The sequence below is a fragment of the Phalacrocorax aristotelis genome, chromosome 3 (assembly GCF_949628215.1).
Source record: "Phalacrocorax aristotelis chromosome 3, bGulAri2.1, whole genome shotgun sequence".
Classification (NCBI taxonomy): Eukaryota; Metazoa; Chordata; class Aves; order Suliformes; family Phalacrocoracidae; genus Phalacrocorax; species Phalacrocorax aristotelis.
The window spans coordinates 130,006,466-130,144,993 of NC_134278.1; the positions used below are offsets into that span (position 1 = coordinate 130,006,466).

Sequence of the window (138,528 nt, forward strand, 5' to 3'; positions counted from 1 at the left end):
CGACTGAGGAAGGGGTGCCGGGCTGGGGAAGGGTGTACAGGGGCTGGAGAGGGGCTGCAAGTGCTGGGAAGGGGTGCAGGGGCTAAAAAGGGCTGCTGAACTGGGGAAGGGGATACAGGGCTGTAGAGGGGGTATCGGGCTGGGGAAGGGGATACAGGGCTGTAGAGGGGGTGTCGGGCTGGGGAAGGGGATAGAGGGCTGTAGAGGGGGTGCCGGGCTGCGGAAGGGGATACAGGGCTGTGGAGGGGATGCAGGGGCTAGGGAAGGGGATGCAGGGCTGTAGAGGGGATGCAGGGGCTGGGGAAGGGGATGCAGGGCTGTAGAGGGGATGCAGGGGCTGGGGAAGGGGATGCAGGGCTGTAGAGGGGATGCCGAGCTGCGGAAGGGGATAGAGGGCTGTTGAGGGGGTGTCGGGCTGCGGAAGGGGGTCCCGGCCCAGCCGGAGCGGGGGGCAGGCGGGGGGCTCCTGCACACTCATCCCGTCAGCGGCAGAAACAGCTTTTCTGCACCCCACCCCCCCGCAGAACGCGGCAGGAGAGCGCCGTGCGGGGGTGCTGAGGGCTCGCTCTGCCGGCGGGGTGCGGGGCGGCACCCCGGGGGTGCTGGGAGCGGGACGGAGCGCTGCGGGGTGCCCCGAGGGGATGGGGCGGCCGGGGTGCCCGCAGCATCCCCCCTGGAAAAGCCCGACGCCGAGGCGGGGGGACCCGGCTCCCCGGGGCGGGGAAGCGCCGTCCTCCCCGTCGAGGAGGGGACGGACGGACGGACGTGGGGAAGCGCCGTGTCCCGCTCCACGGGGGAGCGTGGCCACGCGTGGGGCGGGGGCGGCGTGGGAGGGCGAGCTCGCCCGTAGCCGGGGCGGGGAGAGGCGGCTGCCGGCGCCCGGGAGAGCCCTTGCTCGGCGGACGAGAGCCGCGGCGGCCGCCGGACCATGCCGGGGGTGCGGGGCCGCCTCCCGCTCCTGCTCCCGCTCCTGCTGCTGCTGCTGCTCCCGGCAGCGCCGGCGCCCCAGGTGAGCGGGGGGGGCCCGGGGAGGGGCCGGGGCGCGGCGGGGCCCCCCTCCGAAAGGCTTTCCCGGGGTGTGTTTTGGGGGGAAAAGTCTCTTCGCCTCATCCCCCCCAGTGCCGGTTTGTCTGTCCCCTCCTACAGCCTGCTCCTGCCCTGGCCTCTGCAAACAGGTGGGCCAAGCCCGGGTGGGGGAGCTTAAACGGGGCTTAAACTCGGGAGGTTAAACTCGGCCCGGTTTCTCTTAGGCCCCTTTTTCTCCTTCTTACCCCGCACCTGCAGGCATCACCGCGTACACCGGGGGCGAAGAATCCCTCCGGTTTTACGGGAGAGCGGGGTTCGCTGCAGTTCAGCATCCCGCGGGGAGCTCATGGAAGAGCTGGAGCTCTTGAAGTTAAAACCAGCCCTAACAAAGAGCTGTTTATTAAAGCGAGCTACATGCCAGGCATCTATTTGCTTTTGCCTCCCTCCCCATCGGTGCGGGACACCCCAGGGCTGCAGGCACAGACCGGCTCATCCCCACTGGCAGCCCATGGCCCCCCGAAACTGCACCAAGGGAAGCAGAGGACAGCACGCCCCTTGGGCTGGCTTGTATATCTTCTTTGTAAACCCCCAGTAGCTATTGGAAAAGGAGGATAACTTCACCCTGGCGCAGTGTGGTTCTGGGGGAAGAAATCCCTTGTGCCTGGCAGGCCTGTGCCCAGCAGCTCTGCTCACCTCCCCGGGGCCCGTTTGCCCCCAGCCTCAGGCCGCCCAGACCAGACCCCGTGCGCTCTCTCCCCCACACGCTCCGCGAACCTCTGAGCTCTAAAACCGGCTTGGCTTTGCTCAGCCTTTGCTCTTTTTCTTCGGTTTTAAGTCAATTCCGCAGGAAACCTATAATAACCATGCCCGTCTCCTGCATGAGTCAGTCCCGTGGTAGCGATCGGTTTGCAGGCAGGAGTCCCACCAGTGTTCCTGGCCCCAGCAGAACTCACAAGACAGCTGTTTTCCTCTTATTTTGTAATGTGGAAGTGGGACAGGGCTCTAACTCCAGCAGGATGAAACATGAGTTATGGCATCCCTCCCAGGGCTAACAAAGTGATTACAGCCCTGCTTTGTAGCGCTGCGTTACCCATTTAGATGTAGGAGAGCATGCCTGAGCGAAGGACTTCTTGCACAGGCTGCAAAAACCTCCTGCACCTGGGTAAATGGGGGGAAAAAATATAAAATCAGGTATCTCAGAGGACCTTTGGTGCTGCAGAGCTCCTGCACGAGCATCCCCCCGCAGCTGGGACAGGCTGCCTGCAGCAGGTTGGGTCCCGGGTGGCGCGGCAGCACGGGGACCGGAGCGATGTCCCCCCCGGCTGAGCGGCTGCCCCGTCCCCACAGAGCTGCCTCAGCAGGCAGCAGCTCCTGGCCGTCATCCGGCAGATGCAGCAGCTGCTGAAGGGGCAGGAGACGCACTTTGCTGAGGGCGTCCGTGTGATGAAGAGCCGGCTGAGCACCCTGCACGCCTCCCTGGCCAAAGCCGCCCCCGAGCCACCAGCCGGTGAGTCCTCCCTGGGTCCCACCGGTTGCTTTTATGGCCTCAGAGGATGCTGGGGTGGGCAGGTCAGGGTGCTCAGGGCTGTGACGGGTGGAGGTTTGGGCATCTCCCCAGATGGAGATACCTGCTCCCATGTCAGCAATTTGTGACTGTGAATTTGAGCACTTCTCCAGCCTGGTAAGATGTGGGGAGGCTCAAAAGCCTTTAGCTGCAAAGCAGAGAGCTCCTGGCAAAGCACTGAAGGTGAGCGGGCTGGAAAACTGTGTTTCCAGCAAAAAAGCCACAGTCCTGTGCTGGGAGCATGAGGTGGGTGGCAAAAATGCCACCAAACCCCTTGCCAGCGATGCTCGGCCCCAGTGTGGGGCTGAATGTTACTGGTGAACCTCAGCAAGCCAATATTCGAGGAAAATAACGGTTAAAGAGGGGGTCTTGGTGGAACTGGGTGCACCGTGGTAGAGTTGGGGACAGCAAAGATACATCAGTGCATCCCCCAAAGCACGCGCCCGAGACTGACCCCCTCCCCGCGGTGCTCTTGCAGCCTCCTGCCCTGCCCTGCAAGCCCCCGCGGACGGGAGGAAGTTTGGCACCAAGTATTTGGTGGAGCACGAGGTTCACTTCACCTGCGACCCGGGCTTCCAGCTCCTGGGCTCCAGCACGCGGACGTGCCAGGCCAACGGCAGCTGGACCGGGCAGGAGCCGCGCTGCGCAGGTACTGCTCCGGGACGCCTACGCAGGGCTGCCGGGCCACGCTCATAGGGCTGCTTCATGCCCTTCATTTTGCCAGAGTGAGATGCAATCTGGGTTTATTTAAACGTGAGGGATTATTGGGGTTCAACAAACAGGGAGGTATTGCAGCTGTCCCTGAGTCCCAGTTAGCCAACATCCCTTGGATGCTGCAGCTCCCGTGGCCGGTGATTTTGGGGGTTCTCATCCTCAAGGAAAGCTGGAAATCACAGCTGGAGCCTCACCTGCAGCTCGGCAGCAGAGATGAGGGGAAAAGGCATCAGTGCTACAACGGCTCCCTGCGTCGTAGCAAACCTTTGCACCAGGGCAGCGCCGCAGCATCGGAAACAACCCGTGTCTGAGTTCAGCAAAATAAACGGTTATGCCGTGCCGTGGGGTACCAAAGCGGCCCGGTGCGTGCGGCGTTCCTGTGGCTTGCTTCCGAAAATAAAATAAAATGAAACGGGGCTGCTTTTTTTGGTTTTGTTTTTTTTTTTCTTCCAGAGATCAGCGAGTGCTCGAGCAGCCCCTGCCAGAACGGCGGGACGTGCCTGGAGGGGCTGAACCAGTACAAGTGCCTCTGCCCCCAGCAATGGACTGGGGCCGCCTGCCAGTACCAGGCGCAGACGGGTGGGTGACCCCCGGCCGGGGCGGGTGACCCACCACCCTCCAGGCGTATTTCGGCACCCCGCCTCATTTCAAACCCCATCCCGCGGTGTTCCCCCAGCTCCTCCCGCCTGGAGCGTCACGGATGACCCGGCGTTCAGCCGCCAGCCCCGCTGCGCCCAGATCGACCGGACCCAGCACTGCAGCTGCGAGCCCGGCTTCCACATGAGCGGCACGGCCGCCAACGGCCTCTGCCAGGGTGAGCCGCGGCCGGGGGGGCGCGGTGCGGGGGGCGGCGGGGTCTCGGCCCTGCACCCGCTCCCCTCGTCTCTCCGCAGACCTCAACGAGTGCGAGGTGTACAAGCGGGAGGGGGGTCCCCGGCTCTGCGCCCATGCCTGCATCAACCTCCCCGGCTCCTACCGCTGCGCCTGCCCTGCCGGGTACGTCCTCCTGGGCGATGGCAAGAGCTGCGAAGGTGAGGGGGAGCTGGAAACCCACGGGTTTACTGCTTTTCCCAACTTGCATGACTGCTTTTTAAATTTTTTCCCTTTTTTCCTCCTTGTTTGCAAGCATCTCCACGTGCAAAAGTCTCGGTGGGTTTGAGCAGAGACATGGTCCCCAGGCCGGGTGGGGAAGGGAGGAGAATGGTGGAGGTTCAGGCACTGGCAAACACGTGCGAGGCTTTGGGGTTACGGGAGCCCCGCTGTGGTGGTGGAGCTGTCCCTTGTGAACGGGATGTCCCCAGAAGAAGCACAAATAGCGTTAAAAAGCAAGAATTAGACGATGAGGGTTCAGCTCGGAGGCCAGCAGCTTCTCCTAAAACAGGGGAGCTGGGGAGGGGGTTGAGAGCAAAGCGGCAGCAGGTAGGGGTGGTGCGTGCCAGAACTGCTCATATGAAAGTCTCCTCCTGAAAAACAGGGATTTTTTTTGTGTTATAAAGTGTCGATTAATGTAGCTGGTGGTGAAAAAGCTCACGCTTTCTCCTTTTCTCCCCTCCTGTTTCAACACCATCTCGCTAATGCTCCCAGCAAACATCCGCATTCAAAGCTCCTGATTTTATTGCCAAGTATCTTAGTGGGTACATAGGTGTTTAATAAATAGAAAGAGATGGTGTTTTCAAACAACTTATCAGAAAGTTAGGAAAATAAGTTGCCTTCCTGCTGTGAGAGTGCTGCCATTAACACTTGCTGGCCCAGGGAGAGGAGAGCAGGCGCAGAATGGGATTTTAGGTGACGTAGGTGTTTTCAGCCATACTCTCATACTTTTTTGATCACCATTTCAGGGTGCTTTTGCCTATTTTCCACCAAAAGGAACCCCTCAATGGGGTCAGTTTGAGGTCTCTGGTAAGCTTGACCCGCTGTTTTGCAGACATCGACGAGTGCGCCCTGTCCCAGGATAACTGCACGAGGGGGACCACCTGCATCAACACGGGGGGGGGCTTCCAGTGCGTCAGCCCCCGGTGCCCCCAGCCCGCCGGCAACGTCACCTACGTCAAAACATCACCCTTGTAAGTGTGACGGGGTGCAAAACCTGTCCCTGCTTTGGTTTTTGTGGGTGCTGGGTGCCAAAACCACAGGCATAGCATCCACGTGGATCCGGTGCCACTGAGGTGGGGGAGACAGACCCTGGGGTTCCCTGAAAACCTCCCCCCCTCTTTTGCCTTTGCAGCCAGTGCGAGCGCAACCCCTGCCCGATGGAGAGCCGGTCGTGCCACCAAGCACCCAAAACCATCTCCTTCCACTACCTTCCCCTGCCGTCCAACCTGCTGACTCCCACCCCGCTCTTCCGCATGGCCACGGCAGCGGCGCCCGGCCGGCCGGGACCCGACAGCCTGCGCTTCGGCATCGTGGGCGGCAACAACCGCGGTTACTTCGTGATGCAGCGCTCCGACCGGCAGACCGGGGAGCTCATCCTGGTGCAGAGCCTCAAGGGGCCCCAGACCATCCAGGTGGACGTGGACATGTCCGAGTACCTCGACCGTGTCTTCCAAGCCAAGCACGTGTCCAAAATCACCGTCTTCGTCTCTGCCTACGAGTTTTAGGGGCGGCGGCGGCAACCGGGGCGGCTTCCCTGACAGCGACGGTCCCTGCTCAGCATCCGCCACCCAAAAGCACTAGCCCTGGAGGCAGGCGTGTAACGGGAGCTCCAGGTGACATCCCACACCGCAGCCCCTCTGCAGCCAACTGTCCTCCCCTCTGCGCTAAGGTTATTCTGCCCAGGCGGCTTTTGCACCCACCTACGTCGGGAATAGAAACAGCAAATGCGGTGCAAAAGAAACCAGGTGCAGGGGTTACCTGCTCACCGGGGCACGGGAGCAGAGCATCGCCCTCACCCGAGACTCCGGAAGGACGATGCCCCGCATCGGCACCCCCACAGCACAGAAAACAGTGGATAGAAGCCACAGCTCTTATTTCCTTTTTAATTCTTTTTTTTTTTACTTAGGAAAGAAGTTAAGCTGGTGCATGCAGGAGGAGGGAGGCTCAGAGCAGCCACTGCTCTCCTCCCAGTGGCCCAGGCTTGCTTGTGCTGACCCCAGCCCTGTAAAAATATGCCTCTGCTCCCCTTGGGGTGCCACAAAAACCCACAGTAGCCTGTGGGGAAGGGGCTGGTTTGGCATCTTAATCCCCTGGGATTGACTGGGCTCGGAAAAATCCCTGAATATCCATCCCTATGAGCCCTGGCTGGCTCTCAGCGCCCTCCTTGGCAAGAGCGACGGTGCTGCTGGGCGAAGGAGTCGTCCCAGGGCTCTGCAGATGAGCGCTGGCGATGGGCTGGGGCCGTGCCGTGCTTCAGCCCATGGACAGCAGCTCCTTACACCTCCCGAACTGGGTTGCGCACGTGCATCCCCCCCCAGAGCCACGCCGTGACCTCGGGGAGGGCTTCGGCTGCGCTTGGTGCTCGTGTCGAGGGAGCTCGAGGTGTGAATATTTCCATTTTCAATCAGCGGCAGCCCCCGCCCCACTGCGCGTAAGCAGTGCCAGGAATAGCTGGGGTTCGGCTGTAACGCGTGCCCGAGGGGGGGGACACCTCCCCGGCCTTCCCTTCCCCCTCGGTACCTGTTCCTCAGTGCAGTGCTTGTGCATGTTAACCACAAAACCTCGACGTTATGCATGTTTCTTCATTATGCTGGTTTTAGTACCATTAAACGATGATATAGCCTCTGAGCAGGTGCTGAGCGGAGTACCCGATGCGTGTGCGGCTGGGGGGGCGATGCTCACCCGGAGCTGGCTGGGGTGGGGGGCTCGGGGTCTGTGGGGCAAGAACCTGCCTCCCTTTTTTTTATTTTTCTGCCTTATGTTGCTTGGAAGGTTGGTGGCAGGATGGCTTATCCCTGAGCATCCTTCCCCTGAGCATCCTCCGGAGGCCTCAAGGAAGAGGAGCCTCCTGCTGCCCCCCCAAAAAAGGCAGCAGGGCAGAGTCCCCTCAGGGGCCATGGTGCGTGCGCTGAGCTGCACCCACTAAAATCCTTCCCACTCCTTGCCCTAGGGGAAGAGGCTTCCCAACAAGACTGATCAGCACTGCAGCCTTTGGGGAACTGAGCTCCCGGATTTTTTGGGGGGGGATACGGCTTTTCCGTGGGAGCTCGGAAGGGGGGCAGGAGCTCTCCCTGCAGAACAAGGAGGGATATTCAGTGCCTGCTCCTCGCTGCTGTCGGCACGGGGCTGCCAGCGCCTGGGCACGGCGGATGGAGGATGTTTGGGTTGGCGGGCGCTCCGGGAAACGCATCCCAGGGTTGTGCTGGGGGAGGGAAATTAAAACCGAACAGGCTCGCTCCTCCATCCGAGTGCTTAAAAACAACAACAACAAAAAATTAAAAGAAAATGCTTTTCTGAAAAGCATAGCTGCTTTCAGAAGCGGGTGGTGGTGGAGAGGGGTGGCCTGGCTCCAGCGGGAGCGCAGGTGCCTGCAGAGCAGCAGACCCGGGGGTTCCCACCTTTAGATGGGGGTGCTGGTGATCTGCAGGGAATCACCCCCGGGAGGACCCCCAGGAGAGGAGAAAGGAGCGGCTGGTGGGGTGGCTCAGTGCTGCCTCCCTCAAAGGGGGCTGAGGTGTCCTCTCCCGAGGCAGGAGGACCTCCCTGCCCTGCTGAGGACACCCCGTTAATCCTGGGGTGGCGAGGGAGGCTGTCACCACGCAACTGGCCTCAGCACAGCGAGGGAGAAGACTTTTTGGACCCGGCAGTGGAAGGCCCCGCGGGAGGTTGTGCTGCAAGAGAAATTGGGTTGCAACATGGACGGCAGGCAATGTGCTCAGTTTTATCTCCTCAGCGTGAACCGGGGCAGATGAAGCCTGCCAGGAGAAGGAGAAGATGTCCTTTAAAGCTCCGTGGCGTAAGAGCAGAGGTAGAGGCAGGCGCACCTACAGACGTACGGGACTCGGCCAAAGGCGACTCAAAGGGTCCCAGGATATGGGGCGAAGAAAAAACACATGGAGAAAATTTGGTCGGTGGGGGTACGCCTGGGGAAACCCACCCTCACCTTCCCCCGTGGGGATGCCGGGGTGAAATCCTGCATGTGCCAGCTCAGTGCGCAGCGAGCGGAGGACGATGCCGGGCATTGTCAGAGGAGGGACAGGGAACGGGCAGGACGCGCCGCTGGACCTCTCCGCTGTGCGCCTGCATCCCGGGATGCCCCTGAGCAGCAGGCAATGAGGTTTTCCGCGGAGCTACCCGGAGCCCAGCCAAGTCGCCTTTCGTCCAGGAAAGGGAGCAGTTATCCCCGTGAACGCAGCCCGGCGTGTGTTTTAAATTATCGCCTTAGATAAGAGAGCAGCTCTGTGGAGGCAGCTGGCTGTGTCCTCGTACGCCACCGAAAACCGCTGCTGGAAGGCAAAAGCCATAACAGGAAAAGAGCTGAGCTGAAATGAGAGGGATGGATGGACAGCTTTGGGGAAAGAAAACACAATTATGAGAAAGAAGGCTACAGAGCAGGCAGCCCAGAACCCGTGGTTTGCTGGCTCAGGGTCTGCCCAGCCACAACTGCCCAGCGTGGCTGGACATGGTTCTGCAACACGCTGCTACAGCATTTTAGGGATGGTAAAGAAATCCCTGCGTGTGGGGATGTGCTCCTCCACGAGATGCAGAAGAGGAGGCCAGGGACGTGCCAGGAGCAGCTCCAGCTGTCTCCATCACCCAATCCTAGATGCGGTACCTCTGATGGGGTGAATGATGTGTTTCATCATCCCTGCGCTGATGGCACTTTCCCCCCTGACCCTGACTTGCCGGGCTCTGGGGGCCAAAAAGCAGGAGCCTGTAAGAGGACAAGTTCTTGATGGGGCAGAATAGTTTCCGTCTGATGCTTTAACCGGCTAACAAGGCTGGAGACTGGCGTTTGGAGCTTTGCACTGGAGGCTTTTCCTCAGAGCAAAACCCTGCACTGACAACATTTTCCTAATTCCCGAAGCCAGGGTGAACTGGTTTCCCCTCTCCGGGTCGGGCTGGCACGCTGCCGGGGCTTGGAAGCCATGCCTGTCCTCCCAGCCGCTTCTCGCCCGCCTCGAGGGCCAGGACTGGAGCTGGGAAGCTCAGCCGTCTCTCCCAGCATTAGCTGGCTGCAGATCTGCCTTTCAGCCTTAGAAATGTTTAAGGTCGGCTCTCCAGTGTCTGGACTGGGTTGCAAACTTCTGGCCAGCATTTGAGCTGACTAAAGGATATTTTATTTTTCCCCTCCCAGAGCGGCCGCTCCGGCATCTCACAAACTTCCTAAGGCTGGAATGTGCAATAGAGGCTCTTCTGGCCCTGGTAAATACAACTTCTCTTTGGGATAATAATATTTTGGAGCTCAAAAAATAGCCAGTTTGCGTCTGCTCCTCTTCCAGGGCCTGAAGGCAGGCAGTCCCCGGCACAGCTGACCCCAGACATGCTCTCTGCACCCCAGGAGGGCTTGGCCACCATGCCCGAGCCCCAGAGCCACAGTCTCTCACCCCAAAATGGCTGGGAATTGAGGATGCAAACGCTGGAGACCTCACGTGGAGGTGGCCTTGGAGGAAGGCTACGCAGCCAAGGTGCCAGGAGATAAATACAGTGCCTTTGGACTTCCGAGGTGGGAAAGCGCTCCCCCTCCTCTTCACCCTGCGCGGGGAGGCGAGCTCCAGCCTCAGGGCAGGGGCAAGAGGAGGCCACCATGGCTTCATGCCCCGTTTCCTCCTACTACTCATCATCCTCCTTCCAGAATGCATTCCTGATGGGCCTTGCCATGCTGAGCATCTGAAATCCTGAGCGCCCCTGTGCGTCTCCATCCCTGCACTCAAAAGAATGATCATTAACTCTTTAATACACAAGAGAACGTCATGTTATTTTCAGCTGCAGGTTAAAAAAATCTGAATTTTATTACCTAGCTAGCATCCCTGAGAAGTCCATGCCTGGTACGCGTCCATCAGCGCTGCCACGTCTCCTCCCACCCCACGGATTCATCGCACGGTTCGAATCCTTGCCGAAGTGAAAGCACGAGCACACATGCCAAAATGCTTATTAATCCTGTTACGGGCTTTAATGAAGAGCTGAACCACGGCATTTTTATTTGTTATGGTTGCTAGGTACGTTGCTACGCTCCCCACACCATACCCCAGATCCCAGTATATTTGTGATATCCGACAGCGCATACTGGGGATTTTGTTTAGCTGCTATTGCCAAATTTAGTTATACTTTGAAAAGAGGAAAAAAAAAAAAAAAGAGCCATTCAGGAGCTTCTCACAAGCCTACCTTTTTGCCTGGCAACGCAAACACACACGGGGGGGGGGGATATTTAAACAAACAGCCGCACACTACTCTTGGTGACACATTTTCATTTGTTTAAAAGGGATTTTTGCACCTGCACATGCTGTGGGAAGAAGAACCAGGCTTTTATTCTGAATTTGAAATCCCTTTTCCTTTTTTTGTTTTTGGTCTTTGCCTGGGGACATGGTGCGGAGCCCTATAGGCACCCCAGGCTGCGCACCACACTGAGCTATGCACATGCTGATGGCACTAATTAGCCTTAATGAGCTCTAATGGCCCTCACCAGCCCCCCCTGAGGCCACCACCCACACCCCTCCCATGCTCCCTGCAGCCCTATTTCAGTCCCTATGCTGCAGGAGAGCTGCTTTCCAGTTCAGGTTAGTTGCCTGCCTTGATTTTGGGAGTGTGAGATGTTCTAGACCCTTGGCTGTGATCTCCTGTCCTGTTCATCTTGCTCAGGTATGAGCCTGGTGTGTGACATCGTGGGGAGATGGCTGTTTCCTTGTGGATGCAAGGCTGTGCTTTGCCTCTGTGTAAGGGGAAAAATGTCCCTCCCAAATGGGATCTGATGTGGGTGTTCTCTCTTTTTTCTTTATTTTTTTTTTTGCTAGGATTGCTGGCACTGGAAAAAGAGAGTCATATGTCCCGAAAAGCCCTTCAAGCCAGGGAGACTAGCCTGTAAAGGAAAATAAGTTGATGTAACTTACTTGGGATTCTTCCAGAAAGTTTTGACAAAGTCCCTGACAAGACAATGTTAAAAGAAATATCATTAAAATGGTTAGAGAACAACAAACAAGCTTCTCCTGGGGACTATGAACTGCTGAGAGTCAGCAGAACCGGGGGAGGAATAAACAGCCAGCTCTCAGCATGGGGAGGTCTAGCAGGTGGGTTATCTCTGCCTTGGTGCCGGTGTTGTTGTAAATAGACACATAAAGTTTATGGAAGGAATGATGAGCAATGAGGTGACACCATTTGCAGCTGATGCTATTTATTTGAGTTGGACGAGACTGTCCTGTGGTGAAGGTACGGAGTTTGGAGAGGCAGTGCTGTTCTCCCAAAGGCGGGTTCGTTCACCTGGTGTGCTATACGGCAAAATGCACACGGAGCGGAGGCATCTCGTTTCGTATTTGCACAAAGACGGGTGCTGGGTGGTAACTCCACAAAGCTAGCACGCCGCACCAAGAAACTGCAAGGTATTTACCTTGTTACATGATTAGTAAAAACCTGCCTAAAATAATATTCATTGGTTAGTAATTATCATTCTATCTGCTATTGGTTCCCTATATTTTAATTAGCCTTGTCGGCTATGCAAATAGGCAGGCACGCCCCTTACAGGAGTGGAGGGGCAAGTCTTCTCAGTCCTGAATTGAGTTGGTGGTCGTAATCTCCCCCTGCAGCCTTTACCTTTCCCCCAGTTACCGCAGTTTTGACTGACTTTGCGCTTTATCACCCAGCTTTCGCTGTCTTCTGAGGTGGGATGCTCCCTTTTATCAGACTTTTAGTCCTTCTTCAAGGATACCATCGTAAAACAAATGCTTCCTTATCTCTCTGTCCCCTCCTTTGACTGCAGGATTCTGTTTCGCAAAGCTTATGCGGTCCACCATTATTTAGTGGAAATTTTCATTTTCTGCAGGATATCGGTACTGCAGAAGAGGATGAAATTAACTGAAAACACAAAACAACATGCACAGCAAGGGATGGCGGGAGCTGCCACCTGCACCACCGGCTGATGGAGCAGAGAACATGGAAAATGTCAGCCTGTGGCGGGCTGTGATCCAGTGAGGGCTGCTGATGGCGTGGGTCCAGCCTGCCCCAGCTGCTGCATCAACCTGAACTCCTTACAATAGAGTTACCAACACAAATGTGATGAATTTGGGGTGGTTTTCATTGCCGGCTTCAATAATGCCCTGCCCCCTGCTCTGGGGTGCCTGCTCAAGCAGGGGCGGTGGAGGAGATGATCTCCAGAGGGCCCTTCCAACCCATATTGCTCTGTGATGCCCTTCGGTGTTTTGTTAAGGCTTTCTTAATGAGTTTTTAATTCCCCGTTTTTAATAACAGTGACTGAAGTGATGCTCACAAAAGTGTATCTTCCTTTAACCTCCTTTCACCTACACAAAGGCCTATCTTCTCTTAACATCCTTAATGCTGGTTTTTATCACACTGTGGGCAACGACCCCTTCTCTAAATAACACTTTTCATTACTGATTTTGGCTCATGTGCAGTTTTTTTTCTAATGCCTTGGTTTCAGGCACTTCCTGGCGTGAGGAAGCACACTGTGATGGCCTCAACTGTGGGAGGGCAACGGGTCTTAGAGCCAGCCTGGGGGCAGTGTGCTTGTTTTAACGGGAAACGTTAGTCTCGGGACTAAGAGTCTGGCGAGGGGCTCGCAGGCTTGGGGCTGTGGGGGGTGCCGAGGGAAGAGGATGGGGGAGGGGGGCGGAAGCCGCCCCCCGGAAGCGCCATAACGGGCGGTGTCCGCCATTACCGGCCGGCCGGGCGCGCACGTGACGCCAGCCCGCACGCGGCGAGGCGGGGCCCCGCCCCGCTGGGGGGCGCGCGCGCACACGCGGCCCGCGCGGGTCGGACGGAGTCGGGTGGGGGTTGGGGGCTGGTGTTGGGGGAAGGCGTGGCCCTCCGCGCTCGCGCGACGTCACGGCGGCGTGACGGGCGGCGCGCCGCCGCCAATGGGCGGCCCGGGCGGTGCGGTGACGCGAGGAGCAGGTAGCCAACGGCGGCGGTGGTGGGGCGGGGCGGGGCGGTGGCGGCGGAGGAGGAGGAGGAGCGTGTCCGCGGGCGGCGGCGGCGGCGGAGGCCAGCGCGAGGCGACGCCATCGCGGCCCCGACGGTCGCGGAAGACGCAGCGGTGGCGGCGGCGCGGTGCGGTGCGGGCCCGCGGCCGCTGAGCGAGCTGGGGGCAAGCGCCGGGGGGTCGCTGCCTGCCGCCGCTGCCGCCGTTCTCCTTCCGCCGCTGCTGCCGCCGCGCCGCCGCCGCTGCCGCCATTTTGTGAGAGTGCCTCGAGCGGGCGCCATGTTTGTAAGGAAGAATTAGGGCAGCCATCTCCGGCCACCAGCACCTCCCTTCCCCCGTGTGTGTGTCCTCTCGTTCTCCTGTGCCCCGGGCCTGCTCCTCCGAGCCGCCGCCGCTGCTGCCTCCTCCTCCTCCTGCCCGCGCGGGGCGGCCGGGCTCAGCCTGTGCAGCCTCGCCCTGCACTGAGTGCCCGTTAGTGTCTCACTAAGTAACCGTGAGTGAAACCTTCATCATCTCTCCTCACTGAGGGACCCGACCCTCCTCCTCACCGAGCCGCCCCCAGAGCGGCTGTGCGCGCCGCCGCCACCTCCTCCTCCTCCCTCCGCACCACGGGCAGCGGCAGTGTCCTGCCTTCCTCCACCTCCCTCCTCCTCCTCACCACACCACAGCCAGCACAATGGCCTTTGAAAGCCTGTTCTCCAAACCCCCAAACCCAGTTCTTGACCCAAACATGCCCGACTCTGACAGGCAACATGCAGGGGACGAAAGGTCGAGTAACATTCTTCTCTCTCTCCGCTTCTCATAATGGTGATACTAGTGGGGTGATGATGATGCTGATAATGATGATGATGATGATGCTGTGTGTTAATGTGCCTAGGGGGTTAACGATGTTTTTGTGGGGGCAGGTCACCTTCAGGCTGGAAGACCGGGGTGAGGACTGGGGTGGTGGTGGTGGAAATGCAAGGAGGGGAGGGGGGGGTGTCACTGAATTAGAAGTGCATTATGAGCAGGGTTTTATTTTTTGGAATGCATGCATTTTACATCTTCATTTATTTATTCTGGCTGGGAAGGGGGACTGTTTTCCATTTCTTTCCATAAATTGCACTTTCCAGCGGGTGTCTGTTGAATGTCACCATTGTTCTTTTTCTCCCTTGCCCTGGCGCTGCTAGTCAGGTAGGAAAGGGTGCTTTGAGTTGTTCTTTTTTTTTTTTTTGGTTGTTGTTGTTTTTGTTCATACATGAATCTCTCACAAGATCCATATTTAACGTCATTTTCTGGCCAGATTACACCTTACACATTTAACTGGATCTTTTTTTATGCAGATTAAGGTCTGGCTGACGTTATCTTTGCCACCTCTCAATCCCCATGCGCAGAAAACCAGAGTCCTGTTCCTGGTGAAAGGACCTCTGTTCCTCCCTCCCTTTCTCTCCTGCAGCTGCTGGAAATTCAACTCCTTTCTCCAGGCAGCCCTGGCCTTCCTAACTAGTTCCAAAAATACTATGCCAGGGTGACAGCTACCAGTCCTTCAATCTGCATCTACTAAGAGCATTTGTAACACAACTGCAAGAGTTAAAAATGCTGGTTTTCGACAGCTGAGCTTCAGTCTGTCCTCCCCACACAGCTCCACAACTGTGCTTGGTACTTGCTTCAGAGGGCTGAAAAACAGAGAAGGAAAAGAAAAAAAAAGGGCTTGTGAGCAAATGTAACTGTTCCGTGACTGGAGAAAGAGTCACTAATTCTGTGTTACGAATTGTGGAGGGCCGCACCAGCTGGCTGCATGGTCCAAAAATGGCACCATGATTTAGTAACAGGTTCAGGGCAGACCCCAGAGCTGCTGATACTTGTTTTCACCTTCCTGCTTTTAATTGTGAAATAGCATAAGTTGTGTCATGCTGTATGTTCCAAAACCAGTGCTGTGTAGAAAGCAAACTAGTAATCCACTGGGACTGCTGAAGATAGGGCAGAACTATTTACTAAAACTGTGCAGCAGGAGCAGGCAAAGTGTTCCAGAGTTCCTGGAGTTAGTAAGTCTGTGACTTTTTACTGTTTCAGGGATTGAAAATACTTCATGTTTTAAAGTCCTCCTTGAGGACAAGCCCAAGTTACCCACTCTTCTGCTGGAAGCATAGTTTTTCTAACGTGGAGTTACTCATGCGGTGCTGACAAGTAGAGTTCCTTAACGAGCTGTTCTCACCAGTACGCCTGTTGTTACACTGGTAAATTACAAAATAGAATAAATAAGTACTACCTAATAGTCTATGTACTTTTAATACAGGTTAATTTATAAACACTGCTTTATAACGCTTTAATTTCAGAAGAGCAGAAGGCTCTAACAATAAACACATTTACCTGTTAAATAATGCTTTTTGTAAACAAGACTTTAGAAAACTCCTGCTCCCCTCTGACCTGAGATGTGTGTAGTGAAGTGTAGTCTTAATACACCTACAGTGTTGTTAAAAGGAAAAAAAAAAGCCCCAAATACCAATCTTTGTATTGTATTAGGTGTGCGAATATAATCCTGTCAAAACATAATAGTTGAACTTTCTGAAGCTTACAAAGATTTCCCTACCAGCTGGTGACTGGGAAGGCCGGAAGAGAAACAGGGTCTTTCCTGTCCGCAGGAAACATGGTTGGCTCGCCAAGGGGAGGGGCAGCTCAGCTTTATGAACGATTTTTAGTACTGAGTTGGTTTTGTCCAGTCTCCGTTGTAGTCAGCTGAAAAGCCGGTTGTAAATTCTATAGGAAAGTTGCAAGTACCTGATAACGCTCGTATGCCGAGTTACCTTGAATTGGAGCCTCACCCTAATATTAGTTTGGTATTTTAAAATGAACATGTCTAGTTTCAATATGTGTTTTCTTGCAACCAGTTTTTTTACTGTGTTGGTAGCTCAGTAGGACTAGCTACTGTAGGTACAGCCCATAATAGGAAGCTGCTGAAATCATTTAACAGATCAATTTGTGCAGCATAAATTACTAGCATTTCAGTTAACATTTAGTTTGGTTTTGGACTGGTCTGTAGGATTATAAAGAAATTCATTAGCGTTTTTGAGCAGTAGAAAATAGTAAAAAACGATTGCCTGTCTGCACTTTGAATATTACAAGTTGGAAAATTGTTTTAATCCAAAGCCTTTGTTTTCTAGGCTTATAGATGGGTCACCTGATTAAGTGAGGAAGGTTTCTCATTCTTTAAATATTTTTAGTTAACTCATTGTGGAGACATTCTCTTTGATGAAGTATTTGAGACTTTCTATATACACGGATAACAGGTGTCTTTTTAAAGTTTTTCCTGTAAGGTTAGGTTTTATTAAGGATTGCTTGTAAAGTTGGTACTCTCTGATAGGGTAAGAGGGAAGTCCAAGGCAGGGTGCAGGCAGACTCAGTTATGGCAAATAAATATGCAAATGCGTGTAAATATGCAAATTATCACTCCGTTCCAGAGGTCAGCAAGGCCTGATAATTTGCGATAGCCTGTGGTTGCTGCTACTGTCGTCTGCAGGACTGGGTGCTTCACGTTTCTCTTAAACTCATATTTTGTAGGCATTGGTTCACCTATACATCACGCTGTAGGCCAATATACGTGCCTAAGAGAAGAACTAAAGACCTGTCACAAATATAAAAGAGTTCAGTCCTCGTGCAGACTTCTGTAGACTTTGCTTTTCTGACTAATAGTGAGCTGTTACAGGCTTGAGAAGGACTTGTTTGCCCCAGTTGGTTCTGCATTTGAAATTGGTGCCAGATTTACAATTGCCAGGAACTTTAGGAAATAGCTCAGAGTTCATGTATTTTTAAAATCTAAAACGTTAGGTTGGTACTGATGCTTTGTGTTGGCCATCTCTGCTTTACTGTCATTTAATCTCCAGACTTGGAGATTTCTTATACCATTATCTGCTGTAAAAATAGCAGTGACCTAATGATAGGTCTGGGCATTGAGATGCTAACTCACAGATCACAGAGATGCAAGTAATGCTTCTGTAGCCAGTGTGGCCTTACAAGTTGCATTGCAAGTGTAAGTATCAGGCCCCTTTTTACACCAAAGCGTTTGATTATGCGAGTCTGCCCGTTTCTAGCCACAGTGATGTTCTTCCAAAGCCCCTCCTTCACCAGCTATGTGCGCCTGGTCTAAGTCCAGATTAGCCAGGTGAACGGAGGCTCCACCCAGCCACCCCTTTGTTTTTTATTTTCCCAGTTCCCTCTTCCAGCCGCCTTAAGAATTGCCTGCTCCCTTTCAGTGTACCAGTTTTGCGCTCCTGTCCTTGGCAAGCATGATTTACACTCTGCTGCTCTAACAGGTCTGTCTGGTTCGCCGTAATGGAGACCTGCCCTGCTAAATTACAGCCGGTGGCAAGCAAAGGGGAAAACGCAAGTGGCAGGTTGTAACCAAGACGAGTAACAGCACATTGAAATTTGTATTATATACCTCAGCTGTACATTTTCTCCGTTACTGCTTAGTCAACGTCATACTGCAGGTGGCTTTGCCCCTGTCTTGCCTTGATCTGCGTGGCTCCTCAGCTCCGTGAAGCACCACAGCGTTACAGATCCGGGAAGCATTTGTGGAGCAGAAGGGCTAAAGATCTTGTCTAATCTGCAGCTGCTATTGTCCAGCCTGACTGCTTCCCCAGCCTCCCTTGCCATAAGGCTTCTCTCCATCTTTAGTTAAACTTGACAACTCAGATGCGTCTCTTTTATTCTACCTGGTGCTTTAATGCCCTCTGTCCACATGTGCATAATGTGGTTTGAAGATGTTTACTTGTAGCTGGCTTTAGACGTTTTTTTTCCCCAATAATAGTTAATCACCAAAGAATGTGTTCGTGTTAAATTGAAGTTGTTTGTGGTCACTGAATGCAGCCTTGCAGTGATTTATTGTTTTCGAGCATGATTTCAAAACTTGCTTTGACGTTAGGAAACTAGGAAGTGAAGATACAATCACTGTCAAATACACCCTGTGGGCAAGCAAGGCTTGCTTGCCATCCAGCAAACATTGCAGGAGTGGCAAAAACGCAGCTGGCTGACATAGCTGTTACTCCTCATCCTCCTGGGGAGGAGGAGGTGGCCCCTGTGAATTTCTGTAATTTCTTCTACAGTAATAACCCCCAGAGACTGGAGATGCTGAGGCGGCAGGGTAAGAAGGTAGGCTATCCAAAGGTTGCCCGTTAGCCTCCAGAACCATCACAGGAAGCTATTTTTTGGCATGCCTCGCTGCCGGCTTTCTCACTTCTTTCCCCCATTTTATGGGAACACACTATCTGTTAAAGCCAGCCCTGGGGATGAAAGCAAAACAGGGGTTAAGAAAACCCAAACAATCAGGTCCGTAACTTTTCATGATGCAGTTTCACTGCCTGGCTGTAGATTAAAATAACTTCATATCTGCAGTGTGGTCAAAACTACCTGGCAGCTGAAGAGTGCCGTTAAGTGACCTGTGTTACATTGTCAAAGAAGCCAGTGCCGGTTCTAGTTAGACACTGCCTTGTTGCGGCAACTGCAACAACGCCGTCTAGTTTTGTACTTCCTTTCCTTATTCGTTAATAAATTCTGCAGTGTAGCAGCATGCTAGGACAAATTCATTTAATGAATTTCAGCCCTCTAAGATCTTGTTTTAGACATGTAATTTTCATGTCATCGAATTGCATCTGTGTAATTGTGCTCTTCATGATGTTATACAAACTCTTACCTGTGAGGGTATTGCAGGTTCGTGGCATGGTAGTGAGCAGGATAGAAGTAAGCAGGTAAAGGTGAGCAGCGATAGTTGTGCCTGCTCAAGCAGGCGGTTGGACGAGATGATCTCCAGAGGTCCCTTCCAACCCCCACCGTTCTGGCATTCTGGGATTCTGATTCCGTGATAGCCATGTTCGTCTGCGCGGTCACAAGTGCTGCATAGCACCATGTTCTATATGTACTGGGTGTGGAAAATATGTGCAGGAGGGTTCTTTGAAGCAGCAGGAGTGTATAAGGAGCTAGAATAGAGGGATTGAGGGAGAAATCTAGTTTGGGATGCTAAGGAAGCCATGCCCAAAGAAAATTAAGGCGAAGAAATATCCGGGAGGGGTGTAAGGCTTTTTCAACTAAATGAGGCTTGACTGGTGTCAAAAACACTCAGGTAGTTTCCCATCAGTCTAAGCTCTCTCCCCTGCATTATATGTCCTCATCACAGATACTCAGAGGTCGGCAGAACAGGTGTATCATGCCATTATCAGCCCCTGTAAATTAAGGGCTGTTAATGTACTGCTTCTATAGGAAAATATGAGTTTTTGGACATTCTGGATGTTTTCTGATAACTTTTCTATAACTAATTGCAGAACAAAGAAGTTAAGGTTTAACCATGCACTCACTTTAGGAAGAAACAGATTTTATTTTGGTTTTGAACAGTAATATTCAGTTCTCACCAGAAATTAATAGCTTCTTAAAAATAATTACTTAATGTGTTTGAGTTCTGCCCATGTGTGAAGTTTGCATTCTTGTTACTGTGTCCTTTCTCTAGAGCAAATATTTGTGTACAAGAGGCAAAAGGGAGATGTTTGCAGCTTTACTTTTTAGCTACTATGTACTTTTTCTACTCTTGGTAATGCTTTCAGAAACTCTTGGCTATTTATATTCTCCTTAAGGCTTATGTTAATAAATAAAGTCAAAAGCATCATATTGTAAAACAAAATGTAATTATTTTTAAATGAGACCTTTCCTCACCTGTGAAACAAACCTACCAAAAGTGGACTTAACAGAAAATAATGTTTGGTGATAGAGATTCACATGTTGATTGTATGATTTCATTCATGTAAGTTCTTAAAACTTACAGAAGTATGATTCTCCTGTAGCACCTGTGGTATCTGCAGGTGGGCTAAGTACTTCTGTTAGGAAGATTGGAAAAAGTGTCCCATAGAGAAAACCCTTTTGGTTTTCTTAAAATATTTCAGAGCTACAATCTCCAGCGTACTGAGAGAAATGCATCTCAGTTTGTATCTTGGACTTAAGGAGCTTGAGTTGTAGAGCTTCTTTGAACATAAAGAATGCTTTTGTTTTTAAAAATGACTTGGTCTAAGGGCAAGAAAGGTAAGTTAAAGTGGAGTTTGAATGTTAGAAATCAAACTGTACACGCAAGAGTAACGGTGAGTTACTTTATGTATGAATTTCTGTTTTCCCTAACCAACTATTTGCATAACTGCTCTTTCAGTGATTTCACCAGACTAATCCTCCTTGAAAAATAATTTGGCTGTTGTGCCTTTCTAATCCATTTTAGAGATGCTCTAGGAATACACTTGGGACAGTGGGAAGGCTTTATGGTATTGTTTTCACATATCCACCAAGCTCCAAGTATCTGGAGATTGTGGAAGAGGGAGTGATCCATCAGCGACTTTAGTTCTTTCTCTCAGATTTGGAGATGAAGCACATTTTTTTTGTGTACACCTAGTCCTTGTGCAGGGGCTGATAGGAAAGATCACAGTCAGCGTGCTGCCCTTTGGTTAGCTCGTGGAATCTAGGTGATGTTACTGCATTTTGCATCTCCTGTGTTTTAGGTTGCATTTGCTGTCCCATGCGTTACAAGGAAATAGTAGTACCGTATGGCAACTTATTTTGATCATTCAAGTCATCCAGGGCTCTTTATGAAGGAGTTTCAGTAGGTTGGCCAGTGGTAGCCAAACACCTCTAAGCAATTTAAACTGGGTATTTAATGAAGATGCTTTTGTTTCTCTTCCAAAAGGACTTTAAATGGGAAGGGCTTGGTAATGCTAGCTGAGATCTCTGGGTAGAGGTGAGGAACCTTTTGCTGTTTTCTGTGATGCAGAAATTTACGGTGCAGGTCTGCGCTGTGGTAAGTCAGGCATTAACCTCTATTAATTCTGTTAATCCAAAGACACATCAGATTTAGTTCAGCCTTTGCAAATACAAATGAAGACTCCAACAAAATAACACATGGCAGAAGTTAAAAATTGCCAGTGTTTGTTCCTTCAGCACAGAGGCTGTGTCTTTGACTCCCGAGGTATGTGTTGTGTAGGCATCGTAAACTGTTCCCCCAACAGCTTGTTGGCATTATTTCAGTGAAGGTTGTTTTTGCAGTGTATTGTTTTGTGGGGTAGGGTAGTTGAAAGAGAAGTGAATCTTGAAAAAGACAACAAAATTATACTTCCTTGCGTTTCCATATCAGAAAGTTTTGGGGTTTGTGTGTCAGGCATTTCCAGCAATCACAGAAACATATTAAGATATTCTGTAAGCAAGAAGCTGTGCTTTGCAAAATAGAAGTTCATATTATCTCTTGTTAGATCGTTGTTGTGATCTGTTTGCTGTAAATATCTGCCAAAGGGAAAGCAACCTACGACTCGGACCCATTTCCTAGAAAATCATCTGCTAGCTGTGTTTTTTCCAGACCACATCTGTTTGTTGACTTTTATTACTCATAGTGGAAAAGGAGGTAGTCTTGGTTCACTTCACCGAAAGCCTTTCCCAAAGCTGCTTGCGATAGCCAAGTCCGTGGAATAAATTTAGGAAGTGAACGTCTAAAAGGGGTGGGTTCTGCACTCACTTGCTAATGTAGAGCTCCAGTGTGGATTTTAAATGGGAAAAGAAATGCCTATAGAACAGAAGGTAGTTTCTCCCCTGTTACTTCCTTTAAACTTTCTTTGAAGAGTAATGAAATTATTTCCCAGAAATTATACGTTTTCAACCATTATCTTTACAAATCGTATTTATCTGGTTTGTTTTTTTTTTTTTACATTCTTGAAGGTCAGTTCTTGGAAAATCTAGGATGTTGTGGAAAGGATTTAGGCACTTGGGGATTAGAGGACTTCTCTAATCTCACTTTTGAAACGCAATCCAGAGGATAGTATTACTGAGATTCTGCCCAATTGTTTTACCTAGAAAGTTATTTGAGTCCTGGATGCATCCCAGGAGTGTAAATGTCTGGCAGCAGTTCCCAAAGGAACAGGTAACTGGTAAATACCTTATTTCCCAAAGAGCATTTTCAGTAGGCATTTTACTTAAGAGGATATTTTAATTGAGTAGACATCCTTGAGAGAGTGAGTTTAGCACACGTTGTCAAAATATGAAATATTGTTTTTTCTAATAGCTGCAGGTGTTTCATAAATATTTGTGTTTCGGTTTCATTAGGCACACTTCATTAATCAAGTATCTCCTGAAAAGAGGTGACAAATGCTTTCTTGGGATATTATATGAGGTACTTCAGAATTTGTCAGGGAATGCTGGAGGTAATGGACGCTGGTGTTTGAAGACAGGATTTATTTTATGCTTGGGATACATATTCTGAAGATCCTTTATCTGTCCTTAAGTATGGGAGTAGCTTGGTGTTACGTTGTCCTTCACGAGGCAGTGTGAGGGTTGCGTATGAGCAGATCTCTGTGAGCACCTTGTAAAAATCAAGTAAAAATGGGTTCTGAAGCTGCCTTTCTACTTCACATTTGGTGCCCACTTGGTAGTGGGCATACCTTCGTTATTATTAATTTCCATTACTTGTTCAAAAGCTAACTTTGCCTTAATTAGCTTCCTATTGTTTTATATTTGCACTAAAATGGCCTTTTCAAAATGTGTCCAAGTAAATGTTGAAGGCCATAAGCAAAACCAGTGATGACTGCATTTGCAGTATAGCTAAACTTAAGACATAGCAGGTGAGCAGTTTTCCTTACTATCTAAGTTCCCTTTTGTTTTCCTAGCATCCACGGTTGCATTCAGTGTGTCAGAGGGAACAGCCATGCCTTTAATGGGCTTGTTTTCTGTGAGTTTGTCCTGGCCCTTTCTGTGGCTGCTGCTTTCTGCGTCAACAGCTGTCTGTGGCAGTAGGTCCTAAAAGCTCGCTTGCTACCTGCCGTGAACTTTCTTTTACTGCCTGTCAGTGTGAATGATGGTTGTTCCATGATGCCTTCCACAGCAGAATCTTCTAATCAGATGGAATCTTTTTATGCCCACTTTTTAACATTTTGAAATTTGAAAGCTTCTTATGAACTTTCTTTCCAGTCCTGCTACGTCATGCTACTTAGTGAAACAAACCTCTCTTCAGTACTTGTCTGGAAGATTATTTTCTCCCATACTCCAGAGTACTTTTCTCAATCGCTAGATAGGCTAGCTGCTCCTATGCATTGCTTAGAAATGTTCTTTGAGTCCCCTTCTTGATCATGCAAGACAGCAAAGCATCTTCGTGACCTGGGATGTATATAGCTTGTCTTTACATGGTTGCAGTGGGCTGCCACGAGGTGATGGGAAAATGCTGCAGTTGCTGTAGATACGCTGTTGGATCCCACCAGTAGTTGAGAATTACAGGTGAAACGGTGGTACCTTGAAATTGATGGATTCCCTTAGTTTTTCTCCAGAGCCTTTATGCGAGTCAATAACCTGAATGTGTTTTCTTCCATTTTTTTGGCTGGTTAGTGACCTATAATCATACCTTGATGTTTTTTTGTTTGGTTTATTGTTTCCCATGGCATGATGGTTTCTAAGAGCATTTAGTTCTAAGAAGTTGAAGGACATAAGAGGTGACAATACAGCAGTCATGTCTTCTCCTGGGCATATCCCTTTACGCTCTTACAAAAAGTCACAACTTCGGGTTGCTTCTAACTTCCTAACCACCATTTTTTTTACTGTGAACACTCGGGTCCTTCACTTCCTGGGGAATTCTTCCCCTTCTGACTATCCGCAGTCCCTTGGAGTAGGCAGAGTTGATGATCATCAGGTTAGCTGATACCTTGTGAATACAGGATTGAGGTGGGCAAAGGGTGACGGTTCCCCCCGTGCTGCGCCGCCATGTGCTGAGTCTGGTACATTCATAGAGCAAGGGTTTCAGACACTGTAGGACTGGTGGCATTTTCAAGTAATCTCTTTGCAAAAATTCAGGACTGAGTTTCTGTAAGGTTCTACAATGCCTGCAAAGGCTGAATGTAGAAATAATTAAATGTAATGTAGAAATAATTAAATAGAGCTAATTATAAATGTTTAAAAGCAGTAAATTCTTCCACAACCAAAACCCAGCAAATACCAAATAGTAGAAGGGTAGTCGAGATTGCTTCAGCAGTGTGTCTGAAATACGGATAACAAATAGATTAGCTGGTGTTTTGTCAAAATGTTCCCTTCATTGCAAAATATTTTCAGGGCTGTTATTTGGGTCAGTAGACAAAAGTTTAAATAAAGTCTTATGTACTCACAGAAACTTCCCCCCCCCTCCCCCCCCCGACTGATGGAGATAAGCAGAAGCCTTTCTGTTATTTAGTCTACAAGCACTGTGTTACATTTTGTGGTGGGTTTTTTTTTTTTACTCCAATCTGAAGTTTTTTGAGATAGTCACATTCATATGCAGAAGTTACGTTCACGTGCATATTGTTCCATTTACAGTATTTATTGATGTATGAAACAACCCCCTACGAATGTCAGTTACAAATTTTAAGAAGAGAAACCCCACCCTGGGTAGCTTACAAGAAGTAGCATCATAAGATTTCTGTTTTCTGTCAGGTGTTAGATCCTAGCAAATGAAATTCAAATGTTAACTACTCCTTGTCAGCTGCTACTACTAATTTCTTCTGAAGAATCCACTTAACCGCTAAATTAATTCTCCTTTTCAAATTGCTCTTGATTTTGGCCATTACACCCTAGATACTACAGACCCACCTTTAGTTGCAGGAGCTGGCATGCTGAAGGAAATGTGGTTGTATTACTCTGCATTGTTTTTCCGGCAGCGCCCTACTACTGCTCTTCATTATTGCTACTCTTTAACTACATGGTTTTCAGAGAGTTTTAATTGCTTTTAATTTTGATCGTATCTGTTCGGCAAAGACAGCACCATAAAGGCACGTAATAGCATTGTAGTAGAAGTGGTTAAACTAGTGGTTAACTAGAAATGGTTAAAGTACCTCTTCAGTTTGAAATGTGTCTAAAGGCAGCAGTGCTCTGTATTGAGGCAGGTTTTTGTATCTAGGTTGGAGAAACTTATTTAAGAAGAGAAGACCTTTGGTCCAAGAAGCTAAAAAAAAAAAGTTTTAAAACTTTTTACTTTCGCAAGACAATTCAAAGCCATTTAATGGTTTGCATTCCATTTTTCTTTAACTATAAAAGCAAATTCTAAAATCCTAGTAGTTAGTTCTTGGAGTGTAACATGTATTAAAAAGTATATCCACATGTGAAAAAATATAACTGGTGGAAAGAAATACTGGGCGTGTTTGTTTTTACAGTGCTGTTGGACAGATGAGATGGATAATAACATGTAATTTTATTGTATCAATATTTTTCCTCCTACAGAGAAGATGGAGAGTTGGAAGATGGTGAGATAGATGATGCAGCATATGAAGATGTGAAAGAATATGGTACAAAAAGCGATGATAAACAGAAAAATGAAAAAGGACATAGAAAATCACGGAAGAAACGCAAAAAAGAGAAAGAAAAGAAAAAATCAAAAAGGAGAAGGCGGGATAAGCATAAGGTTAGGAAATGCAAAGCAAAATATTGGAGGTGCTTACTTTAATTCCAGGTTTAGACAAGAATCCAGGGAATTAGAGAAGAAAACTCTTTTGGTTTTATTACTGTCTAGGCAGTCTTTGGTCTCTGACGGAAGATTTGAGATTCCTGTCTTATCAATGCACTTCAGTATTAAAGAATTTGTTTAGATCAACTTTCGACACATGGAAGTGCATATTCATACATTTCAGTGCCAGTTTATGTAGGGTAAGAGACAATAAATCATTAAATAATCCAGCCATAGCGCATTTCAAATGATAGTTTGGAAGCTTGCTTGTTAGCCTTGCCTAAACGCATTTTCATAAACTTGGTTTTCATCTGTTTGTGTTTAAAAGAAGTACAAAATCAGATTGCGGGTGTAATGTGTTATTGGTGATATACATCTTCATCAGATCCTTATTTATTTCAGTATTTCTTTTCATAGCAGTTTCCAAAATACTGTCATTTCTGAGTGTTTTACTCCCTGACGCTGTCTGTGGTTGTGGTAGTTCTGACACGAAAGGCCAGAGTCTTAAACCACTTCTTAAATCGTTTAAACCTTAAGCAGCGGCATAAGTTAAGCACTGGCCACTGACAGTGGTGATGGTAGCTGAACCATAGCGAGTGAGAGTTTTTTAGGATAAGAGGCAAAATGTAAATGTATCAGTTTCGCTTTTTGTGCTAATTACCATATTTATGAAAAGAAAAGATTTCAGGCTTGGTAAGTGAATTCTTCAGTAAAGTTCATTACGGTGTTTCTAATATATATTTTAGTCAACTTAAAAAAATGCAAGAGATTCACAAGATTTTAACCTAGAAAATTAGACCTGATGGTCCGTTTCTAAAAATCACAAGAATATAGTATTCTTGTATGGTTTCCCCTCTAAATTTTCTGCGAAACAATACATCTAAATAAAACATTCATAATGAAGTAACACTGAGTTTTCTCCCCGCAGAAGATGACAGGATGCTAATCATTTCTATGGTCATATGCAAGTTACTAGCCCTCTCCCAGATTCGTTAGCCTTCCAGCAGCATCCCTGCTCTGTTGCAAAGAAGCAGGGCTGAGAGCCCGGTAGGAAGCTGATCTAACCCAGAGAAACCACATAGCCCTCAGTGTTTACATTCGGAAGCCTCATTGGATCAGATCTCTTTCTCTGATAAAAGGAGTGGGTCATCAAAGAGTTTGCTTTCTTTAGCTTCCCCCTGAAGCAGAGGTTTGTGAGAGTTAAGAAAACACTTCCATTTATTTATTGGGCTAATGCTTCCTCTCAGTTCATATAGAGCAGACCAGTTAGATAAGGGATTACCTAACAACGTTTGAGAGCACCATTTTCTTCTTTTTTTTCAGCATAACTCCCCTTCCAGTGATGACAGTTCAGACTACAGCCATGACTCTGATATTGAGCGTACAGAAAGACCACATAAAAAGAGTAGCAGCTCTTCATACAGAGATTACGATTCTTCGTTCAGTCAGGTAGTATTTTTTTAAACTGATTTCTCATGTGTTTATTTAGGTGTGATTTAAAAAATGCAAATGTAAATGATGCAGTTTTTGAAGGCTGACTTGGTCACAGTGCCCGTTCTCACAGATTTCAGGAAATACATCTAGTTCTCATCTCCTTGGGTAGATTTCCAAATGTAAAGCATAATCTGTGGCATGAATGTAGGTGGTATAAACAAGCCTGATGCTATTTCTTTCCTCCATCAGGCAACAATTAAGATATCTTTATTACTGCCTACATTGGATTTAGATGGTATTAAGAGGAAACAGCTCTTGAAAAGCCACCTTTAAACATCTAGAGTTGATTCTGGTTTCTGATAGTTCAATTTGTCTTGGCTTTTCTCAGTCTGCAGCTCCATAGCCCTGCTGAGACCACTGGGTGAAATAGAATGCTGTTCTCTAAAGCTGCCATAGAGCAGCTGGAGGCTTGGTGAAACTCAGGTACTTCAGAGGAGAGGAGACTTTCCTTTTAGCCTGAAAGCATTCCAGCAACCTCTAAGCCAGCTGAATTTATTAACTGAAGATCCTGTCTGCAGAAACAGGAGAAGGGACAGTGCTGGCTTAGGAGTGGCGATAAGCAATATTTCACCCTGACTGACAGAGACAGGACGGGTTGTTTCATCTGTGTCCAAGATCGTCAGGATCATGAATGGAAAAAATTAATCATAGTTTGTCTAAGTAGTGCTTAGAACCCTTAGAACGGCATACGTTAAAATGCTTTGTCAACCCCACTGAAAAGTCTTCTGGAGTATGGGTGCTGATGCTGTTCTTTTGTCCTCTTTCCTATTCTGACGCATTAAGAATCAAAAGTACTGATTTTTACTAAATAACTGATTGTCACTGTTTGTTATTAACACTTGTTTGTGCAAATCTGGTAGACAGCATGACAATAAAGCGGTGAAAACACTTTTGTAGAGCAGTTTGGAGGGGTGTTTTTTGCAATATTGAGTTGCTTCTGAACAATGCAATCCCTTTCATACAGCATGGACACGTATCAGGAAATTACATGAGTTCACAGAAAATGCAACATAAAAAAAATGTAAAAAGTAAGGACTATGACGACTATAGTCATTACAGTGATGAAAACTTTGGTAATTATAACGAGGAAGAAAAGGATGAAGATTTTGCTGATCAGCTTAAACAATACAGGCAAGCTAAAGAGACCTCCAGTACTGATTTAGGACCTCCGTTCCCAAAAGAACCAGTGAAAAAACAGGGGATGAAAGGGATCCAGAAAGGTAAGATAATTTGAATCGTTAACTATAGTAACGGGTGGTGGCAGCAGTTGTATCGTGCATCATTTTAGGATGTTTGTCCTGAGAGCTGAAGGAAGAAAGCTGCCAGTGGTGGCTTTGCTATGAGCCTGCAGTCTCCCATCAGTAAGTGATCACGCTGTTCGTCGAGAAGGAATAACGTCACATGGTCCCACCAATGCATATATTGAAGAAAAAAATAAAGTGTTGGGTAATGTGTACGTAGTAAATAAAGAAATAAAACCCTATTAAAAAGCCAAGATCTTTGTTGTGTAACTGCTTGAGTAAGAAATCACAGGGCTGTAAAGTGACTTTCTGGTGGTAGTTTATGAAAATCTGAAATGGGACTTGATTGGGGGGAGGAATGTAAATATGTCAATTCCAAAATCTAATTTAGGGCCCTGCCCCTCCTCCCAAAAATTTAGGTACCTAGAAATTTTGATAGGTGCCTGAATACTGTTATTACTCTGCCCCACAAGTATGCTAGTATCCTTTCATTTTTGTTTTCACAACTTCTCTTGCATTCAAAGCTAGGCCGATACAAATGCTGGTGAAGAAGTATTCCTGTTAAGCGACGTATTCCTGAGAGAGTCCTGCTGCCCTTATTTCATGCCTTACTTATATAAGCCTAGTTATGCAAGCCTTCTTGCTTGCACCTTTCATTTGGTGTCTCACCATTTCCTTGCCAGTGTGATGCAGTTCAGGAGCCAGCTTGCATCTCTGGCCTCCGTGTTATGAAGGGACTTCTGACTCCCCAGTTGTCTTGCAGTACTGCATATTCTACCACTGTGGGTGTGGAAGGTTAGGCGGTGGAGGCGGTGCGTACCATTGACAGAGATAGCCTGATCTGCAGTCTCAAAATGCTTAACTTGTTCTCATCCCTTTTTCTGTGAGATAAAGTTCTCATTTCAGAAACTGTCGATTCGGTTTGCAAGATTTTCTCCCTTTAATCGTGGCTGGCTTAAAGCTTGTCTCTCAGGCAAAATAGGAGCAGGTTTTTGTATGACAGTATGAATACCTGACTAGTTCTTGGGAAGATACTGTGTGTTACAAAAAGGTAGCAAGCTGTCTTTCATTTACTACAGTGAAAATTTATTGTATTCTGTTTTGGTTCACAATAAAATAAATTGGCAGAAGATTGGCAGAATCTTTTTAGCTGAGACAAAAATGGCTTTTCATGTGCTGCTTGGCAATACTGCTTCAAAATCTCTGTCGGCAAGTCACCTGAGATGAAGTCAAGGTGTTTTCGCTGGAATGAGCCTTGGTGGCATGGGTGGCTGCCACCTGAAGCGGGCATGGACTTTCCAACTGGTTTTCCTTGGTTTTAAATTGGTGAGAAAGCAGATACTTTGTCTCGGTTTTAGTTGAGATCATGACTCCTGGCATGCTGCTGCTGGATAATTAAACATTCTTATATTCAAAGGTGTTCTGTCATATTTCTTAGGTTGTGATCTCAGGTTTCTCGCATGTTGTGACAATGAAACGTAGACGCACGCGTGGGTGCCTGTTGTACTCGTCAGTTCTCTGTTCAGAAAGCGACCAAAACGCACAGAATATTTCAAGTATTTGGGCTGGTCGGAAATAACATGCCTGCACTTCTAATTGTGAGACGCCGCTTTGAACAAGATTAATTTTATATTCAGTTTGTCAGTCTGCTATTGATTTGAAGAGCTTTTCGAAGAGCAGGCAGTTGCACAGAATTACAATTGGCTGGTGTAGTTGTACTTGCCAACTTGTGATTCGAGATAGTATTTAGGAATTCAGGCTGCAAAAAGGTAGGTATTTAGTTTGTTAGATTTGCCTGTATTCGATGTCACTAGATAACCATTTTTCTTTACTTTCTGAGGTCGTTTAAAGAGGTCATTGCTGTTTTTCAGGTATTTCTCCGAGAGGTAATAATTATAATGTTGGTCGGGGACGTGGAATGCAAAAGAAATTGAAGCGTAAAGACCGTGGAAGGGGAAGAGGGGGCAATAAAGGATCTGATGGCTTTCATGAGGTACGTGGAATTAAAACTAAACTCCTAATGTAGTTGTTTCAAATGACTGGATGCTTTGCTTTAACAGAAGAGTATTAAAAAATATATATCTTTAAGCTTTGTTCTCTTATCTAGAAAATTACTAGAATTTTCCAACACTTGATGTACGAAGTATAATTAATAACTTAAGCTAATACGTAATTTTCTTGTTTTTCTTGGAAATATGAAAAACTAGTAGAAAGTGGTTTATGAGCTTTGGAGTTTGCAGGAATTTCAGTGTTAACTGTATCTGAAATAAGATGTTTTGCTACTACCAACCAGTTCACGTCAGATTTTTCAGCAAAGCAAAGGGACGGCTTCTTCCAGTTTCTGAATCGTGAAGAATTCTCCTCCTCTTTCCATAGCTGTGACTGTGGAAATGGAAATACACGTGACCTTGGTTTTCATTTAGTAATTCTTTGCACAGGCATTAGAGGAAATGGAGTGTTCAGTATTTGCACAATTTTTGTCAGTTTCTCACTCCGATCTTCATTTAAATGAAAAACAATACAAAATGGATGATTAATGGATCAAATGCATCCATGGCTGAAAAACATTATTTAAGCCAAATCATATTTAAGTCTGTATACTGCAACTAAAATGTCTGTGGTTCTCCTCCCTCCTGCACTCAAGAATGTGCGCGGCTGGCTTCTCACGAACGTGGCAATGTGTAATTCAGCCATGTTAATTTTTCCCTGTGTTCTCCAGCTGGCCTAACTCTCTGGGGCTCCTGGGTGGTCCTGATCAGATTTTCCTTTCCCTGCCCTGCATGTGGTAGGGAAAAGGGCCGCCGTTTGATCTCTTAGGGTGATGCCTCATTTATAGGACTCCTCCTTCCTGTTGCTGTAGAGAGTGCCCTGTCCAGCGCCGTCTCCCCAGCCGTGGGGAAGGGTGGAGGCGAGGAGGCAGCTGCGGGCAGGCCCCAGCAGGGCCGGGAGGCGGAAAACAAAAAGCTGGGCTCCTGGCTACAGCAAAATAATGAATTCTGCGACGCAGCTGCTGAGCTGGGCCGTGTGGTGGGGTAATCGCCAAGGCTTCCGAGCCGCATGGCGACGTCCCTGGGATTCTCGGGGACATGGTGGGGGCGTCTGAACCTTCCCCGGGCCGTTGTTTCAAGTGCTTTGCGGTGTGGGACGGTTGCTGGTTTGCAATGCTCCCGGAGAGACTTGGAGCATCTTGTGTACGTGATATTTGTGTTAACCTTGAAGAGGATCAGGTATTTGATTCAGAGCTGCTTTGTCTGGAGCAGCTGAGATTTCTTTGGATTTAATGTGTTCAGAGTAGAAAACGGGTCTTGACTGATCCAGCAGTGGCATTCCTAGCTCGAAGATTTCTGCTTCTCAGCATCAACAAAATCCGCAAATCATTGTTAGTGTTAATGTTTTGTGACATTGCTCAATCTGCCAAGCAAAATGAGACCGGACGCTTGATGTGCTGATGCTCGTGTGTGCTCATGATGCGGTGTGATGACTGTGGAGAACCACATCCATTCTGTTTCAGAAGTTCCCACTCAGCAGTCAGATCCCTGCTCATTTTTGTGAACACTGGAAGCGTCTGTTCCCCTCTGTTGTCAGATCAGTAGGCAACCACCTAGCACTGTGAAGATGATGTTTGTTTCTACCCTCTGTTGCAGCATCATGGACAGCAGCTCAATAAAGGCTGTCTACGTCCGTGACTTCACTGCCAGGCCCCCTCAACACCTCTCCCAGACTCTCTAGTCAGATCGGAGTTTACTGCGCTTTCTTTAGTTTCTCTCAAGTGCAGATGGCACGTGGGAATCAAATCATAAGAGGGAGCAATTATTTGCCTCACCAGACACATAATAATTCTTCTGTGTTAGGTCATAATTGAATTCTGCTTCCTCTCTGCTTTGCGTCATGGTATAAGCGAACAGGTTGTTTTCTTCTAGCAGGAGAAAAAAGGGAGAAAAAAGAAGATAGAGAATCTGGAGAGACCAATCGCATGAGAAGCACGTAGAGGGGAAGGATTGGCAAAGCGCAGCCTTGTGGCTATGATTGTGGTCTGGAAGCCTGGGTGATTACTCAGCTCCTGGCCATCTGCAGAGGTGCCCTTAATCAGGGGGCGGTTGGCACTGGCTTAGTGGGTGCCCAGGAGTCAGCCCCGCTTTCCAGCATCGTCAGATGAAGCATGAGATACCTGTCTGTTCCCTAAAGTTCTTTGTGTCTGTTACATGGTTTATAAAAGACTCTGTATTAAAGCAGCTAAGAAAAAGTGTGTGTATTTACCTTTGAGCTGTGAGTATAATAATTTTAAGAACTTAAATCATGATGTAGTTGATCACATTTTGGGGTAACAAGGGCACCAGGTATGCTCAAACAGTTTTGCAACTGCGCTTAGTAAGTAAGCCTCAGTAGGATTTTCATTTTTCTTACAGGATGGCAAACCAGTGAAGAAATGGGTTAATATGAGTCAGGAGTTCATAAATCAGCATACAGTGGAACACAAAGGCAAACAGATTTGTAAATATTTCCTTGAAGGAAGATGCATTAAGGTAATTATGCACTGTGTCTGTCGGTTGTCGTCTTGGTGTGAGGAAGGGGAGAAGGTGCTCTGTTCTTTTGTGCTTCAGCTGATGCAAAGGAGACTTGTATGTTGAAACTCTGGTTTGATTTCTGCTGTTCTGTGTGTTTATAGATAAATGCCAACAGAAGTGCTTGTGGAGATATATCCTCTTCTGTTACACATTTTGAATTACAACAAATTCTATTAAAAAAAAAGATTGTGTTTGCTTATTAGTATATACAGGAAAAATATCTGTGATAGTATCATAATCTTACACCGACAGTGTATCGTATGGAAATATACAAATCTTACGAGTATGGAATCTGTAAATGGGCAATGATTTCTGAATGTATTAGATTTTCTCTATTATGTGCTACAGCTTATTTCAAAACATTGAAGGAATTGCTTAATTATGCTAAATTATTTCTCTCTCTAAAGTAAAAAGCGGGGTTGTAGTAATAGTTCCCCTTCCAAAGAATCATCTTCCTTCAGCCAGCAAGTGGAAGGCAGCAGAAAGAAGAGAATGCTATTCAGAGCAGTCAGCTGTCAAGCAAAAGCCCTAGCAAGACAGTCTCTTATTACATTAAAAAAATTGTTATTGCTTCATTTTGAAGCTTATGCTGCTGTGGAGTTGAATCCTCTGATGTGAGACTAGTTCAGTCAGTTATAAACACACTTAAGAGAAACTGCATGCTTCTCCAATAAGTGAGTGCGCCATTTATATTTGGTTCTTCTGTGTATTTAGACATAGAATATTTTCTGTTTCTTTTTCAAATGGTTAAAGTAAAGTTGAAAATTAGTATGCTTTTTTCCCAAACGGGGGGATTGAAAACAATGCATTTGCTGCTGCCTTTACGTATTTTCATATGCCGTGCTCAGTAAGATGAGTATTTGCTGCCACCTTCAGGTTTAAAACAAGTGGCTGAAAGAGCACGTAGTGTATTTTTCATGAAAATAAACACAAAAAATATGCAAAAAACCCCTCTCCCACCAGGTAATCCTAATGTGTAACATGGTGTAGTTGATACAAACTTGGTATTTCCTACATGGAAGAGTCTTAATACTTTGTTTCTTGGACTACTTTAAGTTCTCCCATGCACCCTTAAAACAGAATCAGGTTTCCTGATCAAGTGCATAATTGTTTATATGGAAAAGAATTTCAGTAAAGGAGTTGTTTAAATGCCTTTTCAGTGGAAATTGCTAGGTGGAGGCAGAGAAGCGAACTGGTACTGTAAGGCCAGCTTGTTTTCTCTGACCACTGCATATATTCCTGACTGAATCCCAATTCAGGAATTGTTTCTCTATGTCCAGCCCCCCCACCCCCCTTCAAGTTTTTAGGGACATGCTTATAATGCAATTCTGTGTTAGCAGAGATAAAAAAGTTTAAATTCAGCTAAAGAGGATGTTTTTCTTTAAATATGAAATGGAATTTCTCAGCATTTTAGATTGATAATGGTTTTTCTTTGTTTGTTTGTTTGTTTCCAGGGAGAGCAGTGTAAATTTGATCATGATGCAGAGATTGAAAAGAAGAAGGAAATCTGCAAATTTTACATACAGGGTTACTGCACCAAAGGAGAAAACTGCATTTATTTGCACAATATCCTTTAAGAAAAAATACTTGAATTAAACTGAAATTTTATATTTACTCTTAATCGTTGTCAGTGATTTTTAAGGGTAGCTGTTTCTTTTCTTAAAAGACTATACTAAAGACTATGGAGATTTACTACAAGGAGATTATTTTTCTGCTCAGATAATTAGGAGGAAAAAATATGTATACAATTACTGATTTTTTTGGTTTTAAGGATTTTTAATGTTTTAAAAGATAAAACCCCTTGAAGTTAGGTGCACTTGTCCACATACTTTTAAAAACCTGACCTGTTTTCGTTTGTTGTAAAGGACTTGTATTTTATTCTGGAATTGAGACCTTCATCTTTTTAATCGCGATTTTAGAATTAAGTCAAAAATAATGTTAAGGCCACAGCAATGTAATTATTAGTAGAATGTTAAATGGAGCTAGGAAGTAAGTTTGTTATTAGCTTTCAAAATTCTTAACATATTGCTTTGGAAAGATTTAAGTACTGGTGAACGATAGTTGACAGCTGAATTTCATGAACTTGCCAAAAAGTGCAAACTAGAAATCAGCCTTTGTTAGGAAACCTTAATACATTGATTACATGAATTCCCTTGCAAGTTCTACCATACAGGAGCAAAATGCTATCAAGGAGATAAGTGCAAATTTTCTCATGCTCCCCTGACTGCAGAAACAAAAGAGCTGTTGGATAAGGTGAGCAATACTTAGTCGGTAAACACAACGTTCGTCGCTCGAAAGAATGGGGGGTGTTGCTTGGACTTTTCTGTGGGATTCTCGTGGAGTGTGATGCTAAACAGTAATGATGTTGAGCTTCCCTGGTGCTCTTCAGCACAGTAAGTCTGTGACCAGGTTCAATACTAGGGATTCCCTTTGCTATCAGTTACTTAGTTATGTTTTTAGCCATATCAAACTTGTTTATTTTCATAACTCAAGTTTCTGCCCATGAACTTTCTTTTTTGTACCTTTGTATGGAAATCTTCATGTACTCTGTAACAAGGAGCGTGACTTTTATGTTGTCTACCTTGAGTGGCCCAGAGGTTAGATGTCGTCTGACTTCTTTCTGCACTCAGGGTGGAGAAAGGAATGAGGTGCCTCCTCAGAATGATTCATGCAGTCTTGACCTTTGTGTTAAGTAGGTTATTCGTGTCTCTCTCCAGTTACTATATAACAGGCCTTAAAAGAAAGCCGGCCTGAATTTAACACAAGAAACATTGAGTCCTAGAATATTCAGTTTCTGCCACTCAAAATTATTGTTTGAAGGAAATGGACTCCTGAAATTGTCCTTTCCTGACTACAGAAATAGTCTTCTTCCTGGCTGTGAGTCGGTGTCCTGTGGAACAAGTAATAATAGATTTACAATTCCTCTGAGTTCGATGTCAATACGTAGTAGTGTTGTAGCAGGTAATTATATGTAGATGGAAAGTGCAAGACTAAACTGGGTTGCATGTGTTGCACAATTAAGGAAGCGTTTGCAAATTGCTTTGTTTCTAGGTTTTGAATACTGAGGAGGAACCACAAAACGAAGATGAGAAGGAACTGGAGGAGCTCAGAAAGCGTGGCATAGTTCCCCTACCTAAGCCACCACCAGGTGTTGGACTCCTGCCAACCCCACCAGAGCAATACCCGTTTTCTGAGTCTGATATAGAAAATTATCAAGATCCTTCAGGAGAATATAAGAAAATCCCATCTCTCTTTGAAATAGTTGTGAAGCCCACTGTGGATTTAGCACACAAAATTGGAAAAAAGTAGGTTTCAGAATTTTGTGTAGAGCTCTCCTTAAAACATGGCTGCATGAATATTTAGACAGTTCTTTTCATTTCTGGCAGAAGTACATACTTCTGAGTACATGGCTAAGGCAATGATCTGTCAAATATTGGCTATCATAATTATTTACTTACTTAATCCTTCCCATAGAAGAGAACTTACTGAGCCTTGACCTTCCAGAAAGTTGCTCCGTTGGCTCTTGTTTTTGGCTCTGTGCCTGCCTTGCCTGTCTCCATTTACAGGTTCAGCAAAGTTTATTCTCTTCTGAACTCTTCTTATAGTTAGTTTTTTCTTGACCGAAGCCAATCGACACTCCTGCTGGCGACTGTTGGCCTCGGGATGTTTAAAACTCTCAGTTGCAGCAGATGTCCAGTTCTGCATGTGCTAATGCAGAAAAAATGTTATACTTCCAGACAAGCTCTGCCACGTGTAACGTGTATAGATACTCTCTTTGAACATTATTTTGCTTCTTTCAGATTTTTATCCAACTTACGATCAAACAAGTATGAACGGACATCTGTAAGAGTGAGGAGGGGGAGGAGATAGCCCATAGGCTGTTGATCTTCATAGGTGCAAAATTTGATTCACTAATTTTCTCTTGCCTGCAGGCCACCAACCTTCTATAACAGTGCATCACCGCCAAGACCGCCGTTTCAGGGAAATGACCCACATTCTCAGCATATGTATAATCCAGGTTCAAGTCCAGGGCCGGGACCCGGCATGTCACAAGGACATAACGGGCCGCCGATGCACCCAGGTTCTCCTGGACATCATCCATGCGCAGGGCCTCAAGGCCCAGGGATGCCACAAAGTCCTCCTATGCAGGGTGTTCCGCCAGGCTTTCTCGGACCACAGAACCAGACTGGTATGCCTATGCAAGGACAGCAAGGTGGTCCACCTCTCACGCCACCAGGTCTCGGTGGATCTTACAATGCCCCAGGAGTTCAAGGACATATGGTGAATATGCCGAGAGAGAATCATTGTCCTCCGGGGCCACAATACCAGCAGATTCCTGGTGAACGGCAGCAGAATATGAATTACGAGCCTATTCAGAACCCAGCTGATTTCTATGACAATTACTATTCTCATCAAGCCGTACATAACTTCCAGCCAGCTAATAACTCTGGTGGTAAGGACATTTAAAAATTGTTCCTTGGTATGGTGCTTTGCAGTTGTGCGGTATTAAAACATTCACGGCTCCAAAGCTGAGCAGCTGAAAGAATCTTGGCTAGAAAGCCAAACCTCCTGGGTTGTCTTCAGTGTATACGCTTTTCCAGTCGTGTAATATAAGTCACGCTAGTTTTGCTTGATTGTGTTTTATGTTTTATCTCCTCTGCTGTAAAAGCTTCTGTAGGTTAGCTGCTAACTGGTTTTTTTTGTACGGCAGATGGAACGTGGCACGGAGAATTTACAGATCACCAGGCTCACCTCATGGCTCAAGAGTCACATCAAGGTGGAGGCGAGTCAGACTGCATGAGTAGCCATATGGGCCATAAACCAGCCATTAATGTGCCGGATTTTCTTCCAGCAATGCAGAAGGCCCTTTATGTAAGACTTAGTCAAAAGCATCAAAGAGATGGAGACTCTGTCAGCAGCCAGGGTCAGAGGGCAATGAGCAAAGACGAAGGTAAGGATAATTTTCGTAGAGTTCTAAACGTAATTATTGACCATGTATTAGCCTGGAACAAACCTGTTGACTTGGATTTTCATCGCGTTACCATTCACAATTATTGTTAATGTGCAAGACCAACACAATATTTTCAGCTGAATATACTTGCTTTCCTTCCCAGCTTGTTCCAGGATTTTAGTATGCACTTAGTTGCTGCATCCCAATTCCAAGTGGAAAGATCTGTGGATAATTTTTGGATATAGTTTGTGCTTTTAAGAGGTTCTGTTGTTGATAACTTCTTAAAATCCCTGATTGAAAGAGGAGGGTTGTTATTTCCATCTGCCAGTACTGCGAGTGCAACTTAGATTCTGTTTATTCAGTTGCGCCTCTTGATCTTTTCTGCATATTCTGTTTCTCTAGAGGAGTATTTTTTCCTCTGTGATATCTGAATTTTTCAGTGTTTAATATGAGTGTCTCTTCTGTAACCTGGACAACAGAGCACAGTGAGCCTGCAGATCCGATATGACCACACAGAGTACGTTTGTCCCTTGGCCCGCTCCCTGCTGCACCCTTTTCTGAGGCTGCTAGGTTATGTGACCAGAAATGCGCCTTCTGTCTGACCCAAAGGCAGTTGCTGTATCAAATGATTTCAAGGATATTGCCAATGAGAGAGATCTGGAAGTGCAGCCCTTCAGGCTACCTACAAAACCAGAGCGACCTAGAGGAATCTACTCCGAACTGGAGACTCCTCACCGGTGCTTTAGGGCGACTGGCCCTTCTGTATAGAGAGCTTTTGCAAAGCAGTATAACGGAAATATGTTCCTATCAGCTGCCTCCAGCGACACGTCGCTCCCTGTTGTTGATACAAGAAGCGTTGAGGAAACGTGTGTTATTGTGTGTTAGATCATGGTCATGGTGGTGGGTTTTGCCTTCGTTTCTCATTTTATTGAGCCAGAATAGACCAGTAGTCTTCAGTGAGTAGGCAAGTTTAGGATGTGGACCTGAGCGCACAGCTGTGTTGATAAGGCTTTCCAGGAAATTGCAGAAGGTAGTTGAGAATTTATCCTTTAAAATGAAATATTCTTATTTCTTCCCTTCCTGAATCTCAACCTCTCCCCAAAACCTTGAGATCTGGATTGTAATAAGGCAGCACATTCCCCATTTGTAATTTACCTCTTTTTAAGACTACTGTAAGGTGCCATTTTACTTTTCTGCCACCCACAACGAAGGTCCTTTTCATCAAGATTCAGATTTTAAATGTTTTTTTTTTTTTTACTAGTACTCATAGAAATAATTGTTTGAAAGCAGGTTATTTTCCCAGATTAATATTGACAGAGAGAGATGTAGACAGAATGCAGCAGACTTTGGGATTATCTCAAGCACCTACAGTTTTTCTGTTGTATCAGTTCTTCATTGAAATTAATTTTTGCAATTTTAGATTAAGGTGGTTGTAACACAGGGAGGGATGATTTAATATCGGGTCTTTTCAGTTTGCTTTTACTGAGAAGCTACCCTTTATATGAGTAAATGTGTTGTATTCCCTGGTGATCATTTGCTTGAATAATCTTTTCTTTCTTTCTTTTTTTTTTTTTTAAGATGACAATGTTAACTGGTATTCCAGTAGTGAAGAAGAAGAGGGGAGCAGTGTTAAATCAATACTAAAAACCTTGAAGAAACAAAGTGAAAATTTTAGGAATAGGCAGCAACATTCCACAGAGCAGCACATGCTTGGTATTCCTACTGATCCAAGGCTGGCAAAAGAAAAAGGCACAGGGCCTCAGGCTGCTGACCCAAGACTTCGGGCCTCTCCAAGGTCCAACCCCAGAAAGCCTGCAGACTCCGCGTCCTTGGACCCGCGGCTTGTGCGAGATCCCAGGATGCACAAGGTCAGCGAGGGTGGCCATGCCAGCTCGTCCCTTGGGGGAGCAAAGCTAGATTTACACCATGCGCACGCTGGGATTAAGGTCAAGCAAAAAGGGATGGATGATGATGAAGAGGACTCAGAAAGAGAACTGAGAGAACGAGCTTTTCTGATACCGTTGGAACCTTTGCCCGGTGTAACACTAAGGGATCCCCGATCTCAGCTCAGGCAGTTCAGCCACATTAAAATGGATGTTACCCTCATGAAACCAAACTTTGCGAAGCATATTGTATGGGCACCCGAAGACTTGCTCCCGATACCTTTGCCTAAGCCTGACCCTGTCTCTTCAATCAATTTACCTCTTCCTCCACTCATTGCTGACCAGAGACTTAATAAACTGCGGAATTTGAAAAACGATCCCCATCCAAATGCCATGCCAGCTGACCCGCGACTAGCGGCAAAGGCAAAAAACAACCTCACGGGCAGGAGTGGCTATTTGGATCCGTCTGCAGATTCGCATGCCAGTAGCTCAAGCAAATTAGGAGATCCTCGCTTACAAAAAAATGTCGATCCCAGACTCCACAGACTGTCGAGTGCAGATACGCATCATGGAGTCGCAAAGGATTCACACCCTCCAAAGTTTGATCCCCGCCTCGCCAGATCTGCTGCCAGCTCATCACAGCCCTCGGAAGCTGTGACTGCTAAACCTGACCCAGATGCTCTGCCTCCGTACGCGCCCAAATTATCATCGAGCGGCGTTAGGCTGGGAACTCCGGGCTCGATACTGAGCGGTATTAGTTTGTATGATCCAAGGGATCACAGCTCATCATTGGACACGGCTCCGGCTAGTTCAGGAGAGAACGGAGAAAACCAGAAAAAAAGTATTTTGAAAAATTCTGGTAAAAATGACCCCGGTCTCTCAGAAGATACGTCGCTGCAGAAGGCTGCCTCGAACGTGGAAAAAAACACAGAAGGATCAGCGGAAGCTACTTCAGATAAAGCAAACAGCACCAGTAAATCTCAGGCTAAACACTCCAGCGCTGCACCAGCGGTGCACAATCTTCCTATCCAAGCGTTATCAGGATTAATCAGACCGCAGTACAGCGACCCGAGGCAGGTTAGACAGCCCGGACAGGTAACTCAAACGCAGGATAGCGACCCGAATGGGGAATCGGATGATAAGTCGTTAAAAGATGTTTTCAAGACTTTCGATCCAACCGCTTCACCGTTTTGTTAGCAATTGATTTTAAGTCTTTTTACTGTTGTGAATATTGCAATTTTCTGCTGTTTTGTAACTGGTTTACCTCTTTGCTTTATTTATTTTTAAATTATGATTATCAACACTTTTCAGCTGCTAATCTCAGAACCACATGCAGTTATACAGTATGCTCTAGTGTTTGCAAAGCTGTGGTATTTTCTATATAATACTTTTCCAATTTCAGGGAGACTAATAATTGACGTGTAGAAAAAACCCCATGTATCGTGTTAGAGCTGATAAAAGCACTTTCATTGTAAATAAGTCATTAAGGAAGTCCGAAGACCTGTATATGTGTGAGCTGTCTCTTTCATAAACGACATTTAGATATGATTGCCACATTTGTATGATTGTATAGATACAAGCAATATTATGTACATTACTGTGAGAGACGCTGTTTGACAAGGATTGTCCGACGCATCAAGCCAAACCTACTAACTGATTTAAAAACCTACGTAAATGATTTAAAAGGAAAACGTCGATCCTCCTTTTCAGATCGGTTGATGTAAGACATTGACAGTTTTTATTCATGCAGTCAATATTCTTAGTGTAAAAGAGACCTATATCGCATATTGAGGATTAAAAATGTCATATCTTTTAAAAGTATTTTATTCTATGCTGTATATAGAAGAAATTGTGAAGTACATAACTAGAAGAAAGTTACTGTTAAAAGTGGAGAATACCTAAGTTGTCTAATACAGAAAAGGTTTTTATTTAATTTTTTCACGCATACACAATTCTGATTAGTGCTATAAGTTACATTGTGGTGTTCATGTATTTCAATGTATTTTTGTATTCAGCTGCTTAATTTGTATTGCTTTTTTTGTATTGATGTAACTGCAGTACTTGTATTCATGGTGTCTTTATGACATTTTTAACAAAAAAATTAAAAAGGGTACAGTTAAAGTCTGGTAATGACTGTGATGTTGACACGTTGGCAGCTATCTCAGCGCTGGGGAAGGAGCAGTGGGGGTGGCCGCAGGATGAAGGTGACTAGAACTGGTTTTAGTACAGTCGCTACACCGCTTTGCAGTCAGATGGTAGTGGGGTTTTAAACTAACCTTGTACTGAGTCCAGACGGAGTTAGCTTGCTGCGTGGTTCCAGCATCAGACCGCCGACTTGGAGAGAGTCGTCGATGTTCTCTTACTACAGTTACCAGCATTGCTATGAGAAATGTCGTGCATGTTGTTTAATTTCTGAAGATGTTGCATGCCGAGAGCACAACTGTCCTCAAAACCTCTCTTGTTTTGCCTTTTGGGTTGCTTTTTATATACAGGAAATGTAGTCATACCTAGCTAGCTGCATTTACAATAAAAATTTGCCGTCTGCTCAATTGCCATCTGGTTCCCGCCCACTTGGAATGTTTCTTTGCATTAAGTCTCTTCCTCGGTGGGCCGTTTCCTCTTGGTTTTTGTAAGTTGGCCCAAGTAACGCCTGCGACTGGGACAGCGCAGCGTTTATCACAAATCCCTTGGGTTTGGTTTCTTCCACCTGGGAGACAAACAGGCAAGAATACAAGTGTCTCGTGTGGATGAGCAGAGCTTGGATAACAGAGGGAAGCCGCTGATTTCTACGTGTGCAAAGCATGGCAGAGGAGGCATCGCTGGAGGCAACAGTGGTTTCAGTTTGCCTTCCTAACTTCCCGGAGTGTTAATTGTATTCATGTTATGATATTTTGAATCGCGCTCACTCAAAATAATTGAAAACTAGGTAACAGACCTGAAACTTTTGGTGTTATTTTGGCATAATCTATTAGTCCTACATAATTACTTCTTATCACTTCTTCATCTGGTGACAAGTGAGGCTGTTCAAGAATTGCATCAAAAAAACCAAGCCAGCAGAACTGGCCAGCAGGGAAAAATAGAAATAGTTTGGAAATAGCACGTGGGTTGTTAGGGGAACAATGGGGAAAAGTTGCAGTGTTGAAGCCAAAGGTGTGGTTCACATTTAGACGTGGAGAGTACGTGCAGGATGCGCGGCTCTGACCTGAAGTTGCAACTTCTTGTAAGGTGGTGATGACGACATCATCACTGGATTGGATTCTCTGTGGTTGGTTTTTTTTTTTTTGAAAGCACTGGAAAAGTAAGTGTCAGAGGAGAAGCTTTGCTACCAAGAGCAAAATGTCGTGCCTTAGAGTTGAGGTAGCCAAAGAATCTCGGGTGGTTTGCCATCGGTCCGGTTATGGACCCGTTTTGGAGCTGCAGGGTGTGTTCTGGAGGGAGAACCCAGAGTGCTGGCATCTAACCTCGGAGGTCTGCTGCCGTCTCGGTATCTTTAATACAGTTCTTTATTTTGGAAAAGAAGGGGTACAAAGGAAGGAGGAAACAATTTGAAAGGGGCCAGCTAGGCATTGCAGCTTATTGTCTCCAAGTATAACCATCTCCCTCCTTCTTCCCAGATCCAGCCGTGCCCAGCCGGCAGGGCCCTGAGAGCCTCCCCAGGCATGGCACGAGGGTCTGCAGGCTGCCGCTCGCTCCTCCGTCTGCCTGGGCTCGCTGGTTTATTCGTTGCAGATTTCTTCCCCGAGCCTACGCTTGCTCTGGTGTGTCCTTTGCTACTGCGCTGTCTCGGAACGTGGAGGAGATGCATTGCTACGGCGCAAGTACTAAACCGCCCGATACGGGGAAGGTCAGAGGGGGCAGGTGGGGACAGCCCTGGCACACCGAGGTGGGCTGGAATGGGCTGCAGGCAAGTCAAGTCCCACGTGCTATGCGGATTCATTGTGTCTTTTGCAGGGAGGGCCCGTTTCCGTCTCTTCCCCACGTGCAGCATGCTGGTGCGGAGCCGTGTTTCCCTCAGACGCTTGCAACACGTGCCCCCGAGGCTGTGAAGCACGGGTGTAACGGGAGCAGCCAGTATCGTCGGTCCTGAGTGCTCTGTGAGCCTGTCGCTATGAGGTGGGTGATCATCAGCACTGAATGTTTTACTCTGGGTAAAAGAGAGTCCTGGGGCTGAGAGGGATTTGGGGAGAAAAGTCTCATTTCTCCACATTGCAGGATCTGCCTAGTCAGGGGCAGCAGGTGAGACAAAACGCTCCCAGCGCCTGCTAGCCCTGGAGACGTGAAAGGGTAAAATGTTTGATCTTGTCTGCACTTCAGAAAGACTGAGCATTGCTAGAGCACCGCCGGGTGTTTGCTGCCCCATGATAAAAATACTCGAGGGAGATTTGTAGTCTCCCTGGGTAGCCTGTTTTAATATTTTCCTACTGTGACTAAAAGACTCTTAACGTGAATCCTTCATATTGCAAAGTAAATAAATTTATTCTTGCAAAGTAGAGAATGCTTAATTACACTCCTGTTTGCATTTCAAAAGTCAGTGATCCTATCCTGTGGTCTTCCTTCTCATTCAGTTGTTCTTTCCTCCAGCTTTTGTAGTGCACGTTACCCTCTGCATTTGTATTTTGTGTATGAGCTCCACCCAGCGTGCTGGCTCTTCTGCAGGTTTATATATGTCTGGCCTCTCGTCCTGCAGAATATTTAGGATTGCTACCCCTAGAAAAAAGGGCGATGGTTGCTAAAAAGGTGATGGTTGCAAAAAAGTTTGATAGTGTGCAAAAGATCAGGGCCTGAGAAAGACCTCCCAGCTCTGAGGCTTTCTTGTGCAGCAGATGAGCAATGCAGTCATTTACAGAACCCCCTGATCCTTCCTTCCAGCCAGATCTGCTGCTACAAGTGTGTTCCCACATCCTTCTGATCACATCTTGGGCACTGACGAACACAGGAGGACTGGCAGTTATTGAAAGTAATATAATGAAGGTACCTCATCAAATGCTGTCTTCCCTATAGCCATGTTTGCCCAAGGGGAAAGACAACAGCCTGACCGGCTACGTAAGAGCCAGAGCTGGCTCACAGCTAGTCAGAGGCGTGCAGTATATGAATACGAAATATTTCATTCCCCTCTGGCCCGGCTTGGTGGCCATTGATTAAGGAGAAATGGCTTCAGAGCGACTCCCATGCCAAGTAACAAAGATCAGTGAATGATATTTTACTGAACAGGAAACCTCTTTCCCTTTGACTGGGTCTTAAAGCTCTTCCCCAACATCAGCGTCCTCTGTGGCTCGGTATCGCATCTTATTACTCAACTTCAGACGCCGTCTGGACGAGAGGCCCCTTCGGAAGTGCACTAGCATGTGGCATCATTCTATTCTTCTCTTTGTTCAGTCGCCAAAAGGAAGCAGTGTCTCTGCAGGGTGGAATTTGCCGCAGGAGGAGCGGCCAGCACACAAAAGCCTTTCCAGGCCTTGCACTCTCAGTCCTGCAAGAGCAGCTTGGAGAGCAGCAGAGATGTGAGCCAGGAGCAGCCCCGTTGCAGAAAGGTTGTGCTCTTTCTGCTGAGGCCAGTTAGCAATGCAGTACCCCTCCAGCAGAAGTCCCTTCCCGTTTTTACAGATGGCTGTCCATAATTGTGTGTCCCTCAATAGGTTTTGGATGCTCGGGGGTGTTCTTGGTCAGAGGTGATAGTTCTTGCACCATAGCCGTCAGGGTGGGTTCAGCCCTTGCCTGAGTCTTGCGGAGCCCTAATTCATCCCTGTCTGTGTTTAAAGACTCCTTGGCTCTATGCCACAGCAGGTTTTTTCTCCACTGCAGGCAAAAAGCAGCTACTTCTTCTTCTTCAGAGTCAGGTGGGGGCTGTTGCAAACCCTATTAGACAAAATATTCGCATGCTTTAATGTATTGTACATGAACTTGTTTAAAATATCTTAAATGATATAAAAGTGTGAATGTATCAATGTGTGTGTGACCAATGTGGCTTCTCTAACTGCTAATGCTTAAAAAAAAAAAATCCTTAAAGTGCTTAAAAACCTGCCTACAGAGAGACAAAAGGAATACAATATAGTTTATTGATAAGCGGGGAAATTTCCAAAGGGAAAAAGCCAGGTCCTAAAGGACTTTGTAGTCTAGACAACCAAGATAAAAGAACGGCTAGTTACTTCAGCTGAGATCAGCAAAGTAAAAAAAGGACGTATATAGTATATTTTTAACAGTATGGGCAATTAACCACAGGATGAGCTTTTCCACTCTTGTGGCTGATTCTCCATTAAATAGGATTCTAATCAAAACTGCCTCTTTCACAAAGATGGGCTCAGCAGAAGTTGTAGGATTATGTAGGAGGCTATGGCACATGAACAACTGCATCAGCGGAGAGTCTGGTTGTGTTTGTGCTCGTTTTCCGAGTGCCTTCAGATAAAATCCGCTCTCACAATCTATTTACAGTTGGATCAGTCAGCCATCGCTGGCAGCTGCGAGGGGAGCTCTTGGGAGTTTTGATCCGAGCTCGTCTTGAGACAACATTAAAGGCTAAGACTGACATGGACTGTTTCCAAAGAAAGGCCTCCAGCGAGATGCTGCTGTGCTCCTATCCAAAAATGAAATGGGAAACTGACCAGCTGACTTCAGAGTTGGTAGCAGTGACCGAGCAGATTCAATGCCTGGAAGGAGGCTTTGGAAACAAGACAGAAAGGCATAAAATAAAAACATCACAGTAAGAATGTTTACCCCCAGCTGGAGTTGACGGAGGTCCCACGGCAGCCGGGTCCTACCTCCCGTAACCGGACTGGGCTGTAGGAGCTCCCCACAGCGTGGACTCCACCTTGCAAAACCTCTTTGATGCCATCAGGGTTAACTTACTTTGATACATGCTGCCTCGGCTGCTTTCAGAATGTGCGAAATGGCTTGAATTAGGTTCTGCGCGTTGCTCACAAGCAGCTCAGAAGAGGACTTGCTCTCTGCAGTGACTGCTTTTACCCTGAAAAGACATTTTAAGGGATTTTACTGGAAGAGCATCAGACAGCGTGCCTCCCCTGTGTGGCCAGAATTCTCAATTACTCTAAAACCAGAAGGCTGTCGCCTCCACTGTCAGAGCAGGTTTCCACAGAGGCAGGCAAAGCAGGGGAGGAAAGGGCTGTCGTCTGCAGCCACAGGAAGAGACGAGGGAGCCCACTGAATTGTAACTGGACTGTAAGGGCTACGCCCAGATCCAAGAAGGACCTCTGGAGACCACCACGCGCACCCCTTTGAGAAGTGGGCCACCAGCCCTGGGAGAGATTGCCCTTGACCTCAGTGACTCACCTGGCCACGATGCCGAGCTGGCTGCTGATGGTGTGGGTCCGCTCTGCGGCGCACAGCAGCTCTGCGGAGCACCTCCTGTCGAGGCAGTGCCTTGCAATGATCTGGCCAAACCTAACGAACACCTGCCCATCGGAAGCAATTTGCCTCGCGTAGGCGACAAGCTGGTCCTTGCTCTAAAAGAGAATAGAAATAAATGTCTTTGGGGAGAGAAGGAGAAAAAAGATCACTTTTCCTGCAAGACAGGGGGCGCCGAGGAAGCCCATATATATCCTGAAAAAAGGAAGGGACTGGTTGCCAGGTTCATATCTAATCAGGAGGAAGTAATTTCTATCGCTTTCGACAAATGCAGCCGGAGCCGCTCTTACAAGAGCAGGGTAATTCAGGGGTTTCAGTGGGCGCTGGGCAGCCCTGTCACTGGCTTTGACCACGCTCTTGAGGGAAAAAACGTTTTCTTTATGCCTTTTAAAGTGCTGGGGTGGAGGGGGTGAAACACTCCATACCATGATGGGGCCCTTCTTCCTCAGGAACTGAGTCATGTGAAGCATCCTTGTTGCCATGCCCTTGGTGACCTGGGACATCTTGCTGGGGCCACCCTGCCACATGTCACTGGCTTCTCCCTCACACTTTGCAGGGCTGCTGGCAGGGGAGATGCTGGGAGGACCGTTCCAGTGCTGTCGAGACAATAACTGAAGAGGTTTGATGTCTGGAGTGTGCAGACGCACCGATGCTGATACTGAGAAGTCTCCACCTGTGTGTTTCTGAAGCAGTTTTTGGTGAGTAGACAGGAGAGCTGCCCGCCACCTCAGTGGGCCTGCTTTGCCTTCCCAACCAGCCCTTCTCTCCCCTGCCTTCACCCAAAATCCAAATGCCCTGTGCTGTTGTCTCCTGGAGCTATCTCCAGATGGGCGGTAGCTGCCACGTGAGCTGACAGCGCCCGCAGTTGAGAAGAACGATTGAGTGCTGTAAACCACTTTGCTGAGTGATCTGCATCGTGTTGCTGAAGCCTTTGCCAGCTCCTGACAACTGACAGCAGTTGTTGTGGTACTCTCAAAGGGTGATTATGGGGAGGTGAGGAGCTGAGCAGACAGGTGGTGTTTCAGGGGAGGGAGAGGAGTACAGCCCTCTGCTCCTCAGAAACAGTGTTTTGGAGATGGGTTTATTTATGCAAGAGCCTACGTCAGGTCAGATATCCAGAACTCAGCTGAGTAGGGCAGCCAGCAACCTGATCTAACTTCGAAGGTGGCCAGGGCGTTGGACTATTGACCTCCAGAGGTCCCCGCCACTGTCATTTATCTTAATGCTCCATGGTGTGGGTAACAGGCCTGACTGACAGCCCGGGCCGGTGTGGGTAACAGGCCTGACTGACAGCCCGGGCCGGTGTGGGTAACAGGCCTGACTGACAGCCCGGGCCGGTGTGGGTAACAGGCCTGACTGACAGCCCGGGCCGGTGTGGGTAACAGGCCTTACTGACAGCCCGGGCCAGTGTGGGTAACAGGCCTCACTGACAGCCCGGGCCGGTGTGGGTAACAGGCCTGACTGACAGCCCGGGCCGGTGTGGGTAACAGGCCTGACTGACAGCCCGGGCCGGTGTGGGTAACAGGCCTGACTGACAGCCCGGGCCGGTGTGGGTAACAGGCCTGACTGACAGCCCGGGCCGGTGTAGGTAACAGGCCTGACTGACAGCCCGGGCCGGTGTGGGTAACAGGCCTGACTGATAGCCCGGGCCGGTATGGGTAACAGGCCTCACTGACAGCCCAGGCCGGTGTGAGTAACAGGCCTCACTGACAGCCCGGGCCGGTGTGGGTAACAGGCCTGACTGACAGCCCGGGCCAGTGTGGGTAACAGGCCTGACTGACAGCCCGGGCCGGTGTGGGTAACAGGCCTGACTGACAGCCCGGGCCGGTGTGGGTAACAGGCCTGACTGACAGCCCGGGCCAGTGTGGGTAACAGGCCTGACTGACAGCCCGGGCCAGTGTGGGTAACAGGCCTGACTGACAGCCCGGGCCAGTGTGGGTAACAGGCCTGACTGACAGCCCGGGCCAGTGTGGGTAACAGGCCTGACTGACAGCCCGGGCCAGTGTGGGTAACAGGCCTGACTGACAGCCCGGGCCGGTGTGGGTAACAGGCCTGACTGACAGCCCGGGCCGGTGTGGGTAACAGGCCTGACTTGACAGCCCGGGCCGGTGTGGGTAACAGGCCTCACTGACAGCCCGGGCCGGTGTGGGTAACAGGCCTCACTGACAGCCCGGACTGTCACCCTGCAGTAAGGGTTGATGGGGGGAAAACCGCTACTGTACCGTTTCACATGCCTCCCTGGAGGCTCCACTTGCTCGTCCGCTCCTGCTTGGGCAAGTTTCTGCTGACTTGGTGAGGCTCAGAGCATCAAGCTCTCGGGCTGGGAAGAGCTTGGCTGCGCTGTTGCGTTGTCTCGGAGAGCGCTGGTCGCCTGCGTTCTGCAAGCGTTGTCTGATGAGCCGCAGGACGTGTCCGCTGATGCCCTGAGCAGCCTGAAGCTGCGTGACGAGGTAGCGGGCGTTTGCTGACCAGTACCAGACGATACTGTCCAGGCAGAGATGCCCTTTGTCCTGGCAGCTCTGGAAGAGCTGCCTGGTGCTGCCCACTGCATCAGACGTGAGGACCAGGAGGTGGTCTGCCACCGAGAGCAGGTTCGCCTGTGACTGCAGTTGACCGCTGGCCTCCAGAGCATCTTGGAGGGTGGTTTTGACCCACTGAACATTAGCCATTAGCCGACTTGCCTTCTCCTCAAAGGCCTGTTTGCTCCTCTCCCTCTCCTCTTGAGAGAGGGGGGACAGGGCTGGTCCGACGACATCTCGGATGACCTGCAGGTGTTTGGTATTGACCTTCTCCAGGTGGAGCAATAACGCCTTGGTCCTGAGGGCCAAGTCTGTCTGCAGGAGCTCAAAGCGAATGTACAAGCTGGCAGTAGACAGTGGGGAGACCAAGAGGGTATTGGAGGCATCCAGCAGTGCTTCCATGAGCACCTTTATCTCCTCCCTGAGCACTAGGATTTCACTGCCATCGCTGTCTTCAGGGCAGGACAAGTAAGAGAGCCGGGCGGCCTCCTGCAGCCTCAGGGAGTTCTCAGACACAGCAGCCAAGAGGCTCTGTGAGCAAAGCTTGTTCTTCATGGCGCTCCTCAGCTCCCTCAGGAACAGGACATCCCTGCCTACGAACTGATCGACGGCACCCAGCAGGACGTGCATGCTGACGGCCCACCGGACACAGTGCAGCTCCAGGCTGGCCTTTCCCACCCTGCAGGAGCCCTTGAAGGACGCCGCTTTCTCAAGTAACACTTTGGTGCTCATCTGAGCGCGTGAAAACTTGGCTTGGACCTGTAGAAGGCTCTCCCAGACATCGGGGGAAATGGGATTTCCCTTACTACAGGCTAGGCTTGCAATGTCTCCTGCTAACTGAACTGCTCCTGCTAAACTCATCATGGTCTCGTCCAAAGCCTGTTTGCCTCTCAAAAAGTCAGCAGACAAGATAAAGCCGAATACTTGCTGAGACAGACTATACCAAGAGCCTGCCACGGCTGCCAGGGACTCTTTGGTCTCACAGATCCTCTCTGAGAGAGCGAGTGCCATTTGGAGAAGTCTGCTTGGATGATGAAGCTGCCCTGGGGCTGTTTCCCTGGTCAGGCTAATAACACATGGTGTCAGTAATACAATCTTCTGGTACTGCCCCAGTGTCTCCATCTGGGGAGACTCAGCAACGGGCAGCGCTTCCTTCGCCGCATCGACGCAGCCATTGGAGAGTTCGAGCAAGGCGGAGCAAGCAGCGTTGACAGCTGCCGTATCACGGGCTCTGGTTGCTGCTAGGAGAGCCGTAATGACAGGGTGCGTATCTCCTTTCCTTGGAACAGCACCCGGGTGTAAGTTACCTGCTCGTGGAGACTGATGATTTAAGGTGTCTTCTTGCAACGCAGCCTCGTCAGTAACGGATTTTAGCCCGGTGTGCGACAGGCTGAGTTCAAGCGCCTTTGCAACATCAGTGCTTCGCACCTGTGCCCGGAGAGGGCTGAGGATGTCTGGGTGGTTGGAGCCATCCAGCCCGTCTCGGACATGGTGAGCAGCACCCATCAGGCAGCTTGCTGCCTTTGAAAAGACATCCCTAGCTTGGAGGCAGGAGAGTCTCTCTGGGCAAAGGGCTGTGGCCGCTTTCAGCTCAAGGATGGAGTTGGCCAGTTGCTCAACCCAAACCAGCAATCCGTTCCTGAAAATGGGGTCTGTGGCTCTGTCCACGTACCTGGTGGTAGCTTCCACCACCCACTGAGCCCAGCTGGAGAGGCGAGCTGCGTGCCAAGAGAGCCTCTCGGGGTCCTGACTTCCCAGGGCCTTTTCACACCATTCCCTGTGCTTGGCCATTTCCTGGATGGACAGCTTCAGGAATTCAGCTGTGCTGACCGTCTCCTCAAAACACTGCAAGAGGCTTTCTGTTGCTCGAGCCCAGGCGTGGTACAAGGACTGCAGTTGCTTGGCAGCGCTCCTCTGGGCTATAGTTCTGCTCATGTCCGTCAGCAGTGGAGGGAGACGGGCAAGGAGCCTCTTCAGATACTCCACCCACTCTCCGATTTCTCTAGCGGTATCAGTTTCGGCACACCTGGCCAGAACAAAGTCTGCCGCTCTGAGCATCTGCTGGGCGTGTGTGAAGAAGGTGGCAGTGAGGGGCTGAAGCTTCTTTAAAAATCCTCCTTGTCCTGCTGGAAAACACCCTGTACCAGCAAGGCTAACAGCATCTTCAACTAAGGGCCTCAGGGGCTCCTTACCCTCAAAGAAGGTGTCGAGGATTTGGCACAGAGTTGCTGTGAGCGCTGCCTGGTCAAGAGTCTCTACCTCCTCTCTCATGGCGCGACATTCCTTCTCCAGGCTGCTGTGCCCTGGCCATCCCTCCTGCTGGCTTACGCGGCTGCAGATGCTCTTCCTCAGCTGTAGCAGAACCCAGCAATGTTTTACCAGATCCAGCTTCAGATCTGGCCTGGCCGAGTCTGCTAGAAACATGCAGTAGAAAATGACCGCTTCCACGTGAGCACTGAACTCGCTGTCAGAGAGTTGCACCGGGTCTGGGCGTGAGAGCAGCGCCAGCAGCCTGCTCATGTGCTGGGAGAAGGTCCCGTGTCTGTCCCGTGGCTCCTTGCTGCCCATATTACCGATGAGCAGGGACGTGAGCTCTTTGATGGTCCTCTCTGTCAGCTGGAAAGCATCGTCTGTGGAGACTCTGACTTGCCAATCCCCGGAGAGTTTAAGATCGCTGTGCTTTGCGGCGTGGAGCAAAGGAATGCACTTCTGAAGGAGCTGCAAAGTTTGGGCCAAGCTCTTCTGTCGAGGACCATCTCCGAGTTCCTCGAGGCGCTTTGCTGACAGATTGCTCAGCAGAAGCAAGGCCTCGGCAAAGGCCCGGAAAGCAGCCAGCATTCCTGGCATGTCCGCTGCATCCCGCAGCACGCTCAGGCACTCCAAAAGCCAGCTGGCAGCCTGAATTACCCTCCTCGCCCCAGCAGCATCTTCAATCTGAAGAATCTAACCGGAAGAAAACGGCAGAACAAATGGTCAGAGCGGCTGAGGCTCAAGAATCCCTGTTCACTCTTTGATCCCTTGTGCAGCCAAGATGACACCCCAGCCCTTGCAGGAAGAGCAGAGGTGCGTTTTGCTCTGCAGAGCTGCCCTAGTGAGCACACGGTGAGGAAACAGCCATTGCTCTGGCGTCCCCCAAGCCCCAGCCCCTGTCCTGGTGGAGGACAGCTCTTACCCCTCCTACAGCTGCACCCTTACCCACCGCGGCATCCCAGCCCGACCTCCCCTGCTCACCCTGGCACTGTCCCCCTCCGCCGTTACCTTCGCTGTCTCTGTTAAGACCCTCTTTGCCGACGCAGCCAGCTGCTCCCTGCGGCCAGCGCTCTCCGGCTGTACCTGGAGCTCACGGGCTGCCAGCAGCACACTCCTCCCTGCCAGGACGAGGGACTCGGCCGCAGGACGCGTCTCCTCCTTGAGCACCTCGTCACTGCACTCCTCAGCCAACCTGGAACAGAAGCTGCTGGGCTCAGCTCTTGGCCATCCCATGAGTACCAGCCGCGCCAGACATTTCCTGGGCTTGAACTGATTTTAGCTGTATTTGCAAACTCTTTCAGACCCTTTTGCAGTGGCTGCAGTTCGCTTTAAGGTGGGGTGCCTGCCCTCTACCAGGCCCTAGCTGGAGCAGCAAAACAGCCCAGTGGCCGGTGCCTAATCCGTGGGTTTGGGCTGCAGTTTACTGAAGCATTCAGTAAATTGAAGCATTTGGTCAGTTGTCTGACCGCTATTTTAAGATATGTTTAGCTTAAACGTTGCTTGTTGAGGTTTTGCTTACTTTGCCACATCCCTTCCAAGCACGTGCCCCTGCTTTGTCCCATTTCTCTTTTTCCCTTCCTAATGCTATCCCCCCCCTCCTGTTCCCACCTCTAGCAGGGTGCAGGCAGGCTCCCCCCCCCGCCAGTTTCTTTGCCATCCCTTCCTCTTCCGTCCCAGCCCCCAAACCTCCGCAGGAGACACCCACCAAGCTTACCTTCTTGCAACAGAAGCAAGTTCTTCTGTGGCTTTGGCTAATTTTTCTGCATGCTCCCCCAAATTGGGAAAAGCCTGAGAAACCCCATCTTCCCACTCGAGGGCGAGGATTAGATGGCAGAGCTGTGCAGCCATGGGGCAGAGGATCCTCTGAATAGCTTTGTTTTCTGTTAGGAGCCCGAGGTCATAGAGGTAAAAAGGCTCCATCACGTCCTGCCTGGAAAAGGGAAACAAAACCTGGGATGATTACGGATCCTTCGCAGTCTGCAAGCGTTACCATTTTTACTAGCGACCTTGGATTTGGATGGCAGCTTCTGGCTTTGAAAATGCTGTTGGCTTTAGTGTCTCACAGCCCTGCAACAAGGTCAGCAACCTGCATTTCCCCCGGCAGCGGGCTTTTGCCCCAGCTCTCCCGGTGCGGACCCCCAGCTCTGCAGCCTGGCGTTGCTCAGTGCCGAGGCGCGGCCGTGTCTCTGGGATCCCGCAGCCCCAAGTTTCCATCCGCGCGGCTCCCATCCTTCTGTGAGCCTGGGTGTTTCCTTACCGGGCCGTGGACGGTCCTGTGGACGAGTGCTGGGGACGGGGTTGCGGGCTGTTCCTGGCACCGTGACGGTGACACGGGGGTGCCCACGCCACCGCGGGGCCTGTGCACGCGCAGACAGCTCCTGGGCAGCGATACGAACCCGCGGCGGGGTTTAATTACACCTTAATTACCATAACTCGGCTCCTGTTGCAGACCGGGTGGAAGGCAAGCGCCTGCTGCTGGTGTGCATGGGGCAGCGGGGCTCGGGGGGACGTGGGGGGGTGCTGGCACCCCCCTAGGTGTCCCCCCTGCTCTTTTGAGGCCAGGGATGCTTCCAGGGCGCCTGGATGTGGGGCACGCCGGGAGCTGTAGTCCAGCCCTGAGCGGCAGCCTCAGGCTTGACCGCCCCGCCGCTAATCTGCCTAATCCAGGGCCCAGCTGTGTCTGTGCATCTTAGTCCTGGCCCTTCCAGCCCCTTAATCCTCACGCTGTGCAGGCGGCTGTGCGGCCTGGGTTGTCTCTGTGGGGGCACGTGTGCTATCGCCTTAAAAACCTGAGGGAACGAGCGGCTGGGGGGGGAGGACACCCAGAGGGGTCCCTCCTCACCCCCCGCCTGCCTTTGCTAATACACGTCCCTCGCAGGGCCTCGGCGCTTGGCCGCTAGTTCAGAAGTGAGGTCGGTGCGGATTTACAGGATAAAACAAACAAAAAAAAGAGTGATTTCTACCTTCTCCCTTTCTCCTGCGCATTCGGTCTGCATGAAGTTTGTAAGCCCTGTGCTGAGCTGCTCAGGGGAGGGACCCACCCGTGGGCTCACATAACTGGGGGGGTGGGCAGGACACGCATGCATCGGGAGGGAAACCAGGCGTGTTTTCACCCTCTTCTCCTGACTTTTTCTGTATTTTTTCCACTCGATGCAGAATATCCACCGGCAACAAGCGCCCTTCTCCGGGGAGCTTCAGCTCTACCTGCTGTGTTGAAGTAATTCCGTGGAAACTCAGATAGTAACGTAAATGATGAATTCACTTTTTCTTCCTCCTGGCCTACTCTGTGCGTGCAGCGAGTGCGAGGGCGGGTGAGTGCCTTGGCCGGGGAGGGATAAGGGTCAATCCTGACTGAGCTGGCAGCGTGCGCTGCCCGTGGGTGTCTAACCAAGGGCTGCAGCTGGACCCTGCTCCGCTTTCTCCCTATTTTAAGCGCTCCCATCCCAGCGACGGCTGATTTCTTAACCGGGATGTACACTTTCAGTTAGGTCACGAATGAATCTCCCTTTCCGAATGACTTTTGTAATTCTGAGGGCGCCGGGCGCCGCTGGGGTGACCCAGGTGCACAAGCTTCACCGTTTTGCACACACCCCACCCCCTTGTTGTGAAGGTGCAAAAGCCGATCGACTCCACCCGTGGCTGCAAGAGGGCCCCGAGAGTTTCCGGGCCTTGGCGCCGCCTTGCTGCAGGGTGCGGATCGCCCCAGAAGGGTGGAGGGAAAACCCTCGCCGGGTGCTCCTGCCTTCCCCCCCTCTGGGGCGGGCGCCGCGCGCGCAATGCGCGCAGCGTGAGCGGTGCGAGGGGGCAAACGTGAGCCCCCCGCCGCGCGCCTCGCAGCACGCGCCTTGCCTCCTGCGCCGTGCGGCGTGCGTGATGCACGCGCCCCGCCCCCTCCCCGGCACGCGCCCGCCCGCCGCCGCCCTCCCCGTGCACGCGCCCGCCGGTGCAGGAGGAGGAGGAGGAGGAGGAGGAGGAGGCGGCCCGCCGCGATGGACAGCACGGGCAAGGAGCGGGAGGCCGTGCAGCTGATGGCGGAGGCCGAGAAGCGGGTGAAGGGCTCCCACTCCTTCCTGCGGGGGCTCTTCGGGTGAGCGGGGCTGCGGGGGGCGGCGAGCGGGGGGGGGGTGGTGTGTGCAAGGGGAGGAGGGGTGCGCGAAGGGAGGGGTTGCAAAACGGGGGGGCAGGGTGTGCAAAATGGGGGACTTGCAGGGGGTGCGAAGGAGGGGTTGCAAAAAGGGGGGGGGGCTGGCAAGGTGTGTGAAGAGAGGGGTTGCAAAAAAAGGGGGTGCAGGTGTGCGAAGGGAGCCGGGGCCTGTGTGTGGGTGCCTGCGGGGGGGCATCCCCAGCTCCTGCCCCTCTGCCTGGGTGCTGTGTGTGTCGCCCCCCCCCCCCCGTGTGGGTGAGGGTCTCCCTTAGCCTCTGCAGCGGGTGGGCTCTGTTAGAGCATGGGGAGGGGTACACACATAGCAAAGCAGGGGGTGAGCCTGGCCAGCGGTGCTCCAGCAGCACACCCCTTGCCGTGCCGTGCCCCCCCCCCCCCGCAGCTGTCTGTCCGCACAGCGGTGTGATGAGCCCACCCGGCCTCTGCAGCTCAGGGCGCCTGCCTGTGCTCCCCCCAGCGTTCATCCTGCCCTCGGGGTGGGTGTCCCCAGGTCTGGCTCCAGGGCGGCCGTGCTTGCTCATCCCGGCTTTCCCCGAGTGGGGACTCGCTGCTGGTAACGCTCTCGTGGCCGCGGCATCGCCGGGGTTCGCCCTGGCGAGGGTTGCCCTCTCCCCGCGTCCTGGGGAGCACCGCGGCACCCGCGGGCGCTGCCGGGGCGAGGCTCGAAGGCCCCCGACCTCCTGGAGGCCTTTTGCGGCTCCAGGGAGGGTTTGGAGCCAGGCTCCGGGTTCTACAGATGATTTTCTGCCCGGCAAGGCTGCAGGCCCGAGCCCTTGGCTCATGGAGACCCTCTGGAGGGATGGGGCTGCCGGGGGGAGCGATACCCCCGAAAATGGCAAAGCTGCCTTTTTACTGGGTCTTTTTGCTCAAAAGTAGATATTCCTGGGGGTGCAAGAGCTGTGCCTGGGGGAGGGGTTAAAAAACGAGCAGTTTTGGCTACCTCGGTGTTAGCTTTCTTATTTATTTAAATCTTATTTTTAAGAAAAGAGCAGTTACGGAGCGATGCTCCTGTGGAGGCCTCGATGTTTCTAAACAACAGCCGGGAACCATCTAGTGCCCGCAGCCCTAAACGCAGAAGTTTTAAAAATAAATTCCTCCCATCCTCCGGCAGATTAATCTCGGGCCGGGCGCGCTCCAGGGGCATAATCCGGGTGGCGAATTGCCGAAAAACCCTTGGAGCGACCTGGCAGAGATTTCGAGAGGCAAATTTCTCATTTTCTTGGGCTAAAAATAGACGCAAGAGCAATAGCTTTTTACAACGCAAGAGAAGGTGCTGGGTGACTTCATTCTCGGCGTCCTCCTGGTACAGGGGGTGCCCGGCCAAAGGCGTTATCGACAGCCAGGCTTGTTCCTGGACACCTCCGTTAGCCTGCACGAGCGCTTTGCCTTTTTTTGTTTTGGTTTTCATTTTTTTTTGGAGACTAAAAGGCTGAAACCCGCCCCGTTCTGGACGCCTCGCAGGGTGTAGCGTTACCGTGCGCCGCCTCCTTTGGCTTCAGTTCGTGCAAAAGGCAGCTTTCAAGAGCAAGAAAGGAGCCGTCCAAAAAAAAAACCCGGCTCGTACTTAGAAGGGAAATGTGGTCGGCTGCCAGAGGAGGAAGGGAAAAAATACCAGCAATAATAGCTGCTGTCGCCTGCCGCGCTCCGGCCCTTCCTGGGCTCGGCGGCGCCCTGTGCCGCAGAGGGCAGTAACGACCCTGCCGGCGTAAGTCCGTGAAGAAATCTGCGTTTAATTAACAAAAATATTTCACTTTGCTCTCAAGATAAATTAATCGTTAATTATCCGCTTCGGGGAGCCGAGTCATGCTGCTAAACCCCGTCAGCGAGGCCTGGGCTGCGGCGCGCTCGCGCTCCCTCCCGGAGGTGGAAACCCTCCGGCGTGCCGGGGCTCGGCCTGACGAGGTGTGTTTTCGGGACGCGGAGGCCGTGCGCCCGCGGCTGTTACACAAGCACCAGGTTGTCTGGCAGCTCTTGTTGGCTTGCTTTGCGCTCCCTAACCCATGCAAGTAGCTCGTCGCCCGCTACAGTTTGCTTTTTGCAGGTGTTTTTGCTGAGTTTCTTGTGAGACTCTTGTCTTACGACAACTGGCTTGTAACAGGCCGGCAGCTCCTGCCTGGAAAGGAGGGACCCGAGAGCAGATGGGGGCTTGCTCCAGGCTCCAAACTCTTCAGGAACGGGCCAAAACCCTAAGTTGCCATTGCAGGGGTGGGTTTCCCGCCGCTCTCCTGTCCCTGCTTTATGCAAAGAAAAACCCTCCCTCTCCTTTCTGGCGAGGGCTCGGTTATTTGGCGCCTGCCGGCTCCGCCTGCTCCCTGTTCACAGCGGGGTTGGGGGGATGCTGTTAGGCGCTAACCCAACGTCCCCCACCTCCACAGTGGAGCTGGCACCCCCTGGGAGAGGGTCTGGCGGGGGCTGCCGGTCCCCCGAATCCAGCTTTCCCCTCTCTGAGCAGCATGATGCTCCCCCTGCTTTTTAAAATCAGGGTGACATCGCCCGAGCACACGGCGCCGCGGCACCCCAAGCCCTGTTTCAGCTCTCGGCCCCCGTTTCGGGGGCAGCGTTTCGTTCCGGCGCGGCATCAGGGGCGCTCTCGCTGCGTTTCAGGGGCAACACCAGGGTGGAGGAAGCCTGCGAAATGTACACCCGGGCTGCCAACATGTTCAAGATCGCCAAAAACTGGAGCGGTGAGTACAGCCCCCGCTGTCAGGGGTGGGGGGCTGACGCTGGGGTGACCCGCGAGTCAACAAGCATCTTCCTGCGAATTATCGCAGTGGAGTTTTACATCCCAGCGTGTTTCCATGGGGATGGTCCCTATGGCGATGCAATCCCTCTGCTCTGCCCGGCCCTGCGATGATTTAAATATTGGGAGGGTGGGCAAAGGGGGGGGTGACCTGACTGTTCTGGTGTTAAATGAGCCGGGGTGCAGTTTACTGTCTAAAATGAAAGCTCGTAATTCTGCAGGGAAGCCTGCTAAAGGGGCGCTGCCCTGGGTTGGCTCTTCAGCAAGGAAATACCTTGGGCTGGGACATCAAATCCAGTGGATTTCGAGGTCCAAGGGATCCCCCTTGCTGGCCCAGTAGGTGCTGGGCGCAGCCGGTGGCGAGGATGAGGATGCGGGTGGGGTGCTCCTGCTGCGCCCCGTGGGGACGGGCTCAGCCCCCTGCCGACGAGCGGTACCTGGCCACGCGCGGCTCGAGGTTGCTCCATCTCTCGTCCTCTCTGGGTCCTGGGAAGCGACGCGTGCTTTGCGGCCATCCCGCTCCTTGCCGGGCCGGAGGGGTCCATGGGGTCCGTGTGCGCTTCTCTCCCAGCCGCAGGAAACGCGTTTTGCCAGGCGGCCAAGCTGCACATGCAGCTGCAGAGCAAACACGACTCGGCCACCAGCTTCGTGGACGCCGGGAACGCCTACAAAAAAGCAGACCCGCAAGGTAAGGGGGGCGAAAACGGGATTGCTTCTTGCGAAGCCGCGTAGCGGCACAGGAGGTGGCACGCCGAGGCACCGGCTCCCCGGGGCTGCCGATCCTCGCTGCGGACTACTTGAAAGCCAAAAGAAGCAGCTAACTCAGGGCTGATACTACTGTTTCGTAATTAAAACACCCAAATTTCCTAGAAAACGGCAGCCTCTGCGTGTTTACGAGATTGGCGTTTTGAGTTTTGCTCCGTTTGAGGATGCAGCGTGACAGACCTGGGGTACGAGTCGTTTGTATCTCGCCCAGCCAAATTTTTGCCTGTTGCCTCTCAGCGCCAGAGTCCTCGTGCGGGCGAACCGGCAGGCTGTCGGTGGCACGGGGGTGTTCGGGCTGGATGAATCGGGGTTAGATCTGCAGGTGCAAAAATGCGAGGGACGTTACATCAATAGGCCTCAGGGGTTGAAAACGCCACGTCTGTTGTTCCAGGCATATGCACATATGTGTGCGAGTAGATATTTATTGAGGAATCTCGTTTCTGGTCTCATGAGATGTTACCAAGATCTGGTTTTTGGAGGAGGGGGAGGTTTTGGGCTGGGAAGCCTGACGTGCTGGCTGACTCTGTTGTTTTTCCTGAACACTCATGCTGCAGAGGCCATCAACTGCTTAAATGCAGCTATCGATATCTACACCGACATGGTAAGAAGCTGCGCTGGCAGCTCGTGGACGATGTGATCGTGATGCAGCTCGGTAAACGCTGTGTGCGCTGGGCGGAGGGGGAGCCCCCGTCTCACGCGCAACCTCCGCCTTCTCTAGGGACGATTCACCATCGCTGCCAAGCACCACATCACCATCGCGGAGATCTACGAGGCCGAGCTGGTAGACATTGAGAAGGTAAGGATGCCGAGCGCTGCGTCGCAGGTGCGGCGGCTGCATTTCCCTCCCCGGCCAGAGCAGCGCCGAGCTCAGGGCGGCCGATAAAACCCGGCTCCTGTCTGGCACCAGGCTTTGTTATGTAGGTGCAAAACACCCGTGACTTAAAAGTTAGCGTTAACGGGGTGAGCGCTGATTTTCCCAGCGCAGGTCTCTCGCGGGGCAATCCTGACTCTTGCGTGTGCCCCACTGCTGAGCATCAAACGCCCAGGTGAGAAACCTTCTGGGCTGAGGTGGTGTTTCACGTCTGAAAAGCACCTTGGAAAAGTTGTGGGGGCCAGTTTTATAGCGGTTTTTTTCCCCCCCCTGATGCACCCAAAGGAAGCTGCTGTTACTTGTAGTTCACACTTCACTACTGACCACCTCGTTCCCACAGCCGAGGTCCCTGAGCAGGAATCCTGCAGCAGCTCAGCTGGGCCGCAAATCTCCTGCTTGAAGTTTGCAGGACAAAAATTGACGGTTTCTAGATACTATTTTCTAGATAATCATTTGCTTCCTCAGCTCCACTTCACTAGATCCTGTCTATATTAATGACTTTGGTGTTGCCTCTCCGCATACAGCCCCACTTAAATCAAGCCCTGCTCTGTCAGGGCTGTTCTGTTACATGATTTATTCTATCGTGGCAAAGCTGGGGGAGCCTTGTGGCGCTGCGATGGTAACTGTAGTCCTTACCTCAAGTAGTGCCACCTGCATTAAGCCCGCACTGGAGCTCGGGGCTCGTAACAAGCTCGTGGTCACGTTGCCAAGGGCAGCCCGGTGTTCTGAGTGCGCGGGGGCTGCGCGGCCGCGCCTCGCTTCAGCAGAAGCGCCGTGCCGCCGCTCCCTCGGCGCGTGGGACGCAAGGGCTTTCGTGAGCGTGGTGCCTGCGCGCTGGCCTGGCCAAAACTCGCACCTCGGAAGCGGGGTTCAAGCGCGATGTTTCTGTCCCCAGGCGATCGCACACTACGAGCAGGCCGCAGACTATTACAAAGGAGAGGAGTCCAACAGGCAAGTGGTCTTCGTAAGAGTCGCAGCAGGGAAGAGCTGGAGACGGGGATTTGTCCTAGATGGCCCGCGTGCTTGCGCACCGCGCCTGCCAGCCGCTTGGAAACGCCCGCTAAAGAGCCCTGCTTAGGTTTCTGGTTAAGGTTCTCACCCTGCACGCAGCCTTGTCTGGCTCGGGCTGCCCTTCTGAGCGCAGAGGAAGCGCGGAGGGATTGGACGGTCTCTGATACCAGGTCTGTGCCGAGCTGAGGGTCTTTGTGCCTTTCTGTGTTCTAATTTCAGCTGTGAGAAAGAAAATTCCCCTAATTTGCAGCTTTTGGGCCCCGCTTTTATATCCCCTAAGTCGCCCAGGTAGTGCTTTGGAGGTACCGGGGTGTGGAGTTTTGTTATTTCCCCCCAGGACACAATCACTCACTTTAATGCTGTAATTGATTGTAGCTCGGCCAACAAGTGTCTGCTGAAGGTGGCCGCCTACGCGGCGCAGCTGGAGCAGTACCAGAAGGCGATAGAAATCTATGAGCAGGTGAGGACGCGCCCCTGGGCGGCGGGGCTGGGGCGGCCCGGCGTGGTGGCCACCGCGTCCCTCGGCGGCTGCGCTCCTGTCCCTCGCGCTGGCGTTGGCAGTCGCGGCGGCGGGGGCGCGGTGGTTTTCTGCTGTAGGACCGAGTTACCCGCAGGTGTATTTTTAAGGACTCTCCGACACGTGGGACGTTGGAGGTGTGCTCTGGGGTGAAAGGTCTTGTTTCAGTGGTGCTGCAGATCGGATGTGAATTAGAGAAAATCCTGAGCCGAAAATTTCTTGAAAATGAAAAGGGGGTCAGTGTGGTGGTCTCCCAGAATTGCTGTGGCCTAGAAGCTCCTAATCATACTGATTTTGGGGCTGATTATGCCTTTACAAGACACGGTTTGCTCCTCTGCCTGTAAGAGTTGCTTTAACTTAGGAAAGGCTTTTTTTTTTTCCCATGACCATTTTTTTGATGGTTGGACTTGATGATCCTAGAGGTCTTTTCCAACCTCAATAATTCTCTGATTCTATGAACTCTGTTGTTTCTAGTGGAAGGCAGGGGGAAGCAGCAGGAAGGAAGTCTACAATTCAACTTCTGATCGTATTTACAAATACGTTTGGCAGAAAATTTCCCCCCAGATTTGTAAACTCGATCGCTCTGCCTTTGTACCAGGGATTTACCTGGGAACACTTGCAGCGCTGCTTTTGTACCTGCGGAGGGTTGATGCTGGAGCGGCTTTTCTCCGAGCCGACTTGCCTTCCCCGCCCCCGCGGGTGGGACGGGACGTGCTGGGGCGGCGGTGGGTACCCCGAGCTGGGGCAGTGGCTCCCCGGCAGGACGGGCTGCGCGCTCGCAGCTGCCTGCGGGTTTCTGACCTCACTTGGGAGTAGTTAAAAATCTGTCCGGCTTCCCAGCGGCTTTTTGTACGGATGCTGGCGTTTACTTCCATGGTCTTTATTCGCGTTATGGCGCAGCGTGTAATTCCAAGCAGCTGCCCTGTTTTGAATTCAGTTCTTAATGATGTGTTCTTCTTTCCCAACTCTAATAATGTCTTTTTGTGCCTAGGTCGGAACAAACACGATGGATAATCCTTTGCTCAAGTATAGTGCGAAAGAGTATTTCTTCAAAGCCGCTCTGTGCCACTTCATCGTGGATGAGCTGAACGCCAAGGTCAGTGGGCTCGGAGCCGTTATCCCAAACTTCCTCATCCCGCTTATCCAGCTTTTCCCGGCTGAGGCGCGTCCTTGCGCGCGCAGGGGTTCGCGTGGCCGTTGCACGGGCTGAAGCGTGAAGCGCCGCAGTGTGGACTTGGACTCGCTGTGACTAGTTTCCTAGGCTCTTTGTGTGGTTTTTAGGCCTGGAAGGCAAAGACAAATAAAAAAGCAAGTAGTTTTGTGTGAAACGAGCGTAAGGGTCGCCTTCTCTCTTTCAGCTTGCGCTTGAGAAATACGAAGAAATGTTCCCAGCGTTCACAGACTCACGGGAGTGCAAGCTCTTGAAAGTGAGTAAAGCCAGCGTTAAGATAATAGTCACGCTTGAAAACGCATACTGCCCTTTACGGAGGTTGGGTCGTGTAGCCGAACGTTTTAGAGGACCTCAGACTCGCGTGGCACCGGCTCACGCCACGCTTGTGGCAGCAGCTGCAGCAGAAGGATGGTTACTCTAACTTGAGACAAAACCCCCAAGCGGTTTCTGTGTTCGTGGCGGGTGGGCCGAGCAGCTCGCGAAGGTGCTGCTGCAGGACACGTGGGTGCCGAGGGCCCCCTCCCCCGGGGACGAGACGGCCGTGCACCCGCCCTGGGGAACACGCCGTAACCAAGTATTTCCTGATCTTTAACGCTCTTCTAGAAACTGCTGGAAGCCCACGAGGAGCAAAACTGCGAGGCATACACCGAGGCGGTGAGTAGTCACGGCTTTGCTCGTGGATGGCGGGTTGTTCCTTTTCCATCTGTTTTCTGGGGCGTGTGGGACACCGGGCACTTCGCTGCGTAACCGTCCTGCCGCGAAGCAACCTGTGTTAGCAGAGCTGCTGCCAGGCTGCGCGTTAGCAAGGCCCAGGCTCAATACTTGAAAATTACTATTTTATCATCAAGAGTTAAGTAAAGGACCTGCCTTGGCTTTGCTCCAGCCCCTTTCCGTGTTTGTTTGACAGTGCCTTAAGGTGCTCTGTGTGGTTTTGGATAGATAAAATATAAAATATCTATTTTTTTTTTCTCTGGGAAGACTGGAAGTCTTCAAAGCCCACACGTCGTGAGCTGCAGGGTGCTGCTTTTGCATCAGTCTCGTTTGCTTTCTAATAACTTAAACTGTTGGGGTTTTTTTTGTCTCTGATAGGTTAAAGAATTCGATTCGATATCGCGGTTGGATCAGTGGCTTACGACCATGTTGCTTCGCATCAAGAAGTCGATCCAAGGAGAAGGGGACGGGGACCTGAAGTGAATCGTTCGTGGTATTTGTGGCATGCAGCCTCAGCAATCTGTTCGTGTGTTACAGCCAAGGACCGCTATGGGATACGTGATAAAATACCTAGCTTTATTTTGTTGCTTACAAATCCAATGACTTGTGTTTCTTTACTATCCTGCTTTTTGTCGTGACAGTGTGGGTAGGTGAGGAGCCACGCTCCGGGTAGCGCTGGCAGAGCTTTCGAAGGGGAAAGAGGCACTTCTGGCCGAAATCCTCTCGGTTTTGTTAGCCGTGAACCCAAAGTCTGCCCTCGCGACTGCTGTTTTTCCCTACTGTTCTGTCTTAAGGCTCAGTACCATTGACTCCAGCATGTAAATACTTTGTCCGCGCCAGTGCAGTACAAATAATTGCTTCTGATCTGTTGCTGTATTGTTACCGCTTCCCGTTTCTGAACGGACGTCTGTCAGGCACACTTGGACCCGGGTGTTTTGGGTTTTTTGGTTTTTTTTTTTTTAAACTATTTCAGCTTTTTTTTAACGGTGCTAGTGAAAGGCTTTGTGACCCTTCCCTGCAGTATGCATGCGTGCGCGACCGTCCTGTGTGTGCACGGATAAATAGGTAACGGCCCAGCGCTGGAAGCGTCACCCGCTAGGGGACAGGTCTGCTTAGATTGGTGTCAGCCCTCCGGACAGTCGTGGCGAGTAGAACTAGTTAACAGTGTATTTTGTATTTCAGATCTAAATATAAAATGTGAGGTTCTTCTATATTTTCTTGGATCTATTTTTCCACTTTATTTTGTGGCGCATCCCCATCCCTCCTACCCCGGGATGACTTGACCCGAGTAATAATCTATTTTTCTAACTTTTCATTTACGTGAACTCCTGCTGCTGGCTCTGCTACAGGTCTTTTGTGTGCGCCGGGCAGCGGCCGTTAGTTTCCAACCTCTTTGCTGTTGGTGAAGCTGCCTCGTTCTTGTGACGTGCAAAGGTGGCGACCGAGACTCGCTCTCTTGGCTTTAGGGGTCTGGGTGACAGGCGGCTCGAGCTTGCTTTGAAAAAGCATAGACACGTTTAAAAAATTCCTGCGGTAACTTTTAAGAAACGTGTTTTAAAATGCCTGCCACCGAGGCCGCGCGTGCGACGCGCTCCTTAACTAGAGGTGATCAAACTGTTACTTCATGTGCGTATATATTAAGATGTCACGCGGTATTTCTCTGTGATTAAGTGATTTTCAGCTGCGCTCCTCACACATAAAGAATGAAAAAGTAATTAATTGCTTCACTCGGCACAACTGCGGCGTACGTGGGCCCTCTCCCGTGGCCGGAGCAGGAACGGCGGGCGCTGCCGCCCGGCTGCACTCTGGCCCTTGTTTCTCTTGGTGAAGCGATTGTCTCTGCTCATGTTCTGGCAGGAAAAATGGCTTTCGAACTTCTCTTCAGTTTGTTTTTCACCTAGATATTTCTGGGAGTAGAGCGCGGTTTGGCTTAGTGGTCTAAGGGGTTTAGTTCTGTCAAAGTGGTACTTTATCCCTACCACTGACTTACGAAAACCAAAAACTGCTCCTGATACACACCGAACTAGTATTTTTTGTTTTCTCCTCCTGACTGAGCTCACTGGTCACTCATTTTCTGTAGACTATTCTATTGGCAGAAAAGACCCATGAGCTGTGCAGAACTGGCACCGTGAGTGTATTAAAAAGCCTGGATGAGTGAGGCTCGTTCTTCCAAACAACTTCACTTTCTTCACTTCTTAATGTGTTTTTAAGGCTACTGCTCGTGACAAACCCATCATTTTAACTTAGACTGTGCGTCACCTACGTCTTCCCACAAACTTAGCAAAGACAGACCTTCCACCCCGTTTAGCGCGTGGTCCTGGTCTGTCTCCACCCCAGACGGGAGCCCACCAGAACCAGAGACCGACTGCTGTTTTCCGAGGGCGTCCCCTTCCTGTACCAGTGTCCTTCGCGGGCTTGCGCCGCCTCCGCTGGGCAGAGAAAACGCTGGGCTTAGGATGCAGAGGTGGTAGGGAGGTCATCTTGTCGCTAAAGCTGGCTTAGCTGCAGCTTTGCTCTCAGTTTGGACAAGAGGGCCCAAAGATGTAACTGCTGCTGAGCTTACCTGCATTAAAAGGATGGGGTTAGAACCATTTTTAATTCACCTGTTCCCTTAGCGAGCGAAGACCCATCGTACTGACAGGTTTGTCTTGACTTGCAGCCAAGCCCGTCGGTGTGAGGGGTGCTGAGGCAGAAGCCATGAGGTTTACTTCTCCTAGCGTCACACGCGACCGAGGCGAGCAGCTTGCGCCTTGTTTTGTTCTCTGCTCCAGCTGTCAGTGTTATGCGCAGTTGTGGTAAGATGTACGTGGAGCAGAAAACCGTACCCGTGGGGTTGTGCGGTCTCTTACTCCAGAGCGCAGTAACACCATTCAAATACAAGCATAGTTCTGTACCAGTAGGCTGCAGCATGTCCTCCAGTGTATCAGTGGTAAATTGTGACGGTTTTAAAATGACAATCTGCCACTCTGCTGTATTCCCACCCCCCCCAGTTCACAACTCTGTACTCTGAAAACTTATTAATGAAATGGCCTTAGCAAGAATATAATGTTTTGTGTGAATCTGTACATTAATAAAGTGAAAATAATGAAATGTAAGTAGTGATAAACGTTCTTTCCTGGGAAATACAAAAGGCAGGCTCGAGCTAGAGCCTGACTTAAAGCCCAAGGGTGTGATGACAAAAGCACAGCGCTTCCTTTCAGTTAGTTTGGTGACCTGTTAAGGGGCAGCCCCAGGGTGAACGCTCGCACAGGAAAGCACTGGCTGATCATTTTACAGCGACTGTCACACCCCTTAATTGCCTGTTGTTCAACGCGTCAGGTGTAGGAAGCTGGAACGCCCCGAAGCAGCACGCTTCCCAGCGCCTAGCTAAAGGTGAGCTCCAAGAAGCCGACCCCGACTCGTGGAAAGGGAAGGTCCAGCCCTGGCTTTCCCAGCGCTGTATTGTCACTCTGGCAGCAGGGCCCAAGGAGGAAGAGTGGCACCCGCCAGCTTCGGCCCCGCAGCAGCACCGAGTTGGGGCTTGCCTCAGTCTTAGTGCAACCACAGTGCTGGGGGGGGTCTGTGCGATAGGCGGAGGGTACAGGAACATTCACCAGAAGGGTCAGGCTTAAGATTTCAGTATTTTAATAAGAACAGTTCATACGAGTAACTCACTTCCGTACATTCATGGAGTACAAAAGGTTCCCTGGCTACAGGTACTAATGCTCAGACTTTAAATATATCTACAAGTGCTTTACATTGGTCATTGGGAATATTAGGCTTCAACAGGAACGTCGTGCTTGAATAAATATTTCAAATATAACCTCTTGGAAGTGTTCTCTTTAAAAAAATTCCCTTTCTATAGATTAAGTTATGATTCCATGGTAACACATCAGGCACCCCTTTAAGGTTCAAAAATAGCTCTGTGCCACGGTTTGGCTGTCTTTATTGCTTTGCCAACCCCTAAGCCTTAGAACTGGCCCTAACAAGGCTTGATTGTGCTTACCTTCACGCTACTGCAATCTTTTTTTCAGAAAGTTTTTCTCACAGCTTCAGCTGAGAAAGTTTCTGTGGAAATACTACGTTAATATGAAAATAAAGAGCAACAGGAAAATGAATTAGAAAAGCTCCACATTTTTACATGGTGGCACTGGGAATCTGGTCCTGAGTTTGAAGCACTAACCATACCAGCAAGTTGCTGTTGATTCAACGCTGTTCCCGAAACCGAGTCACCCCCGTCGGCTGTTTCTCTGTCAGCGCCAGCTACTTCCCTGCGCGGCAAACATCCCAAATCCTCCCAGGCACTCCAGTGAGGTTAATGTGAGGTCAGCCACAGGAACTTTCTCATCCAGTTCAGCTTCAGTGTTAGCAAAGGTGCCCAAGCTTCTGGGAACACAGAAATTGCTGACCCTGGACAGAAACCCTCTCGGCTTTCCCAGCTACTGGCCGGGACTGGGGCAAACAAGGGGCTGGTCTCCCTGGGAAGGGGAGGAGACACTAAGGAAGGCGCTGTCTCTCTGGGTAAGAAACGCCCAAATAGAAGGGTGATTCTCAGAGCGGTGGGTGGTGCTGGGATCCAACCCCAGCGGGCATCGGAGCGTGGGCTGAACGCAAGTCACACTTGGGACCCTGAGTCCCTCTGCTCGTCACCTTTCCTTATTTAAAACAAACAACAAAAGGCGCGGTGCCAGGGTTATTCCACTACAATCAGGAAAAGCCTTTGAACTCTATGTTCGTTCATCACTTAAGGCCTCACTGGGGACCGTTAAACAGACACAAGTTTAAACCTGCCGTTCAGGTTCCAACAGAGCCTTACAGGCAAAGTATTCGCGATCTGGGAAATAAAGGTCTAGATACCTCAAATAGCCCAGTATATTTTTCACTTATTTGCATCTTTGTATCCCATTAGTCCTACGAACCCTGCCTGCCTGCCTCCCGTTTGTAACTGAATTTACCCCTGGAGACTCTAGCACTGGTGGGAATTAGCTGTAGCAGCTCGACAGCAAAACAGTAATTACCTTTTCCCACCGGAGTACTGATGTAAAAGTAGGTCTGCAGTTCTGAGCAACAGCGACGCTGAAGTGACTGTGGAGAAAAGCATTGCTGACCTATCTGAACCAGCAGAAAACAGCCTAGCTACAAGTGACCAGGACAGCGCCGATAAGCTCGCTTTCTACCCTAGCTAGATGTTTTTACAGGAGATGCTTTGGTCTCTTAATTGCCAAGTTATGTGTCGGCTGGAGTGTTAGAAGACAAAGACTGACCGAATGCAGGTGTCAAACTGCACCAGGTTTCACTGAAACGTGGAAATACTGCCACGGCCTGTACAGATGCAGCACTTGGCTCCCACTTCCCTGTTTTGCAACTAGAGAATCAAAACTCCTGGAATGAAACTCTGCATCTTCCCAAAGCCTGCTCCCACTCGTATTCCCGAGGAGCGAGCTGGCTCACTGCTTGGATCTCTGGCAAAAGCAGAGATAAACCAACATTTCCTGGAAAAGCGACTGAGCAAAACTTATTTTATCTATGAATTTCCACTGGGGAAAACGCAATTCACTAAGCTACGAGGCTGAGAAACACAACGTCGTTTCTCTTGATTGTACGTGTGTCATCAAATCAACTGGAAATCACACTCGCACCTTCGTTATAACCTAGCTGAGTACAGGTGCTCGCTCTCACTGCAGGCCGGCTAGAGCAAACAAGCTGAATGACACCCTTTTAATTGTAGAGAACAAACGTCCCGGGACTCCTGCCTCCTCTGCCCCCACCCTGCTGTGGTGTCACCCTGCCCTACCTTGGGGAGATGGAGGTGGATAATGAATTGTTTGAGGAAATTCTGGAAATCCAGTGCATGCCTTTCACCTCTAGCCCTGCTTCCTTGCAATAGCTTCCCCTGGTTCCCTCAGCAGGTTACTGGCAAAGTCAAAGGACTATACAAAGGGTGCAGCTTAAACTGGAGTCACAAATACCCCATTACTCCATATTCACCAGAGCGTGAAGCTGTGGCTGAATAGAGTCTGTCTGTGTATGTAGCACTGTCAGCTCACTCAGAGTGGTGGCTATAAGGGCTTCCTGGGGTCCTGGAGTCCCGTCCGACTTACAGTCTGTTCCCGTGGCAGAACCGTTGTCGTGCAGCGCAGTCACGCTCCCCGGGACAGCGGTCAAGCTTTGATAGTGGCCGTTTTCAGAGAAAGACAGCAGCTTCTCTGGTATTTTAGGTGACACATCATATTCTTCGTCAGGAAGCTCCGTTTTGTGACCTTCGTCATTCTTAGATGCTCCTTCAACAATGACAAGGAAGGACTTCCAGGGGGTGTTTTTATCGTGTATCTGAAAAGAAAATAACCAAAAACCAGAAGGTTGAACAGGCAACTGTCCAGGAGGCACAAGCGTGGACCCAGCTCACGCCTGACTCTGGTAGAACAGGCCTCTCTCTTCATCCCGCACAACTGCCCCAGAACTAGGTCGGAAGGCTGCAGGGCTACGAGGCAGCGGGATGACAGGCTCTTACCGAAGTGTGCCGGCGGAGGGTGGACTTGTCCGTGAAAGTTCGGCCGCAGGCGTTGCACATGAAGGGCTTCTCGCCGGTGTGTATTCGGTGGTGACGCTGCAGCGCGTTCAGCTGCGTGAACTGCTTACCACACTGGTCACAGCAGTAGGGTCGCTCACCTGAAAGCCGAGCACAGTGTTAAAGCGGCGGTGTTACGCATGCTGCTCGCTGGGGAGCCTCACGTAACCCCTGTGCTTCATGACACGATAAGGCACACACAAATATCTTCAGAAAAAAACCCAAGATGTTTTCAGAATTCTCACAGTTGGGTAAATTTTGGCACATCTGGAGGAAGCAGGTGCTTACAGGGTAAGGGCTAGGCCCATAGCCTGCATAAATCTGTGCAACCACTGAAGCCTCCACATTTTTTACACATATTTTCCATCAGCAACTGAAGTCCTGTCCCAGAATACCAGTTTTCCTGTGTACAAGGTACGTTCCGTGAGCGTGAACAGCAGAGCTGCCCATAACCACTACCCATAATCAGGATGCCCCCTGCTCCTCCCGCAGTAACACCTCGCCAGGCACACGGATTCAGGAAGAAGGAGCGAGGCACGGCAGTCAAACAAGAATTTTGTTAACAGAGAATATTGACAAGGATGCTTGGCGCTGGGTAAGAAATAGTGGGATTTACTACACGGTGGAAGTAACGTGAGTATTTGCAACCCGCTGTATTGCTGAATAACGTGGACTTTGAGAGAGCGGGTAAGAAAACTTAAGAGAGAAAGCCTGTCTATGATTCCATGGGAGGGATGAGATTTAGAGCTAGCCCTGGGGAGAAACCAGAGGCTGCGGCCCCTCTAAAGAGGCAGGGTAAGAGAACGTAAAAAGAGAGAAACGCTAAGGTTGCAAAGAGTGAGAGTGACCATTCTCTTGTCTTTCCACGCTGACACAAAGCCTACGTGACACCGACAGCACCACTTGAAAGTCAGTGCTACTGTACCTGTGGTCACTGCTTTCTGCTCAAAAGAACCCCAGAGGAACAGGTGGGAATAAAACAGACACTGAAGAGAAAATCCAAGCAGGAGAGAACGCAAACATGCAAGGTGAGCCATCAGCACTCCGCAGGGCTTTGCTCAGAGCTAAAACAGACATAGCTCTTTGGTCACTAACAACCCTGGCAGCATGATGAACAGCATCTGCATAGCTCTTGGGAGTATTTCAGAGAACCGCTGTAACTCGGTAAGGAGCACAGGGAGTACTACTAGGAGCAGGGAAGTGGATGAAAGAACATGCTGCATCGAGAGTCAAAACGCGCATGCAGGGTAGGAATTAGAAGTATTGGGAAATCAGAGCTGAGAAGGTCCCTGTCTGAATTACGCAGCTGGGAGGCCTACGTCTTTAAGTCATGGTGGTTTGTTCCAAACGAAGAGAGCACCTCCTACCTGTGTGAACTTTTATGTGCTGGTAAAGCGAGTTCCTCTGTGCAAACGTTCTGAAGCAAACTTCGCATTTGAACGGTTTGGATCCGGTATGGATTCGATTATGGTGTTTCAAGTACTCCTTAGAGGCAAAGCTCTTCCCGCATGTTTCACACATGAAAGGCCTTTCCCCTACGGCAAGGGTGAAAAGGAGAATTAAACCAACGTAGCATCTGAGAATGCTCTTAAATAAAAAAACTGAGCGCTGTTAGTCAGACCCACACACCAGCCTCACGGAGGGTCTGAACGGACCACAGTGACAGCAGAGACCTCCGCGTAAGGCACAGAGCTTTCCTGGGAGAAACCTGCACGAGCCTCTCTGAGCGCAAGGGCAGCCACACCTATCGGACAGCACACTAACAGCTCTGCGCAGCAGACGAAAAGCCCAGGGAGATCTGCAGCTACCAGTCCTCTCGCCATCTTTGGAGCATTCTGGCTTACTCTCATCATAAACACAACGCTGCATGCCTCTGATGAAAGGCCCCCACCTGTAAGCAGCCAATTTTGGTTATACGTGTCTCGAAAAGCGTTCTTGGAATTATATTCCATTGTAATTTAATGTTTTCTATCTACATTGAGTTACAAGTTACTGGCAGAAGGCAGACTGTTTTAAGACAGATCAAGGCGAGATGCGTGTAAGGACTGCACACAACTCACGGGCGGTACGAAGGGCTGATCCAAAACACCAATTTACACCACAAAGGATACCTGGGAGGAGGACACGTGCTTTTTAAAAGATCAGAATAAGTCAAGAGAGCTGTTTTATATTCCTCAGGCTAACTGTTCCAGACTTATGGGAACTCCTTTTCTCTTTAATCAGCAACAACTTCTCACTCTGCTGTCTGCCTATCCACCTATAGGAACCTTTCTTGGTAAGATCGTGTCTAGGGATGAGAATATCTCATTTTATATTAAAAACAGCAGCAACAAAGCACTTTCTGAATGAAAACAAGATCTCCCAGGTTCACAGCAGGCCTCCTCCTATACACAGTGCATTGCAGAAGAAAGCCTTACCTGTGTGACATCGCTTGTGATATATAAGCATGTGATTCTGAGTGAACCTGGCGCCACACTCATCACAGACAAAAGGTTTTTCACCAGTATGGATTCTGAAACGAGAAAGCAACATTAAAGCACCGAGGTATACCCCTTTCCTTTGCAGCACAACACGAGTTGTCTTTACTTTGTGGCTGCTCGCTGGAGAGCGACTGTACGCCTGCGCAGGATTTTAGTGTATTTTATAAACACCTTCAGCTGGGCCGGTTTCTGCAGCGCTGCTGCTATTGCTCGATCATGCTCATGCTGCCACGAGCAAGGCCCAGGTCAAGAAATTTCTTCAGGGTAAAACCAAATTTTTAAAGGTAAAAGTTGCATAAAGTTTAGAAAACTTGCCACCCAGATAGACAGGCTGAAAGGAAAACGTCACCACCATTTAGGATCTGAAGTACAGCAGGTATCTTTATGTTGCTGACGCTATCAATAAAATATTCCACACAGAACCTGAGTTTTGTGTTCCCTGGCACACTGCTCTTTGCGAGGCCATCGAGCCGAGTCACTGGCTACCCTGGAACAAGTGGCAGGGAAAGAGCAGAATAAAAAGCTGCCACTGTTACACAGTCAGTTTTCTTGCTGCTGCCCCAAGCCTGTGGTACCATCTCCCCAGGAAGGCTGCGTGCACATGAAAGGCAGTTTACAGAATCGCTGCCTCTGCCAGTTTACTCTAGATTAAATTTTTGAGCCCATGTACACTTCAGGACTCTTTTGAATAGTATTGCAACAACACGGCCAACGGAGGCCAGTTTTTGTGGTGATATACGTCAGCAGGAAGAGCACGGATGTAAGAATATATACAACAAGATGAGACATTCTCACCACAGACTGTCACGATACACAAGTTAGGACAACACTGAGTTTCCAGCATTCAACAAGGTTATTGAATAGTCATAGCGGGACACAATGGAGAGAAACTCCGCTAATGCCAAACCCTCATTTTTTAAGCAGCACAAAGCAGTTACTTGCAGTTAGGAAAGGACACATGACGAGACAGAGATGCCACACAGCTGCATCAGCAATGTCACAGGAGCACTCTAGCAAAAGTGATGCTTCTGGATGTGCTTTCTACCACTGGGAGCAAACCCGCTGGCTTCAAAAGGGGCAGTACAAAGCAAGCAGCGGTTCATGAACCCTTCCACCTTGGAGGAAACGCCACCTAGGAATACGCTGACGCTGCTGCCTTCTCTTTTTGGATCCAAGTAGTAGCACTTCGGGATATTTCTTCCATACCTCCCTCATCACGCTTACTCCCTGGCAATAATCTGAATTTTGGTTGTGGATGACTGCTTTGGTAGACTGATAAAAGCAGGCTAAAGCACTGAATAGTGACAATTTTTGCCTTGATTTAAAAAAAAGTCTCCCCTGTGAACTTTCAAGACAGTGGGTTTGCACCTCCACCTTCGAGTCTTGCTGCAATATAAGTGCTACAACTGATTCCATCAGCTCCGTGTGGGTGCCCTCGGTGCTTCACTCACCTCCAGACAGTGACGTGTCAGCCTGTTTCTAGTCACACACCAGTTGTTTCTATGCTTAGCACCCAAATCTGGTGTTCTTGAATTTAATACACAGCCAAATCTTTTAGGAATATTTTCGTCCTTACCACATAACTTTTCTATCTAATATAAAGAGGCATCAAATTAGCTGAAATAATTACACACCTAATCCTACATATAATTTGGTGCGGGGGCTGCTTTTCTCATGTGAAACATCCCATTGACTCTTAATAGGTCTACTCCCATGAGAAAAGTTAACTGTGCGCTTCAGCAGTGGCAGGCCTCAGCCCATGCACCTCTACTTTGGCTCAGAGAAAACTACAGCAACTCCCTTAACCTGAAATGTGGGGGGGGGGGTGGGAAAAGCAAGCTATGAAAAAAGGAAATATGGAAACTTTCCAGTCCCTTTTTACATCCCCACTTCACTTGAAGGCTCAAGGTGTGCTCCAGGGGATTCTGCTTCTCCCCCCAGAATCTAACAAGGCCAGTTAAGTCTGTTCATACCTCATGTGTGTTTTAAGTGCAGAAGGCTGAGAAAATTTAGCCTCACACTCTGTGCACCCATAAGGCTTGTCGCCTGTATGCGTCCTTTCATGGAGCCTCAAGGCAGTTTTGGAGCTCAACCCCTTTCCACACTGTTGGCACTGATGACGCTCCCCACCACCCTCATGAACCTGGAGAATGTGCCTCTTGACGTCCTTCTTCCGCTTGAACTTCTTACCGCAGAGCTCACAAGGGAAGTGGCGCTCACTGCTGTGGACATGGCGCTGATGGCTTTTTAGGTTGCACCGGTTGGCAAAGGTCTGACTGCAGGTTTCGCACCGATAAATTATTTCGGCTGCAATGCCGTGGCTGTGCTTTATGTGCTTGAGGAAACTTTTCTCGTACAGGAATTCCTTCTCGCACGTGCTGCACTTGAAGTTACTGCCTCGTTTCTTTTTATCCTCTTCAGATTTTTTTAGGTTTTCTTCCGATTCAAAGTTGCCATCGCATTCTTCGCTTTCAGGTTTGACGTTGTTCTCTGCTTGCTCCTCCTCTCTCTCCGTATCACACATATCCTGATCTTGAGGATATTTGCTTTCTTCAACAGCAGCCTCTGCGTTCTTCTGCTGCTCTCTTAGCCGCCTCGTGTATTTCTTCTTCGGGATTTCCACAAATACTTTCCTCCCAGCCAGCCTCCCGCTTGCCCTTCTGATTTTGGCGTAAGGAGGCTTCATCATTTCCTTCTTTTTGTCCATTTTCTCTTTCGATTTGGTAGCCGGCATATCAGGAGACATTCCATTGCTGGGCCTGCCTCCTGGGGAACCTGGAGGATCCAGAGGACAGCCTGCCCGGTCTGCTTCTGCCACAGCAGCTGCTTTGGACTCAAGCAAAATGCTCGGCTGGGTAGCGCTCTCTTCCTCAGAGTTCTGTGATTCTGAGAAGTTTTGCAACTCCAACAGCACCGATTCAAGCATCTGCTTCTTTAACTGAAAGCAGGTTTCCGAGAGGTCCAAGCACTTCAGCTTTTCGGCTATTTCTAGCATACGCTGCACTCTGTCTTCTTCCACTTCTACCTTAGCAGTGTAGACAAACTCAAGAAAGGAAGCAAAATCAGCAACCTGGACCTCATTCAAGAACACATTGGTCCTTGGGCCATCCACGCCCTTCTCGTTAAGGAACACCTCCTTGAAAAACTTGCTTGTTGCTGCCAAGACAGCCTTGTGGGCAACAAACTCTGCCCTGACACCTTGATACTCCACACTGACAGTCACGTCGCAGAGGTGGCCCAGGAGACGCAGCTGATGCATTTCATTCAGTAGGTTGATAGGAGAGGACTTGGATTCCAGTAAAACTGCATTACTTTCCATCTTTCTTCTCTCTGCAAAAAGCTGTTAACAACACCGCATGTTAGCTATTTGCACAGAAGCTAAGAAAAAACCTCAAAGATTTCAGCCGCCAAATGTCATGGCCAGACTTTCAAGAGCGCTTCACTTCAGACTTAAGCGCTTAAGGTGCTCGAGCTTAAGAGACCAGACTTTCAAAGGAGCGTTGTGAAAAGCCTGGCTGGAAGCGCAGATGTCGAGAAGCGTTACCCTAAGCGGTGATATCTAAAACCGTGCCACCAGTCGTGCATAGAGATTTTGCTGAAGTTCATTTGAGTTTAAATCTCAACCATAATTTTACCTGAAATGCTAGAGACTATTAGAACCTGTAATAGGGACAAAGCAAACAGAGGAAGATCAAAAGACATGTTTTCATTAAGACGTATAGAATTAAGAAATTATTCTCACTCCTAATTGGGCAATAAGAGGAAGGTAAGATTAAGTAAAAGTTAACTGCAGTCTTAAATAAACACTTTCTTAAACAGGCTTTCGAGATAAGACTTTTAAACAAGACTCGGATAAAATTCCAGATGCTTAACCCACCAATCACAGGAGACTGCATAATCACATTCTCAAACTGTAAACCTAAGAAATCATAAAGCTTCCTCAAAGTGTGGTTTTTTTTTTTCTTTAAATTAATCATTCAAAATGGACTTACAGCCTCTATTTTTGAATGCCCATTTGTAGCCTTACAAGGGCTTCACCATTTCCACTGCCGTTCAGGCTATGCCTCGTTTCCAAGTAATGTTTTAAGCGGCTCCAAAGTTCTTACAAGAACTGAGGTGTTCGGTTTTGTTTTTTTAAAGAAAACATTTGCTCCCAGAACAAACAATATTTCTGTGAACTTTGAAGGTTCTCGGAGCAACACCCCCCCAACCTACTGAGTTTCACCGAGTTCCTAACAACTACGTATGCATGCATTTTGAATCTGAGGAATTTCTTTCCCTTTCCTAAAAGGTAACAAAGATTTCTTTCCTCTGTACGTGCTCAGGCACAGCACGCTTGCAACCTTTTATACATGGGATGCTAGAAGACTTGCTCAGAAGGATATATAAAAAAACCCAGTGTACAAACGGAACAAAATCTACGCTGATAGAAGCCATATTAAGCATGAGAGGCACAAGAATAATATTTGTTGCATCAGAAAGAGTTTCTCTCTCTCCTCCCATAGAGCTATAAACTCAAATTTTAGTCCATACTCATTTCCACAAACCCAAACTTAGACTCACATCCCAGTACAATTCTCTGTTAAAACAGTTTTGATAAAACGTTTTCAAGAAACTAAAACGGAGAGCTGCAGAACACACAGATTCATGGAGATTATTAGTAGCCATGTAAAATGAATGCTTCGTAGACTTGATACCATGCAAGGCAAAAAGCCACAGGGAGCCCCTGCCCTAAGGGGTTTACAAACAGGGCAGACAAGACCTGAGGGAAGTAGAATCATTTCCCGAACCTCACACTACAAGCAAGCAGGAGAATGGGGAACACAATCCACCACGTGCACCCAAACCCCTACCTTAGAGTCTACAGAAACAGATTATGCTCAGAACCAAACCTTTCCCACCTCCTAGCCTTTGAATCTTCAGCTCAGTAAGCAAACTCTTAGGATTTAAATAGTCCCGTTAGTGTTATTCTGACAGATACCTAAAACCCACCATTACCGAGTTACACTTACTACACCTAAACCAAAAGACCCAGGAAGGGGCTAAAGAACCAGCTGTGCCAGCTCAGAGCTCAGCACACGTCTCGAACCACTGCCCACTTTTACAAGCAAACCGCAATGCTAGACTTCAGTTTTGACAGGAATTTTATATGGAGAACGACACGATTTGACTCCCGACCGAAAAGCTTACTCTTAGAAATATGCATAAAAGATGATGTTGAAACTTTGCTTCCCTTCTCCACAGTCACTCTGCGATTTTTTTTCTTTCTCCCAGTTATAGGACGCACTGGCACTCCTGGTATTTGAGAAGGAATTAAGCAAAGACTCACTGAATGCTTTATCTGAAACAATCAGCGATGTAAAAACACTACTCTGTTTCCCCCCCAATACAATTATTTTTGAACTACTTATCGTGTTATTTCACAACTATCCATCTATTTTCGCTTTGAGCGCACAGCAAGAGCTGTGGTTGCTCGTAGACAACAGCGATCCCCAGCAGGAAACAAGAACCGAAACCACAAACTTCTCCCACTGGGGTGAACGAGCTCCTGACCGTACTTGGCGAGCTGCTCATTTCAGGAGCTGACCACAGACGCATGCGTTAACAGACGCATTACACCAATTCCTTTTTTTTCTTAAGGCTGCAGAACAGAAACCTCCTCTTTTTCCCCCCTATAGTATTTGCAGAATCAAAAGCCACTGCGAAAATACACCGCGGGCTCCCGTTGCTAGCCTTCTGCTGGTTTGGAATTTGTTCAGAGCAGAAGGAGGGTTAATCTGACACATACAGTAAGATACGTTGTGAGGGCTTTTCATTACCACTCCTGTGGCAAGCATACTGAGCTGCTGAGCGCTGGGCTGGCACAATGTCTTCAACAGAACTATTATTTATTCATCTTAAAAAAGAAAAGGCCTGAAAATCCACAAGCTGAGCCTGCTCACCAGGACTAGCCTGCAGAACTGGGGATCTAATAAAAGCAACTCTTGCACACAGTCAGCCATTATACACTGTGAGCGTGTCCCCTTCCAGGGGCAAAACAAGCTGAAAAGAGATAAACGGAAAAGCCAGCTGGATGTCACCGAAGTGCTTGAGGACCCACAAGCCTGGCTGTTCTGCACCAACAACTCCACGCAGTTTAGTAAGACGCTACCGCTGTACACCCACGCGCCTCATTTAGGGTTGTCCCAGCTATTTAAGCTGCAATAACGGCACCACCACGACGGGCACAGTCCGTGGGGCTGCAGCACAGGTTACACCCGTGAAGCGAAGGACAGCACGCTGCAGCAACCGCCCAGCCCGAGTTGCGGGTGACAGCCCAGGGGACCCCGAAAATACCCCGCCGTCCGGCGCCAGGAGGCCCCTGCACGGGAGGAGGATGGGGTATCGCCCCATGCTTCCTCATAGCTCGCGTGGGAAGGCCGGCCCCCCTCCTCCTCCTCCCTCGCCCCAGCGGCCCCGAGCCGGGCCGGGGGAGGGCTGCAGCCCACACGGAAGAGGCGGCCGGAGGGGTGGGAGCCGGCGTCTGGGCCCGGCGGTGGGTCTGCCCGCTCCTGCTGAGGGAGGTCCCTCAGGAGGGGTGAGGGGCCACGGCGGTCCCGGGCCGCGTGGGGAAGGGTGTGGGCCGGCGGCCGCGGGAAGGCCGCCCGCCGCGGGGACGGCACGGCAGGAGGGAGGGACCCAGCCGCCCCACTCACCGAGCAGCCCCGCCGGGCCGGGTCCCGCCGCTCCGCTCCTCACCCCGCAGCCTCCGGGCGGGCGGCGGCCGGAAGTGCTGCCGCGCCTTAGCCCCGCCCCTCCGCCCTGACAAACGGCCGTTGAGCCGGCGGCGGCGCCGCCGTGACGCGAAGGAAGCGGCGTCACGCGGCGCGACGGGCGTTGCTAGGCAACGTCCCCCCCGCCCGTGGGGAGCACCACGTAGAGAAACACCCCCGGCTTCGTTCTGACCCAATTAACTAGTTTTTACAGTCAAATCTATGCAAATACGTCAGTTCGGGGATGGATGGCCGCTCGGGCTATGAGCGCATCTTTATTAATTAACAAAAAAAGCACTAATTTACAGCGACAGCACCGCCCCGCCCCTGCACACACACGCCTTTCCCAGAGAGACGCGTCATCACTCCGTAATAAATAAAACTCTGGCCGGATCTAAAAGAACCTAAGCAGCATAAACACTTTCAGCCAGAATCACGAACGCCTCTCCTGTGAGCGCGGTGCCCACGCGAAGGCGATACCGCGCTGCAGAGCCTCACGGGGCGGCTGCCACCGATGTCCGACTCAGCCACTTCTGACCTGGAGCGACCGTATGGTTTCCTGGCAATAACTGACATTATAAGTATAACAGGGAGGGATTGGCGTCCTCCGTGTTACTAACGCTAGATGGCACGTGTTCTACTTTGTTAAGGAGAACGCTTTCTGGTTTATAAAGTTTACCTTGGTCAACTGACCAAATTGATGGCGCAGAGTCTTCACCCGCACAGGCTTCTGAAAATGTCTCTATTTTGGACCAATTATGGTCTTTTTTGGTTGTAAGATCTATCAAGAAACTTCTCCAGTGAGCATTCCGGTCATGTATCTAGAAGGGGAAAAAAAAAGGGGGGGGTAAAACAATTACATCTGAGTTTTTCCTAACAATGACTTCAATAACTGAAGATTTAACCCTGTGCAAAATCAAACAGTATCAGGGTTAACTCTGTGATACCGTGCTCAAGTGCAAAAGCTGAACTCTTGAAGTGCACTAACAAGCCTGTTTTGCCAACTCGGCACCGATTTTCTGGCTCTTCCAACAGAGGGCAGAATTTTAGCATACAGGCAAACATTGACTTCAAAACTTGCATGAGAAAAACCCGTATGTTCTGTCTTAGCAGTTGCTTCAACGACCTGAAAGTCTCTGCAAACAGCTAAGCCTGGCAATCCAGTTTTCAGCATATCGCAACACTGGAAATGCATAAAATCATCTGCAACAGGAAGACATTATAAACCATTATGTTATGGCCTCTGTGTAGGAGGCTTAAAAGGCTGCAGAGACTAATAACACAAAATGCAGTACTGTTCCTGTTTTAAGAAAAGGCTTAAATCAATAAAAGGCATTTTAAATAACCACCGTCTAAGATTAGATTTGCCTCCTGAAGACAACACAACTAGCTGGGAGGTGACTGGTTTGATAGCCAGCAGTGGGAGCTGCTGCGCCGCTGGAGGAAAATTCTGCACGCTTCAGAAATACATTTTTAAAAGCCGTCTGTAGCTTTCCTATCCCAAGCCTAATATTCATTCTTCTGCAATGATTTTTAATACACATCAGAACTTAAGCACCAACGTGAACCCTCACTAAGCCAAAAAACTTCTCGCAGTAGTTAAACAGCACCGCCGCAGTTTGCCTGCCCCAGGGACACCCGAGGGGCAGCGTACCGACACATGTCTGCGCAAGGTGGACATGTCCGTGAAGGTTCTCTCGCAAGCCCTGCACTTGTACGGCTTCTCCCCGGTGTGAATGCGCTGGTGGCGCCGGAGAGCGCCCTGCTGGGTGAACGTTTTCCCACACTGTTCGCAGAAATACGGACGGGTCTCTAAACAACAACAAAAGCCAGGAAGCACAGGGTTAGGAGGCAGGTTTCTTTCAACCTTGACTTCAACAGACAAAAAGCGTAAATAATTATTACAAGATCGATATCAATAAAGCGGTGTATGTAGGAGACATGCGCTTGAGGCCCTGGGTTTTAAGGGTGCATGATAAATGTTTCTTGGCTGCAAAGGAAAGCGTGAGATCAGCCCCCCAGTCTTGCAAGGGGAATAGCAGCAACTGCAGCCGCTCTCTGCTCCAACGTTGTTCAGCAGAGCAGAAGAGGCCTCAGTCTTCTGGGCAAGCCTCATCTGACACGATACAAGATGATATCATGCCCTGTTTAACAAGTCAGGATCAGTAAGAGCCCTGCTTCCCCTCATCACCTCATTCAAGTTGCTTATAAAAGCAGTTCCAGAATAAAATGTCACCATCCCAACTGGGAAGTACTTCAGACCCAAGCTTCCAGTGCCTTTTATTTTCCCAGCCCTAGTTCCGTTTGTTTTGTTACCTGCATGGACGTTGCTGTGCTGGGCCAGCGAGGCTCTCAGTCCAAACGTCTTCCCACAAACCTTGCACTTGTAGGGCTTAGCGCCCATGTGGCATCGTTTATGGCATTTCAAATACTCGTTGGTGGCAAAATGTTTTCCGCACACGTCGCATTTAAAAAGGCGCTCGCCTGAGTAAAGAGAAAAAGACATTCTGAATTCTTTCAGCAGAATTTGGTTCTTCAGAGTTGGTTTTCAAATGTCTTCCTATCACTGGTAGTTCCTTCCAGGTACCTGAAGTCTCTTCTGTGAGTTAAAAAACCCAAAAGCATGCACCTCTTTCAAATCCCAACTAGCAATTTCTAGCAGCATAACAGGAGGTGATGGGAGAAACCAGATGGGAGGAAGAGAAGCATTTAATGCCTACCTGTGTGGGTCCTTTTGTGGCCAGTGAGTTTGCCTTTATCAGCAAAGCAAGCCCCACAGTCCTCACAAATATATGGCTTTTCCCCTGTATGGGACCTAAATGAAGTGAAATACAAACGAGTACTAATAAATGAGCTTTAGTAGCGCATTCTTAAAACAGTATATTTGAAATCACATACTACACACACACTGCAGGCAGCATACTTCATTTTTTAAATGAAGCTGAAAAAAGTACACTCTGCTAACTCAGGAAAGGGCGTGTTTACGGCTATAGGTGCTACACTAAAGCACTAAAATTCCCATGTAAGGTTTTACCTTTTCCTCACTCCCAGGCCCTACAAACTCCACCTTTCTTTCACACGTTATCACCTACGGTGTAAGCTCTGGAAGGAAGAAGGCAGGGAAGATGAACAGCTGCTGCTGCGCTAGAGACTGCAAGTGCATCCAGACTGTCCCAGCACCACGCCAGCAGCAGATCTTTTGGGACACTGCGGGCCACATTCTTGGCTTCCGCAATCCTGCCGTCTCACATCCTCTGGCCTGCAAACTTTAACCGGCAGGATATTCCCATTTTTAAGACAAAAGTCACTAAAGTCAGTCAGGCAAGCAGTGTTTCCGAACGCATGCTGGACATCTGATTTTAAACTAGCTCAAATCAGAAAAAGTCCGAGCCTAATGTTTGGTCTTAACACTGTGCTGACTTCCCTTATTCCAACCCAAACAGTACAATGTGCAAAACATGGATAATTTTGAGTTGTCAGGCAAAATGCTGCAAGTATGAGGCAGGCGGTTACCCAAGACAAAGCCCATGAGTCACTGTTTTGTTGCAGTCACACCGCATCTTACACGCAGCGCAGCTCTGCTGCGTTTCAGCCAACAGGAGATTACCCTGTTGTTTCAGATATTTTGCTGGTCCTGAACCAGTACACCTCACAATTTTTTTACATCACCGTAGGAACACTTAGGAGACAGAAGAAAGCTACTGTCCCCATCATATCAGTCCACGTTCTCTAGTAACAGGATTTCTCTCACCTAGTTTAGCCCTCCAACAGTTAACCTCCTCTTATAAGCTATCTGCTATACTCCCTGTTTGGAGAAAAATGGGAAATTCCATGGAATGATTCACCCTCTCCTGAGAGAGGAGACATTTAACATGGACCCCACCAGAGAGCAATTCATCCAGTCTAGCTCCAATGACTACACAGGGAGCCCAGATGGGAAGTCCAGCTTTTGTATTGCATACAAGAAATGAAATCCCGCACCAAGTGACTTGCTCGGGGTGACAAAGAGCGAGCAGGGCTCCACATCTGGGTCTCTGAGGTCCCTGACTAATTCTTCAGCCTGTGCTACTTTTCATCAGTGGAAGCCATCATCTTATTTTGAAGACTGTCTCAGATGACTGGCTTTTGCTTACAGCTTCAGATAGACCACCTCTTTCAAAATCCTTACTAAAACTGATGCAATGACCACCTGCAGACAAAGCCGTTACGTAAAACAATTAATCACAGCTACTACAGAACAAATTCTATCCCAGTGTTCCTGTTACGAGGACACGCAAGGAGAATGACTCAGAACTGGGAAGTCAGAGGAGGAAAAAGAAGCGCTGGGCATGCAGGGAGCGGTAACGGGAGAAGCAGTACTGTAGGCTGACCTGGTATGGATCTTAAGTTGCGACGGCTGAGCAAATTTTGAATGACAAATGCCGCATTCATAAGGTTTTTCTCCCGTATGCGTCCGCATATGAAACACGAGTGCTGTTCGGGAGCTGAGGATCTTCCCGCAGACAGAGCAGAGAGGGCGTTTAACTCTGCCTTCATGCTTCCGCATGTAATGTGTCCTCACATCTCTCTTTCTTTTGAAAGTAGCATTGCAAAGGGTGCAGGCAAACTGCCTTTCTTCCGTGTGAACGCATGCTCGATGCTCCTTCCAGCTGTTGTAACTAGCAAACGACTTGCTGCAGATGTCACACTGATAGACTTTACCAGGCAAGCACTGATGGACGTCTCTGCAGTGATCCACATACTTTTTCCGGGAAACAAACTGCTCGTTACACTTATCGCACGTTATGACATAGGCAGATTTGTTACTCGCCCCACTTTTATTTACCTTCTTTATTTTAAACAGTTCATCTGATTCTCGCTCTTCACCATCCTTTTCATTAGAGGACTTATCATCCTCATCGTCTTCCTCAGTACAGACCTCCTCATTATCTCTGCTGTCTTCAACTTCTGAACACCCCACTTCGTAATCTCCCTCTTCCTCTCCCTTCACGTTCATTTCACCTTCATCTTCATTCCCTTCTTCCTCACTCATTTTTTCACTCCTTGCTTCAGCTTCCTTATATTTCCGCTTCCGCTCTTCTCGCTCGTCACTGCGGTCTGCTTCAGTAACGGACGAACCCCTGGGTTCTGCCTCACAACTTGAGGCCTCTTCGCGCCTCGCACACTTCCGTCGTTCAGCCTCTGATGTCCCAGCCCAGGTCCCTCCATCAGGATCTTTGACACGGCTTGTTGCGTTTGGTCTGCGCGCAGGCGGAACTACCATCCAATAGACGGGCATAAGTTTCCTCTCTTGCCCGGACTCATGGATTTTTCTGTTAAAATAAACAAACAACAAAGCACCGTTTCAGTTAGTTTAATTGTTTCATTTCAGATGTGTTTGCCTTGGAGGAAGAGTCGTTTCCTTTTAATTGTTCTTTGTACCATTTAAGAAATTAACAGCGTGTTTGGAGAGCTGAACAACAGGGAAATTTTATGTAGGGTTGGACCAGATGATTAAAGAAAATTAAAACGTCTCAGTTCATCAAGGATGGAGCCTCTCAAGTATACATATTTGCCATCTCACTAGAAACACAGGATGGACTCTAATTTTTCCTTCAAGGCCATGGTGGGCAGGATAAGGAATGATGGCCTTAAAACAAGGGAAATACTGATTAAATGCCTATATGGAAAATAAAAACAGACCCCCTTGCAAGCCATCAACTGCAGCAGTTAACTCTACTTATCGCTACTCAGGGTGTGGAACAAGCTATGTCGCTGCACTTACGACTTATCTGGAATGTTTTTTTGTGCTACTGAACTATGAACAAATTTTGACATTTTTTAAAAGGGAAGTAGAGGTCCAGTAGAAAATCACCTATCTCCTGCACCACATGGGCAGGGCAGGGAGACGTTTGACATGTGCAGTGGCTTTTGCAGCTCTGGAAACTACTGTGCAATTTCAACATCTTGTTTTCAGTCAGGCAGCGCTTAATAAGAAGCTCATGCTACCCAGCAAAATAGCATGCAGGACGTCTGGCCCATGAAAACTGTACTAAAAAGCACCACAATGCCCTAATGTTTTGTGAAACGGGCATTTTCTTGTGCATTTTAAACGGACCCTGACTATTTTGAGGCTCCTCTTTAAAAACCCAAATCTGAGGCTTCCAAAATCACCTAAGAGATCTGGTTGCACAAGTCCTCTTTCACTCAACAGGAAACATTTGCCTAAATTCCCAGTCTGGGAGACCTCAATCCAGTAATCCAGACCGAGAGCTTGATGAGGTCAATGGAAAAAATCTGTCCCGATTTCAACACACTTCTGATCAGATCCAAGGAATTGTAGAACTAAAGCAGCGAGGACTTCAGGAACGCTTTTATCCTGGCGCACCAAGAGAAAACACATTTTCCTGCGCACGCAAGGACACGCGCACACACAGAATATGCTGTACCTTACATGAGTGTTGTAAGCAGACTTCTGAGCAAAGCTGGCAGGGCAGTGTTCGCACTTATAAGGTTTCTCCCCGGTGTGCGTTCGTATGTGGACTGTCAGGCCGCACTTGGAACTGATGACCTTGTCACAGTAGGGGCAGGCCTGAGCATCCCGCTTCTTCTCATGCACCCTGCGGATATGGTCGTTTATGTCCTTCTGGCGCTTAAACCTCTTGTCACAAAACACGCAGGAGAAGCCATGCTCATTACTGTGAACGGTGAGGTGGTGCTGCTGGAGGTTCTGGTGGGTGGAGAAGAGCTGCTCACACGTGTTGCAGCTGTACTTGACCGCCAGATTAACGTCGTGCTTGAGCTCCATGTGCGACTGGTACTGCTCGATAACGCGGAATGATTCGTTGCACTTCTCGCACACCATCTGCGGCAAGACTTTTGCCACGTGCCGCGGTGATTTCCTACGTTCGGATTTACTGGCAAATTTGGAAATTAAACTGTTTTCATCTTCCCACTCCTCAGGCAGCGCATTCCCTATGATTACGCAGGCTTCTTTTGACTCAGCCTGGCTTGGAAGAGAACAACTGTTCTCGTTTTCCAGACAAACTATATCCATACTGAGTCTGTTTCTGGTATCTGTCTTGTTACATTTCGGGAGCTTTGCTGTCCTGGATTTCGGTTCTGGAAAAGCAGCATCCTCTTGCTCCAGCCTTGCCGGTTGGCCTTCAATTAGCTCATAGCCAGCCAGCAACTTTTTATGTTTTTGCCTATCCCACAGTTTCCTCTGCACGGGTATTGCCACAGCTTGGGAAGAGTTACTCCGTTTGCGTTTCTCCTCTTGCTGGATGCAAGTCCACTGCGGCCTGCTGTTTTCACATAGCTGACCTTTCAGATGGAGGCTCAAATCTAAACCCTTCCTGCCCTCTGCTCTCGCTTCTTCACAAATGTCAAGCAAATCCTTGCATTCAAGTCTTTCGGCTATTTCTTTCATCCGTTGCAGTTTTTCCGCTTCAATCTCCACTTCTGCAGTGTAAACAAACTCCAGGAAGGAGGTGAACTCTTCCGTGTAAATGTCTTGCAGAGTCACGGTGCAATTCTTGGTGTCCAGCATCTCATCGTGCAGGAAAAGCCCCTTGAAATAGTTGCTGGAAGCAGCCAAGACAGCTTTGTGAACCAGAAACTCCTCCTGGATTCCTAGATGTTGTGTGTGAACTGTCACATCACAGAGGTGACCAAACTGGTACAGAGAATGCAGTGCCCTCAAGAGGTTGGGAGCAGCGACCTTGGATTTCATGAGAATTTTCTTTTTCTCCATCCTGCCAGAAAAAACAGACAGATGTTTGAACGCTCGCTCTCCCTCCTCCATGAGCTATCTTTTAATTCACATAAGACATCAATCACTTAACAAAAAGCTCACTAGAGATCCATGTCCTAATTCCTAATTTACAAGACCTGGTGAAGACCTCAAGGTTACTTAATTCAGTACAACCATCATCAGCAAACACACTTGGTTTATTACAGTCATAGATTCAGATTCACACTCTAGGATAACACTTCGGAGCAAATATTCTGTAGTGCAGATGGTAACACTAATGAAATAAAAGTAACATGATTGGCCCAGCTCAATAATAAAACATTTTTCATATAAGCACTTTTCAACAGTAGCGGTCACAACAATATGCAGCAGAAACAAGCATCTCTCCCCACCCTTCTCGTACCAAGAGGGAACTGAACCATAGCAAGTCACTTCACTTCCAATTTTTTCCAAGCTGGTGTTGAAACAGAGCCAGTGTTTTCACAGTTGCACCAGGCTCCACTCACTGGGCCAGGCAACCCCTTGTGCCAATGCAGGGGGATAGATCTTTGGATCTGGTTCAGTTTTGTTTCGGGTGGGTTTCTTCCCCATGTAAACAATCGGAGGAGTTAATAATGACAGTTAGCAAGCTTCCATTTTATTTGGCCACTTAAATAATATACAGGAACGAACTATGTACCTAGAAGTAGCTACGACGTTTTTCAGGAGGTAGTAGTGTTTTATTTGAAAAATATTTCAAAACCACGCCTTCCCAATCAACAAACAGAGGGGTCAGAAGTTTTCTGACACTTTCAGAAGGAACGGTTTGTGTTTCCCCACCATCTCAGGAGACAGACACTAGCTGTCATTACAGTAAATCCGATACCTGAGAACTCTGTGGCTTTCCTGGCTCAACCCGCACATAACACCCGTGCTGCTGAACAAGAAGTCACATTTACCCTTGCCCGTAAAGCACGACAACGATGCTGTCAACCCTACTGAGGTCCTTAGATGCTCTGCTCTGATCCTCTAAGCTGATCTTCCTGATCTAGCATAGTTTTAAAATGTCTGTTGTTTAGCACATGCATACAACGGCTTTGTAACCAAGGGAAGAACATTGGGCCAAAACACACAGACAAATCGGCTTGTTACTGCTTAAAGGCTCCGTTTAAGCTTGGCTTGCTGTGCTTCCCTTTCACAGTAATAATGGTTGGCAGAATACGACACCAAACTGTACTTTCACTTCTCATCTAAATTATGTTTGACATTATATTAAATACATTCCTGGCAGATGTGAACTGTCTGATTAGGTAGATAAATGTGTCTTCAACATAAAGTACCAGGAAGTTGAATACAATACATAGCTTAGAGTGAATAGGTTTGAATAGCAAGCTTAAGAGATAGCTTTGAGAACACTCTTCCTATTACAAGCTACCACAGTAAGCACTGCAGAGGATAATCACCTTCTAATCTGCAAGACACAAGTCATTCAATGCCTGTGATGCCCCAAATAACGTTTTAAAAATTGCATTTAAAGGTTTAAATTGATTTTCTGATGATCCCCCAGTAAGTGCCACTGGAACACACAGAGCTACATTCATAGGAAACAGACAGGGCTTCTACTAGACATAAAACGTCTGTAAACTTGAGTTATGCAGAATCTCAAATATTTGTACGTAATCAGGGGTTTGATCCCGAGTACTCGATGAGCTCCTGTGAGCAGTCCCACCCCAATCCACAGGACTGCTTGGGATCTCAGCCTTCTCACCTAGCTGGTGCAGAACCTCCGCAATCCTCACTGCCAGCGAGGTCAGAGATGTTTACTCAGAGAAAAGAAAACAAAAACATGACTACAGGAAGAATACTTAGGAAAAGTAACTAGAGGAAAGAGACCAACAAACCACCTGCTGAAACATCCCACAGAAGCTAGAAATTGAGTGGGGGGATGCGCAAAATAGCATCGTCTAAATTCTGTCAGAAAAGGACTGCTCGCGTCCAGACTCCTACAGATGTTCAACAACTATCACAGTGTCTGCCTTGTGAATTCTGGCCAGCAGGCATCTTTAAAATGCTCCTGACTGAACATCTGCCAACTATTCCCTACCAACAATCACCAGTTATGCAGAGACATGACCCTAACAGCTCCTACAGCACGCTTGCAGGCTGCAGGAGGAAGCGCAGATCCAGAGGTCGATACCTATATTCAGCCCACAAATTCACAAAAGCTTCCACTTAATCTGTCCCTTGGCTTGCCCTTCTTAACATTTTCCAACAGGATATCCTTCTTCATTTCTGTGCGAGCTGACCCCAGCGTTGCGAAGCTCACTGATCAGTAGCGCTTACAGAAATCAATGAGCAGAGCGTGTGCTAATTTCCTCCTTCTGCTTTTTAAGATCCCCATCTGCGATAAATTCTCGATACGTGCTCCCATGTGTGCTCTACTAACACTAATATCTGATACCAAGCCAAATGGAGAGGTTTGTTCCAACATCACCTCTTTAGTTCAGCTGGTTCTAGATTAAATCAGCCCAGAAATAGTTTACTGAAATGTCTTTCCAATGAGAAACGCCACAAATTAACCAATTCTTACATGTTTTTTTTTCTTCAGAAAAATGAGACTGTACTTTTGGTTAACAATTTGGAGAGGAAACTGATCTTTAGTTGTCTGAACTGGTGCTGGATACAGTTTGTTTTCATGTTTTACAGTTTCATGAGGTTGAGAGTAGAACACAAGGTTTCAGGGGTATAAAACAGCGTGTAAGATTATACCCCCCCTCAAAAAAGTTGCGGTAACAGAAGATTTCCAAGTATTTTGCTTTCATTTTGGGGGGTAAGGAAGCAACTTCTTATCCCCAATGATTAGAAAAGCTATTTTCTCCTTAATCTTTAAGCTTCATTAACACTTACTAAAAAGATAAGATTCTTAAGGAATTCCCATCCACGGCAATGGGAACACAGATGACGAACATTGCAGTAAATCATCGAGTTACTGAACCAAAGAGAAGGACATATTTTGTTCTAACTGCCGGCTAATGTTGGCTTGAAATAACCACCAGTAAGTGAATAAGAAAAATAATAGTAACATCATTAATGGGTTTAATTCTATCCCTCTATTTACGAACACAGGGCACCGTGGTCTTCATAATCCTAACTCCGGCTCCCAACTGCATCCGTAAACCCAGCATTCCCAGAGCCGCACCCCGTCTCTCTTGCTTTCCAGCGCTCCAGCCAGCCCAAATCTCAACAGGGTTGGCACTTCTCTCTCCTGCTCAACTGCAAACATGCCACCCCAGCCTGGCCGAACAAACTCCCCAGCAGCGACGCAGGGCTGTCACGAAGGCAGAAAAAGCGTGAGGCAGCAGGAGGAGCGCGCTCTGCTGCGCCGCAACCCCTCTGCTATTTTCTGACACCCTCAGAAACCCTCTCGGAGCTGCTCCTGGGAGGCAGCAGGGTTCACAGCCCACTGGAAGACAGACATGACTTGGGGGTCATCGTGAACCCGTTACCGCTTCTGAAACCGGGAAGCAAAAAAGGAGCTGGTTAGGGGCCAACAGCCCTAACAAACGTCATTCCGCTGTACCCTGAAGCTACTTGTGAAAGCAAGTTGCCAGTCCCCCAGACACTGACTTCAATGGGAATATTTAAACAAAACCATTTTTTTTCCCCACGTGTTGCATTTTACAGGTTTGCTTGTAACTTCTTTCAGCCTTTTCCCTGACAATAAGGGAATAAATGCTTTAAAGAATTTGCATATATGCAAGATTTACAGAAAATGTTAGCCTAACAGAACCACCGCAAAAGCCAAAAGGTATTTCAATTCAATTACAGTTCCTGATAAGGCCACTAGAATAAGCACAACTGTTTTAAAAAAAATAAAGCCTAACAGTGGCTTCCAATCCCCAAGAAGAGATTTATATTTTCTCTGTGCCTCAGCGTTTGTTTTTTTTTAATGATGCAGCAACACAGTCAAGAGCACCCCTCTAATGCAGGACAACTAACACAGTAAACAAAGACATTTCTAGGAAGGACAGGAAATATTTCTACAACATCATTGTTTCTTGGACTTTCACTGTTCACATCTACTTTGCAATTTCCAAGGGCCAGAGCCCTAAGTGGTGTGATACGGTATAGCCCTTCTAAAGTGAAGACAGCAAAGGCGCACTGATTTGTACACCCAAGTATCTAGGGGAGAAAAACCCAATAGGTCAAAGAAATTGAATTGCATGCTTCTCAAAAATTCTGTTATTTCAGATAAATATACCCGGCTTTTTACAAAGTATACATAATCATTGGTTGCTTGATTATCCCCAAGCCTTTTCAATTAGATCTTAAGTTTCTATTCAGAGAAATGATGAGGAAATTCTTCCTTATTTTCCCAGGAAGGGTTCCTTTAAACTCTCTGTAGCTGCACATACGTGTACAACAAAGGGCCCTGACAGCGATCAAAATGAGAACCCTTGAAATGTCAATGGTGTTAGGAAAAAAGAAAAAAAATAGTGCTGGTATGCTCTTAGTCATCTTTGTCCTCCGCAGAAACTGGCCAAATATCTCTTGGAAGTGCTGGTATGGCTGCTCCTCTCGATGCCTGGGCTACCACTTGGCAAAATAAGACCAACACGGGTAGATCATAACGCAGTGCAACACCCCAGATCCCGACCGATAAAATGAGCAGCTCAGGAGATCAGATTAAACAACCAGAACTGCAGTACAACAGGCTGAATACTTAAGAGCACACAAACCGCCCTAAGCAAAGGGCAGTAAGGCTTGTTGCCACAGATGCGTAAGACCTAGCTCCAGTCCTCAAACGAGCCGTGCCCATAATATTTTTTTTCCGATCTTTTGCTTTGTTTTTTTTTCCTGTAAAGTCAAGTAAGTTTTGCCTATCTTAAAGAGAAATTGTGATGATAAAAACACAGTAATATTAGTGAGATAATAAGCTAACGTAGGTGAAAAAAAGCGTTATGAGGACGTAAGTAACAGCTAGTTACTCAGCTGCATCCATCATCTAGAAAACTAAGCTTATTTATGTAAACTCCCACATGATATAGATACATCAAGTCAGGTATGTCAGGACAGCGAGTGAATAGCAACAACTGTACCTCCCCTGCCACAGTCCCTGGCCTCTTTGTGCACTGCTGGCTAAGCTGAGGAATTGCCATCCAGAATGTTCCGATTTATCCTCCAACAGGCTGCTGGACAAATTCCTCTAAGAGTCATTTAAGGTTGTTAGGTTGGGTTTTTTTTTAACCGTACAGAACTTTGATTCTTCCTTTACTAAAAAATGTTACTTTTGAGACGCAACTGGAAGTGCTCCTCACACGAGGAAATCAAGGCTGACCACGCTTTCCAGGTGGACCAGCACCAACATGCACAATCCCACCTGGAAAACACCATGCCACAATTCCTTATGCTGCTGACAAATCACGGTTACAATAACCTTCTGGTTTTTAGCATTTACTTTGTGCAGGCAATGGATTTCTACGTGCATATTGGCCTGCAGGTGCACAGGTCCCTCCAAATGCTGTAAGGACATCCGAAACCAAGGATGTTTTTCCTGCTGCTTGACGACCGCGTGCCTCCCATGCCCTCACAGCATGGCGGGCAGCCAGGGCGCTGCAGAACCAGCGTGGAGACATGGGGCCGGCCGGCTGTCACCCACCACCCACACATGGGACGGGTGGCACCCAGGGACGCGGCAAGGCCACCCCACGCCCCGCTCCCGGGCGAGGCCTCGCCGCCCGCCACGCCCGCTCCTGAGACGTCGAGGCCCTGCCTGCCACCCCCAAGGATAGCAGTCACCACAGCCGGGCCGCCTCCCCGCAGTCCTCCCCCGGAGTGCTCCCCCGCCGCCCGGCCCCTCACGGCCCCCGCCCGGCCTTACCCTGCTCCCGCCTCCGCCGCGCTCCTCCCGCCCGGCCACCGCCCCCGGCCGCAACCACTGCAGGGCCCCGCTGCCCGAATGCAACATGGCCGACCCAGCTTCGCCGCATCAGCCGCATGGCTTTCGCGGCCATCTTGAGTGAGGGAGGCGGCGGTCAGGCACGGGCAGCCATCTTGGGCGCGGGCAGGGGCCACGCGCAGCCGAGTCGCCGCACTCGCTGAGGAGAGGCGCTGCAGGGGACGGTCTCCTGCCAAAAACCTCGAAATTGCTCAAAATTGCAGACAGGCGTAAGTTTTACCCCATTACTTGGAGTGCCTCCCGCTATGGTATTAATTATTTCCTCTCACGAAACTGCAGCATCTCCCACACACGCACAAACAGAGGCCCTTGGTCAGGAATATTACAGCGTGCCAGGCTTTGCTTGTGCCTATCCACATAGGCCAGCCCATAGGTCTATTTTGTGGAGGGTACCCACCTCAGGAAGAGGAAAATCTCGGCTCTCTGTGCAAGTCCTGTGACAAAAAGGGTTTTCCCGTGAGGAGGCGAGCCAGCTATGCTCCAGCCTGACAGCAGATCACGTTTCAGAGCCGATTCAAGCTGGCTACCAGGGCTCGGTTCCCTCAGGTGCTGTACACGACCGTCCCTCTACATCTCCAGGCTGGACTACACTTAATACTAAAATTAACAATTTCTGTGGGGACTTTGTTTTTCCAATGATCCATCCACATCTTCACTTGTGAAGAGTTGCTTGGAAAAAAAGAAACCATAAATTTTCATAGCTTCTGCTTAGCTGTTTCCACAAAACTGAAAACAATTTCACATCAAAATAGTTGGTTTTCACATTCACAAAGCACAGTGTTTAATCAGGTTAAATTGCTCGTATTACCAGTGGCTGTCTACAGTGGGTTTGTTCCCCAGACACAGTAGATGCCTTCGCTCATGTTACAGCCCAGTTTGCTCTGCCAGCTAGATCCAGCTCCTCACCATCTCCCAGTATGGATGCTGGTGGGTTATTTTCAGTGTTAAGAGAAAGGTTAACAGGAACTAACTTAAGGGTCTGAACTGTGGTGGGGTAATCTGGGCTTAGGAGAAGCACAAACGGGATCTCACCTCTCCCAGAATGGCTGTTCCAGAAGGACGAGCCGCTGTTTCTCACCGGTGACCCTGTATCACTGTCATTTATCACATGCAAAGATTTTAAACAAATGGATGGGGCAAGTCACTCTATGTATTGCCAAGTACTTAAGCACACAAATCTTGTTTCTGAGACAAATGACAGATAAACTCCTCCTTGGAAACTTTTTTTTTTCTTAAGTGCAGGTTTTAATCTTCAAATTTTAATGGCTTGTAAAAACGGTCAATAATGATTGTAATTCCTCAAGGTAATGTAAAATAAATTCCTCCATTAAAAAAAAATCAGGGAGAGGCAGACATTGTGGCAAGTTATTACACTGTTTAGCTTTCTTTTCTATACTTCTATCACACAAATTTGAACCTAGATTCTATAATTATCAGGCTGCTGGCCAAATGTTGGAAAATGTTCACACATTTATGGGAGAATAAGAGTACTGTAGGAAAGACAGAATAAAAATAATTAGAATAAAAATAACTAGTGCAAACGTAACTTGCTCAGACTCACACAGGCCGAGAGGCAAATCTAGCCTGACAGATAGCTCCCACCGAGGAGTGCATGCTTCCACAGTGAATTTGGTTTTCAACCCTGATTATTTTGTTTGTATTCGGGGAATGTTTCTATTGTCAAGACACAGCTCTAGGAGTGGAGAGAATGAGCAGCAATATGAGTGATCCATGCTAAAATGTCAGGATAATATTCCTGTATCTTAGCACAAGGGAATGGTGTTTGCTTTTACTTTATCGGAAACCTGGTCTGCTCAACAGTTCTCACCCAGAGGAGTTGGGAGAGAAGATGAAGTGCAGGCTCCTGTCCAATTTAGTCTTGCTTTCATAAGGATTGAGTGAATTGCTGCGGAAGTTGGCAGCGCTGTTGCACTGGGTTGTATCGGCATGTCAATCTTTGCAGAGCTGCCCAGGAGGGATTCTCCCAATGCTCCTTTGGCACGCTGGCGGCTGTGTGACTCCAGGCTGGATTTCACGCTCCCCTCTGCCACCAGTCTTATTTCTCAGGTTGGAGGAGATGAACTTGATTCTCCAAATGTCATGGGTGCTCAGCTGCACTTTGAGGGTGAATGCTCCATGGCTTCCTAGAGCAGAAGGTTGACCCCCATCTCCCTCATCCCTGATGAGCACCCTGATCGCTAGGCAGGGGGGAGAGGGAGGGAAGAGCATCTTATTCACTCTCTCTGCATCATTAATTCTTTTCTGCACTGTTTCAACAGGAGGGAGGTGGCCCAGAGGTGTCTGAATCCTCTTGGGCCGAGGAAGACGCTGAACCCAGGTGCCCCACGTGTGAGGCAAATGCTCCAGACACAGGGCTGTTGTAATAAAACAGGATGCAATAACCCGTTTTGCCCTGTAAGCCAAAACACAGCAAAGTCCAGGAAAGAACTGCCGCGTGGGAACTCAGATTTTATCAGAGTGCTTCCTTCGCCTGGAAGTGAAGGCTTTGGTCACGGTGACTAAGACCAGGAAAAGGGGAGAAGCTGGGGAGCGTTTCTGCCAGGCAGGTCACTCTGCTGTGAACACGAGTTCTGCTCTTGCAGCACCAGACTGTCAGAAATTTGCAGATGCTTGCCCAAGGTCAGCCAGGACATCTGCGGCAAAGCAAGGAATGGAAACATCCCCAAATCCCAGGCTGATTGCTGGGCTGCCTCTTCCCCTCTGGAGCACGGAGGGTAGCTCCCCCTATGCAACATCACTGGGTCAGCATTAAGGCATTTGGGATTTTGGCTCTTCCCAGGCACGCTGCGGCTGAGTGAAGCTGGGTACGTTTTGAGAGGCCCCAAACCCTGCCCTGCAATGCAAGACGAAACATGGTGCCTTTCCCCTGGATGGCCATCCTTTCCTTGCAGCTCCGCCAGAGGATGCTGCAGACTTTGGAAAGAGCAGCCCAGACTGCAGCCCAGCTCATCCTTTCCAGGATCCAGAGATACGCATCCAGTCGCTCACTGAGGTAACCTCAGCCTCCTCATACGCAAGACAAAACAATTTTCATCCTCTTGCCGTTAGAGAAACTAACCCTGCAGCTTTGCTCGGGATCACCACCAGCTCCCGCTGGGCCTTTCCCCACCGGCTGGCGGGCTCGGTCCTGCCACAGCACAGCAGCACGCCGGTGTGCTGGTGGCATTGCCGGATTTGCAGGCAGGCAGGGAGCGCCTGCCAAACCTGTGCAGGGTAGGAGCAGATCTGTGAAGGGCATCCTTACGTGACAACCTCAGAGCAGGAGCCCAGTCTGTGCCGTGCTGCCCCTTTACCAGGGAGAAGGGAAAAAGATGGCTCCTTGACTATTTAACCCTGGAGTGAAAAATGTTCTGGGAAGGACAGAAAAAGGCCGATTTGGATAGTTTCCTTGGCAGCAAATTCATCCCCCATGCTGTTCAACGGACTGTTATATTGGGAGGAATCTGACCATGTGTCTGCAGAGCCTTTGAGGAGGAGAGGGCTTCAAAATGTGTTTTTCCCAAGTTCGGAGCTGATGAAACTGAAGCACTCCTGAATGGGAGCCAAGCCACCACCCAGCAAACATTAGTGTTGTCCCCAAAACAGAGACAGAGCTTTCAGCATAGTCTAAAAATGCAAATTCCAGACAAAATCCTAATGGAAAACAAACAGGAGGCTCTCAGTCTATATGTCAGTTGTGCATACTGTTTAGCCTCTAATGCTACTCTGCTAATACATTTTGGCATATGATTTTGCTACAAATCAAACATACCATATATACTTGCCCTTATGCTGCTTATATGTGAAATCTCAAGAAGCAGGGGTTATATATGTTCTAGCAAGAAATTCCAAGATCTTGGCGTCACTCGGAAAACACATGAATTGATAAAAGTCCTTATACTTTTTTTTTTTTCTTAAAAAGGACATATTACAATACTAAAGAGAAGCAAAATTTAACTGTCAGCAAGGTGCGGTTTGTTTCAGTGGAGAGAGACTGGCCAGTGGAGCAAATCAAAGGGAAATAGGCGCTTCATCTCCAGAGAATTTCAAGCACTCTTCCAGAGGGAAAGCTTTAGCCAGCCACAGCTCCACTCATTAACTGATAACATTGTATGGTTGGTGGCAAGAGATCAGACTAGGTGAACTAAAGGCCCCTCCCAGCTTTAAAAAAATGCTATGAATGCATAAATTATGTAGATTGTGTAAGATCGATGAAGTTCTCCAAGCCTACGCTGGATGAGTCCGTTCAACTGGGTGGTTAAAATTGTGATCCCTTCCTACCCGAGGCTCGGCTCTGCCGTGAGAACTTGGGGCTTTGCAAAACCACTGACCTTAATGTCTGTCTTCATTTGGTACCAAGACAAGGAATAATTACTTGCTAAAGCTGTCACCTGGAAAGCATAACAGTGTTTGTCCCTTTTCTGATGCTGGAGTATCAGGTAGTTTAGTTCCTGCTCTCAGGCTGACTTTAACTGATGCGTAAACGATTTTGGGTGCTGCTGTAGAGGAAGAAAAAAAAACCTGCCGAACAATTCCTGGTTTTGTGCCAGGGTTGAGAAGAGAGGTCTGGTGTGCTGGAGCAGTGGGAAGAGCTCTTTTCAACACTTCTTGTTCCCTTGTGCTATTGAGCCAACAGTTTTGATATTAGCTTCACATTACTGATGTGGGGACACATCCAAAGCCTATAAAAGTCACTGGAAGGGCTCCCGCTGAGGCCAGGGGCTCTGGGCAAGACCCTTGTTCGAGGAGGTCTCTCAGAAACGAGCTTGGAGCCAGGTCAGCATCACCTGATTGTTATTAGGACATCTGCAATCCTGGCTCTTGCCTGCAAATTACTGATAGAGAGCAGCACCTTTCCCATCTAATTTTCCTTTGTAGCTCATTCCTGCATTTAGACATTTGCAGGAGGATATATTCCCACAGCTTTGGGGGGACACAGACTGCTTTTGAGTTAATTCACCACAATCCTGACACCATGCTCTTGACAAGTGGCCTGCTACGTCGGTGGAAACCCAAATATAAGAGGTGCATCAGCGGATGGTTTCCCTTTGTTACCATATAAATCCCCTGCACAGCTCATTCGTTATGTGCCCTTGTTTATTACACATACTTAAGCTGTTGGCACACTGTAAACTTCTGTTTCTCCCTGTACCTTCCAGAGAAACAAAATATTTTAACCCATGCTAAGCTATAGGCATCAAAACCAGCAATTGCCTTTGGAAATGTATTATTTTCCATCATGTTCCAGGAAATACTGGAGGTCTGATGCAGCTCTGGAGAGCTCAGGCAAGCTTTCCCCCTGTATGCAAACCTTTCTTTAGCGCTGTACTCTTCACGTTTCCAGTCAAGCCCATATTCAAATAATTTTCTGAGTCTGGGGGTTGTGAAAGATTATAAAGATCTTGTCTCTCTGTCAGGAATCTAGAAAGCAGGTGGATGACATGTAGCCTCTGGCTAACAGGCGCTGCTGATAGCTACAGGATGCTTTCTCTTGGAAACAAACTGCCTCCACTTTAGTTACGGGTGCTTAAATATATATATGTATCTCTCTCTATATATATAAATGCAATCAGCAGAGGGAAGAAAAGCATTTTCCACCCCTCTCCTACATAAGGCCAAATGGATTGCGGAGGATCACAGAGAATAAATGAACATTAGCACCTTGCTCCCAGCCAAAAGAAATAAAGCAAAAACCTCAAAGTTATTCTTAATGGCAAGAAAACAGCAATTTCTTGCCAAATTTGCAGTCCCAGCCTTGCAACGTTAATGTTATAATCCTTTATTTTGACCAAGACTTCTATTAAAATAGCTGCTGATTCGATGAGAGTGATGCCAGACAAACTCCACCTGATCCCAGCTGTCAACTAATGAAAGTTTTAAAGAAAAGCAGTAAGTCCAAATACCTTGGACTAGGGCTCTTTTGCAATATTCCCTTGATACCCAGAAAGCAGCCTTGCCTTGCAAGACCCCAAGCTCACTGAAATCAGTGCAAAACCCCTCCTGTGAAGCCCAGTCAAGCAGCAGAGCATCCCTGGTGCCTGCAGGCTACATCTGGCATCAAAATCACTGCTGTGCACCAGCGCGGATCACTAAAAGGTTGGCTCCTGCCTGGGACCAGGCGGTTCGGGGCAAGCCAAGACCTAGAGGTACCTTCCTGCAGCTCTTCCTCAGCCAAGATTTTTCTACTATAAGAGAAGAAAAAAAAAACAAACCCCAAAACAACTGTACCTCTTTCCTTTCCTTTGACCGTAATTCAGCATTGTAATGATGACACAGCTGTTAATTTAGCCAAGGACTCGATTCACATTCCCACACCCATATCTCAGACCTGGTGTGAGCCAGCCCACGGCGCTTCGTGGACAGCAGACAGGTGCGCATCCAAAGGGCAGCCTCACCCCTGGGAAGGGTCTGCCCCCTCCATATCATCTTAGAGAAGCCCCTTGACTTTTAGACACCTGAGTTAGCCTGTATATTTAATATGTACACATCTCCTGTCTTCACAGTGATAATATATTTTTTTCCCCCACAGTGATTATTTTCCTTAGTGATGGGCTCTTATCACAATCTAAGAATCCAGATTATCGGGAAAAAGATGAGGATTTAAGTTTGCATCTGGTCGCTCTCTCTGGAGGGGTGGAACCGATGTCCTGGACGCGAGTGTTTTCAGGGAGCTGTGTTCTGTCTCTGAACTTCTTGCCGTGGGCGTATTCGTACCTCCAACCGCTATTCCTTGTTCCCTGCCTGTGAGGAGAAAATGCTCTTTATCACCAGATTTGGCGTGGAGTCTTTGCCTGCAATGAGTAAACATGCAAAAGGCAGCTGCCTAGGGAAATAAACACCTGGCAAAATATTTTTGGAAATTTTAGCATTAGTCACTGTCTCTGGGTTTGTGAAGGTCGGACACCTGCTGCGCAGCTTGGGTCACGGGGAGCCTTCCTGAAGGCTGCGTCTGTAGTCAGCGGGTTTTATATGTTAACATAACCTTGGTTTTCCAGCACGGATACTGGTCTAAAGATGTCCCTTTCCTACATCGGTTGGTAGCAGCTTTGGGGAACAAACCATCACAAGACAACCAAGGCATCTTCGTTAGAGCTGATGGACCGACATTATTGGTCAGAGCATATTTGCATGAATTTACATGCATGTAAACTTGCCCAGCTGTTGAACCCCTGTGAGGAGGTGAGGACGGACTTGAAGGTAAAGCTGCCTGAAAACACACAAGTACCTCTGCAGGGCATCTTACAGTCTGAAAGCAAAGCACGTGCTTGAGGACTTGCCAGGGCACGGCAGGTATGAGCTTTATGCATCTGAAATGCCATCCGAGAGTTGCTCTGGGTTTCGAGCAGCTCCCTCCAAAGCAGGTGGCAGCCCTTCTGCGGTGGGCATCTGAAATCCTGGGCGGGAAGCGGTCATTGCCACGAGAGCGGACAATCCCTGGTCGTAACTACCAGGTCGTGCAGAGCCACGTTCTTCCTTTGGCCAGAAATCTGGGTTAAAGTCAGCACAAGTAGCCACATGTGGAGCGCTGGGATTTCATCCAAGAAACCCGATACATATACTTTGAAATACAAATAAACAAGCAAGCACAGTGCAGATGGGGAAAGAAGAGAGAACGCAGAGGAGACGGGAGAAGGAGGTGCTAGAGCAGAGTGGGAGAAGTTGAGGGCAAGCCGTTTCAACCAATACACTGGAAGGAAAGCGGCCCTGTTGAAGCCTGCAGCAGCGATCCCTGGTGAAAAATGTCCTTTTTTTTACTGCAAGGATGGTCAAACACTGGAGCAGGCTGCTCAATCTCCATCCCTGGAGATATTCAAAAGCCACCCAGACATGGTCCTGTCACCCGGCTCTGGGTGACCCTGCTCGAGCAGGGGTTGGAGCTGGTTTGGGGAATAAACTCTGGGTTTATATACCAGCATCACCTCTGCATTTGCTGCCTCGGGAAGCTGCACCAGGTAGGGCTGTGTGGGCTTCATCAGCCAGCCACATGACAGTAAGATACAGCCTGAAAGCCCCAATTTTTCGTTGACATGAAGTATCTGTGTCATCTCACAGCTGCAACTGGACATCAGAAGAATTTGCTGTCAGACTCTGAGAATGCTCTGCCTGCTCATAAACCTGCAGATAAATGGGTTCTCACATGGCTTCTCGCTTCAGAGAGACAGTTTTGTGGCAAATTACAGCGGCGCTGCAAAAAACAGCAACGGAAACTCCTGGCAACAAATTGCTGTTTCATGCACTGGCTGTTCGTGTAGCACGTCATGTTTACCAGCGTTGGATTGGGAACAAAGCCTGCCTTTTAACTACGTGATTCACATACATACCGAACAGCAGTACCTTTCTAGCCTCTGTTTCTGTTTTCAGCAATTTATCAATTATCTGCCGAGTCTAAGTCCAGAGGTTTTCTAATTTGCAATATCTCCTCTGATAGCACCAAGAGCTCTCACTGCAGCACTGGGCATAGTTATCTACCAGATATCAAACAGAAAGAGACAAGAAAACTTCTTCACACTACTTAAATAATATTGGTTTTATGTTTCCTGGAGATGTAATTAGATAACGGACTAACATAATGGAAGCTGATGCAGTTAGTCTGGCTGCAATAGTTCACTAGCCTGAAAATCTGACTCAAGTTTCCTGGATGCAGAATCAGCCCAATGCAGTTTTCTCATCTACTTTGATCTTTTATTCCACCTTTCTAAGCTCCTCTCAGCTGTCCTGCCTGGAGAAGGACCATGCCAAGATCTGTCCCTGTCACTGCTCACGGAAAATGCTGATGGGACATTGTGATCTCTGCTTGGTCCGTAGCGAGCTTCAGTTTCTGTGCAAGTGGAATGTTCAAGCTCATTAAAAACACAGTTAATCCCCTTTTAACCATCAATATTTGTTCCCAGCACGGTCATTAAACACAGAAAAGGAGGAGGGAAGTTTTGTGATGGAAGTTAACAAATTGGTTATTTTTGGACTCCTCCCAGAGAGTTTTGCTTTTTCCCTAAGCCGTCCTTGCCCTTGCCAGTCCCCAAGGCTCCATGTTTGAATGGGAAATAATTCATTATTTCACTTGTAGAATAACAGTGGAGAGGAGTAAAGGAAATAAATAAGAACATTGTCCTGCTTGGTGAGGAGAGGTGGGTCTGGCTCTCCTGGGAGGGTAGGAACAGGCAGACCCGGTCCTTTGCTCCAGCTGCAGTGGAGCCATGTGGACATCTCACTTCTGCAGGAGCCCTCAGTGTAGATCAGACCATTTGCTTTAGCAGACATTAATTATGACAAGAACTAGAACAATACTGAGATTACCGTCTTCCCTGAATTGCAAGAAAAGCTTAAAAAAAACCCTAGACCCCAAACCATTGGGGGAGAAGGCTTGGGCATGCCAAAAGGCCCACCCATGTGGGAGACGGAGAGTTTAGTACCATGGATGTAGGCTGCTCCTCACCTTGATCCCAGGACTGGTCTTTGGTATGTTTAAATTGCTTAGTACAGTCATAGCCTGCGAGTCTTAGGGCTCTGACAGCAATTCCATCAGCCTCTTGCGGGCAGGGTGCCCGTTTGCAGCTCAGGGTTACGCCAGCCTCAGGGCTAAAAGAGTGGGTTGGGGAGGAGACCTCTGGCTGTTTGGCTCCGCGAGCTCTGCTTTCGTTTTACCTCTTTTCCCATTGTTTTTACAGCTTGTATCCTTGGCTATGGAGCTGCTTATCTTCCAGGTCAGCAAACGGCGCTTGCCTCGCCAGGGGCTCGCTCTGCGCTACCCCTGCCTGCTGTCCGTCTGTGGGGTCGCCCTGCCTGAGCACGTGCATAATTAATAAAAAGGAGGATTGATCTGTCTCAGGAGATTAACAATGGGTCAGTGAAACGCACTGTAGTCTGTGCAGGAGTTAATGGACTGAACAGGCAGAATGACAGCTTGAACCAAAGACTGGTTTTTACATCTGTTTTTGTCAAGATACAGCCTGCTTTGTAAATCGTGAGAGTCAAAACTAATCCATGTCTAAGGCGAGGGTCTTTATTAACTTCAGCTGGAGGAGGAGCAGAAGGGTCACAGAGTTTTTCACCAACGTCGCAATAATTTACTAGCTTTGTGCTTATTTTAAATAATCACGTAGTACTAAATCTCAGGGATGGTTTTCATTGCTGGAAGCTGGACCAAGTGTAAGCTCAGCTGAGACCTGCTGCTCTCCACTGCAGAACGATGGCCACCTTGCTCTTCAGATGTACAAAATAAATACACAGAAGTGTTTCCAGACAAATAACTGATATCTCTTAAGACTGTTTCCCCCCCCCAACTACCATTAAAAAAAAAATAAAGTAATGCCCCTAGATAGCAACAGGCCTAGTAAGAGGCCATACACCCTTCATATAGCAGCGGTGACTTCTGTTCATACCATGAGCTCCTTGTTAAAAGCATCTGCTTTTACTTCAGGATATTTAACGATTGTAGAGCACCAGAAATGCACAAATTGAAGAGCTGTGGAAATGCCAGAGTGGCAAAGTAAAAGTATTCCTTTGGGTGGCGTTTGAGTTTACAAAGTTTTACTTCACCGTAATTAAAATCCCAGAACATTGTGCACTGATGGGCTTTTGCATCCTTATTTAATTACTCTTTATACAATTATAAACTAGCATTGCAGAGAATTAAGACGACAGTGTTGCTGCAAACACAGTTCCTGCTGTTTCTTGCAGGAACTTTAATGCAAGCCTAAACCTTCTGCACCTGAAGGAGGAATCGTGCTGCGTGTATGTGGCACAGCTCGGCTTCCTCTGGTTGCAAGTGGGTCTGAGCCTGCCTGAGATCAGAATTTGTCCAAAGATGAGCCTTACTGAAGCGGCTGCCTAAACAAGGCAGCACCTGAGTATTCACAGGCACTTTGGGAAAGCCTTAGGCTGAGCAGGATCTCGAGAGAGCTTACATATGCTGAGCTTTGCAAGGGGAGAGTCTAACAGCAGGGATGCAGACCAGCCCAGGCAGCTGGGCATGGGGCTAGAGAAGGCTCCGAGCAAGGCCGAGTTTACTGGGCTAGGCACAGGCAAAACAAACGAGTGCCTAAAGGTACAGGTCAGACCTCTCCTACACCGAGCACCATCCTTCCATCTCCCTTACCCCAGATAAAATGCACTCATAGGGAAAGAGCAATTTCTCAGAGCATGAGTATAAGCAAAGCAATCCTCTTTTGTGTGCATAGACTTGCTGAGCAACTGGCAACGACGCTGCCAGCATGGCTTGCCTTCATAATCCCACATATCAATACAAAACGATGTAAATTCAGTCAGTCCCTAGACTGCGCTGGCTGGAGACTGTAAACAAACTGAGGGGAGACAATGTCAGGCAAGGGTGCAATGAATGCTGCAATGCACAGGAGGCGGCACTGCGGGCGCAGAGTTCTGCGGGGAAAAATGTCAGAATGCATACAGAAGTGGTTTTACTTGAATTCCTCCACGACAAGACCCTGTAGGTACAGTCAGCTGGACACCTCTGATGTAGTTTGGAAGGGAGACCCAGCGAGAAGAGGGGCTGAGCCCAGGCAGGCTGGGAAGGAAGGACCGCTGAGCAACTCCAGAAATCACAGCCACGACTGGGCAGCTTCCTATCCCAGACCTAACACCCAACACTGTATTAGTCTGCTCTGCTTAATTGGAGAATGAACCATTACACTCTGCGTGGCTGGAGCAGTCTTGTTATCACGGCCCTCCCTCCAGCTCCCACCTGCAGGGAGGGGAATCTACCTTGCACCAAAAACTCGTGGCTGCACAAAACAGTGGCGTTTGCAAGTCACCACGCTGGCTTAAACACACCCCGGCCCTCCTGAAATCGTGGCTTGGAAACTCCTGCCTTTTCACTTGGTGAAAAAACACACAGGTAACTCGGAGCGGTGAGCGATACTGGCTTATGCTGGGCTGGGGTTTCTGTTCTGGTTTTATTTTGAGAAAACGCATCACACCTCGGAGCTGTGGTTTGCTTCGTTTCTCTATTATTGCTCTCAAGATAATATTTCCTGAAATAAAGCAAAGGCCAGGGCTCTCATTCATCATCCTGGGGTGGGCGGATTTGGTTTGGTCTAAGTGCCCTCAGAAATGGGGCAAATACAGGGGCTTTTGGTTAAATACAGTGAGGCAAGTGCCATCTAACGCTCCCCTCCATCCTCATGCTTGAGCCACGGCAGCAATGAAGTGTTCTGACATTAATGGTGGGCTCTGTAAGCAGTTGTGTCACTTAATAAAAATCTATTTTTGATTGCCACACGGTCCTGGAAAGTGCAAGTACCTCGTGGTTTGAAAGCTGTAAAAATTACGTTAAGAATCCGTATAAATCAGCTTGAATTACCAGTTCCTGTAGAAACTGGACAACATAATGAAACCGCTGGAGGGGAAAGGTGTTTTATACTGGCTTGCAGAACAATGCAGGCCCAACAAAGGGCATCTATTTACAGCTAAACTTACTTTTTTTTTTTTTTGGGGGGGGGGGGGGTGGGGGTGGGGGAGGTGGGGGAGAGGAATCACACTGGCAGAGAGACTGGTTCCCCACCACTGCCTGAAACGTGACAAAAAAGGCAGGTGACGTTTTGTGCATCTCTCTTCACAGCTCAGAAGTTGTCAAAGCACTCAGCTTTGGAGGAAGGTGTGGGGTCGTGAGGATTTCCAGCAGCCGGAGACCTGGCCCTGCATACCTGCCATCTCAGTGGCTGGGCAAGATGGAAACAGAGCTGTGCCAGGCACCGCCACGGCCTCCACGAATGATGAACCTCTCCTGGAGCTGTGCTGCTCTTATTCTAGGAGGCTCTCCAAGTGTGTTAAGCAGCATGCTTTTATGTAGAGGAAGAAAATTTTCACCTATCACACTGAAATAGAGATTAATTAGGTCATGGTTGCAAAGCACTCAGCAGCACCAGGTGCCTACCACTAGTGTAATTATATTCATTACGGATGTGCCGGAGCATCCCAACTGCGCTTACGTGGAGGGCCTGGCAAGATTTACAGAGCGCCGTTCGTGCCAGCAGAACATCCCAAAACTGCTCTTTCAGCCTGCGGAGGTTTTGCGAGGAGCTGCTCCCAGGCACGCACAGCACCTGAGCCACGGCGAGCATCCCATCCCATCCCACCCCGAGCCAGCTGCGCACCGTCACCACACAGCCGAGGGGGACAAGCCTTTCGAAACTACAGCGGGTGAGGAAGGAGAGGAAACTTAGTCATCTTCCTCCACCAGCATCTAAGCTGCACAAAGCGCTGCGGCATGGCAAAGGCTTTCTGCACCTCTGAAGCAATTACAGGCTGTCGCCACTCACAATAACACATTACGCAGAGTTGTACTGCTTCAAAGACAGACCCTGGATGACTTGTGTGCTACTGAAAGACGAGGGAGGTGACAGGAGTCCTGCCGGCACACTGCTCAGTTGCTAGGCTGTCTCCTCTCCTCTCTTCTCCACCCACCCCGCAGCTAACTAATGCTGGCGACCCCAGAGACATCTCACTTGTTGAGGATAAAACAACGAACGCAAGGTTTCCAAACTCCCTTTTGCTGTTGCTATGGGGCAATTTTCAGCTCTGGTAAAGGGCATTCCCTCAAAACAAGCCCTGGTGTGGTCTCATTAGGCTGTTGTGGGTTTCCCAGGAGAAGACATGGGTTCCCACAGGTGGAAGCTCAGCAGGAGCGAGCAATCCCCACCGCAGCCTCTCCTGAGGGCACAGGGAAGCACTGCAAGCTGCAGCCCCGCAGCTCTATGTGGGCAGAGTCTCTTCTCTGGTGTTTTACTATTCCTGGCCACTCTGCAGCAGATCTCGAGATCGCTGCTGGTGCAAAGCAGAGGAAGCAATTAATGTGCCTCGTTAGAGGAGCTGGCAATTCTGCCAAATGATTTTCCTTTCCCATGACCACCACTGTTTTACCAAGGGGCTTGGCTCCAAGGTCAGCGTCTGCCCCCAGTTTCAGGAGACCCCAGCGAGGAGGCAGCAGTGTGAGGGCGTTGTGCAAGACAGCTGGGGTGGGAGGAAGGACAGGGTGTGCTTGCCGTACATGCCAGCCTTCCTGCACCACCCCGGGCATGTCTGGCCGCGTCCCTGCTCCCGTACAGGATGCTTTCCTCATCAAAGGCTGTCCCGAACATCCCGCCTTTCCTCTCTCTCCTTGGGAGACATATGCAACCTGCTCCCCACCCCAGGCTTAGACTGCAAGTGAAGCACAGCTTGCTGCGCTGACCCCACGGCAACACCACTCCCTGCTTTTCCGATCACAGTGGTGGGTTAACGTGGCTCCTCAGCATGTGCAACTAGCTAAAATCTCTGCTGCTGCAGTTCTGTGGTCCCTGGGAGGTGTCTGTGAGTGTGGGGGTGGTGTCAGTCTGACCACAGTCATAGGGCTGCTGCAGAGCCATAGGACTGGAGGTGGGACTGCTCGGGGTGCCCCCGAGCCAAGCCCAGGCTTGCTTTGGGTGGCTAAAGAGCATCCCAATATACAACAGTCTGTATTTTTAAGCCCTGTGTCTTACACAGACGAAGATGTGAAAAACCCATCCTTAAAAAAAGACAAGAGGCTATATCCTTAAAGTGTCAGAGAAAAGTCTGGCAGAGACCTTAGCGAGGCTCAGAAGCTAAAAGGAAATTAAAAAAAAAAAAATCCAAGGCTACTTTTTATGCTAATCTCATGGGTTATTGCAGCTCGGCCAGAGGCCTCCGAGGGCACAGCTTGCCGCAGCACATTGGAAGGCTGAGAAGCAGAGTTCTTCCTCGGCACATGCTGGTGGCACAGTAAAGCAGAGGAAAAATCGGAGGCCGCTGAAAGCCACCAGAAACGACTGTCCCCCCAGACTCTTTCTGCATTTGTTCACAGCCCTGGAGGGCTGACTGTCTCTAGACTTCAACCCTTTACTGCCAGCAATAATTATACATCACCTTCGTTATGGCCCAAAATATTCTCCCCACATCACCTGGTTTCTTGCTGGAAATCATCACCGTGGTGGCACGCACCACCCAAACACGCACAGGCCAGAGGTGCGGCACTCCGAGAACACCAGATGGTTTTCCTACTCTCTTAAAGACTTTATAATCTCAGGCAAATCACTTAAAGCTCTCTCAAAATCAACCTTTCATTTTTAAGTCCATCTCTCCTGGACGGACTCCTTGGCTCCAGGGCCAAGGAGCAGAGCAGCTGCCTCCGAACGCAGCAGACCTTTCCTCGTCCCATGCTGCCGGGAGACGCGACGGATGCGCAACATGACATTTAAAGCTTCCCAGGGGAACTGCCTGCTCGCCAGCAGGGGTTATGGAAAAGTTTACGAGTGGATCCGTGTGAGTGTGGCTCCGCAAATAGCGCTTTCCTCTCCAGAGCGAGAGGTTGGGAGTTCAAGACGCGCACCTAGAACCAAGATATGAGCAAACAGCCATTTATAAGCCCAGAAATCTCATGTCAGTAAATGCCAGCCATTGGGCTGCACAAACGTTTCCTGCTTTTTTTCCGGCACTAACCAGCCCGTGAGAGACCTGTCGGCAGCAGGACAAGGTGCACAAAGTCACGCCATACCCATCACCCAGCTGTGATGATCAGGGTGGGAATTCTGTTCCTCTGGAAAATGTTAGTGCCTGGGAAGGCACATCCCATCTTTGCTTCTACACAGACAAAGCAGTAACCTCATCCTTTTGTTTAAGGGACGGGGTGCAGCACCTGCACCGCCATGCCGAGCAGCTGGGTGTCTAACTTGCTGGTGGGGACAGAGCAGAGGAAGATAGCTTGGCATGCTCCACTCCCCTCCCCTCCTCTGAACTTTCTAAATGGAGCTGAAAAATCACTTAGGTTTTTTTGCTGGGAAACACAAGCTGGAAAAATAAACTCAAGAGTCTGGAAGAGCTCCATGCCTTGCTGCAAGCTCCCCCGCCCCAGCCTCACACCTGCAGCACCCTTGGAAAGAGGCGAGCAACTGCTCACCCCTGAAACAGACCTGGCGTGCATCGGGGATGTGCTCGCCTCAGCTGGTGCACCCTGCATCCCACCCAAAGCATCACGCTCAGCAAGGGCTGCTGTTTCAGCCACAGCAGCCTGCAGGGGGCTGTGCAAGTGAGGACCCCCTCCCAGAGAGCCCTTCGTCCCTTGAGCAGCAGCACAAACACACCACCTCCACATACGAGCCTGAGAATTCCCTTTTCCTCAGCACCTTGGGGGGGGGCTTTGGTGGGGGGCTGTGCTGTCAGGGGTGGAGTTTCCACCTCCAAATTGGTGGTAAAGCTACAGAGCCCTCGCTACAACCCCCGTGTGTGCTGCAGGCACAAGTGCCCCCAGGTGCTTCTGCAGCTGTGTTTTTAGGGGAACTGCACTGCCTGCCCCAGCAACGCAGCCGAGGGGAAGACACAAGTGCCTGGGGCTAACGTGACATCGGCACAAAATCTGCCATCCTTCCAAACGGGCCACCCAGCCGGAGGCATCAGCTATGCACAACAGTTCTGCTTACCCAGGTTTTGTAAAAAATAAAGATCATCTCGGCTGAATGGTCGTGGGCTGGTGGCAGTGCTTGGAAGTAGCCGATGCATTTAGCTGTGCTGAGACACCCACCCTCCCGCCTGAGCGGCTCTGCTAGACAAGAGGTACCATCCGGGGGGTTCCCACTGGTGACACACACGGACTCATGCACTACAAATGCTGTGTTTAATCCCTTAGTAAGCTGAAAGTCATCCAGGCCGGGATGACGAAGGCAGTGCACACACTGTGACCGAGCAAGGCAGTCACGCCGCCCCAAAGGCCCTTGTTGGAAACCCGTGCTCGCCCATTTTCTGTTTGCAGGAATTGGAGTTTGTATGTTTACACCATTTCCCTGAAGGAAAGAGGCTGCTCCCTCTGCTCCCCTCCATGCTACTCAAAGATGGAGAAGCTTTTCCTGAAAAGCACCACTGGCTGCTCTGAGCCTGCCCTGCCATCACAGTGCCTCTGCAAACCCATCTGGCAGGAGCAGGCAGAAAGGGGGTGACCGACAGATCCCACCCCATGGCCTGCACCAGAGACTGGCGCAGCTCCTCTGACATTCCTCCCAGAGAGGACTGGAACGCTTGAATACTGGAGACACATCCTAATTGCGTGATTTTTCCATCCCCGTTGCCAGTTTAAAGCCGTTTTCACAGATATCCAAAAATAACCTCGTTTTTCTAGCGTCATCTTGGGATTTTCTGTCTGCAAAAGGGATAGCAAGAACCTGTGAGAGCAGCCCAAAACGGAGCAGGTGCCTCCTGTTGCTAGCTGCCTGCTGCTCCCTGTGTTTCTGGGGGGGCTGCTACAGGCAGCATAATCCATCTTCTCCTTAGATTGGGGCTAATGAGGATAAATAACAAGGAAAGAGAATACAATTGGCTTTTTAATAATATTTTACTCGCAGATGTCAAGATGCTCCCCGCTCCCCACCAAGGTATTAATATCCTGAGTACAGTTTGGGGGGATTTTTTCTACCTCTCTCAAGGTGGAAAAGGTGCACGAGGAAGGGGTGCGTTTGCCCCTCGCCCCTTGCAGGGGCTCCTCTGCAGATTCCCAGCGCGATGCGCACCCTGCACACTGCTCTGTGCTGGTGTCCTCAGCCAGTGAGCCAAGAGAAGAAGCAGATGCCAACAGAGAGGTGGAGGCAGGGGAAAGGAGGATCAGGGGGTGCAGAGGGGTCCAGCCGGTAGCAAGGCACAGGAGATAAGCCCTCCCATAAGAGTAGCGGCAAGAAGAGACACCCTTTGTCCTTGCTGCCAGCCTTCGGCGTCGGGTTGCTACCGATTTATGCCAGAGGCATGCTTTCCACATGACATGAACACACATTTGGCTTTAAACACATAACAAGTCCCACGAATGCTTATCCCCTGAGTGCCATAAGGCACCCCAAGGCAGTGACCCCCCGGTCCCAGAGATACTCGCAGAGCCGCTCCCATTGACTCATCCCAGGGGCTTTCCCAACTGGACAACGGAGCTCCCCTGGGACAGCCCTGACAGAGCGTCCCTTCCTCCCAGCTCACAATTCGGGCCCCCACGTGCCTTTTCCTCTGAGCTTCTTTGTGCAGACCAGCTTTTATCACAGAGCCTAAGGGGGCACAGCTCTATTTGCCATCCCATTAACGAAACCAGATCTGCCCCGGTCGGGTTTGGGGCTGAAAGTGGCACGGCTAAAGACAGGAGCTCCTTGGGAAGGCAGGCAAACCACGGGTGACCCCATCCCGCTCTGCTGATGTAAATCAAGAGCTCATTGCCATGGCAACAGAGCAAGGACCACAACATGTATTTTTACAGCATGATCTCAGCAGCTCCCGATTCATACCAGAGATCCTGTTCTCACGGGGCTGCGGGAGTTTGCTCTCTCTCCTTTGGCACCGAGAGCCACAGAGGTTGCTTGTGTGCAGCCAGGTCAGCCGTGGGGCACAAAGGGGGTTGCACAGGCCCTAAGAGTCCTAGGTAAGTGGGGAACATCCCAGCCAGCCTGCAGGAAAAGGAGGGATAGCTGAATGCAGTGCAAGAGCATGAACAGAGGGGAAAAAAAAGCACCTTTCATGGATGATTTCCATGGAAAATGCTCATGGGGCCGGGATTCTGCAGATCCCTAACTGAAGGAGTGGGTTTAGGAAGATGGAGAAGCAACAGCGCAGGGATGGCACCACAGCACCACAGCCTTTCTGCTCTCCGAAACCCCGAGCTCGCAGGCTGGCCACGCAACCGAAGCCACGCACACCACGCGCGCGAGATTGCCACGAACGACTTGCAACTTAAATTCGGAAACAGCAAAGCTTCAGCGTTCCTTCCTTCCAACTTTGTGGCTGTAATAAATGTACGGGATGATTTACACAAAGAAAGCAGCTGTATGCCTTATCAGCAAAATAAGAATCTTGCTTCATGCCAGCAACAAAAGCCGCGGGCAGATTCAGGCTGTTGCGTAGCACTGGCTATCCCCAAATACGTGTGCTGGTGTTTTCAGTAAGCGGCTGCAGCTGGAACACCTGGAGACAGATGCTGGGGCAAAAGTGCACAGATTGATCACCCATAAATAAAACACTTACTCCTCTTCTCCCCCTTGCTGGAGCCGCGGATGTTTCACCCCAAGACAGATTGTCCAGGGACATGGTGAATTCTCCACCTTTACAGTATGTTATATCAAGACCGAATGCCTTTTTCAAGCTAGGTGAGAGTTCAAACACATTCTCGCTCAGTGCCGAAACTGCTGGGTGAAATTTATAGCCTGAGTTATGCAGGGGGTCAGTCCCAAATGCTACAAACTTCGAGACACAGAATCACAGAATAGCAGGGGTTGATAGGGACCCCTGCAGACCATCCCGTCCCACCCCTGCTGGAGCAGGCACAGCCAGAGCAGGGGCACAGGGCCGCGTCCAGGCGGGGGGTGAATGTCTCCAGGGAAGGGACCCCACAGCCTCTCTGGGCAGCCTGTGCCCCTGCTCTGGCACCCGCACAGGACAGGGCTTTTTTTCCTCATACATACGAGCAGGATCATATCCAAGATTTGGTCTGCAGGGTTATGATGCATCCAGTGATTTGTGGCTTTTGTACATAAACTTGGGGGGGGGGGGCTGCAGGAATCTGCTCGGATGAGCCAAGATGGGAATTTGCTGAGGATAAATAAAGGAGTACTGTCTTACATTAAAAACCTCTCTCTCAGAAGACACGCAGATCATATCATAAAGGGGTTATAGTTTCAGGAGGCAAAATTTATCATTGCCTAGAAGGGAATTTGCAGTTTGGATGGGGCTCTGTTACTGACTTCCCCACTCGGGTAAAGCGGGGTGTCACCAGGAGCAGTGTTACACCATCAACCCACAGCTTTACTGTTCCTGGTGCCATCCATTAATAGTAAAAATGATAAATAGATAAAGAAAGCTTGAGGAAATAGGGCAGGGAAGAGCTCCAAAGGAAGAGGACGGTGCCAGCACTGCAGATTCCTACAACCATGAGCAGAACTGCGGGATGCTGTGTTTCCACCCCTGCCTTGTAAAGAGTCAAAGTAGATGCTGCGTTTTAAATTCTGCCGGTACAAAAATGCACTTAGAGTCTTGTGTAGTGACTCACCCACCCTCTATAACCACAGTTCAGAGAGGGCAAGCTGCCCTGGCTCCACATCAGGCACAGGGTCTGCTGCACCGGCTTGCACCCGAGGCTGGGGGCTGCAGTAATGCTGGTAATGCAATAACTCTAATGGCATCGATTTGGGAAGGTGGCTTCGCCCTCTGTTTCTCTGCAAGATGGGAATCATATTCCCTTTATTTTCTCAATTGCCTAATTTCCAGTGAACACGCTGTGCAACCTGCTGCCCCGCGGGTGCAAATGCACCTCCCTAAGAATAATCTAGGGATTGCTCTTTCTGCCAGCTGTAGCAGCCCCCCAGCTCCAGCTGTCCGATCGGTGTGTTGCAATAGCAGTAGGCAGAGCTGCCTGGTGAGGCTTTTCCAGCATTTCACAATAGGTTTCTTAAAGTCATGCCAAACCACCCAGAATGAGCCGTTTAACAGAAATGAATCAGCTTCATCAGAGGGGTTAACGGGAAGGCCAGCCTCAGCACAACACTTTTGCTTGGTCCTGAAGGGCCATCTTAGCGGGGGAAAATGAGAATTTGAAGCTTCTACTTTGGGGGAACTGACCCCCAAGACCTCCTATAGCCAAAGGTGTCCAGCTTGGAGACAGCCCCGATCTGAATAGGAGTTCCCCTAGGGTCTCAGCAGCAACAAAAGAGGGGGTACTGGCTCATTGGGAAATCCCAAGAGGACTTTGGGGACAGGCTAAGCTTTTAGGCACAGGTTCATTGCATTTTGCCGCAGCCGAGGGCATGCATTTTTCTGCAAACCCTTCTGTATGTCCAGTCTCTCATTCCCCAATCCTTTCCTTCCTGCAAAAACCAGGGGCAGGGGGTGGGAGGGAATATTTCCCCAGTGAGGTCAGTGGAAAGGCTGCACTCGCCTCCAGCTGGGTTTGGATCAGGCCAGGGCGTGCAGGTGTCCAGGAGAACGAGGCACCACGGCACAGCCAGGATTTTTCCTTTCGCACCCCCAAGGGCTCGCAGCGCTTTGCAAACACCCCCGCAACAGCCCCATCCTCTGTGAGCCTGCACTCAGCCCCTCTCTGCCCCCCCAAGCCAGCAACCATCCCTTGTTCCTTCCCACCTTTCTCCTCCCACTGCTCCTTTTCAGATAAAAATTGCAGGATCCAGATGCTTATCTGCAGGGCTCTTCCCACCACCGCCCCGCACTTCCAGCGGGATGCTCACCTGTCCTCGGGCCACGCTGGCCTTCACCGAAACCCATGCAGATGCTCGGGAAGCATCAGATAGCCCCTACAGAGCGCCTCGCTCCTGGGAAAGATAAAAAGCCTTGGAAATACTGCAGGAGAGGGAACGCCTGAGACATCCACAAGATTTTTATTCATCTCAACCAAATTATAAACAAGAATTAGCTGAGGATGGCCATTATTTAACCAGACGGCTGCAGCTATGGTAAGGCGCACGCAGAGCTTTGACCTGTTAATGAATCGCTGAAATACAGGAAAGCTTTAAGCTGTGGAAGGAGGAAGCATCCCGCCACCGTGCCGTGGGACCAGCTGCCTCCACATGGTGCTGTCAGCAGGCTGCAGCCCCCAGAAGGTCTCGTCATGGCCCCGATCCCAGCAGCTCCCCTAGTAATGGCCAACAGGTTTCCCCTTCCCAAAACCAAGACGGGACATCTCTCTCTCCCACAAATATCCAAGCCTGAGAAGATTAGCGAGCAATCTGAACGTGATAACGGCATCACAGTGTCTCTGGGGGGTGGAGACTGGAGCCCAGTACATCTTACTTGTTGCTCTTCACGTTTTTCGCCTGGTGCCAGCGGTCTCAGGATATAACTGCATCAAATCCCCAAAATACCAGTGACCTCAGCCCCCAGCTCCGTTAATCAGTCGTCCCCGCAGTAAGCAAATCAAGCAGCAGAAGCCTATAAGACACACGTTTATCATAGCGCAGGGGAGGAGCCTGCCTATGGGGACACAAATAAATAGTGCTGTAAAAGAGATAAAGTGCCTTTGTTTTAAACCCCCGAGTAAGCATTTTTTTCCACTGCTTTTGGCAGTTCAGTGCAGGGGGTGAACAAAAATAACCAGAGCTGGGTCCAGAGTCAAGGGGAGGTTTTCCTCCAGCTGAGACATACCCTAGAGCCCAGCACTTCTCCCTCCCCAGTGCAGAGCAGCACCAGACAAGGGGCTGTTCACTTTTTGTTGACTTTTTTTTGCCTGAAGTGGTCACGTTTCATCTCGGGCACCTAAACCCAAGCAGCCAGCACATCGCCTGGCATGAGGGGCCGGCTCCTGCCGTGCAGCGATAAGGAAGGAGGAATGCAGACACCAGACAAAGAGTACACGTCCTCCGGCCGGCTGGAGAATGGTCTGGGCGGGCTTTGCACAACCTTTCCAGCTCCTATCTTTGTAGCCCACGTTACAAACAATCGCCACGTCCCCCATCTTTTATTTATGAAGTTCTCTGGAGGTTAGTAATTATAAAGAAGGCTGCCTTCAGCACCCACATAGAGCGAGGCCAGCCTCAGATGCCTTCACGCTCACATACGGCGCAGCCAGGTCTAAGCTCAGCAGGGATGCAAGATGCTGTGCTATGAGTGTGAACAGCAGCTCAATTCAAGCAAAACAAAAATCTAGTCTTGCTTAATAATTAAAAATAAATAAATAGTTGCAATATGCATTGTTACAGCAACAGCAAAAAAGCTGGTAACACCCTTCCTCCCCGCCCCGATGGTGCCTGTGGGGTGCAGCCCCGGGGGTCCCGGCCCCGGCCGTGTGCTGGGGGCACACGGCAACCGGGGAGGCAGGATGGCTCGGGGCCAGCCAGTGCCTGAGCGATGACTGCAGAAAACTGGTGATGTTTTCCTGTATTGCAGGGTCCCTCCCTGCAGGAAATAATGCATTGTACTACAGAGCGCCTCACTTTCCTGCAAAATCCCAGCAGGGGGGCCAGCCCTCGCCCCTGCCCTCCACCACTGACACCGCACAACCACCACCGCGCCAGAGGACAATAAAAAAAAAAAATAAAAGATTTCACCTTGTCCACGGAGGGCGCAAAAGGCAGCCTGATGCTTGCTTTCCAAAGCAGCACTACTGAGGAAACCCTCAGAGGTGGTTTAAAGCAGAGCTTGGCAGCTCCAGTAAATTAAGTCAGGCTTAAGGCCAAGGAGCCAATCCCCAAATGCTATCAACCCATACCTCAGTTTTATTAATTTACCTAGGCGTTACTGCAAGCAGCACCCTTTTACTCGTTTAACCCTTACACGCTACGACAGTGGGGACCACAGCTAATTACTAATCGCTTTACCAGACTAATGAATACTGCAGATGGGGTCATTGCCCACCTGCGAGCCACCGTCGGATGGAGACAACCGCCGTCGCACAGATCCATCCCAGCTGCACGTCCCACCTCCCATCGCCTCCTGTGGGGCGAGGAAAGGGGCTCCCTGCGCTGCAGGTCACCGGTTATTAGTCTCATATGGAAATGCACTCAGAGCAAGTTAATTGTGGACCCGATCCAAGGAGAGCAGAAGTTGCTGCCGCGGTGGTGGTGACCTCTGGATGGGATCCATTCTGTTTCACCAACTTACAGGAAGATTTACTGACATTTTCCTGTGCTACCTCCTGCATCTGGAGATCCTCCTCCTGCCAGAGCCACGATGCTGGCCCTCCAAGCCCAATGCCCCTGGCCTGGGAGCAGGTTTAAGCACATGTACTTGCTAGCTCTCTGGCTCAATGCTTCCTGTGAGCCCAGCCTGTTTTGGCAACTCAAGGCACCCGGGGGTCAGGACCTGGGCTTTATTCACACACAAATCACCACTGATGCTGACCAAAGGGCATCTTGTCCCAGCATCTGCCCAGGAAGGCGCGAGATCCCAACAGCCCTTCAAATGAGGTGGGATTTGCTTCTGCCCAGAGTCAGAGCAAGGAAATAAAACCTTGCTTGACCTTTTCCTAGTGATTTTTAGACTTTTTTTTTTAACCTCCTCCCCAAAACACGCCGATTTCTGTTGGTTTGTCCTGAAGCAGGAGTTGGCACGAGGTGCCCCAGCTGTAGGGATGCCCTTTTTGAGCCCTACATCAGTTTTGCAGCTAAGCGTGGTGATGATGGGAAGGCAGCGTGGCTCAGAAGCTATTACTCCTCCATCCTATTTAAATGTAAGGAAGCACCTCAGGATCCCACCACCAGCATCACGAGCGGCACAGTAATAAGACGGCTACGGAGGTCTGACCTTTCAGCAGGCAGCGAAGCCGCGGGGGGCTCGGCAGCTCCTGCTTTCCTGCCACTGAAGTGCCGAGCAGCCCCGTTTCCATGGGTAAATACGAGATGTAAGTGGTAAAAGAGTTAAATAAAAAGAAAAAAATACACCAAAGGAAAGAAAATTTGGACCAACTTGAGTACATGGAAAATGAAAACCACGTTGGAACTGCTCTATATGTTCCACAAGATCGCAGCAGCTCTCCCAAGCTGTACTCAGGAGAATGACTCAAAGCATTCCTTTTCCATGCAAAAAGTGGTGGTGGTTTTTTTTGTTTTCCCCCCTCCCAAACTATGTCATCCTTGCTAAGGTAAACAACAGCTTCTAACAGCACAAGGCTTTTGCTTCCCTCTTATTTTACATGAGGGTTTTTAAATCATCTGTTCTACCACAAGCTATGAAAACCGCTGTCAAAATATACCTCCCAGGAGCTCGAGGAAAGCCTGCACGTGGTCATCACGCTGGCTTAAAAATAAGAGAGGGGCCAAAAGGCAAAGCTTTTTCCCCCCCAGATGGAAACTCTCCAGGACTTTGGTAATTACACCAGCTCTCAAAGTGACACAGGATGCACGCTTAGTCCTCTGATCCCACAAAAGGGACCACGCAATCCCCCTCTCGTGAGCGATCCCAGGCTCAAGCAAGCCTCGGTGGCCTCTGTGAAGCTCAGCCAGAAGAGGGCACGTCTGCCTTGGCTGCAGAACAGAGATCCCAACGTGCTCGAGACTTACGGCAACACCTCCCAGCGGGCCTGGCCACGCTTGGGTTTCTGTTAAAACCACTGAAGATAAGAGTTTCCAGCCTGGCTATTATCCCTAAAGAGGCGGCGGTGCGGGGAGACGCTGCCCCGGGTCTGGAAGGGAAGGGGCCAGTCCCTGCCCAGGGCAGGCTGGGTTAGCATCGCCCACTTGTTCGGGAGCCACATGAGTCACAGCCCGGCTTCTGTTCAAAACTATGACTTTGGGTCATTTTGATAGCATTTTGTAATCTTTTTTTAGCCTTTTTTATTTTTAGCTCCATTTTGTTTACTTTTGGCATTTTAAGTGCAAGGATGGGGTAGTTTCCAAGCATTTCTCCACAACCAAAGGGGCTAGAGGCTTTGGATTTTTTAAAATCAAGCTGAAGCATCACATTATTCCAGGGACCGAGACATGAAGGAAAAATTACATTAATTTATTTACTTATTTTGGCCTGGGTAGGAACAGACATTTTTTTCTTACTCCACAAAACCTTTGCAGTTCATTGCTTGCCCACGGTTAAGCGCGATACTTCCCACGCGAGCAAATGCAGTCAGCGGATAAATGACTAGTTTAGGGATTTCTGTGCATTTGAGAAGGGGTCAGAGCAGGACCCGGCTCCACATACCGCAGGGCAGGGAATGACCAGGAATTCCTTGCACTGGGACTCACAGCATCACACATCCCGGGTGAGAAAATAGATCCAGCAGCAGCTTTTGCAGCCTCCAAGGCCCAAATCGCAGGGGATGCGAGCTAGAAGTGGGGCGGGGGGGGGGGGGGGGGAGTTAAGGGAATGGTTATTCCAGTGTATTTGCTGAACTTGAGATCCAAACCTCTGGGGTTTAAACCCAGAACCCTCCCAGCTGACGGGAATGAAGTACCAGCCACTTCTTGCTGCCTTAGGCATGACGTCCAGCTGAACCCTGTGCCTTAGAAAACAAAACCATCAAAAAATGGGGGCCAGCTCACACAGATGGGGCTTTTCTTTGCCTTCCCCTTGACTTTCAGTTTATATATGGTTAATAAGGCTTATATTGAATAATGTTAGCTAAAGATAACTCACTTGTTTATACTGGATTCAGCTGGCTCTGATGACACTAGAAATAAAGCTCCAGCAATGCTTACCAGCTGGCTCCTGACACATCCATAACTTCTGCTGAGCTCCCTGCAAAAAGCCACAGCGGCTTCTTGTAAAGACATGGGCACGTGCAAAGCTCGACCGAAACCCAGGGGCAAGCGCTGCAAGAGCACGTGGCCCCAGAAGGGCTGGGGCACCCAAAAGCAGTGCCCTCTCCCAGAACGTAATTTTGGATTTGCAAAGAAAAGGCGGGGGGGGGAAGAAAGAGACATAGGAATAAAAAGCCTGCGCTCTTCCCAGTTAGAGGTACCACAGAAGAGATGCCCAGAGCAGGCATCCACACTCACAGTGGGGAAGTGGAAAGTGAGTTGGGCTCATCTTTCAGCTCCTCACGCTGCACGTCAGCTGTAAACATCCAATTTATTTTGCTTGCGAGTGACAAACTTCATTAGCGTAAAGGAAGACAGGCTGTTCTTGGGGTTGCTCTCACGTCCCTGGAAGGGCAGGTGCTGCTTTCACTGCACCCTCGCTCCCAGGGCAAGCCAAAGGCACCTGCCCCTCCCGGCAGTCTGCCTAGCCTCCTCACCCTCCTCTTCTGAAGGTGAGCATTTGCCAGGAATGACTTAAAAAAATGCCTCAGGAAGAACCCGGCTCTGGAAGGCAAATTGCAGAGCTCTCGGCAAGAGCAGTCCACGCACGGCTCAGATCAGCTCCTTCTGCACGGGGTCCCCACAGGGATGACCTCAACGTTTTCATGTGCTGCAAGATGCTTTTCTGCCAAGCTTCTAAAAACAAAACCACACCACCAAAACAAAAACCCTACGCACATTTGAGCTGTAAGCTCATCTTCCTTCTCAGTGCACCCCTGATGGGACCTCTCCTTGGCAGCAGAGGGGGAGAGGGGCTGGGGCGACCGCATGCCATAGCGGGGGGCTGTCAGCCTCTTACACTGCTGGTTTGTAACCTCCCCCTTTTTCTACGGGATCACTGTTCCCCCCACCCCAAAAGCGCTGGCAGCACATTGCAGCCTCTTCTGTCAACAGAAAGTTTGACTCTTCTCATTGTACCGTGAATTTCCTTGAAAACAATCACATAGGACAACAGAGCACAGGAGTGGTTGGACCCTCTGTCCCTCCATGCCTGCCTGGATCTGCGCTGCTGTCCTCGGGGCTCTCCTGCCAGCTCAGCAGCCCGAGAAAGCAAACAAAAAGCTAAATGCACACAAAAACACTCCTTGAAGATGCCTGGAAACTCTGGAGCAGGTGGAAAAGGTGCCCGGCTAAGGCACAGCAACGCTGCAGCATCGCGGAGGAGGTACCCGGGGGCAGCAGCGGCTGCCTGGCTGCTGCGGACCTTGAATCTGGGAGCAGTCTTCCAAAAACCACGCACACTATGGCCTCACTTTCATAAACCGTTGCCACTGTGAGGCATCTCCCCCTGTGCGGCCGGGATGGTGCCGCCTCTGTTTCTGTGGGGGTGGCCAGAGTTAGCTCAAACCCAGTCCCATGTGGGGCAAGGCCAGAGAGTCCCCCAAAAGGGGCAGCGCACGCAAATGACCAAAGATCCAATCTGTCATACAAATTTTATCTTTCTGGGGATAGAAGATGCACAGAAGACTGGTTCGCCTGCAGAAATATTATTAGCAGAATGATAACACCACTTTTGAAAGCAAAGAATTAATTATCCTCCTCCTGTCACTGCAGGTTGAATTTCATGACTGCATCCTTTGTCATTTGGGCTATATTAATTTTTTTAACCTGCTCTCCACGCTGTAGAGGGGGGGAAGAAGCAGCAAACACATCCCACACCACCCAACCAAGCCCCGACCGATGCTCCTGTGCATCCGGGAGCATCCAGGGGAGCCTCTCATCCCCTCAGAGGATTTCCACCCTCCCTTTCCTTCCAGCTATTGCTGCCCAGGCAGGACAACTCCCATCCCTTCCCCAAGCCCCCATTTGTTTACAACCCTGCCTTTTCCTTCACATTTCCCCCAGGCAGGTTTCAGCTGCCTCCAAACCCATCTCCCTCACATGAGCAAGTGCATCAGCAGAAGATAACAGGGGACAGGAAAAAGCAATTCAGTGCAGCTGGGCTGGGGCAGCAAGGAAAAAAGAAAAGAAAAATAAGAAACAACCCAGCTGGGTGTGTTGGAGACGGAGACAGAGGGATGGTGCCACCAGTGCCTGCCCTGATGAGTCACACCAGTCCCTCCTGGGCCCATGGGGTGTGGGAATTACAAGTAAATCACGCTTAGCTCAGCAGCAAGAAGTTGCCATTTAGGTTGCAAACCCAGAGTAAGCCAATACGCCATTTAAGCCATTTTGTGCCACCTGAATTCTTTGTCATCCACATGTTTCACACTTGGGGCTGCCAGGCAGCAACCCTCAGCCAGGAAATTTGGGGGGGAAAAGCCACAAGCGCAGAAAGCCTAACAGGAGGGTGAGGGAAAGCAGACAGGAAATGGTGCGTTATAAGTAAACAGGCTTTAAAGGGAGGAAATTAATATTTAATAAAAAGCCCACCACTCCCGTGGCTCTGCTCCAGAAAGGAAGACACAGACATTTGAAGACACCTTAATTTATGCGTGTGCGTAACCATCCTAAACATCAACGTGAGCCCCCCCAAAACCTCCACCCTGGGCCCCAGTGCCCTGTTTGGACCTGACTGTCCCCACTGGTGGGATCACACGTGGAGGAGGCTGGATCCAAGAGCGCAAGGGATGATGGGCTTCCTCTGGGGTTCTCCCTCTGGCACCAAAGTGAGAGGACACAGTATGGGCGACCACCTCGGATCCTCCTGCTCCCAGTTTTAAGCGAAAAAGTGGCACTGTGCTGGCAGCGTGCAACAGTCCTCGCTGGGCCACGGCTCTGCACGTCCCTGAGGCGGCGAGGACAGCCAGCCTGCAACGTGCTCCGCTATGTTCATCTCAAGTCTCATCTGCAGCCCCAACGGAGACCAATTCCCTTCCTATTGCACGGCTAAAAGCTGAAGGCATCTTCCAAGACTGCTCTGCGTGACTTGCCACCCGGGCTTGGCTCTAGGATAAAAGATATTTCCCACGGCTTGACATTCCTACATCATGACAACCTTTTTTCCATGGGAAAGAAACCTTATGAACCATAAATATAAAGGGGAAACAAGTCCTCACGTATCACCTGAGAGAGAAATGCTAAAATACTTTCTTTCTGCGTTGAATCAATATTTAGACAGGCAGCGACTCGCTCACCCGCCCCCGTCCACTCTCCTGCTCGGGCTGGCTTCCGAGGGCTCGCTGCAGCCGTCGGCCGCCCGGCGAGCCCAGCTCTGGGTGGTCAGTGCTGTACGTCCACCAGCGCAGGAGAGGTGTCAAATCTGCACTGGAAAAGCCACTTGCAATGAAATATGTCATTATAATCTAGCAATAATAAGAGCTGATTAGGATAGCGCTTGATCCACCGGGGTTTTAGGCAGGGTTATTAGAGAAGACACTGCCCCACTCTCTGCGGGAACGCAGCCGCTGTAGCTCCCAGTCAATGCGTGTTATTCATCTTTACAGCACTTCTGAGGCTGCAATGAATTAAAGTACCTGCGCTGCGTTTGCAGGCAGGAACAGGAGGCGCGGAGAAGCTACGTGTGGACAGTAAGCTCCTTATTAGACCTCAGTACGGTTAGCTGCTCGGGTACGCCCCTGCTTTTCTCTTCTCCCGTACTCATACAATATTTCCCTTGTGCAATATTTTCCTCAATATACTGGAGAATAACTGCCTTGAAAGTAGTGTCTGTTTACTGAGGAAAGCCTCAGCTTTGAGGCTGTGGTCTTAAGTTTTGCTGAAGTTCTACAATTTCAAGGGCAGGGTGGGGGAAAGGAGCAAAAACTTCAGAAAAGAGCGTTAGGGAACCCATTTCTCCCCACACCCAGCTTCAGGGCACTGGCAGACCAAAGCAAACACAGGAGCCCCCAGCGTTTTCTAAGCAAAGGAATACTTTGCCTCTTATTTTGAAATCCAGCATCACACTGTTTAAACGTCATCACTATCAAATACCGCGACCTCGTGCCGCGGGGAGCAGGAGCAGCAGGGTTCTCGTCGTTCACACCGCGCTCCTGCTCCACACAAGAGGAGCGGGATGGGGTAAAGCAGCCGCGGAGGGGGGGAAAACATCGGCCAAAATTAGGGCTAGCGAAGGGCCCAGGGATGCTCAGCCCGTGGTCTCGTGCTCTGCACTAGCCAGGTATCAGTAGCCTCAGCGCGGCCGTGCTTATCCCACTTCTGTTTTGCACGCTTCGCGTGTTTAGGGTGGGTTTTTAAAAAAAATTTTTACTTATTTTTTTTAAACTATCAGGCCCAGTGTTGCACAAGGGCTGCTGCAGGCTCCGAAGAGCAGGCCCACGCCTGAATTTCCAGTATCCATATCAGCACTTCAGTCCTTGCTGTGAGTGTTTAATAAATAGCCTTTATTAATTCTCACTGGGAAGAAAAAAAAAAAATGTAGTCAACAAATGGAATGAGCTAAACCAGAAATCCCTCCAGCATTTCCTATTGACAGGGAAGAATCCCAAGCCATGAAAAAGAAAAGGCATCAGAGTATGCTGAAAATGTTTTCTCACCATATTTTGCCCTTGCAACCAGCTCCCCGCAAAGAACAGACACAACTTTGGGGAGGGGGGGAATGTGCAAAACTTCCCCATGCTTTTGCAATTAGCAATTATCTTTCACCAGCCTGTATTTCAGGGCCAGTCATTGCAGGAGCAGATGAAATGGCCCAATTTTCCTTTTCTTAGGCAACCCCCAGTCGGGAAGGCGTATTGCAATTCCCCTGGCTGCGTTGCTCCAGCCACCGCTTCAGGAACACCCTCGAGGAGGCGGAGGGGCACAACCCTCCCTGCATTCCCAAACTATCTATTGACGAAGCAGATGACCAGGATTATTATGAGATTCAGGAATAACAGGGTATTCAGCACAGCTGAAGCATTTCTTGCAGCAGCAGCACCCTGGTGCAAGCTCTTCCTCTGCTGTAAAAAACCAAAGTGCTTCAGATTGCAGGTCATCAGCAGGCAAATTACCACTCGCTCCGAATTCTCCGAGCTCGAAATCCCAGACCGAACTGAACAGGATGGGTTGGATCGTTTGGCTGTGGAAATCCCACGGTTTATTTTTGCAGCCAGAGGGTGTGTGCATTAGCCAGGTGTCCTGGTGGGATTCCAACAGTAATATCCCTAAATCTCCCTCTGAAATTAAAAGAAGGGGGTTGTTTTACATCTGTCCTCTTCTTCACCTCCCCCCCCACCACAGTGTAACCCCCCCAGAAGTATTTATTGTAGAATATCGCTCGCCCTACCAGCACATCAGTGGGAGGAGAGATCCCTCTGCGTGAAGCGCTAAGGGACAGCATCTAATTTAATTCTCTTGTTTTCTTAAGTGTGCTCCATCTGCATGGAAGACACGGCGAGAGGTTATTACGACACCGCATTTTGTACACCCCATCGATACGCAGCCCCAGACCACCCAGTACAAACCAGTCAGCAGTTTCAGCACTTGCGAGGCACTGCGCTGGGCTTTCGGACACGGGGAAAAATAAAATAAAAATTTTTAAAAAAGCACTCTAACAAGTTTCAGCAACAAGTTAAGAGGCAAAACATGCCTTGGTGTGAGTATTTCCTTGCAGGAAGCCTGGTGCTCCCGGGAGGTGAGTCCCCGGCCCCAGGAGGCTTCCCAGGACGAATGCCCACCGATGCCCTGTTCCGGTAAGCATCTGAGGAACCTTTCCTTTTGCAGGCACACGTGTAAACAAATCTGTGCCCACAAGGAGCTCTGCCAGCTTTATTATGGCTTGCAGAGTAATAACTTCCTGGTTTTCTTGCTGCTTCTGCTACCAGGCCATTTCTACGAGGGCCCAATATTCCAGTTTTGGTCCAGTCCTTCCACTTGCAGGAAGAGCCTGGGGAGAGCACCCTGTATAAAAGCTAAACCAATTTAAAACCCCTGCACACTCAGAATATCCCCCCCACCAGGCTCAACATTTTTAGGTCAATCCCTTGGCATTCAGTGTGATTTCCCCCTCCCTGGATGCTCAGCCAGCAGCCCTTGAAGACCCCTAGCAGACAGACGGACATGTCAAAGCCTGTGGAGAGCAGAGCTCAGACCCCGAGGCCCGGCAGCCCCGTCGCCGGGCTCAGCCTGCTCCCCACGGGATGCCACCGGCTTCCCGGCTACGGCAGCAGGGCGGCCGGCAGCCCCTCGGGGACGGCAGCCGGAGCCCTCTGTTTGCTCAGCTCCTTCCTGACTCTGCAGCACGAGTTGCTTTTGGAGGCTGAGAACTCTTAACATTACCTTTTCTTTTTTTTAATAGCTATTGTTGTTGTTGTTGCACTATGTGATGTATTAGTCAGCCGGAGATTTTCCAGCCTAAATGATTCTATGATTCTATCAGTGCCTGCATTAATTTGGAGAGGAAGCGAGAGAGAGACCATGTCTGAAGTATCTGGGTTTAAACGCGAGGTGGGCTGGCACTGCCTAGGTCTGGCCACCGCCGCTTTCTCCATCTGGAGAAAGCACGGAGGGGACAAAACCCAGACCAGCATGGGACTGCTGTGAGCTGGAGCAGCCAGGCCAGGCGAGCATTCATCAGCCCGAAAGCAGATGCGTTTTGCGGGATGGTTGGTCCCGCTGCCGAGCACATCGCTGCCTGCCGGGTTAGATGGTATCTCGTTAAGGCACAGCACAAAAATCACTCCAAGGAGCCCCGCACCAGTACCATAGCTCAGCCTTCTGCTGCATTCTGGCTCCAAGGACCTTGCCTGGGGAGGAGGATTTCAGCCCAAAGGCAGTGACACATCTCCTTATTTGACCTCCAGCAGCATGTGTTACCCATTATCTAATGCTAACAACACACTACTTCAGCACCCTCCCACCTGGCAGAGACCCCACATAGCACCTGCAAACATCTTCCCCTTGAAGCTGCTGTCTGAGCACCGATGGCCCTTGCTATTTCACCCAGAGAAGTCCTGCTAACAGAGGTGCTGGAGACCCTTTTAGCTGCCACCATCTCCTGGTCTTCCCCTTGCACACTGCCAGCTCTGGCCAGACCTGGCAGTCCCCCCCGGGCTCTGCTCAAAAGATTTTGGGTGCAGAGGAGGAGGAGCAGGGCACAGCCAGGAGGAGCACCCACCCACACCGCCCAAGCAAGCAAAGGTCTGCACATGAGATAAGGGCAAGGGCAGCTTGGGTTATATCTACAAAAAGATATTAAATGGCTTGATTTGATGATGAGGTTGGCTTTGAACATGGGGTATCTGAAAACAGCTAGGTGGAAAAAAAGGTGGAAAACCTGCTTTTGGCTGTTGATGTTGAAAAGCAGGAGGTATTCAAAGCCCACCCAGGGTGGGAGCCCACGCCGATTGCCTCCACTGGCCCCAGGAGAGCTGCAAACCACACGGCCAGCCAGGGAACATAGCATCGCATGGGGAGAAACCCCCCTGTTGGGCACTGCCAGTGGGCAGGGCTAGCCTGGGTACCACCTCGAGCTCAGCAGCACAGTGCCCTGAATGCATCTGCTCTCAGGAAGGTTAAAAAGCCCCCACCCGACCTCCCCCCAGCTTTAGCCTGGAAGTTGCATCGATGTTGGAGAAATACTGACAACAGCAAGAAACTGCAGCATCTGATAAAGCTCTGGGGAGGGTTCTTAAACTGCACACTGCCAGGATTAAACAAAGCGCCCATAAATTTGGACTGCCATGCAAATAGCAGATCTCCCCTCCTCCTCTAAGGAAAAAAAGGGAGGCATGAGGAGAGGTGCCCACTGTGCTGATACTCAGAGGGGATGGCTTCTTCCTCTCCTCACTCACCATTTCCTTCTGTCCAGGCGGGTATTCGCTTACTCCGTCAAAACCACCACCCCTGCTGGACAATTACACTGGGATTCAGTAAGAATTTGCCAAACACAGGAAAAAGGGCCAAAGGCTGACACCCTCCATGCGAGCTGGTTCTGAATGCTGCAGCAACTAGAGGGCAAAATATGCCCCAAAGAGAGACAGGCCAGCTCCAGGAGCCCACCTCTGTCCCCAAGCCCCCCTCCTCGATGTTAAGCCCTTCCACTTGTTAATCACACAGCATCTGTTGGGCCAGTTTTACTTAATTAATGAATAACAAGGTTTTCAGCCCATCAAAGGGCATGACAAGCTTTGGGTGCTCGGATGGGGGAGTTCGCAGCTGGGCTTGTTTCACCACAATTAAACAGAAACAGCATATTGAGAAAAAACCCACATAATAAGTTCATCACCACATTGCCATGTAGATACTAGAAGCCTTTGTATCGCGCATGAATTCTGTTCGTCCCAGTTTTGCCCTGACTTATTTTACTTCTGCTAATGGAGTTTGTTAGCAGAAATTAATTCCAAGGGTTTTTTTTTAAATTATTTTTTCTTTTTCACCCTTTAGCAGGATGACTTTGTTATTTTCTGCAGTAGAAAACCATACACATTCCTCATAACATCCAGAAATCAGTCAGGAACCACCATCCCGTGCCTTTGTTCACAGCCCTGTCCTTTCTGCAGGCCATTAACACTGCTTCTGGCAACAGGGAGTCGTCCCATCTTTTTGCAGTTAAATAACAAGCAAACATTGCATGAACATTTTAACCTGCGTTTTGCCGACACATTGCATAAATATGCTGAAGCACGATGCAAACACGACATTGATTTTCGCTGTACAGCTGGGAGCCCATAAAAACACGTGGTTGGGGCCCCGTTTCCTCTGTGCTTTCCCAAACAGCACATTCTCCAAGAGAACGACCCAAAATACCAACAGCAAGCATTTAACCAGCAACAGGCAGCTCATTTTCCTGGGGCCCCCAACAAAAAATACAGCCCTACCCACCACCCTCACCAAAGGCAAACCCACCAGATCACTGCAGCTCCCCTCTCCTTGGAAAAACCTGGTACCATTAGCTGGAGAGGGTGGCTCTGGGTTCAGGCTCTCCCACGGCAAACCCACTGCAGCCGCTGCTAGGTCACTGTGCACCAACCTAAGCCTTTCCCATTGCCTCAAGGCAGCAATCAGCCTCATAACAAAGATGAGGAGCCTCATACCGGAGGAGCTCAACACCTCCAAAGTCACGGCAGCAGCCTGGGCACAGTGGTCCAGGACACACTGTAGCTCAGTCCCGTGCTAATCTCCACCAAAACAGCTTCTCAGCAATTACCAGCCGGCAGCTACAGCACCACTAGAGCCAAGACAAAAAGACCTCCAAAAAGCTTCACCAGACCATTTAACAACCTACAGGGCAGCTGTTTCATCCCCTACCTGCTGTAGCAAAGTCTACAGATGCTCATCCAGAGTCCGTAGGACCAACACATGTGGAAACTGGAGCAATATTTGCTGCACAGTGCAGAGAAGGTCCTCACAGCCCAAGCTCTCAGAAGAAGGGTGCTGGGGGAGCAGCCAAGTGAAATAGCTGCAGCTGGACAAGCCTGATGCCCATCAAGCTCTAAGGAGCACAGCCCCAGGGTTGCCTGATTGACATCACCTGGGGAAGGGGGCTCCACCCAGGTACAGCAACCCAAGAAAACCCAAGGAGCTGCTGCGTGCTGTGCCTGTGTTGTGACAGTGTGGTGGGTGGTTTGGGCAGCACGGCTACCCAGCTTCACCCCGGGACACTTCCTCGGGGTTTGCAGTGAGCTCTGCCCAAAAGGAGTGACTTACAGACTTGCTTGGTGGTGCCCTCCTCTGAGCCTGGCTCAGGGGTGCTGCCAGCAAAGGGCTCCCTGCAAACGCAGCCTGTTGCAGGTGTTGGTGGGGAGGCTTATCTCAGCCATTAGCGAACTGGGCGCGGCTGGGTTGGCTCCTCAGTTGAACCCTGCAAAATCAAGCCCTGCAGAGTTTATCCCAAGTTACAGATTATTTTATCTGCGTGAGCAGATGCTGCTAGGTGTCACCCAGCCATGCTGGGTGGGGAGCAGGCTCCTTGGGAGTGAGGACCACGAGTTCACCCAAAGGAGCAGAGTGCAACAGGTGAGCGGCAAAGCAAGCTTTATTTGTTACAGGCATGCCAAAAAGGAAGCAGCGGCCCCCCAAAACCTCTCTGTATAACACCGGGATGGGGTTTGAAGTGCTGGTTGCTGCTGCACTCTGCTTGCTGGCCCCTGTCCCACGTGCTTTGCATCCCCACGTCCGATGGCTGGTCAAAGCAGGGGCCATCCCCAACACTTAGCTGGGGGTTGGTGACATGAAGAAAGGTGCTGCAGGTGAGAGGAGGAGGAGGAGGAGGAGGATGCTCGATAACAGCAGTTGTTCTGGATCCCCTGGGAGAGTCATGCTGTAGAAAGCAAACAGCAATATGCTGGGGGAAGGGGAAGATGGAGATTGTGGGCCATGATAGTTGTGTTCACTAAATGGGAATTAAAAGGAAGTGTTTATCTGTGGAGTGCAGAGCCTGGGGAGATGGCGATAACGTGGCTCTGTTGCACTGCGACCTGTGACACCAACCGAGCCACCAGGCTTTCATGTATTTTTCTTAATTGCCCCCTTCCTGCTAAAATTAATTGGAAAATAAACAAGCAAGAGCCTTTAGAAGGAGAATCAGAAGCAGAGGATGTCTGCCCAGAGACATTGATTACATTGACCTGCCCTAATGATGTCCGCTCCTTCCGGGGGCTGATACAGCTCCAGGTTTCACGGGTGGCTGAAGGGGTGACTGTAACAACATCCCTGACATCTCGGTTGCATCTTTAAATATTGAGTTAATATTCCTGCTCAGGGAATCCCACAGAAGAGGAAGGAAATCCTGCAAGGCTGCGGAGGCAAGGTTGAAACTCCTTTACAATAAAAACCCGAGAAGTGCACAATTTCCTGGCAAATTATTGCCTGCGGTCTGCCCAACATAGAAGTGCATATGCACTTATAGAAACCCTGGCAGGTAACAGCGAGACCTCAGAATCAATAGTGTGCACATAGGAAATATAACTTGACACCGCAGATCTTGCGATTTCGGTGCTGCGGTTCAGCGTCAGGTCAGATCGATAACATTTTTGGACCTGGCCCTGTTGGATTTTATCCAGCGTTTGTCAATCAAACTATCAAATTTTTAATCTTGTTTTCTAGGCTCCTGGGGAGCTACATCAGAGCTGCTGGAATGCAGAAAGCATTATTTTTGAAAAGACTTTCAGAACAGCCCCCAGAAGACATTTTATATCCAAAAGCACCTTTTTGCTCCTTTTTAAAAGGCGCAGCTTTGTGGCCGTGGCTTTGAGCCGAGGGGTGTGAGCCCCTCTCCCCCCCCGCCCGCCAGCCGTGAGCACGCTGAGCAGCACCCGAGGCTTAGGACGAGGCTGTCACTGAGTCTTTTGGAGGGTCACATCCAGGCTCTGGTCCTGCAGATGCTCGGACACGTGGTTTAACTTTGCACGCAGCGCAAGTCCCAGAGCGGAAGGTCCACAGAAGCGCACGTGGAAAGGATGCCTGAGGAGGGCCCCAGCAAGACACCTCATCTGCCTCCCGGCCAGGAATTTTTAGTTAAAAAATTCTTCAAATATTTAATTTAGATCTCCCTCGCTGCGATTTAAGTCTTGACCTGGGACAGAGGGAGCAGACTGTCACCCACCCAGGCGAGCGTGAGTGCCATCGCGAGCAGGACGGGGACCACGGGGCCAGCTCTGCTGCAGGAAAGGAAGCCCTGCAGGTCGGCTCAGGCAGGCTGGGTTTACCTGCTGTGCTTTGCAAAACCAGCCGTGCTGACCCCCCCTTGCATGTGCACACACAGGTGGCCCCGGCTGGCGGGTGCAGGCTGCTGTCCCCGAGCTCGGCTTTCCACCCTGCCGTAGGAACAGCATCCGTACAGCGCCAGCAGTGACACAGCGATGCAGGAGGTGCTGTTTAGGAACAGCATCTTTATGGCTGAGCTATAGATGTACATACATAGCAGAGATATCTTTATAGGGACAGTGATGGAGCAGGTGCTTTCCATGACCACGCCGAAGGAGGGTCGCGTAGCTCCGGCGGTGGCACACGGACAAGGACCTTTGCCTCATGTTGCTTCACCCCCCCAGCTGCAAATGGCAACCCGTCCACTGGATTTAACCGCTCTGTTCAGGTAGAATTTGTGTAGATTACAAATATTTCCGAGCAGGGTTATTTTTTCATTGCTCTGGGTACGTACAAAACCAGCCCCAGCAGAGCCCAAGCCCAGCTCGGGACCGCTTGGTTCAGCTGCACTACACATAAATAACAGCAGCAAAGCCTTTTGTAAACAGAAAAGCCTGTACCGATCCCAAGGCTTGATAGTTAGCGTATGAGAGAAGGCATAAGCAGCTCCCCAGAAAAAATGTGTAGATCTACCACGGCTGTGGGGATCACAGGAGAGAGGACAAGGTGATGAGAAACCCAGCCCTGGCAACCATCTGCCCTTTAAACCTCCCATTTAATTGGGGAGCAAACTTCATAAATATAACACCTCGGAGCCATTCCCCAGCTGCCAATAAAGACAGACACACAATTTATGTGGGAAACCCATACCCAGGGAAATAAATGAAGGCAATAAAAACAAGTGAAAAGGGGACAGTTTATGAGTTTGGATGCACGCTGCCTCTCCCTCCCATCTTGCCCTCGCCACATGTGTTTTAATTTTCCTCCCGCTCCCATCCTTACTGTACTCCTCTTCCCAGGGAGAAAAAACGCAGGGCTCCCCTCACTAAGACTGCCAACAGCAGGAGGAGGACAAATCTACTCGATTTAACCACGCTTTGGCTTCAGTCCCATCCCCGGGGCGATCCCTGTGCCCTGCCGTGCTCCTTGTCCTGGGCAGATGTGCTACCCAGGCTGGGGCTGCTGGCCGACGGACCCAGCCGCTCTTAGCAGGTATCACCTCTGTGAAATAAGCTAAGAGTCGGTCACAAAGGGGAAACCCACAAAACCCATCACTTTGGAAAGGAAAAAACAAAACGAGTTGCTTTAGCTGTAGCTCACGCAGTGCACGCCTTGCCTAAAAGCCGCTGGTGATTATATTGTTCCTAAAGACCAGGGGAGCCTGAAAACCACGAAAAACCAGCGAGAAATGCACAGCAGCACCCAGGCAATCGCGCTGCAGCAGGGGAGAGGTAAGGCCTCCTCCCACCCAGCCCACCAGCACACTCCCAAACGCCCTCTTCACTCGATAAATCAGCAATATGTTTGTTTTGTTTGGGTAGGGTTTTTTTTTTGACTGAATCTCCAAAGGTTTGCTAGGCCCACAGCTCAATAAAATAAGTCTATTCGTTAGTCTCAGGTGGTCCAAGCGTTGTGTGGGTGTGGGATTGGTGTTTCTGTGCGGTTTTCCAGAAGGCAGGGCACACGGCAGCGCGAGGATGGAGAGCTGGGTGCTGTGCGGATGGGGATGCCGCCTTCCCTGTGCCCGCATGGCAACACTCATCCGTGCAAGAGGCTCCCTGGTGCCGCCTTCATACATATAAGCAAACAATGACCTTTGTTATCATGAAATAGGGCCAGCTTGAGAAATTACAGTAACTTTTTAAAGTAAATGTAGTTTTTAAGAGGTTTTCATTTGCTCTGGGAAAGGTAGCTACTTTCTGCCGGGACCTTTGCAGGAGGGGATGAAAAGCAGAGCAGACTGCTGCCGGTCCTCGGTAATCCCTTCCTCAGGAGGAGGAGGAAAAGGTGTTTCTGAAGGTGAAAAAACACCCCAGGGAAACGCAGCTTGTCCCAGAAGAGAGGCAGAGGCTGGCACACAAGCTGCATTTGCCCTGGCCACAGCCACTGGCCCATGACCATCAAATAACCCTTCCTGACTCCACAGTTATCACCTGCCTTTGCTCATGAAGGGCTCCACTCCAAAACCAGCAGAGCCTGTAAAAAAATCACCAGCTTTGTAGGACACAGGCTCCAGCCCCGCATCCTCGTCTGCTGAGAGCCTGCCAAACTGCTTCCCTGCTGAAACGGCTGTTTAGGTTTCCAGCATCCCCACCCCAGCACCCCCCTTTTATCCAGACCCCCCCGCTCCAGCGTTGCGTCTCGAGCAGGCAGCGTGGTCCGCAGCGCAGAGGGAAGGGCAGAACAAATACACAGAGGTGCGCAGCATGATGCCCGGCTCCAGCCTTTGGGGATAAAAGGCACTGTTTCTTCTTCGCCGGGCGGGCGGGCAAAGCCGGCGAGGCTCGCGGGAGAGGGAAGCGCTCTCTTCATGCGGCTGCCTTTCATATGAGCCGCTGGTAACGTCTTATTTAAAAAAAAAAAAACCCTTGCTGTTTCAAAAGCATCCAGTTCCTGGCGACTGTGGGATTTGCGTAGCCTCCTGCAGAAGTGGCTTTGTGGACCCGGCGCCCGAAGCCGATGCTCTTTGGCACTGCGGGGATCTGCATCCCTGGGGCTCTGTGGTCCGTCTGCTCCAGAATAAACCCGAGTGACCCTGGCTATGGTCCCCATCCGTCGCCCGGTCCCGGCTGGCTGCTCAGCCGCCCCCTTCTGCCATCGGCAGCGGCTTTTTGCAGCGCCTCTGCTATCCCGGTGGGGAACACAGGCTGCGGTAGTGCTTCGCGAGCCTTCCCAGCTCTTCTGAAAGCAAGGTGGAAACACATCCTTCCCCTCCACGCCGAGGCCCTTTCTTTGTCACAGCCACTGAGAAAAACTACCAGTGCTAAAAGAAGGTCTTACAAAAATAATTCCGAGTGATTACCACTGAAGAATGTGAAATATTTTAATTTGCTTTTCTTATAAAGTTGACTTTCTTGCATTTATTTGCAGGGATTATTTTTCTTTTCTCTGGGTAAAGGCCCCTGCAAAAATCCTGGGAGGATGTGCAGAGCGTGATATTCCTCGGTCAGACTTAGGGGAAGCTACTGTAGCCCAAAGGGAATTCTAATATATAAAAATAATTTTATTTCTATTTAAAAATAAAGATAAAAATATGTAGAATAAGGTTTATCAATCTGTATAGGAAGTATGCATATGTGTTTGTGTGTGTAATGCCATAACATAGATATCTCTAAATAAATAATAACTGAAGAGGCTATACATTTCTGGCAAAGACAAGTGTTGCATTAACGCATAAACCGTGGCACCAAGTCCTGTTGGGGCTGTGCTGCCTGCCCTCGAAACGCGGGCTCAGCCTGCTCCTGGGTGACACAGGAACCAGGCTGGTACCTTCAGCCCCAGGCTGAGAAGAAGGATCCTAGGACGAGACATCACCCTGGTGCAGACGGATCCCCTCCGAGGGCGAGACCCTGCTTGCTGCCCTCCCAGTCGCAGAGGTGCTTCCCAGGAGCCGGCTTCAGCGCCTGTGGCTCTTGGCAAAGCCTTTCTCCATCTGTCCCGTTACGCTCCAGGTTTTGGATGTGGTTTTCTCTCCCCCCTGCCCTCGCAGTCGGTGGTGTTTGCTTTCCTACTTCCTTCCAGGAATTTTTAAATAACTCGCGGGTCCCCAGCAGCTTGGCTAAAGCGTTAAGCGGCCGGCTTTGTGACTCCTGGTGCTCGTCTCAGACAGCACCGGGGGCTCTGCTGACCCTGCTGGGAGGGCAGGGCTGGCGGAGCGGGAGCAGGGAGGGGGGAACATCTCCCCGTACCCGGCCGCATCCAAAAAGCGTGCCAGAAATAAGTGCTTTGAGTCGCTGAACGAGCGAGCTAACGACGTGCCACGGCTTCATGAGACCCTTAACAAAAATCAGTAGTATTCTTTACCTGACGGCAAGGCATGCAAGCGAATGCGCCCACTCTTCCCATAAATATGATAACAATGATAGCTGGAAACTAAATAAAGCAATGTCCTGTTCCTGGTACTTTGGATTTTTTTTCCATTACAGCCCTGCTAATTCCTGCTTCTCAGCAAGGGGCTCCGACACCGGAGGCTAAGCATCACCCTTCAGAAATATTTAGCTGGAAAATGTTCCAATCAGCTCTGACAGTGTTAAGGTTTCCTCGCTTTAAAAGCAGACGATAAAAATCTTACTCGATATCCAACAAGGTGTCACCGTAAACCATCAGAACTAAAGCGCACTCATGCAAGCGCGCAGCAGCCTCTCCTGCATTAGCCGGAGCCAACCCAGTTCCACGTTACCCAAATCCCCCAGAATTTCACACGCCAAAAAAATGCTACCCCATCCCAAGCCCCCGCGCGCCGCGCTGGGGCCGCCAGGCCCCGCTCCTCGCCCGGCGGAGCGGGCGGTTTGCTGCACGCCACCGACCCGACATGATGTCCTTGAGGACGTCTCCAGAGGAAGCCCAGTTCCTCCTATTCTTCTCCGGCTGCTGCTGGCGCAGGTGTTCCTCCCCCCCGGCCCCATTGTCCCTTGTCCCAGCCTCGGGGGTTTGCACAAACAGCCATTGCTGATGTCAAGCAGATGGTGCATGTTTCCTTCTTTGGCCTCGGAGAAACATTTTTTTAACCAGTTCCTTCAGCAAGCTGATTTTTTATTTTTTTAAAATTTAGTTTTATACATTTTTTAAGTGAGGCATGCCACTTGGCAGGATTTCTGGTCTCCAGAAGATAATTTGGTTTTGATTATTATCTGAAACAAGGGTTTATAGATGTGTTCAGCTGTGGGGGTTGAGAAACAAAACCCCTTTTAACTCAGGAACCAGGACTTTGATTAATTTTCAAATGGGAACATCAGCCCAATTGAGAAGAAAATTTAAAAAGCATGGCATATTTAATAAAAGACAATAGATGCATGATGTGTTTTTAAGTACCAAAAACTACTCTCTTTCCAAAATCGTGGGTGAAAAGATTAGCATAAGCTTTGCAGACTAAGATCTCGCTAAAAAGCAGTGGTGGGAGAGGTTTCCTGTCCATGAAATTGTAACCAGCCCGTAAACAGCTCTAGCAGGAGCATTCAAACATTTATGGGGGGAAAAAAATAAAGCCACTGGAAAAAGCTATTAGCTGTATTCTTGAAAATCAAGGGAAAGGACCTGACACCGTGGCCTTGAAAAGTTCTCTTCCCTGGGACAGGAGCCCTGACTTCTGCCTGACTAGACCTCGAACACATCCTAATGGAGGGTATCCCCAGCGATTCATTAATTACTCCGCTGGAATGACCTCTTAAAAATAACCTCTAGTTGCGTATCAAAGCCTTTTTGGTTTTGTCCATAACCCCAGCTTGGAAATGTCCGGAGGAGCTACAGTTAGAACTGGCTGGTTTTTTTGTCCATGGAACTTGGTGGGACAAAACAACCGCTCGTTTGGGTTCCTGAAATAAATAGTCAGTGGAGCGCTCTGCTTGTCTGGCCATTTCAGCTGGGAAGAGCACACCCTTAGCAGTGTTTTCTTAAAATCAAAGTCATGTACTGGTTTAGCATAAAGGAAATATTTTTGTGTTGAGCTATCCTATTTTGTACAAGTCGAAAGAAAATTCACCCCCTTTCTCCCAGCAGGAAATTCTGAATAAAACCAATTCGAGATGGCGTCAAAGTATATTTTCCCCCCAACACAGTTTTTTTCGGGGCGGCCGCTGACCGAAACCCCTGCGGTTTCAGAGCATTACCTGTGGATCCCTGCATTTCATTCTCAGCTCAGATAGGAGTGACACCTCCGCGTCACCCACGTGATGCTTCTCTCTTTTTTTTTAGTGACACCGGTGCCATCCAGCAGCTGTAGGGCGCGGGAGAGGCTGGTGGGGGGCTCCAGCTCCTGCCCCCTCCTCCTTTGCGTCCAGGGTCTTTGCAACCTTCGGATGTGCCAAGAGCCAAAGGCCAGCACCCGTCCCTGCTGCTGGCCAGGAGACACCCCAGCGACCAGGGCTCTTCCAGGAGCTCTGTACCCGAACTGGTCTGGGGAAGAACAGCAGAGATCTGTAGCCTTCAGAACTGGGATCTTTTGAGACTTATATTTAGGGTATAAAAGAGGGAAGTGAACAAGGGGTTTTCTTGCGCCGGTGCCTTTGTTGGATTGCTGTCGCTCGCTACTGCGTTACTGACCTAACTCAGCACACCAAACCCAGAGAAATCAACAAACAGGAAGATGGGAATTCCTATCGACGGATAGGAATTAACGCTGAATTCTTGGTTATGACGGGTGCCTGCTGAGCGTGACAAGATAAGACAGGCTCGCAAGTCAAAGGGCTAAAGTCTGATTAGCTGCTGTGAGAGGGAAGCTCCAGGAGATCCCAGGTTGCAGAAGGGCAGACTGACCGTCAGCGAGAGAACCGGGGTTAGTTTTTTTTAAACTTATTAGCTTCTTGCTTGTTTTCTATCCCAGCAAGCGGGACCCGCAAGGAGCATCGCATCTGGAGAGCCCCTCCTGCGACCCTCCCTTCTTCGGGGCAGTCCATCGATCATCACCCTCTGTAAGGCTGTCACCGCCCTGAGCTCCCTGCAGCCACTGCTCTGCGGGCAGGAATCCGCTTGAGAAAGACGGCTCTACAGTAAAATAAAAGGTGATGGGTCCGAACGAGGACACGCACCGGGGTGCTCAGACGTGCACAACGCTGGTTTGCATACGTGCACGGCCGGTGCTGCATGCGGCTGCGGCACCCCGACGGCGAGCGCACCCGCTGTGGCAGGAGAGACGTCACCGTGGTGCTTGGCATCTCCTGTCTGAAGGAGGATAAGCACAGCAAAATCTACACCAGCAAACATTGAATTTAAATATTTCAAAATCTTTAAATTTCAATCATGCTGCTAAAATGCTTTTGGATCCTAAAACACTGTTGCGGAGAAGTTGCCTCAAGCCTTTTTAGGGACTTTTGCAACGTTAATGTTTGTTTAAGCATTAGAGTGTGCTGCATTAATGCCTTTGCCCTTTCTCTAATGGCCTTCTGCAGAGCCACCGGCACCAGCCAAGCCCGGCTGATCCTCTGCGCTGCACCGGCTCAGGGTCAAGTGATTAGCGAGCTATTAACGCGGAGCATCACACTGTGCTGCTGGGGCGGCCGCCCGCCAGCGCTTCCCTCGGCATGGAGAGTTTGCTCCAGACGGCATCGGGGACCGGCCGAGCTTGGCTCTGTCCTGGCAGCCTGGACCTTCCCACGACCTAGCTCCCATTTCAGGGCTTGTCCGTCTATTTAAAGCGCATGAAGAAGGGGAAAAATGCACTGGAAATGTAGCGTGCACATGAGACACCGCGCCAAATATTCAGTTTCTTTTAGAG

General features: G+C 49.6%; 5 protein-coding genes and 1 long non-coding RNA gene across 13 annotated transcripts; 4 read left to right on the forward strand and 2 right to left on the reverse strand.

The window, feature by feature from the left end:
- The first annotated feature begins 625 nt into the window (after positions 1-625).
- Positions 626-7,024, forward strand: FBLN7 (fibulin 7). Of its 3 annotated transcripts, none has more exons than XM_075089662.1 (8): positions 626-1,009; positions 2,388-2,533; positions 3,069-3,239; positions 3,758-3,883; positions 3,981-4,118; positions 4,198-4,335; positions 5,229-5,367; positions 5,529-7,024. In XM_075089662.1, the coding sequence occupies exons 1-8, from the start codon at positions 642-644 to the stop codon at positions 5,899-5,901; spliced, it is 1,599 nt and encodes a 532-aa protein (XP_074945763.1). In that variant the 5' UTR covers positions 626-641; the 3' UTR covers positions 5,902-7,024. The 3 variants fall into 3 exon arrangements, with proteins under 3 accessions (XP_074945763.1, XP_074945765.1, XP_074945764.1); XM_075089664.1 differs by having other exon boundaries at positions 818-1,009; positions 2,416-2,533; XM_075089663.1 differs by having other exon boundaries at positions 819-1,009; positions 2,374-2,533.
- Positions 7,025-10,992: 3,968 nt separating this feature from the next.
- LOC142055836 (uncharacterized) lies at positions 10,993-12,779 on the forward strand. The gene is made up of 2 exons (XR_012660082.1): positions 10,993-11,769; positions 12,210-12,779. It is a non-coding gene; the product is annotated as an uncharacterized LOC142055836 (long non-coding RNA).
- Positions 12,780-13,371: 592 nt separating this feature from the next.
- Positions 13,372-42,025, forward strand: ZC3H6 (zinc finger CCCH-type containing 6). 2 transcript variants are annotated; one of them, XM_075089666.1, is made up of 12 exons: positions 13,372-14,093; positions 25,548-25,728; positions 27,094-27,219; positions 28,229-28,484; positions 30,377-30,498; positions 32,912-33,028; positions 34,525-34,636; positions 35,214-35,323; positions 36,122-36,375; positions 37,003-37,523; positions 37,782-38,021; positions 39,600-42,025. In XM_075089666.1, the coding sequence occupies exons 1-12, from the start codon at positions 14,002-14,004 to the stop codon at positions 41,099-41,101; spliced, it is 3,633 nt and encodes a 1,210-aa protein (XP_074945767.1). In that variant the 5' UTR covers positions 13,372-14,001; the 3' UTR covers positions 41,102-42,025. The 2 variants fall into 2 exon arrangements, with proteins under 2 accessions (XP_074945767.1, XP_074945768.1); XM_075089667.1 differs by having other exon boundaries at positions 13,381-13,818.
- Positions 42,026-44,363: 2,338 nt separating this feature from the next.
- Positions 44,364-54,366, reverse strand: LOC142055566 (uncharacterized). Its single transcript, XM_075089665.1, has 8 exons — positions 54,290-54,366; positions 53,747-53,962; positions 53,041-53,224; positions 49,486-52,725; positions 47,689-47,859; positions 47,189-47,361; positions 46,748-46,865; positions 44,364-45,760 (listed from the first exon to the last, which is right to left on the reverse strand). Exons 2-8 carry the CDS (start codon positions 53,950-53,952, stop codon positions 45,503-45,505), a joined length of 4,350 nt encoding a protein of 1,449 aa, XP_074945766.1. The 5' UTR covers positions 53,953-53,962; positions 54,290-54,366; the 3' UTR covers positions 44,364-45,502.
- Positions 47,833-67,070, forward strand: NAPB (NSF attachment protein beta). 2 transcript variants are annotated; one of them, XM_075089674.1, is made up of 11 exons: positions 47,833-47,961; positions 58,799-58,878; positions 59,506-59,622; positions 60,254-60,300; positions 60,418-60,495; positions 61,466-61,521; positions 61,957-62,041; positions 63,090-63,194; positions 63,457-63,525; positions 63,873-63,923; positions 64,359-67,070. In XM_075089674.1, the coding sequence occupies exons 2-11, from the start codon at positions 58,830-58,832 to the stop codon at positions 64,461-64,463; spliced, it is 762 nt and encodes a 253-aa protein (XP_074945775.1). In that variant the 5' UTR covers positions 47,833-47,961; positions 58,799-58,829; the 3' UTR covers positions 64,464-67,070. The 2 variants fall into 2 exon arrangements, with proteins under 2 accessions (XP_074945775.1, XP_074945774.1); XM_075089673.1 differs by lacking the exon at positions 47,833-47,961 and adding an exon at positions 55,974-56,119.
- A 511-nt stretch (positions 67,071-67,581) lies between these two features.
- GZF1 (GDNF inducible zinc finger protein 1) lies at positions 67,582-93,439 on the reverse strand. 4 transcript variants are annotated; one of them, XM_075089670.1, is made up of 11 exons: positions 86,188-87,495; positions 84,130-85,071; positions 82,480-82,574; positions 82,076-82,243; positions 81,414-81,571; positions 80,439-80,580; positions 74,981-76,347; positions 72,945-73,039; positions 71,895-72,062; positions 70,471-70,628; positions 67,582-70,289 (listed from the first exon to the last, which is right to left on the reverse strand). In XM_075089670.1, exons 7-11 carry the CDS (start codon positions 76,324-76,326, stop codon positions 69,933-69,935), a joined length of 2,124 nt encoding a protein of 707 aa, XP_074945771.1. In that variant the 5' UTR covers positions 76,327-76,347; positions 80,439-80,580; positions 81,414-81,571; positions 82,076-82,243; positions 82,480-82,574; positions 84,130-85,071; positions 86,188-87,495; the 3' UTR covers positions 67,582-69,932. The 4 variants fall into 4 exon arrangements, with proteins under 4 accessions (XP_074945771.1, XP_074945772.1, XP_074945769.1 ...); XM_075089668.1 differs by lacking the exons at positions 67,582-70,289; positions 70,471-70,628; positions 71,895-72,062; positions 72,945-73,039 and adding an exon at positions 93,355-93,416 and having other exon boundaries at positions 75,437-76,347; XM_075089669.1 differs by lacking the exons at positions 67,582-70,289; positions 70,471-70,628; positions 71,895-72,062; positions 72,945-73,039; positions 74,981-76,347 and adding an exon at positions 93,355-93,439 and having other exon boundaries at positions 79,997-80,580.
- Between the last annotated feature and the right edge of the window lie 45,089 nt (positions 93,440-138,528).

Bases quoted from the DNA above. Each gene is read 5' to 3' on its own strand.
- FBLN7 (XM_075089662.1), top strand. From the start codon at position 642: ATGGGGCGGCCGGGGTGCCCGCAGCATCCCCCCTGGAAAAGCCCGACG. The intron at 3,884-3,980 runs GTGGGTGACCCC...GTGTTCCCCCAG, and splicing joins CCAGTACCAGGCGCAGACGG to CTCCTCCCGCCTGGAGCGTC. The intron at 4,119-4,197 runs GTGAGCCGCGGC...GTCTCTCCGCAG, and splicing joins CGCCAACGGCCTCTGCCAGG to ACCTCAACGAGTGCGAGGTG.
- ZC3H6 (XM_075089666.1), top strand. From the start codon at position 14,002: ATGGCCTTTGAAAGCCTGTTCTCCAAACCCCCAAACCCAGTTCTTGAC. The intron at 25,729-27,093 runs GTTAGGAAATGC...CTTTTTTTTCAG, and splicing joins GAAGGCGGGATAAGCATAAG to CATAACTCCCCTTCCAGTGA. The intron at 37,524-37,781 runs GTAAGGACATTT...TTTGTACGGCAG, and splicing joins GCCAGCTAATAACTCTGGTG to ATGGAACGTGGCACGGAGAA.
- LOC142055566 (XM_075089665.1), bottom strand. From the start codon at position 53,952: ATGGAGCCTTTTTACCTCTATGACCTCGGGCTCCTAACAGAAAACAAA. The intron at 46,866-47,188 runs GTGAGTCACTGA...ATGTCTTTTCAG, and splicing joins CAGCTCGGCATCGTGGCCAG to GGTAAAAGCAGTCACTGCAG. The intron at 45,761-46,747 runs GTAAGTTAACCC...TTTGTCTAATAG, and splicing joins CCGAGGCAGCATGTATCAAA to GGTTTGCAACAGCCCCCACC.
- NAPB (XM_075089673.1), top strand. From the start codon at position 56,022: ATGGACAGCACGGGCAAGGAGCGGGAGGCCGTGCAGCTGATGGCGGAG. The intron at 59,623-60,253 runs GTAAGGGGGGCG...CTCATGCTGCAG, and splicing joins CAAAAAAGCAGACCCGCAAG to AGGCCATCAACTGCTTAAAT. The intron at 62,042-63,089 runs GTGAGGACGCGC...TTTTGTGCCTAG, and splicing joins CGATAGAAATCTATGAGCAG to GTCGGAACAAACACGATGGA.
- GZF1 (XM_075089669.1), bottom strand. From the start codon at position 87,494: ATGGAGAAAAAGAAAATTCTCATGAAATCCAAGGTCGCTGCTCCCAAC. The intron at 82,575-84,129 runs GTCAGCCTACAG...CACTTCATTTAG, and splicing joins CAACTTAAGATCCATACCAG to GTCCCATACAGGGGAAAAGC. The intron at 80,581-81,413 runs GTACGCTGCCCC...TTCCCCTTCTAG, and splicing joins CCTTGCGCAGACATGTGTCG to ATACATGACCGGAATGCTCA.